This window comes from Malaclemys terrapin, chromosome 7, assembly GCF_027887155.1.
Source record: "Malaclemys terrapin pileata isolate rMalTer1 chromosome 7, rMalTer1.hap1, whole genome shotgun sequence".
Classification (NCBI taxonomy): Eukaryota; Metazoa; Chordata; order Testudines; family Emydidae; genus Malaclemys; species Malaclemys terrapin.
Window position 1 is genome coordinate 51,693,440 of NC_071511.1, and position 143,528 is coordinate 51,836,967.

A 143,528-nucleotide genomic window follows, 5' to 3' on the forward strand; every position below is an offset into this window, starting at 1 on the left:
GCGTGCTCGGCAGCGGGGGAGGGGAGCAGGGTCGGAGCTCCAGACTGCCGGAGGCCAAGGTAACAGCCGGCGATCTGTGAATGCAGACGGGGGGAGGGAGGGAGAGGAGGGGAGTGGTCTCAAATTGCAGGGGAGAGGAGGGGGAAAGTGGAGGAAGGGCTCTGGCTGCCGGAGCCCCGTGCGAGTGGCACCATCCGGCCGGCTGCCCTGTAATCCACGCACACTCTGCATTTGGGGGGGGGGGGGCAGAGGGAGGAAGTCCGGACATTGACAAATTCCCCCCGGATGCTATTTTTAACTGAAAAAAGCCGGACATGTCCGGGGGAATCCGGACGAATGGTAACCCTATTCACTGCAGAACTCTGCCAGCTAACAAGTGGGACAGTTTCCTTCATCACTGACAACACCTCTTCTGCCCCTGCGCCTGAGGGCATGTTGCTTTCTGCTGGAAAGGAGCTAGTCTCAGCCCCTCCCATACTTGGAAGCACCCTGCTTCCCTGTGTTAGAGTCACAGGAATCCTCACCCACCTCAGTGGTTTCTGAGATTCCCTGCCCCTTCTCTGGGACACATTTCTCTCTGCTCCCTAGAGCTGGTTTTGCCTCTGGTTCAGCTGCAACCTGAATTCTCTGCCCCTCTGAACTCTGGCAGAACTATACACTCCACAGAGACCAGCAGTGCAAAGCTCACTAACTTAGGGATGGTATTTTCTTTCACTGTTTTGCAGAAAAATGAATGGCTGTGTTTGAACTGCCAAACTCAGAGGCTGCTAGAAGGAAGCCTAGATGATGCTGCTTCAATGCCACTACCTACTCCAAAGCAGCAGCCAACAGGATCCCCCCGACACCAACCAGGGGGAGCCGGTCAGCATAGAGGAGGCCCTCCGCCTGTAACAGCTCCAAAGTCAGAAACGTCCACTCCCCAGGACAGGCACTTCGTCCAAGGAAAGCATCTCAGGACTTCAGAGCAGAGCAAGCTACAGGCCATGGTGCAAGAGAGCAAGCCCCCTGCCCCCTCAGAAGAAAAGCCACAGACAAAACTTCCTGCTGAGGCTTCAAAAGTTCCTGAAAGTGCATTGCCAAAGGGGAAAAGCATGGCTGTGAAGGCAGAAGCAGAGAGCAAAGCAAGCAAGGCAGTCACTGAGGCTCAGCAAGTGAGAGAGCAGGAGGTAAGCACCCCTTTCACCTCCTACCTCCCACTGGGCTAGCTTGTTCCTGCCAGGGTATAACATTGCCTTGTACTCAGAGTAGGCAGTGCCCCCTCTCACCTTAGGGAAAGGTCTGGGATGGCGGCATTAGCTAGCAGTCTGCAGGGGCTGGGGCAGGGGAACAGAAAGAACATGATAGCCTCAGAAAAACAGGGCCTTGGCCTTCAGGTCTGATCCAGTAGAGAGCTGGAGAAGGCATGTATAAATGACTGCACTGGAGAAGCGATGTCCCACGGCCCATCAGAAATGTGTCATGTACATTTTTGTCTAATGCTTTGATTCCAATCCTTATTTCTCTGTCAGCTCTTTGGAAATCACTGCACGATCCATTCTAGTAGGCAGTGTCCTTCAGACACCAGGCCCAAACAGCCGGGAAAGTCAACAACAGGCTGCAGAGAAGGGAAATGTCTTAGGGTGACATTACAGGCTGCTTACCATCTCACTCAGATGGTTTCCCCCAGTGTAACTCCACTGACCTTAGCTGAGTTACTCCTGTTTTATGCGGGTGTTGGGGAATTGGGCCCAATGTCTCAACAGTGAAAGAATTCCAGGTAGATGAAATTATACAAATGAAAGAGTCACTAGCAGCTGCTTTGTGGGGAGCTGAATGATGGGCCAGAGGGCAGGTCAGTACCAGGCCAGGAGGGTACTGAAGAGCGAATGGGGGAGTAAGTCCCTGGAGCATTGAACCCCCAAGAGCCATGTGGAATTGGCTGCAGAGCTGTCTGGGAAGGGCGGATGGTCTGCGTGGTGCCAAATGGGCTGAAGGGCTAAGCTCTCATTTCTGAGAGCAGGAGACTAGTCTGGCTGCAACCACCTCCTGGAGCAGGGATTTTGGAAGAGCACAGTCATAGAAGTGGGAAATGATACCAGCACAGAGGGGGGTGACTAAGGGTGTCAGCTGAGCCTGCTCAGGGAGGGGTAAACTCCAGGAGGATCCTAGACAGCTGTGACTTACCAATAGGAAGATCCGGGGACTCCAGGATTTCTGGCCTGGGCATGAGTTAAGGGCTGGGCTAAGGAGAATGACAGAGACGTCCTTGTCACTGAACTTATTACCTGGAAGGAGCAATACAGTCTTTGGGCCTGAGGCTGATGGTGCTATCCCTGCTGTGAATCAGGAGTAATGCCAATGTGGTCAGAGCACTTATATGGTGTAAAACTGGTACATGGGAACCCCTGGAAGCAGTCACTGAGAAGTCGTGCTAGTGCTGGCAGGAGATGAAGTGGAGCAAAGAATGAGTCAGAGGAGGTGTGGCGCTAGGTGTCCTCCCCACAGAGGTGCCCCAGCATGAGACAATAGCTGGAGGTGAGAGCCTGGGACTGGGACCTGATGCACTTCCTAATGGCAGAGTTAGGTCAGGCCAGGCATGAACGTACTGCTGACAGCTGCATGCTGAGCAGCACAGAAAGCTGCATGAGCTGGTGCGCTGTTACATGTGCCTGCTGCTTCCCCAGGCAGCGTTCCAGTGGAGCGGAGCCATCTCCTGGGCAAACACTAAAGAAACCGATTTCACAAAGGGCTCCTTGCACAGATGGCTGTTGAGACATCTCTAGTTGAATAACTTCTGCCTGCAAACAGATTGGGGTCACTCTGTAGTGGCTGGGGGTCACCTCTTTTCACAAGTTACAGGTTGGTTCCCAGGTGGTCCATGTTCCACACCTGTTTGGGATCCCAGCTCAGAGTCCTTCCAGAGTCCTTCCATCGTGCCTAATTGTGATGTCAATGAAACTGGGTTTATTTCTGTCAGTGGCTGACGAGGATCCTGCATTGTTTTCCTGGGATCACCTTGATTTTTCAGAGTGCTTTGCAGAACTCTCAGTCACTGAAATTAACAGGCATTCAATGGCCTCTGTCCCCAGAGGATGCTGCTAGTGAACCTTGTTTTCACTGCTTTTTTATCCAGCTGTGCAGGTGTCTAAGGCACAAGGACAGAGATCTTTAACCTCTCACTTTGCAGGGCAGCAGGACTAGTCCCTTCCTGAACTCAGATCTAATAACAGGTTCCCCAAGTTATAGTTGAAGATTAAAAGCTCAGTGCGGAGGCTGGGCTTGTAGCTACTGCAGGCTTTACAGATAAACACAGCACTCAGCTGAGCAGCAGTTGAATTTATCAAATGCCCTTTTGGCCCATTTGCAGCTCTAGGGAGTTTGGAGTGAAGGCGGCAGGGTTTGTATTACAGGCAAAATACTATCTTTGTCAGACAAAGAAAATGTCCATCATCAGGCATTGGCAGAGGAGGAGAGCAGGTGGGACTGGCCCCAACAGTGCCAGAAACTGTAAGTAACGACACGGCTGGCCCAGGGGTCAGGATTGTCCTGCTCCTCTCTGTCAGCTATAGGGAGCTGTTTAATGATTGCTGAGTCCCCAGGGCAGGAGAGGCCCTAATGCCACCTTGAACTTAGCAGCAAAGAGTCCTGTGGCTCCTTATAGACTAACAGACGTATAGGAGCATGAGCTTTCGTGGGTGAATACCCACTTCTTCGGATGCATGTAGTGGAAATTTCCAGGGGCAGGTATAAATATGCAAGCAAGAGTGAGTAAGGCTAGAGATAACGAAGTTAGTTCAATCAGGGAGGATGAGGCCCTTTTCTAGCAGTTGAGGTGTGAACACCAAGGGAGGAGAAACTGCTTTTGTAGTTGGCTAGCCATTCACAGTCTTTGTTCAATCCTGAGCTGATGGTGTCAAATTTGCAGATGAACTGAAGCTCAGCAGTTTCTCTTTGAAGTCTGGTCCTGAAGTTTTTTTGCTGCAGGGATGGCTACCTTTAAATCTGCTATTGTGTGTCCAGGGAGGTTGAAGTGTTCTCCTACAGGTTTTTGTATATTTTGTATATATTTTGTACATTCCTAATATCTGATTTGTGTCCATTTATCCTTTTATGGAGGGACTGTCCAGTTTGGCCGATGTACATAGCAGAGGAGCATTGCTGGCACATAATGGCATATATTACATTGGTGGACGTGCAGGTGAATGAACCGGTGATGCTATGGCTGATCTGGTTAGGTCCTGTGATGGTGTCGCTGGTGTAGATATGTGGGCAGAGTTGGCATCGAGGTTTGTTGCATGGATTGGTTCCTGAGTTAGAGTTACTATGGTGTGGTGTGTGGTTACTGGTGAGAATATGCTTCAGGTTGGTGGGTTGTCTGTGGGCGAGGACTGGCCTGCCACCCAAGGCCTGTGAAAGTGAGGGATCGTTGTCCAGGATGGGTTGTAGATCACTGATGATACGTTGGAGAGGTTTAAACTGGGGACTGTATGTGATGGCCAGTGGAGTTCTGTTGGTTTCTTTCTTGGGCTTGTCTTGCAGTAGGAGGCTTCTGGGTACACATCTGGCTCTGTTGATCTGTTTCCTTATTTCCTCATGCGGGTATCGTAGTTTTGAGAATGCTTGGTGAAGATTTTGTAGGTGTTGGTCTCTGTCTGAGGGGTTGGAGCAGATATGGTTGTATCTCAGTGCTTGTCTGTAGACAATGGATCGTGTGGTGTGTCCGGGATGGAAGCTGGAGGCATGAAGGTAGGCATAGCGGTCGGTGGGTTTTCGGTATAGGGTGGTGTTAATGTGACCATCACTTATTTGCACTGTGGTGTCTAGGAAGTGGACCTCCTGTGAAGATTGGTCCAGGCTGAGGTTGATGGTGGGATGGAAGCTGTTGAAATCATGGTGAAATTTTTCCAGAGTCTCCTTCCCATGGGTCCAGCTGATGAAGATGTCATCAATGTAGCGTAGGTAAAGAAGGGGTATGAGTTGACAAGAGCTGAGGAAGCGTTGTTCCAGGTCAGCCATAAAAATGTTGGCATATTGTGGGGCCATGCAGGTGCCCATAGTGGTGCCACTGGTCTGGAGGTATATATTGTCATCAAATTTGAAATAGTTGTGTGTGAGGATAAAGTCACAGAGCTCAGCAACCAGTTGTGCTGTGGCATCATCAGGTATACTGTTCCTGACAGCTTGTATTCCATCTGTGTGTGGGATGTTTGTGTAGAGAGCCTCTACATCCATGGTGGCTAGGATGGTGTTTTCTGGAAGGTCACCAATGCATTGTAGTTTTCTGAGGAAATCAGTGGTGTCACGGAGATAGCTGGGAGTGCTGGTGGCGTAGGGTCTGAGTAGGGAGTCCACATATCCAGACAGTCCCTCAATGAGGGTGCCAATGCCCGAGATGATGGGGCGTCCAGGATTTCTGGGTTTGTGGATCTTGGGTAGTAGATAGAATAACCCCGGTCCGGGCTCTAAGGGTATGTTGATTTGTTCCTGTGTTAGTGTAGGGAGTGTCCTGAGTAGATGGTGCAGTTTCTTAGTGTATTCCTCAGAGGGATCTGAGGGAAGTGGCCTGTAGAATTTGGTATTTGAGAGTTGTCTGGCAGCCTCCTTTTGGTAGTCAGACCTGTTCATGATGACAACAGCACCTCCTTTATCAGCCTCTTTGATGATGATGTCAGGGTGGTTTCTGAGGCTGTGGATGGCATTGCGTTCTGCACGACTTAGCTGTTATGACAGTCCCTCCGTAAAAGGATAAATGGACACAAATCGGATATTAGGAATGGCAATATACAAAAACCTGTAGGAGAACACTTCAACCTCCCTGGACACACAATAGCAGATTTAAAGATAGCCATCCTGCAGCAAAAAAACTTCAGGACCAGACTTCAAAGAGAAACTGCTGAGCTTCAGTTCATCTGCAAATTTGACACCATCAGCTCAGGATTGAACAAAGACTGAATGGCTAGCCAACTACAAAAGCAGTTTCTCCTCCCTTGGTGTTCACACCTCAACTGCTAGAAGAGGGCCTCATCCTCCCTGATTGAACTAACTTCATTATCTCTAGCCTTACTCACTCTTGCTTGCATATTTTTACCTGCCCCTAGAAATTTCCACTACATGCATCCGAAGAAGTGGGTATTCACCCACGAAAGCTCATGCTCCTATATGTCTGTTAGTCTATAAGGTGCCACAGGGCTCTTTGCTGCTTTTACAGATCCAGACTAACATGGCTACTCCTTTGATATTTGACACCTTGAACATAGGCAGCCCTCTAGAGAGAGAGCTAATATCTAGGTCAGACAGGCTTTGGGGGTGCCACAGCCAGCCCTGGGGAGAAGGAGACTCCTGGATGATGGAGGGGGGTCCTTTCAGAGTGTGTCATTTGTGTGGGACCCAAAATCAGGGTTACAGCAGCTGCCCTCAAGAAACTCCTGGAGCATTAGAAATAATTGGACGTGACGAGGCGATTTATTTCAGGGGGGAGGAAATGCTTCCAGTTTTGAGTGGCTCCAATTTAATGCTCATAAAAGCATCAAGCCAATAGCACTTGGTCCGTAGCTAGGCCTGACGCCAGCAGGTCAGGTCAGCCTTTCCCCTCACAAGGAACTCTTGCTGATGCCTTGTCATCCTAGCCTGCTGCCTCCCTCAGCCCCCCATTCCCAGCCCTAGGCTCTGACACCCTGTGCTCATCCAGTTAGAGGCCTGCTTGGAAGAGAGAAGCCTGATCTTGCTAAATTATGTGGGAGTTTTATGAGGTGCATAAACACTTACTGAGGACTCTAATCCCCATGCATGTGACCTGAGAGGGGGTTTGTATCCAGCTTTCTGTCTGGAGAACGCTAACACATTAACCCAGCGCGCTCCCTGTCCCCTCAAGTTGTGATTGTTTGCCATGTGTGTAGACCATTTGGAGACTGGGTGTCAAACAGTTGACCTGGAACCTCCTCGGAGCTGATGGCCAGGCCCTGTCACTGGGAACATAAATATCCTGATATTTACAATGTGGTCTCAGATTTGACCCTTAGCCTTGACATCAAGTATGACGTGTCCAAACTCCTAATTCCATACAATCTGCATCAGACCTATTCACATAGTGCAGCCAAGAAGATATGAGCACCATCATTACCAGGAGGTGTTGGAGATGGATTGGCCATGTGCTTCAGATAGAAACTGATTCCATCACCAGAGTAGCAATAAGATGGACACCTGAAGACAAGTGAAAACAAGGACGCCTGAAAACAACATGGTGAAGAGCTGTGGAAGCTGAGCTGAAAAACCTGGGGCACAGCTGGGGAACCATTGAAAGACTTGCCAGAAACAGACAGGAGTGGAGGAGCTTCGTCGCTGCCCTAAACGCCAAAGGCGTAATGGGTACTAATTAACTTGACATCCCAAGAGATTAATGATCTCCAAGCAGGGAATGTAAAGACAAAAACTGCATTGTGGCTAGAAAGTTTCCTAGTATTGTATTTATTTACATACAGAAACTAAATTAATAGAACTCAGTTTCTGAAATGTATTTACACTTCAGCTGAGTAACCCATCCCCCCTTTTGTTAATATAGCACTTTGTAATATATTGATATTGGATGGACTGTGTTTTAACTGTTCTTACATACCAGAGAATGTTTGCTTTTACAAAAGCTGATTTTAGCTTAATCTGGGAAGTATTTTTACTAATGTTCTTATAAATTGCTTATAACCCATTCCTAGAGCCTGGAGGGCAGCTAGTGACTATCCCGGGCCAGAGTTACAAAGTTAAGCACATGTAAATATTTGAGTGTGCCAGTTCCAGATGCATGCACACAGATCAGATATTGGTACATGCCCGCGGACAGTGAGGCATCTAACTGGCCAGGTACTCATGTAAACATATCTGGTGTCCTGGTGTACAAGTATTTGCATGAATGCATACTGCTAACTTCATGAGTTGTTCCTTCCTCAGTACTGGCCAGGTGTTGGTAAGTTAACATAGGAGAGTGTTATTTAAATGCATGCTGGTACCAGGCCTGTTTATCAGCTCTAGGCAATCACCAAACCAAATTCCCAGTAACACCAGTGGAGTTGATTCTCCAGGCTGCCTGGGAGAGGAACACAGTGAAGATGACACAGATCGGCTTTAAAGGGCCTAAACTGCCTTCTGGTTACAAAGCCAGAAGCCTTGTTTATACTACATGTCAAGCTTGAGGAGCCCCAAGAGCAGCCTCAGGCAAGCCAGATGGCTTCCTTTAAACTGGGGGAGTGGTGTGTAAGCTCTGGGGTTGGAAATGCAGAACGCAGCCTTCCAAACTTGCAGGGGTAGCTCCTTGGATTTCCCCTGCCCTACACTCTGATGTCAGCAAGCACATTTCTGTGGGACTCATCTCGGGGGAGGGTTGGAGTGCAGGGTCAGGTGCAGGCTGCCCATTGGTAAAAATACACAAAAAATGAAGCGGATGCATTAGAAATGCGAAAAACTGATATACAGTGGGAATGATCCACTGAGTCTGTTCTGAGGCAAAGCCAGGAGAAATCCTTCTACTGAAGCTTCTTTTCAGTTTCAATATGCCTGTTTATAAGTTTGCAAAATTTTTGCCCTTTGAAGCAATTTAATGACATTTACAAACTTCCTGATGAAAGGTCATCCCCCCCGCCATTCCCCACTAGCTCTGGTTTGTGGATAAGCCCAAAGTCACCTTTGTCAACTGGTTACAGCTGTCAGAGAAGGAGATGATTGGGCTCATTGGTGGGAGCTAGAAGGCTGAGCCATGTGCTTTTCTTGCCACTCGTGGCTTGTCTGCATGGACAGTTTGTAGCAAGCTGGGTACAAAGCTGCCACACAGTAGCCTGCTGCGCACTGACTGTTCTGTGGCCCTGCTGATGTGCACTGACAATTCATTAATGTACTTTGATCTAGTCCTGTTTCAAAGAGGGCTAGATCAAAGCACATTAACGAACCATTAGTGTACATCAGCAGGGTCCACACACATAGTGTAGACTGCAGAAGGCTAGTGCAGGGAAGATTCACATCCCAGCTTGCCATGAACTAACTGGTCATATAGATGAGCCCTGAATGGCCTTAAGAATATGTCACTTATAGCTCTTCACAATCAGGAAATAGGCCAGTAGCCTATCCCCAGTGACACAGCAAGTGAGTGTCTCCTGCCCAGCCTCTGGATCACAGTGCTTACTGGGCATATTACTTGACCTTTCTGAATCTCTGTCACACTGTCTGGAGTGGCTCACAACTGGAAGTGCCAACCTCCGGGCATATTGCAGAAAGCAGGGCAGACACCCCAAACTGAGGGTATGGTCTAAAATTAAATAGTACCAACCCAGTAATAAATATGTACTCTGAAGCATAAAACAGTCCTTACCATGGAGTCACAGACAGTCCCCTTGGGAATTCCAGTCTCTTGCCACCCAGGCAAGCTGGACCACATGATAGTAGTATAAGGGCCCCACTGTCAATCAAACCATAACCACGCCCCCTTGACCCCTTAAGCCCCGCCCCTTGACCCATTGGTCCCCTCCCTCCTGTCACCAGAAGTCCCTCCCCGTGGGGGTATTACTTCCGGGGTCAAGGTGCCACCTGACCGGAAGCAAGGTGTGTCGTGTGACCCCTCTAAGAACTCCCCCCCCTCTACCAATCAGGAGGGGGTTTGTGCCGAAAGGACCGCCCAGAGAGGAGATTTTGACCAATCAGGGTGACTTCCAGGTTGGGGTGACCCCTTCGGAAGGGAGTCGTGTGACCCCACTAAGAACTCCTCCCAAGGGCCTCTGCCAATCAGAGTGCAGCACCATTACCCCATAAGTCCCAGCGCCAGACAGAGGAGGCGCCCATCTCTTACCAAAGACACGTGTTTTCGAAATCGCGGAAAGGCTGCTGAGAGGAAACATGGACTCCTTCACTACCCCCGTGAGAACTTCGGACTTTGTTTTAGGCCCGACCACCTTTGGACTTGTGTGGAGAAAGCGCTACATTAGTAACGGTTCTGAGGAGGACCCTTTGACCCAGCCGTTGATGGATACATCGGAACCCGACCCCGAAATCCTCATGAGGCAGCCCGATGAGCCCGCCGGCCTCTCTTTGTCCACCCCCTCAGAGGTGGAAGGTGATCGTGGCTCGGGGGAGGCACCGGCGGACAAAGCGAACGGAAAAGACGGAGCTCAGGTAAAATGAATGATTAAGAAGCAGTGGTCGAGGAGGGGTGGGTAATGGGGTAGGAACTGGGGTTGTGTAAATTAAAAAAAAAACAAAAAACAAGCAGTGGGGGTGCTTACACGGTTTCTTTTCTGAAAATTTCTCAACAGGTCGACGATGCCTTTTTAGAGGCCTTTAAGAACTTACACATTGGAAGCCCTGTGGAAGTAAACATATCGTGCGTCAGCTGTTTTTGCTCATGTCTGAGACACCGATCTCAAACCGAAAAGGACAAAATGGAAGAATGAACCATCTGAGACTCCCTTATGGTAGGGGTCATGGCATCCATTTTTACAGGTGGCTGTAAAAGGGCATGTTAAACCAGGTGATTAATAAAACTTATTTAAATGTGTCAATATGAATGTGTCCCCTTTCATACTTGTGGTAGTAAAAGACAGTACCAGTAACAGTCATGTTTACACAGACAGCTCTGTTAAAGAAAATATATTACGCCCCTGGGGAAGTTGGAAGCTTCGGCGGAGTCAACCCTCTTTTTCAAGCGGCCAGAAAGCATAGTAAAACTTTAAACAGAAGACAGGTAACAGCATGGCTTTCAGACCAGGATGCTTACACTTTACACAAACCGGCTCGAATAAGTTTTAAAAGAAACAAGACCATTGTTTCAGATGTGGATGCGCAGTGGCAGGCAGATTTGGTGGATATGCACCGGTTCTCCAAACACAACAGCGGTTTTAAGTACATCTTAACAGTGATAAACATTCTATCCAAATATGCCTGGGCCTTAGGCCTAAAAGACAAGACGAGTGGTGAGGTATCCAAGGCCTTTAAAGCTATTTTCAGTGAAGGTCGCGTGCCTCAAAAATTACAAACCGATCGGGGGAAAGAATTTTTAAACAAACCTTTAAGTGGATTGTTAAAGCGGCATGGAGTTTACCATTTTGTTACCAAAAAAGAAGTCAAAGCAGGGGTTGTGGAGCGATTTAACAGAACTTTAAAAACTAGGATTTGGAGATATTTTACAGCCCATACACCTTTCGCTACATTGACGTCTTACCTGGCTTTATAAAGAGTTACAACCAGAGCTTTCACAGAACTATACGTACCAGACCCGTTGATGTTAACTCTTCAAATTCTCTGAAGGTGTGGAAAACGATTTACGGAGATGGTTTTAAAATAAAAACAGTTGTTGCCCCTTTTAGAAAAGGCTCTTCTGAAAAAGGTTATGAACAGATGTTTACCGATGAGATATTCATAGTGGATGAAGCCTTAACCAGGGGCCAGAGACCTGTATACCACTTAAAAGATTACGAGGGTGAGGCAGTTACTGGATCTTTTTACCCTGAAGAATTACAAAAAGTAAACCCCAAACAAGACAGGATTTACAGGATTGAAAAAGTTCTAGCAGAGAAAGGAAAAGGGAGAAAAAAGCAGCTACTGGTGAAATGGTTGGGGTGGCCCGATAAGTTTAACAGCTGGGTGGAAGCTTCTCAACTCTGTGACATCTAGACATGAAAAAAAAAAAGATTCCTTCTGCAAAGACGGAGAGAGAGAGAAATGAGCGACGGCGGGTTTTACATTACTTTGCCCAGCAATGCCAGCTCTGCAGTTTTTCCCCAAAACACCATCTCGAACTTTACAATATGGCTAATTAAGCCTTTGGATCTCCCGGGTGCCTGGGAGGTGGGGTTAGCGGAAATATAATACCCGCACAGCTGGAATACTATCAGTGAAGACACCCCTTTCGAAGTCACCTTTGGAGCTACAACGTGGAATTTCATCCTACGACGAGGGTATTACTCGACCATAGCCGAATTACTGGAGCATATGAACAGCAACGTGGCTCATCATCCTGGATCGCCTGAGGTGGTCATGAACTACGACCCTGTGGGTAGAAAAGTGAGACTTAAATCTACCGATTTTATGTATGTGTTTTCTACTGACGGGGAGCTAGCTAACATTCTGGGTTTGGGCCACAAACGCAACGTCCAAAAATTCCCCTTCTCGGCAGACATCACAGGAGGTTTTAACTCCTTGTATCTATACACGGATATCATAGAACACCAGTTTGTGGGGGACTTTTCTGTTCCCCTGTTACGCTGCGTCCCTGTCCGAGGAAGGAACAATGAGTTTGTTACCATCACCTACGACAAACCTCATTACGTCCCTGTCAGTAAACACCACATCGACATCATCATCATTGAAATAAAGACAGATCAGAACAGACATGTCTCATTTCACTTCGGCAAGGTGATCGTCAAGCTGCATCTGCGGCCGCGGAGAGAATGAGGTTTCTAAAAAAGCAAAACCCTATTATGGCGATCCCAAAAAATTATGGCGACCCCACCATCTACAGGAACTATTACAAAGCCCAGGCTGGATATGCCCTTCCTGGATATCATGGGGCCCCCGTGATGTACGGGGCGGGTGTGGGTGGAATATTTCATAGCCTCTTTCGAAAAGCCGTATCGCTTTTGAGGAGGGGGCTAGAGATTATTAAACCCCACGTAAAAACTGCCGCTCAAAACATAGCTAAAGATGTGGTAGGTCATGTCTCCCGTGCTGTTCTGGAGAAGGTGGGGAATACAGCTTCACAGGAAGGATCGAAGCTGATGTACATTAAAAGGAGGAAGAGAAAGAAATACGTCAGACGCACAGGTCCCCCGAAACCCTTTAAAAGGGCTTTGACGCGCAGGGCCAGCCATAAGCGAAAGTCCAAGATTGGACTGGGCGAAAGAGGAGACGCGCTCTGCCTGGTAAAAGAGACATATTTTAATCAACATGGCTTTTGTTCACTGCAGGTCTGAAGAGTGCACCAAATCTGAACTAGACTTGTTTCAAATAGCCCCTATGCAGACCAGCATCGAGAAAAGCATCTACATCGAGATGCCGCCTCTATCAGCCATTACCGAGTCTGCCCCCATTGACTTTTTTATAGCAGGGAATGGCATAGATTATATGGATTTAAACAACACGCTGCTGTACCTGTGTTGCAAGATTGTAAAAGGAGGCGGAACTGAACTCGCCGTGGACGCCGAAGTGGGCCTGGTGAATTACCCCGTGGCCTCTATTTTCGGTCAGTTGGATGTCACGCTGGGAGACCGCCTCATAAGCCAAAGCAACAACTGTTACCCTTACAGGGCCTTTATAGAATCGGTGCTCAATTACAGCGACAACACCCTCGCCACGCAATTTTCCGCTGGCCTGTTTTACAAAGACACTGCTGGACAACATGAAGAAACTGAGTTGGATGGAGGGAATCTAGAGTTTGTGAGGCGTGCAAAGCTGATGGCCGAGAGCAGAACGGTAGAGCTGCTGGGCCATTTACACAGCAACCTGTTTTTTCAAGAAAAACTTCTGTTAAGCAGAGTGGATGTGAAAATTAAACTGACGCACAGTAAAGACACTTTCTGTTTAATGGGCACTGCGGCTGAAGGCTTTAAACTGCGCACTGTATCAGCGTCCCTTTTTGTGAAGAAAGTACAGGTGGCCCCAGGAGTCCGTCTGGGGCACGCGGAGTCCCTGCTTACCGCTAATGCTAAATACCCCGTAGACTGTGTGGGAATGAAAGTGTTTAGCATCCCCGCGGGCAGCAGGGTCAGTAACCAGGAGAACCTGTTCTTGGGACAGTTACCCAAAATGCTTGTCCTAGGGTTTGTGGATAACGATGCCTTTAGTGGAAGTTATGCTAAAAATCCCTTTCATTTTAAACATTACGATATTAATTTTGTGGCCTTGTATGTGGATGGTGAACAGATACCGACCAAGCCTCTGCAACCGGACTTCGAGGCAGGACGCTACATGAGAGAATATATGAATTTGGTACAGACAGCTGGTAAACACATGAAAGATCATTCTCTGTTAATCGACCGTGAGGAGTTTGCACAGGGTTACACCTTGTTTGCCTTTGACCTGTCTCCCAACCAGGAATGCGCTGATCACTATTCCCTGATTAAAACCGGGAACTGAGAGCAGAAATACGTTTTGGGAAGGCTTTAACTGTTACCGTCAATATGATTGTGTATGGGTTTTTTGACAATGTCATAGAAATAAATCAGAGGAGAAACGTTCTGTTTGACTACATGTGAACATGGACACCGTGCAGCTCTCACGTGTCTTATCGACGGACCATTACACAAAAAAGAATTTCTTAGATGTGTTCCCTTGCGATTGGCTCCCAGGAGGCAAGCTGTCTCAGAGACCCCTAGGCTTGGTGGTGAACACGCATCCACACAACCAACCGGGTGAACACTGGCTCGCCTTGTATCTGGCGGAGTGTAACCGTGGAGAGTTTTTTGACTCATATGGGCACCCCCCGAACAGTGTGTTGTTTCCTAAAAGCATTATGAAATTTTTAAACAAAAATGCCACAGACATGGTGTTTCACAATAGACAATTACAAGACCCCCGCTCCATCGCCTGCGGCTATCATTGCGTGTTTTTCTTACGTCATCGTAGCAAGGGTTTATCTTTTGATCGGATTTTAAAATTGTATTCTAACAATTTAGTGCAAAACGACCGGATGGTGATGAATTTTGTAAAAAGTAAATTTAAATTCTTGGACATGCCTAGCCTTGCTCAAACCATGTTTCAGCAAGCCCAGACGTGTATCTTGCAATGATTTTCATAGCCATGTTACCCAATAAAGCACCCCAGTTGAGGGGTTTAAAGACAATTGATGTTTGGTGGGTTTTTAAAAAAAAAAAAAAAAACAATTGAGGAAAAAGTACACAGATTTTTTTAAAAAATTATAGAAATGTTTTATTTAAAGCAAAACATTACCAGTTTTTTTTTTTTAAATTTAGAATGTGAAAAACGTTACACACTGAGCCATTCGGCTCTTTTAGCCAATTTTCGTTTTTTAGACGGCAAAAAAGGGGTCACGGTTTCTCGATCCACCCCAGTGTCAGCAGTTGAGGCCCTGAGGCGTTCCAAAAGATCTCTGTTGGCCGCATTGCCCATGACGGAAGATGGTACGTTCAGTTCCGCCATGGCATTCATAAACACATCCCATCCTTTAGGTACATGTCTGCTAGGAACAGAGCGAGTCTGGGTGACGGCCCTGACTAAGTCGAGCATGTTAGAACCATTAACCACAGAGCCTTTGTACACAAAAGACCCTTTATCGTTCCATGAAGAGAGATTTTTATCCTAGCCCAGCTTATTTAGCAATACTATTGCATTTTTCTTATAACGCTTATTTACGTTATCCAACACCTCCTAAGCAACAGAGTCTGAGTTCTTTGGTGTTTCTGGGGGTTTGGCAGTCACACTTTGTTCCTGTTCCGGTAGAAACAGACTTATTTTCCCTTTATCCGCATCGCTCTGCTTCATGTACATTAGGTACCTTTGAAGCACGGCGCTGTAAAGTTTAGCCTTTTCGTATTCGGCCAAGTCAGTTCTTTGAAGAACAGACTTCATTTCAGCATCCAGTAAGCGAGTTGCGGTGTTCTGATATTTTCCTCTGCCGGAGGGGGAGCTCTTAATTGCTCCAACTGGTGGCTGGGCACCAGGAACATTTTTTCTGCATACTCCATTATCGATTAGTTAAAAGACCCATTATCAGAGGGATAGCAAACTTAACAGAGGTCCGATAAACCCCCCAGACTGCTTTACCAGATGCTTTTTTCTTTTAAGTGAAACCCTTTTATTACACAAAGTTTTTATAAGTGTGCGTTTCTTTTTCAGCACACGCACTTGATTCTGTGTTAAAGGTACGTTTCCTTTTAAGGTATTGAGCGCTATTTCTGAGATGGCCGCTACTAGATTGTCAGAGGCCGAACACAGTATAGCCCTCCTTTGCTGTGGGGACGATTTGCTAAGTAATTTTAAAAGGCCCAGGTTTCTTTTCACGCAGCTAGACATGTTTTCGGTCAGCAGCCCCGGCTGTTAAAAAGGGGCCTGCCGATAAGTCATCTCTTTTTATACCCGGCTGTTCTTTTCAAAGTATAAACCGCTGGCCAGTCTGGAGGGAAAAGACCAGTTCTTAGTCTATAAGCTTCTGGTGTGGAAGCATTTAAATCCACCACCAGGTAGCCATAAGGTCTTTTGGTAGCATCCTCAAAAGCTTCTAGAAAGAATTGAGCTTTGCCAGGGTACATTTGCCGAGCGAGCATAGCAATTTGTAATTTATCCCTGGGGTTTTTGAACAGAACCATGTACTTTGTGTTTAGGTTAATCGTGCGACTCTTTTTTCCCCTGACAAAATATGTTTTGAACTATATACATAATGCTCAGGTTTCTGTGATGCACGTACTTGGTAAAGACTTTCTTGATTTCATCGCTTTCACAAGCAGAGTTCATCAGATCGTCTATGATAATCATATTTACTTTATTAGTAGGAAACAAACTGTCATTGTCAAAAGCATCAGGCAGCCCCTCCACAAAATTGATAAATGGATATTTACAAAGCAGTTCTTTATACAGAGGTTGCCAACAACTGTAACACCACACAAAATTCTCAGGCATAACAGACAGTGTGTGTTTAGCATTATCCAACACGTTTTTTATAAAGTAACTTTTCCCGCAGTTGCTAGGCCCCGCGAGAATTGCAGAAAAGGGGTGTTTCCACCTCGTATCCATTTTTTTTTCAAAAGCCGTAGGGCAGGGTTTTAAAACCTTCTCCTAGGACCCTCTTGTTGTAAACCACTTTTTGTGTCTTTTTAAGGGTTTTTGTCTCTATTTGCCACTGGTTTTTGTTTCTTACGATAGAGGGCTGCTGCACCTCTATCTTTTTTGAGGTGTTTTCTTGCAGACCTGTGCAATAGTCCAGGACTAGATCTTTCAAACTGTCGAAGTTGATCTTTTCGCAGTTTGCTACGTTTAGGGTAATACCTTTGACTTTCATACAGGCCTTTCCACCCGACAGCTTATACCCATAGGTTTTCGGGCCTGCCAACACAAACTCAGTGATGTGTGATCTGGCAGGATCTCGCTCGTGAGGTCCCCTAAATAATCCCCCAGCGGGGGATTCCAGTCACTCTCCCTTTTCACAAATATCACTGAGTCAGTGTCATGGTACAGGCACCGCTCTTGCAAACCGGTGGTGAAACAGGCTATGAAAACATTGGTATTGCCAGAGATAGAGTACCGTTCTTTTGCGTGCTTCCACGACACGCACACTGTTTCATCATCGATAAACTCGCAGGATGAAACAGGTACTGCAAGAGTTCATCAGGGTCTCTCACGATGCTGGTGTTGGGTAGGTTGGATCTTTGGCCGAATTTACCCCACAGAGAATTTAAAAACAGTTTAGCGATTTGGCGTTTAGCAGGGTTCGATCTGATCTCGTGTTGGCGTAAATGCACGCCTTCTTTCTGGTAGAAATTGCTAACGTACTTATTTTGTTTTTCCTCGTCTGTGCACCAACTGGGATACCCTGAAGCCTCTTGTTTCTGGCGGAGGTGTAATTTTATGTACTCTGAAAAGAGCTTATCAGATTTTTCATTAAAATGCCAGATTTCATAGATCTTAGCCACCGCGTACCCCTTCGCTATGGCCGCGTTCAATTCCACCGTGCACCAAGTCCCCAGGATGGCCCGCTTCTCGTCAGTAGGGGTGCTCGGTTTCTGCACAGGTTCGGCATAGCGGGAACATAAGCTTGCCACCCACTCAGACAGGTAAGAATGGGAAAAAGAGGCCTCATGGGGGGTACACTTTAACTTTTGCAATTCCAAAATAATTTGCAAGGGGTCCAAATTTGTCATAGACTATATCGGGGTGTCCGATAGGGTATTCTTTGGTTTTGTTTACGAAAGGGTACAGGCTGGTAAAATCATAATAGTGGATTTCTTCCCCCGGGTTAGGCTTGTATTATAGGCGGATAGCATTTGTCCTCCCCCCAAAAAGAGCATCCCTAGGCACGAGATGCTGGGGTAACTGGGCTCGGTTTAAAAAGTCTGCAAGCTCCCTATCTGTTTCTTTCATCACCTCCCACTCGTGCTCCCAAAGAGTCCTCACTACAAAACCAAGTAGTTTCAGATAGTCGGTCTTGAGCTGCGTCTTGTAATAAAGAAACCCAAAAGATGTCCCCGTCATAGGATTTTGTGCTTTTTCACAATAACAGGTGACACAGCCGTGGAAAAAACACCCGTTAAACTCAAAGACTGTGCGTACCCCATCAACATTGGCATAACCGTCTAAAAATTAGGGGCCTACCTGTAGTACCCCACCCTGTAAAGCGTGCCATATTTGTATATTTTCTTTGTGAGAGATATACAACAGCCACTGAATAGATGGGGTCGAATATCTCTTTATCTGCCTGTGATAGTTGTCTGGAGGGAGAAGAGCTACCGTGTTAGGCTCCAAAAACAAACCTGTACATAGCCATGCAGACAGATGCCAGTGTTATGTACCGGAATGGATCTATACACAGTTTTATCTCGGTGAATTTACCAGGTTCTTTCTCTACTACATCTCCCTTCTCCTTCATTTTCATAATCTCTTTTCTGTATAGGATACAGGCCTGTCTCAAAATTTTTACATCCTGCTGATAGTAATACGCGAGCTCTTTCTGAAAGTCAAACGACTCAGAGCTGTGGTCCCGATACCAGTCGAGAAACTCTGCTTTTTCTCTGGGCCTCATGCTTTCTACACCATAGTGCTCCATACCAGGCATAGGCCCCACGTAATTTTGATTTTCTAACGTGTTAAAAAAGTGTGGAAAATACCCTTTGCACCCTTCAAACCCCATCGCCTGCGGTAGCTTGCTAAGCTTCATGGGCAAGAAGTTTAAAGAGTCTACAAAACGAATGCCCAGGGCCTTAACTTCCACACACATTAATTTACTACCCTGAGTGATCAGTTCTAGGCCCATCTTTTCCTTGAGTAACTGTCTAACAATAAAGTATCCATCATAACCTTTAGAATTGTGTGCTAGGAACGTGTAGTCCCGAAACTCTTTGCCAATAAAGGTCTTCACAAACACAGAAAGACAGTCATCGCCCTTAAATTCCCAGGATTTTTCTGGCTTTAGGGACATAGCAAAAATGTAATTGGGAGTGTGCATCCCAGTCTCCTGCGTGCATTCGAAATCATAAAAAATATACTTTTCTGAAGATTCGGGCTTTTTAAGGCTGTCCATAAAACAGAGGTGACCATCTACATCACCAACGATCAAACCCTGACACTGCTTACACCGTCTCCCTTTACACCTATGCCGCTTGTCCACATAAGACTGACACTTCTCACACAAAGTTTTAGACAGACATTCAACTTGTTTTTTTGATGCACAGTCGATGTGTCTGTCTATACACTCTTTGGACCGACAATACAGTCCACAGCTAGGACACCGCTGCTGCATGCCCACGCTGTCTGAGCACGTTACGCTCGAGCAGAGGCAACGATACCTACAAGAGTGGTCTTGGCTGTACACGGTGTGGCAAAACTCACAATTATTTTTCGCTCCGAACAACTTTTTTACATCCAGAACCCCATAGTAATGCTCATTGTGCAACAGGATAAAATAAGTCTTGGGGTACACTGTGCCCCCCGTTTTAAAAAAGCCCCAGCCGCCTTTTGCCGTATACAGCACCACCTGTATGTTAACTCCTAAATGCTGTTCAAACTTTGCTACGTCGCTGAGCATAACCTTTTTTTGATCTGACCACCCCAGTTTCTCATGTAACTTTCTCACCTCCGCTAACAATTCCACGTCCGTAGACATGATGGCCAAGAGCCCACCCGCAAAACACAGATTGGTACCGGTGTAAGTCAGGTCTACCAAACACTGTCTCTTTTATGAATAATTTGACTACTAAGGATAGAATTTAAAACTCTACAAGCGCCCCCACCCCTGTTTTTTACAACTGTCACAACGAGGCGCAATGTCCCATCGACATGCAACTCTCTATTGCTTTGTAGCAGTTTTGAGGTCTGATTTAAGAAATCCTCAGCAGACAGCTCATCCCTAGTTCTTTTGACCGAAGAGTTAGTTAAATTACGGCTCTCTAAACGTAACTGAACATAATCATCAGGGCCTACCCTACCATTAATGTCATTGAGCACTAACTGTATTCCCCGGTGTATGGCTTCAACAAGCTGCCGAGCTGAATTTATTTGCTCAAGATTGACAAAATGAAATTCCTCACAATCCCCCCAAATTCCCCCCAAATCTGGATAATTCATGTTGCCAACTTCTCACTCTCTCCATATACACCTCGGCATTTTCGGGGTTACTTGGGGGTTCCTCTACGGGATCATTAGCGGCATCTTCTACATCAGATGCTATTGGAGAGCCAGACTCTGAGGCGCCTCCATGAGGGTCATTGGGAGTAGAACGGGACCCGTCTAGAGAGCCCTCTGGGGAATTTGCTAAACCAGAGTCTGATTCCACCTCCCCATTTTCAGACAAGCCAGTTTGAGAGCCTCCAGTAGGGGGCATCTCTTTTTGTTTTTGTTTTTTTTCCCCCTCATTACCTCTTTAGCCCTTTTTAAAATTTTTACAACAACCCGGGCCTGGAACTTTTTGGCAGCCATCTGTTTATCCCCCAAGCACTGTCCCCCCTTTTGTTTACACATGAGCTGTTGTGTACTCTGGAGGGTGCCCCTTTTACCCAGGCCCCTTTTCACGACTAGTCATGCCTGCTCAGAGCCACCCTTTCCAGCCCTTATGTTTTTCAGCATGGTTCTGAACCAAGCATCATATTTTTCCCCATTTCTTTCTAAAATCCCGTTCTTTTAGACTACCCGAGGATACATCCTCCATCACTTCTCTGAGGGAAGCCTCAAGCCCTTCCCAACTACTAGAATATGGGGGAGCTGTGACGAGCTTATGGTTTTGGGAGAATGGTTTGTCAGTTCTTGGTTTTTTATTCACAACCCCTAGAGCGCATGCTCCGGGTTTGTAAATGTGGGCATTTTCGCTCACAGTTTCCTCAGGGCTTGGGGTGGTGGTGGCCGCTGAGGAACTAGAGTGCTGGTTGTGTGATTGCAATACCGCAAGTGCCTCAAACCCCATCACATTATGCACAGTAAAAAAACCCTGTTAGTTTAAAACAAACCAAGTACTTCAAAAAAAACCATGCCTTGCACAGGCCCCTCACACACACACACACACACACACACACAAATAGCAGCTTTATAAAACACACCAAACCAAGTTTGCAGCCATACACTTTTCAAAAACCCCACATGCATTTATTAAGCACAACTATAGTTAAAATGGTTTTTACCTTGGCCTGGTGGTGAAATGCAGTTTAAAGTTACTGGTTCCATGCTAAACAGATCACACTGCAATAAACATAGGCACCATTATTTACTAAGACAGCATGGGCAAAGAGTGGCATTATATAATATATAGTTTCAGAGTTAAAGACAGCAAGTCATACCTCTTTTTGCAGTCCAGCAGCTATCCAAGAAAGTTTTCTGTTGAAAAGGACAAACTCCAGCATACCTGAGGTTTTTATACCCTCTTAGCCCATTGTTTCAAACAGGTTGATTTAATCACCTCTCCCATAGCATTCCCTTTTGTGATCTGGGATAGTGAAACCTTTTTGTCTCTGTGTGTGTGTGTGGTTAAAACCCCATGCAGTTCAACAGACTAAGGATAGCTCAGTGGTTTATGCATTAGCCTGCTAAGCCCAGGGTTGTGAGTTCAAACCTTGAGAGGGCCACTGAGGGGTCTTGGGCAAAATCAATATTTGGTCCTGCTAGTAAAGACAGCTCTATGAGATAGGTATATCTCTATTGTACTCAGACACATGTCTGAACTAGCCTTGTTTGTTTTATTGTAAGCACATTTTTAGGATTTTTCCCCTCCCCCACCACAACATACATTTCAGCTTTTTGCTATACACGCAAAAACACAAGAGCTAATTCTCACAAACAATTTATTTTTTATTTAAAAAACATACAGCTTCTTGAAAACAAAACAAACTGCTTCATTAAAACGTTTTAGCTCACTTAAAGGCCAAAGGCCTTCTAACAAAACACAGATAGTCCACACAAACCCCCCCCCTTTAAAAAAAATTTACAGCTACCAAGTTTTATATCACATGTTTGTCCCCTCACCATTCTCTAACTTAATCCTTTTAGATTTCTTACAAATAGTTTTTTTCTTAAGCAGGGTTCTGTAACTCTTTGTGCGCACTAAACGGTCAATATAATGCTCTAAGCAGGCATCTTCCGGTTTGGTCATTTTCTTTAGAACACGGTCAGAGTCTGCACTGAATTGCACAGCATTTATCAAGGTCACCCCTTGTGCTAAATGTTCTTGGGTTAGGCACAGACATTGCATACCATAACCTATGGCAACAACAGTGTTTAATAAGCTTTCCAAACACAGCTCAGCACACAGGCCCCGGAGCTTGCAGTTTATATCCACTGAAGTCCAAGTCACACAGTCATGGTGCCTTTGGCCTGGCGCATCTATGACACAGCCCTCACAATCTTCAAAAAGCTTTTCCCTAACGCAGTGTTTAAGGATAGCATAAACAGCAACCCATACAATAGTCCGCATGACTTTTTTACCATCACGACGTGGCACTGGCTCAGTTAGTTCTATGCCAAACTGCCTCCTAAACTCCTCATAGCCATCATCCTCAGAGTCCTCTTCAACAACTTGTATTGGCGTTGAGCAAAAACATGGTGGGGGCCAGTTCATCTTCGCTGCTCGATGCAACGCTGTCCGAGTCCTCTAGAAAGGCATCGTTGAGCTGTTGAGAAATTTTCAGAAAAGAAAATGTGTAAGCACCCCTCACTGCTTGTTTTTTAATTTACGCAACCCCCGGTTCCTAACCCATTACCCACCCCTCCTCGACCACTGCTTCTTAATCATTCATTTACCTGAGCGCCGTCTTTTCCGTTCGCCTTGTCTGCCGGTGACTTCACCGAGCCGCAATCGCCTTCCACCTCTGAGGGTGTGGACAAAGAGAGACCGCCATGCTCATCGGGTTGCCTCACGAGGGTTTCGGGGTCGGATTCCGGCGTATCCAGCAACGGCTGGGCCAAAGGGCTCCCCTCGGTCGCTCCCTCCTCCTCCTCGGAACTGTTGCTGATGTAGCATTTTCTCCGCGGATGGTCAAAGACCCTCAGGGCTAAAACAAAGTCCGAAGTTCTCACGGGGGTGGTGAAGGAGTCCATGTTTCCTCTCAGCAGCCTTTCCGCGATTTCGAAAACACGTGTCTTTGGTAAGAGATGGGCGCCTCCTCTGTCTGGCGCTGGGACTTATGGGGTAATGGTGCTGAACTCTGATTGGCAGAGGCCCTTGGGAGGAGTTCTTAGAGGGGTCACACGACCCACTTCCGGACGTGTCACCCCTACCCCGGAAGTTACCCTGATTGGTCAAAATCTCCTCTCGGGGCGGGTCCTTTTGGAACGAAACCCCTCCTGATTGGTAGAGGGTTGTGAGGGGAGTTCTTAGAGGGGTCACATGACACACCTTGCTTCCGGTCAGGTGGCACCTTGACCCCGGAAGTAATACTCCCCACTGGGTGGGACTTCCGGTGACAGATGGGAGGGACCACGGGGTCAAGAGGCGGGGCTTAAGGAGTCAAGGGGCGGGTTAGGGTTTGATTGACGGTAGGGCCCTTATACTACTCATGATCTCAGATCTCACACCAAAGATAATGCTGTAGCCAATCCTATAGTAAACTAACTAAAAATTTATTAACTTAGGAAAAAGAAATGAGAGAGTTAGATACATGTTAAAGCAGGCAACATGTATACACAAATGAGTTACAGCCCATAGTTCCAAAAGATGACAGAATTGTAGCAATTTGTCAGCACTGAATGTCTGTTAGGGCTAACCTAGGTTGACCGAGGGGATCTCTGCTTCTGTTTTGTAGCTCCAGCCCTGCGAGAGTCTAAACAGCCAAAGAGATGAACAATTTTCATGTCAGCTATCTTTATTTCCTTCTTCCAGAATTCAAGCTGATGGGATGATCCCTTTTGCACGGCCTCTTCAGAGGTGTGCAGGAGTAATTAGCAAAGCCTTTTTATTGTGATGTCCCACAATGGCCCGTTTAGTTTTGATAGGCCTTCCTGATGGGCAAGAAGTAATAGCTTTCATAGGGATTCAGCCTCTTGCACTAGGTAAAGTTTTCCCTTGTTTGGTGAGTTTCATAGATCAGAACATTTTTACAGCTATCCAGCAAACATTAAAATGTTACAGTATAGCACAGGATAATGATGTTATAAGTAGGATTAATACATGTTGCAACTTATGTGCATTTAATAAAGTCTAAACACTAAACACATTGTTTTAAGTCCAGTCCCACTCTTTTCCATTCTAGCACATAGGTGAGCTGGCCTGGTTTCCAGCAATGAAATTGTCTGTGCTCAGCTCAGGCCTAAAGCCTGGCAAGAGCTGGCAATTTGTCTGCCAGTGTCATAGCCTCCATTACCAAATCTGTCACCAGGGATAGTGGCATGCACTTATCTACCTGAGCGGCGGCTGCCAAGACCTGAAATCCTGGCCGCTATTCAGGGCTTTAACTACAGTAAATATAATTGGCCCCAGTTTATAGCTGGGGAAAGTGAGAGAGGTTCATGATCACTGACTTGCCATGTCCCTTGGGCAAGGCTCTCTGAGCCTCTTTCCCTACCTCTAGAATGGAGTAATTGTAATGATCTAATTAAAATAATAAATAACGTCAAGTGCTTACCTGTCCATCCATCCGTGCATCCAGCCAACGTCTTCTACCATCCCCTATCACAGCAGTATCCAAATGTCCTCCACAAGTGGAACCGTAAGACTGTCTCTTCCTTTCCCATTGACGTGAGGCTGGCTAATGTTATTTTTTCAGTCAGTGTACCCCAGCAAGCTCAGTGAGCAGGGCTGTAGTTAGGATGACGGGAGACAGATCAGCTGAGCATCCCCTGGAAGGATGGCCTTGTGATGTCTGACCTTGTGGCCAACCAGGAGAAGATGGAGGGGGAATACTGAGCAAAACCTAGGAGCTCTTAACGTGAATTACAATTTTCTGTCAACGGCATACTTTTCCATTGATGGTGAGAGTAGCCATGGACCTCTGTGCTCTGTCACTCCAAGGAGCAGCAGGAGTAGAAACGTATATGATGGGTTGTCACCCCCAGGGTGCAGTCTGGGAGCTGTGGGAACCACTGTGCCCCAACCCCACAGCTGGGCAGGCCTCTCTCACACTGCTTTTCTGGTGATTCAGCCAACTTCTCCAGGCCCTTTTCACCCAACACAACAGCAAATTGCACCACACACCCAACTGAGCCACCTGAGTGCTTTAACTAAGCCACTCAAGGACAGACAGGATACAACAGCCAATTTCCCAGCTCCCCAGCAGTGCCTTGCCCCCTTGCTGGAGCATAAACCCAGAATTATACCATCTTGCACTGCACAGGGGTCTGTACAATGTAAGCTCATTTATATATTCACTTCCCCCTCAATGCGGGAAAGATACTCAACAGCCTTTGTTCATAGAGCTAAGATTTTCCCCAGACACTTTACTCAAAACACACTGGTTAAAATAAAACATAAAACAAGTTTATTAACTACAGAAAGATAGATTTTAAGTGATTATAAGTGATAGCAAACAGTTCAAAGCAGATTACATAACAAATAAACAAAAACATAAACTAAGCCTAAACATACTAGATTGTTAATTCAAATATTATCTATTTCTCTCCCTGACTGATGATACAAACAGTCCACCAAGTTTCCATACACAGGCTAGAAATCCCTTTAGCCTGGGACCAGCACTTCCCCCAGTTCAGTCTTTGTTTCTCGGGTGTTCCAGGAGTTCTCTTGTGTGGGGAATGAGGCCCCAAGATTATGTCACTCCCCGCCTTATATAGTTTTCCAAATGGCAGGAACTCTTTGTTTCAAGTTAAGTCCCCAGCCCAGTTTGTGGGAAAATACAGGTACCAAAATGGAGTTCAGTGTCATGTGGTCTGGTCACATGCCCTTGCATGCCTTGCTGAGTCATAGCAGCCATTATCCATAGGCTGGCTGAAATGTTCACAGGAAGGCTAAGCTCTTCCATGGTCCATTGTCTTTGTTGATGAGCCATTAGCACTGTCTAGCTTCTTCATTGTTGTACCTGAAAGGCTAGCTGTCACCCACAGTAAGCATATTTGAAATACAGATACATAGTCAATCTTAACTTCAGATACAAAAATGATACATGCACACAAATAGGATAATCATATTCAGCAATTCATAACTTTTCCAATGACACCTCACATGACCCATCTTGGACAAAATGCATCATAATTATGCCATAATCATATCACTATGAGGACTATACGGTGCAGTGTCACAATATACATAAGCCATGCTGGGTCCGCAAGAGAGAGGGCTGTGGCTTGCATTTAATTCTGCATGCCTTGAGGTCTGGCATCTGGCAGGAGTCCATTGTCTTGCTCAGTTCATCTGAAGGGGTTATCCCCATGTTGAGGAGCCTGGCCTTAGGTGAGGGGAGAGGGACTAGAACTCAGGACCGCCATGGGGCTTTGAGGGCACTGCCACCCGCTCCAGAGGTTGTTTCCAGCTTCCCTGCTGTGAATTCTGACACCAGCATGACTCCACATTCCTGCCCATTTCACTGCCAGGCTACCAGGAAGTGACATCATTTCCCCTCCTTGGATCCGTGGTCTAATATCTCTTTTCTCTTCCTTGCAGGAGACAAGCAAGCCTTATCCCCATGACCTGTCCCGCAGCCCCCAAAGCCTGAGTGACACTGGCTACTCATCAGATGGTATCTCCAGCTCCCAGAGTGAGATCACTGGCTTGGTGCAGCAGGAAGAAGAGCAGCTGAATGGCACTGGCCTGGAAGACCAAAGCCCTGCCAGTCCTTCTGAACTTACCAAACTGGAGAGCAGTGTGCGCCCCTTGCTGGAGTCAAAGGGCATTTCCCAAGAGCAGAGCAACAGAGGGAAAATGTATCATGAGTTACGGGAAGAACAGCGACAGAGGCAGAGGCCTCGGTCCCTTTCTATCACCCCCGAAGCCTTTGATTCTGATGAGGAGCTGGAAGACATCATGGAAGAAGATGAAGACTCTCTGGAATGGGAGAACCAGAGGGATCAAAGAGAGAGTGTGGAGTCGTCTGACGACTTTGGCAGCAAGCTGCGCCATGACTATGTGGAGGACAGCAGCGAAGGGGGGGTCTCCCCACTGCCCAGCAGGCCGAAAGGCAGGGAGACAGAGATGACTGATGAGGAGTTCATGAGGAGGCAGATCCTGGAGATGAGTGCCGAAGAGGACAATCTGGAGGAGGAGGAAGAAGAGTACAGTCACGTGAAATACAGTGTAACAAAAAGCGGGCACAAGCCTGATCTGGAGAAAAGTAAACAGCCAACCTCATCCAAGAGGCGCCTGCCTCACGTCTCCACTGGTATGTATGAGGAGGAGAGGAAAGAGCTGGAAGCTATCGAGGGGGAGGATGTGACCACATCCCAGGGGGGACTGCGGCGCTTCAAAACCATTGAGTTAAATAGCACGAGCAACTACAGCAGGGACATGGAGCTTAGCCAGGATGCAGACATTAGCCTGGATAGAGAGCCAGAGCTGGAGATGGAAAGTCTGACGGGCTCCCCAGAGGAACGGTCAAGGGGGGAATATTCCTCCACCTTGCCAGCAACTACACCCAGCTACACATCGGGCACCTCCCCTACATCCCTCTCGTCTCTGGAGGAGGACAGCGACAGCAGTCCTAGCCGGCGGCAGCGACTGGAAGAGGTGAAACAGCAGCGCAAAGCTCGGCATCGCTCCCATGGTCCTTTGCTGCCAACCATAGAGGATTCGTCAGAAGAGGACGAACTGCGTGAGGAAGAGGAGCTCTTGCGGGAGCAGGAGAAGATGCGAGAGGTGGAGCAGCAGCGCATCCGAAGCACTGCACGCAAGACTAAACGGGACAAAGAAGAGTTGAGGGCGCAGAGGAGGAGAGAGAGATCCAAAACCCCACCCAGTAACCTGTCTCCCATTGAAGATGCTTCGCCCACTGAGGAGTTGCGCCAGGCAGCAGAGATGGAAGAGCTGCACAGGTCCTCCTGCTCAGAGTACTCGCCCTCCATCGATTCAGAGGCAGAGGGCTTTGATGTCATAGCCTCCAAGCTCTACAAGTCTGGCAGTGAATACAACCTGCCAACATTCATGTCCCTCTACTCCCCAACAGAAAAAACAAACAGCAGCTCCCATTACCCCTCCAGTAAGCCCCTGAAAAGTGCAGAAGAAGCCTATGAAGAGATGATGAGGAAGGCTGAACTGTTCCAAAAGCAACAAGTCCAACAGTCCCAGCAAAGTGCCTACAGCAATGCCTACCAACAGGTAGGGTACCACAGTGCAGAAGACCAGAGCAGTTTTGAATACCAGTACATAGATGAGTACAGCTATGATAACGGGCATCTGGACTCCTGTCCATCTGACTTCCAGCATGAACTTTCAGAGCCAGGAGCAGTGTATGAGGAAATCTTGCAGACGTCACAGAGCATTTCCAGGATGCACCAGTCCTCCTCGTTTGATCTGTCCCTAGAAGAGGAGAAAAAGAAGAAAGGGAGAGAAGAAACATATCAGGAAAAGCAGTTTCTGAATGCTGAGAGTGCTTATGCTGATATGATGAAGCAAAACAGCGGTCCACTCACACCAGGAACAAGCCCCACCCAGTTATCGGCTCCTGTCTCGTTTTCTTCCTCCGAAGGCAGCACAGGCAGGGTAATTCCTGATGTTCGAGTCACTCAGCATTTTGCAAAAGAGGGGCATGATCACCCAAAGCTTCACAGCTCACCGACAGCACCCAGCTCAGCTACCAAGGTTATGACAGCTCCCTATACTTACAGCAGAGGCTCCAGCACAGTCACAACTGTTGTTTCCAGCCCAGCAAGTGCTCCACAAATCTACAGTTCTCCATCTCTGAGTGGCTCAGATGTAACACCTGTATCGGCCCCTAGCAGAAGCTACAGTCAGATGAAGGGCACCACGAATTATAGCTCTCAGACAGAGGATGGCTCCAGGAGCCAGAGTGCTGCTGAGCTCAGTGGAGCATCATCAAGAGAGAAGCTCCAAAGTAAGAATGAGATCAAGACCAATGTCCCTGTGTCATCTAAAATGTATTCCTACTTCCAAAGCTCCAGCCCCCCGCTTTCCCCAATGTCTCTTCAAAGTTCCACTCATTCTGCTCCAAAAGCAGGGCAGCCATCCAGTAAGGCAACTGCAGAATTTTCCACTCAAACGCAAAGCACAGTTTTCTCCTATGATATCCCCACTACCACTAGTGCATCAACGTCCTCTCCAATGGTTGCTCAAGAGACCCAGACACCCCATCATGCGAGCTCTCCTCGCCTTGCTAGGCAGCAGTCATCACAAGAAGCTCCATTTATGGTCATCACATTAGCATCAGATGCATCTAGCCAAACCAAGCTAACAAGTGTGTGCTCCTCCACCTCCCCAGCCTCCTCTCCCACCCGGCTGAGCCGCCAGCAGACAATGCATAGCTACAGTCAGACAGCAGTCAGCACAGCACAGCTTCAGCAGGAGCAGCTGCAGTCCACTTATGCTAAGACACAGTCAATGATAGAAAGAGCCTCTGCTGCCAGTGCCATGCTTCAGAAAGGGCATGCCACTTCTGCTGCTGACAGCATTGCTGGTGTGTACAGCTGGGGGCCCCTGCCTGCAGAAAACATCTCCTTGTGTAGAATATCATCAATCCCTGGCACATCCAGGGTAGAACCTGGACCCAAGCCACCAACCACTAATGCTGTGGACTTACGGACTGCTATAAAGTCAGCCCCAATCATCATAACAGACCAAGGCATGGATCTCACTTCCCTAGCTACAGAGAGCAGAAAATATTGCCTCACTCTGGAACAGACCCCAAGTAGGCAATCCACAACCGTCCAACCCTTAATCATTAACCTCAATGCTCAAGAACAACCCCATGCTATTATAGGCACAACCACTACAGTCAGCATAACTGTTGCCTCTTCCATGCTCGTGTCACAACCCAAGCAGCCTGTGGTCTATGGAGATCCTTTCCAGAACAGGATGGACTTTGGGCAAGGGGCAGGAAGTCCAGTCTGTCTGACTCATGTTAAGCAGGTAGAGCAAGCAGTTCAGACTGGCACCTTCCGAGGGACCATGAACAGCATTGACATTTCTGCACCAATCGCAAAGCCAGAAGTGGCTAGTCCTCAGCAAACCAAATTTGCAAGATATAATTTGCCTAACCAGATGATGTCCTTGGTGAAGAAAGATGTGCTAATCACTCAGACTAGCAGTGTCCAGAGCACTGTTAGTATCAGCACCAGTCCAAGGCCAGTTCTTCAGGACCAAAGCACAGACCTCTATAGAGGGGTGCCAGTGGGACTGAAAACCCAGAGTCCTTCAATCAACCTGGGAGGCAAAAAGTCCCAAGCCATGATGGTGCAGATGAATGAGATAGCAGCAGGCCCAGTAACAAAGCTGATCAAAGAACCACCACCAGCCAGTGCATTGGATCTCACTGGAATAAAGCCTGAAAGCCAGGTGACATGCTGTGATGTAGTGTACAAATTCCCCTTCAGCAGCAGCTGCACAGGTACCTTCAACCCCTCCCCCAAGATCCCAGAGAAGAACGTTGGGGATGCTGCTCAAACTGGCAAACCAAGCATCCAGTACTATGGAAACAGAGAGCCAGACCTGCCGGAAACATATCCCTACAGAGAGCAAACAGGCCCAGCTCCCAGCCTGTACGAGGAGCACCGGTTCTACCCACAAGGCCTGTTTGGGAGACTGTATTCATCCATGTCAGATACAAATCTGTCGGAAATTGGTCTGAACTATTACCCCCCAAAGGGGGAGCAGCCTTTCCACTCCCCTGCAGGAGACTCTGCTGTGGATTTGACCACAATGAAACATTCCTACAGCATCAACTTCACTGAGGGGGGCTACCTGGGTCAGGGAATGCAGTACGGCTCGTTCTCTGACCTCGGGCAGCCCACAGACTTGTTAAGCCACCCTCTCCCAATGAGACGGTACAGCTCAGCCTCCAATATCTACTCCGATTACAAGTACTCACCTAGAGGAGACCTGGCAAATTTCCAGGAATCCAGTCTGGCCCAGTACAGTGCCACCACAGCTCGGGAAATCAGCCGCATGTGCGCAGCACTCAATTCCATGGACCAGTATGGGGCTAGGCACTCAAACAGCCCTGACCTCCTGCAGTATGGGCCAGCAGGGGGCAGTGGTGTCTCAGCACCACAAGGCATTTCTGCCATCAAACCAAACATGATGTACAATCCCAACTTCCCGGAGACACGCCAGGGCTTTGGGAACCTAGCACAGTACAGTCTCTCTGGTGCCCGGCTGGGAGCTGTCAGGCAGATCTTCCCCTCCACAGCCACGGTGCGGGCTGCAGATGGCATGATTTATTCCACAATAAATACTCCCATAGCATCCACCCTTCCTATCACCACCCAGCCAGCTTCTGTGCTGCGGCCAATGCTCCGAGGTTTATATCGACCCTACACCCCAGGCAATATCACAGCGGTCCCTCTGGCCAGCCTGACCAGAGTGCCTCTAGTTACCCCGAGGGTTCCCCTTGCTGCCCAAGGTCTGTATCGTTATTCAGCTCCTAGCAGGTTCCCGTCTGTTTCTACAACATCAGTGATGGAAATGCCCATGTACTTGGGGAAGCCTGTTAGCACCACTGCAGCCAGCACTGCTGCAAGCAATGTTAGCCCAGTGTCTGCTGCCAAAGCACCAGCTCCTACTACAGTGAACCTGCAAAGACCTGAGCAGACAGGAACTGGTGCTCGAGAGGAGGTGCCCGTGGCAGCTGCTGGCATGCAAAGTGCCTCGAAAGAGACTAGTCAGCCTCAGCAGCAGCCACCACCCCCAGTCCAAACCCAGCAGGCCGAGGTATCCCAGGCCAGCGTCCCCAGCAAAGGCAGCACAGAGCGAGAGGAGAAGGAGAAGGAAGAGGAGCGCCAGAGAAAGCAGCAGGAGCACATCCTCCAGATTGAGAGGGAGAGAGTGGAGCTGGAGAAACTGAGGCAGCTGAGGCTGCATGAGGAGCTGGAGAGGGAGCGTGTGGAGCTTCAACGGCACAGAGAGAAGGAGCAGATGCTGGTGCACAGGGAGATCCAGGAGCTGCAGTCCATAAAGCACCAGGTCCTGCAGCAGCAGCAAGAAGAGCGCCAGGCCCAGTTTGCCCTGCAGAGAGAGCAGCTGGCACAGCAACGCCTGCAGCTGGAGCAGATTCAGCAGCTGCAGCAACAGCTGCAACAGCAGTTAGAGGAGCAGAAGAGGCAGAAAAGCACCTTCCCCCCTGTGTGTGACCCCACAGGAAGGATCCCTCCCCAGGCCGTGTCCGAGATAGCCATGGAAATGCAAAGGACCCTGGCCCAAAATGGACAGTACTGGCCCCCCCTGAACCAGCCCCTCATGGCTCCTGCAGCCCCAGGGCAGGAAGGGCCAGCACCGTCCCGCTACCCCGGGCTCCAGCGCCCACTCACCAACTCTGCCTCTGAAATGTCCCTGCAGCCCGAGGAGCAGTGGGAAGCTAGCCGGGGGATAAAGAAGAGGAACTCCATGCCGCGCCTGCGGGACGCCTATGACAAAGAGACCCCCCACGAGCCCTACGTGGTGAAGAAGATCACGGACAGCAGCGTGCAAACTGATGAGGAGGACAGTGAGGAGCGCTACTTCCTGTCCCGGCGCCGCCGCTCCCGGCGCAGTACCGACTGCAGCGTGCAGACTGACGAGGAGGACAATGCTGAGTGGGAGCAGCCGGTGCGTCGTCGGCGATCCCGTTTCTCCCGGCACTCAGACTCCAGTGCTGAGAGCAAGCAAGACTCCTCCTCCAAAGGCATGGCCAGCATAGGCATCCAGACCAGCAGTGACTGCTCTGTACAGACTGAGCCTGACCAGCCGCCCCGCGTGTCACCCTCCATCCACATTACCACCCCTGACCCCAAGGTGGAGATCGTGAAGTATATCTCTGCGCCAGAGAAGACCCAGCGAGGGGAGAGCCTGGCCTGCCAGACTGAGCTGGAAGCACAGCTGCAGCCAGGTGTCGTGGTCCCCCAGCTCACTGTGCCTACAACCGTAATGCCCTACTCCTCCAACCTCCAGCTGGTGAGCACAGGCCCCCTGGACCCACGTGCCATCCGGCAGCAGACCCTTGGCAAGTTTGAGAAGAAGAAGCCCGATCCTCTGGAAATCGGGTACCAGTCACATTTGCCCACAGAGTCCCTTTCTCAGCTAGTGACTTGCCAACCCCCCAAATCTCCCCAGGTACTCTACTCCCCCGTCTCTCCTCTTTCACCCCATCGGCTATTGGAGTCCTCCTTCACTACCACTGAAAGACTTAACAAGGCCCACGTGACACCACAGAAGCACTTTACAGCTGAATCTATCCAGCGCCAGCAAACCCTGCCTCGCCCCATCAAAACCATGCAGAGATCCTTCTCTGACCCCAAGCCCACCAGCCCAACCTCAGAGGAGTCTGGGAAGGACAGGTTCTCCATATACCAGCACCCTTTACTCCAAGGCAGCCAGGTAAGAGAGATGCTTGCATGACTTGTGAGCTGGAGATGCACATGCTGCTGTGCATTCCCAGTAATATTTCATCCAGCATCTACAGCGGTCTCACTGCAGTGTCAGTGTGTTAGAGAGCTGCAGCAGACAGGGAGAGCAGACCTTCAGCTCTGAGAGCAGGCTGCTTTTCCATTGCTCAGATGAGTCATGAGTGAGACTGTCTGACTGTACCCTTGTACTCAGTGTGATCTGGCCCCACTAGCAGGTATGGGCGTGTTAGAAAAGAGGCAGCATTCCCCCCAGGGTTAGCCTTGGGGTGGTTGTATCCAGCAGATGGGCCCAGGTCCTGGGTGCTGAAGCCCTGCCCTCTGTTCAGCATGCGTGCCCACACTGTCTAGTGGTTCCCCTTTGAGAGCCTGAGGGAGCTTCTGCTGGGCCTTCGCACCTGCTCCGGGGAACATTATTACACTGTCTGAAGCAGGGAACAAAGCTGCTTCATTAGCAGCTACTGACCCAGTATGCTCCCCCACGCAGCCATCTCCTGCAGATACATGGAGGCAGTTGCCTGCTGCTTCCTGCTGGGGCTGCACAAGCCAGGGAGGGGCCTGTGTCAGGGCAATAGCAGGGAGCCCAGAGGGCCTCCATTCCCACCCTCATTGCCCCATGTAGAGGGCTTGGAGGCAGTGGGGAGGGAAGGGAAGGGAAAGAGCACGGCTAAAGTGGTCTCACCTGAATGCTTGGAAGACACCCCCTCCCTTTAAGGAACAGAGTTAGTTTTCACAAGTACAACAGGAAAAACATTTTGCAACAGTGGGACCTGGATTGGGGTACTCTCAGTCACCCTCATAGATTCATAGACTCATAGACTCTAAGACCATTATGGACCATCTATGGACCAAGAATGGACCATTATGATCATCTAGTCTGACCTCCCGCATGATGCGGGCCACAAAAGCTGACCCACCCACTCCTGGAAGAATTCTCTCCCTTGACTCAGCTGTTGAAGTCCCCAAATCATTATTTAAAGACTTCAAATCGCTGAGAATCCTCCAGCAAGCGACCCCCGCCCCATGCTGTGGAGGAAGGCGAAAAACCTCCAGGGCCTCTGCCAATCTACCCTGGAGGAAAATTCCTTCCCGACCCCAAATATGGCGATCAGCTGAACCCCGAGCATGCGGGCAAGATTCTCTAGCCAGACCCTCTGGAAAAAGTTCTCTGTAGTAACTTTTAATATCCCATCATTGACCTTTGTTACTAATTACCAGCGATGGCACGTTATTGACCTATTGACTAAAATCACTTTATCCCATCAAACCATTCCCTCCATAAACTTATCAAGCTTAATCTTAAAGCCAGAGAGGTCTTTCACCCCCACTGTTTCCCTCGGAAGGCTGTTCCAAAACTTCACCCCTCTGATGGTTAGAAACCTTCGTCTAATTTCAAGCCTAAACTTCCCGACGGCCAGTTTATATCCATTTGTTCTCGTGTCCACATTAGTACTGAGCTGAAATAATTCCTCACCCTCCCTGGTATTTATTCCTCTGATATATTTAAAGAGAGCAATCATATCCCCCCTCAGCCTTCTTTTGGTTAAGGTAAACAAACCGAGCTCCTCAAGTCTCCTTTCATACGACAGATTTTCCATTCCTCGGATCATCCTAGTGGCCCGTTCCAGTTTGATTTCATCCGTTTTAAACGTGGGAGACCAGAACTGCACACAGTACTCCAAATGAGGTCTCACCATTGCCTTGTATAATGGAACCAGCACCTCTTATCCCTACTAGAAATACCTCGCCTAATGCATCCCAAGACCGCATTAGCTTTTTTCACGGCCACGTCACATTGCCGACTCATAGTCATCCTGCGATCAACCAGGACTCCGAGGTCCTTCTCCTCTTCCGTTACTTCCAACCGATGCGTCCCCAGCTTATAACTAAAATTCTTGTTAGTCATCCCTAAATGCATAACCTTACACTTCTCACTATTAAATTTCATCCTATTACTATTACTCCAGTTTACAAGGTCATCCAAATCTCCCTGCAGGATATCCTGATCCTTCTCCAAATTGGCAATACCTCCCAACTTTGTGTCATCCGCAAACTTTATCAGCCCACTCCTACATTGGGTTCCGAGGTCAGTAATGAATAGATTAAATAAAATTGGACCCAAAAACGAACCTTGAGGAACTCCACTGGTAACCTCCCTCCAACCTGACAGTTCACCTTTCAGTACGACCCGCTGCAGTCTCCCCTTTAACCAGTTCTTTATCCACCTCTGGATTTTCATATCGATCCCCATCTTTTCCAATTTAACCAATAATTCCTCATGCGGTACCGTATCAAATGCTTTACTGAAATCGAGGTATATTAGATCCACCGCATTTCCTTTATCTAAAAAATCTGTTACTTTCTCAAAGAAGGAGATCAGGTTGGTTTGGCACGATCTACCTTTCGTAAAACCGTGTTGTAATTTGTCCCAATTGGCATTGACCTCAAGGTCCTTAACTACTTTCTCCTTCAAAATTTTTTCCAAGACCCTCTCTCCATTCCCCAAAGGTCAGCTGTATGGTTCCCTCTTAAAACCGGAGCCACAGGTGAGGTGCATGGGAGTGCAGATGCAGATCCAGATCCAGCAAATTTCTCCTGGGCAAACTCTTCCCTGTAATAAGGGGGAAGACACTCCTGTACTCCCTTCTCTGGGCCCCGCTCTAAGGCGCACACCCCTGTGTGTGCGCCTTAGAGCGGAATCTGTCCCTGTTCAGCTGTGGGCTCACAGCTAACAGCTAGAACAGATCTTTCACTGGTAAATATTGTACCCTCCTCCCTCTTTGACTTGGGTTTGCCTCCAGTTACAGAGCCCATGGAATCCTTAACCACTGCAGTGGTTCCCAGGATTCTACCCCCTTTCTCTGGGCTTTCTTCTAGGACACATTTTCCTATGCATTCTATAGTGAGTTTGGTTCCTTGTTTAACTGCCACTTCCTGGCAGCCAGCAACCTGGACAGACTCCCTACCATCAGGCAAAACATCCTAGAGAAAAGCCTGTCTGCAGCCTCTGGGTAAGATCTGGCCTCAACCACACCCACCCTTGTCAGCAGAAAGTGTTCCACTGCTATAGAGGAATTAAAGAGACACTCTCCCATTTCCCCAGCAGTTTCTGTGACTTCACTTTTTCCCTCTGGGGCTTCAGCACAAGATTCATGCTTGCCACTGACAGACCCCAGACAGCCCTAGTCACATTAAAAAAGTCATTTCCAAGAAGAATTTGTGTAGGATTCTGAGAGACCTCAGCGACAGTTGATTTGGCTTGTAAATCCTCAGTTTCCATGTGCACTTTAACCAAAGGCACAAGGATTTTGTGACCACCTACTAACAAAAGCTCTGCCATCTGTCCTGGCAGTACGTCTTTCTCCTGAACCAGGTCTCTCCTGACCACAGAAATTTCTGCACCCGTATCTCTCCATGCAGGGAGTTCTCTGCCATTTACTTTGATAGCCTTTAGGTGCTTTTTGCCTGGCTGTGCAGTGGCAACCTTTACAAATCCTGTATAAGTGGCAACTGCTTGAGGTGTCCCACTGCTCTGAATAGCAGCATTTCCATGAGTTTCCTGCTGCCTGTTCCCACTCAGCACAGGGCATTTATTCCTCAGGTGCTCAGTGAAATTACAATGATAGCACCTCCTGGGCTCTTCTGCTTTTACAGGAGATTTGGGATGAGGACTGGAGGAGTGAACTTGTGGAGGTGAGTGTCCAGCCTTCCATCCACCCTCTGTCTTCACAGAGATAAAACAGGGACCTTGCTTCTCACCAAACTTTAACCCCTCTGCCTGTGATTTATTCCTACTACGTTCTTGGGATTGCTCAAATTTATCTGCAAAAAGTGCAAGTTCATCGACCGTCTATACCTTTTTATCCCATAAACACTGTTTTACATGATCACTAGACATATTCAGGAACTATTCCTGAGCAACCAAATCACACATTCCTTCAAAGCTAGTAATACCTTTTCCCCTCACCCACTTATCCAGTAGATCTCTCATTTGGTTCACATGAGCCACATTACTTAATCCAGCCCCTCTCTTAAGGCTTCTACATTTTACTCTAGGAGAGTTTCAGATGTAATCTGAAACTGTTTCAAAATCAAGTCCTTAAATTTACTATAGCTGGCATTGACATCTGATTGAATATATCCAGAGCTCTCCCAGTCAATTTTGCAACTGAAGTGGTCATCTTCTGATCCTCAAGAATCACATGGAGCATACACAGTCTCTCAAAGGTGATGAAATATTCAGCAATGTCACCAGATTCCTTGTATGCTGGACACAACTGCTCCCACTTGTGGATTTTTGGAGAGGTGGAGCCCCCTGATGGGGGGGTTCTGTCTCCTCCACTCCATTACAGCCAGTTCATGCTTCATTTCTTTGTCTCGCAGTTTCATGGCTTGCTTCTGGGCCTCAATTTCTTTGTCTTTCAACTCCCGGGCTTGCTTCTGGATCTCCATGGCTCTCTCATGGTCAGCCTTCTGTCTGGCTGCTTCTGCCTCAATTTCCATCTATTTAAATTCCATCTCTCTCTTATGTTCTCTCTCCCTCTCATCTGCCTCGAACCTGCAGAGCTCCATCTTTTTGGTAGCTTCACTTTCACTCATTTTTTTGTTTTTCCTATCCCTACTTCTCTTGCCCAAAATAAGCAAACAGAAAATAACAAACCAGTACCCACTTTGTCTGTTCTCTAGCCACCACACTTAAAACTCACTCAAAATCACCATCAGTATTTCAGGGTAATAAGTTGTGCACACTATCCTGCTTGACTATGCCACTGTGACAGGTTGGACCCCTTAGGATGGTACCTGATATGCTGAGATACCGCTGAGCCCGCCAGTTATGTCTCGCTGAGCCAGGTATTAAGCCTCCTCCAGAAAACTCACAGGCAGGGCCACACCCAACTGCAAAACAAAACAGACACTGAGATTAGTTATGGAAAGGCTCAGTTTAAGTGACTTGCCCCAGCACTCAGGTGTCCACCTCCCTTGGAGTGCAGATTCAAAGGTATATTATGAAATCCGCCTCCTCTCTCAATGTGGAGGAAGGTATGCACAGCTCTTATCCCCACCCCCATTATGAATTGCATAAACTGGGTTATATTATAAACAAGAAATAAGTTAGTTAACTACAAAAGGTGGATTTTAAGTGGTTAAAGAGATAGCAAACAGAACAAAGCAGATAACTAAGCAAATAAAACCAAACACGCAAACTAAGCTTGTTTCACTAAAGAAATTGGTTACAAAATAGTAATTTCTCACCCTAGATATTGTTGCAGGCAAATTACAGAAAGTCTGGAAAGGCAGCTGCACTGGTCTCCAGATTGAGACCTCAGGTATTATTACTCACAAATTAGATGCCCTTCCAGCTTGGGCTCAACCCTTCTCACTCCAGTTCAGTTCTTGCTTCCAGGTGTTTCCCAGTATCTCCTGGGGGGGGGAGAGAGGGGCAGAGGAGAACCACAATGATGTCACTCCACTGCCTTATATAGCTTTTGTGTAAGGTGGGAACCCTTTGTCTCCCAGTGGAAGAACACTGGCATTCCAAGGAGTGGGTCCAGTACCAGGTGACTCAGACACATGTCTCTGCAGGGCTGTGGCAGCCATTACTCGTAGGCTGTCTGGAGGGTCAAGTGAGTATTACTTCATCGTAGTCCCAAACTGACCAGGGAAGTGGGGTGACTCACTCGAGAGTCCAACAGATCCTTTGTTACTGCTGAGGCCAGTGTCCTTTGTTCCTGTGAGGCTGGCCTGGGTTTGTCGCATACATGCCCTGATGAGGTGTGAACTGCTCCTCTGTTCCTGGAGAGTTTTTCATGGGCTTGTTTTAAGCCATGAGGACAGATTTTCAGCCTCATAACTATATACATGAAATTACAACCTATAACATTACTATAATAACAATGATCAGTGCATCATGAACCTTCTGAAGACACCCAACATGGCAAACTTTGCATTGGATAACACACAATCATATTATAAGAATGAACATGGGGGTGCAGGGTATTCCCCTGAGATACAGAGTGTCACATCTGCCCCCTTAGTTTCCTTCAAGAGGGTTAGTCACTGACTGTCTTGATGGCAGTTTGTGTTATAGTTCTCTTTGCATCCAGCCATCAAGGCCACACAACCTTCCACACAACAGATCATGTTTACTATGGCCTCTCTGTTGTGATAGGCTTTCAGCCTGTTCACATGCACAAGTTGTGGGACAGCATCATCAAGGGGCTTTCTAACTTGATATGTGTCCTCATTTGCCACTTCTGTTATCTCGAAGGGTACCTCCCAAGAGTTTTGCATTTTATACTTTTTTGCAGGGCTTAATACCATTATCAAATCCCCTATTTCAAAAGTGTGCTTACAATATTCTTATCATACCACGCCTTTTGCCTGGATTGACTGTCTTGGAGATTGGTTTGAATGATTTCCATCATGTCTTTTCTAAACCTCTGAACATATTCAGTTACCAGTTCTTCTTTTACCTCAATGTTTCCCTCCCAGGAATCTTTAATGGAATCGAGAGGTTCCCTCACTTTTCTTCCATACAAAAGATAAAATGGTGAAAAAACTGTGGATTCTTGGGGTACCTCCCTGTAAGCATACAACAGAAATGGTAATAACTCATCCCAATTTTGGCCCCTCTTAGGAATGTATCTCCCTAGCATGGATTTTAGAGTCCCATTGAACCTTTCTACTAAACCATTAGCCTGTGGGTGATATGGGGCAATTTTAAGTTATTTTGTCCCACACAACTTCCACAGTTCGTTGAAAATTTGTGACATGAAATTTGACCCTCGATCAGATAAAATTTCTTTAGGGAAACCCACTCTGCTGAATATAGCGAGAAGGGCCTTCACCACAGTCTTGGCTTCAATATTAGACAGAGCAACTGCCTCAGGATACCTGGTGGCAAAATCCACTACAACTAAGATATACCTGTTCCCTCTCCGAGTGGAACGCTGCATAGGGCCCATGATGTCCATCGCTACTCTTAGGAATGCCTCCTGTATCACAGGCAAGAGACATAGAGGAACTTTCTGGGGTCCTACAGGCCTTTTCGTCTCCTGGCACAATACACAAGACCTGCAATAATCTTTTACATCCTTTTGTATTCCTGGCCAGTAGAAATTCTTCTTCAGCCTGTCATAGGTTCCTTGCACCCCCAAATGACCAGCAAAGGGACCATCATGTGCTAGCTGCATTAAGTCCCCATGGCATTGGCTGGGTACAACCAACTGTTTAAAGAGCTGCCCAGGGCTTTTGTTTTTTCCCACAGGAGTCCCTCTATATAAATTCCCGCCATCTTCAAAAAACTTCTCCCCATTCTCCCTCTCTGGGATTCCCTCTAAAACAGGGATCGGCAACCTTTTAGCAGTGGTGTGCTTCAATTATACACTCTACACTCTAATTTAAGGCTTTGCGTGCCAGTAATACATTTTAACATTTTTTAGAAGGTCTCTCTATAAGTCTATAATATATAACCAAACTACTGTTATATGTAAAGTAAACAAGGTTTTCAAAATGTTTCAGAAGCTTCATTTAAAATTAAATTAAAATGCAGATCTTATCAGTTTAGTGTGATCCTTGCCCTTGCTTTTCCTTGCTGAGTTTTCCAATGTCTGGCACGTATTTGGATACTTTAAGCTGCATACAGGCTTCTGAGTGATCACTTGTTAACTGGCTCCGAGAGGGACAGAGGACAGATTTCATGTGTGAAAATACCTGTTCACACAAAAACAACAAGAAGTCTGGTGGCGCCTTAAAGACTAACAGATTTATTTGGGCATAAGCTTTCGTGAGTAAAAACCTCACTTCTTCGGATGCATAGAGACTTCCGAAGAAGTGAGGTTTTTACTCACGAAAGCTTATGCCCAAATAAATCTGTTAGTCTTTAAGGTGCCACCAGACTTCTTGTTGTTTTTGTAGATACAGACTAACACGGCTACCCCCTGATACCTGTTCACACAGTTATGTGGATCCAAATGCTGAAAGCATTGCAAACACAATTTTCTTCAAACAGTTAAATTTCACTGGCAGGGACGTCCAGCAGGTCAGAATAGAGGCCCCATGATCTCTCTCGGTAGCTTCAAGTGCACTCCACAGATCCACAAACTTTGATGTCCACAATTCTGAGCTTTTTAACTGAATGAGTTGCATTTCGAAATCTTCAACACCCATCCACTGAAATACAGACAAATCCAAGTCGCTTTCATTGAACTTTTCAGGTTTAATTAGAAAAGAAAGCATTGGGCCAAATCGCTGGAAATCTTGAAATCTGTCAGAAAATTCTGATTCCAGTTCTTGCATGTGCTTTCCAATCTCATCGACTCTGACAGTGCAACATGTCGATAGCTCTTTTATGAGTTGGAAGTAGCGGAAAGTAGAAGTTTGAATATCCCTGGAAAAAACTGCTAGTTTCACAACAAATGCTTTCCAGGCTTCATAAAGATCCAGAACTGTTTGCCTTGCACCCTGGAGACAGAGGTTGAGTTCGTTTAGGTGAGCAGTGATATCAGTTAGAAACATGAGCTTACACAGCCATTTGTCATCATCCAGTTCGGGGTAGTTTTGTTCTTTTTCCGACAAAAAGGCCTTGATTGCATCAAAACAGTTTACAATGCGCACCAAAACCTTGCCACGACTTAGCCACCAAATGTTGCTGTGAAGTGGGATGTCGTTATAAGCACTGTCCGTCTCTTCTAGCAGTGCTTGAAATTGTTTGTGAGTCAAAGTAGATCGAGCAACAAGGAAATTCACAATTCGCACCACTGTATTCATCACATTATTAAGCTCTGAATTAGAAATTTTAGCACCCAGGTTTTCTTGATGGATGATACAGTGAAATTTGACTGTCGGATGGCCAATCTGATCTTCAAGTAACTTTACAAATCCCTTCTGTTTTCTGACCATGACAGGAGCACCGTCTGTTGTCACACAAAATATTTTTCTGATGTCAACTCCTCGTTCTTCAAAGAAGTTTACAAAACTTTCCAGTATATCTTCCCCCTTTGTTGTGCCATGCAGGGGTTTTAGGCAACAAAGTTCATCTTGGATTTCATCGGAAGCACAATATCTTGCAACAACTGCCAAATGTGGAACATCGTTTATATCCATGCTCTCATCAACTGCAACACTAAACACTGCTGTGTCTTTCAATGCAGTCATCTGCTTTTCCTTAATGTTTTCTGCCATTTCACTTATGCATCTCTCAACTGTTCTGGCAGAGATGGGCAGTTCTTTTATTCTAGATATGATTGTATCTTTATTTGGCAAATCATTGAACAAAATCTCCGAACTGCTGAGAAAAACTTCTTTTATATATTCCCCATCTGTAAACGGCTTTCCGTTTTTTGCAATGCACTGTGCAATCTTGTAACTTCCTTCTGTAGCTTGATTTTTACTTACACTTAAGCTTTTAAAAACACTGCTTTGCTTCTCTTAGGCTGCTACTGCCTTTTTGTTTGATTCAGTCTCGTCTGCTTCGTCAAGAAAGGTTTTCTCATGATTCGTTTCAAAATGTCGTCGAACACTTGATGTGCGACAAACACTTTCATAACAGAAAGCACAAATAGCACAGTCCTTCTTTTCAATAAATCCAAATGCGTCTGTCCAAGCAGGCTGAAATGATCAGACATCTAGCTTCGCTTTCTTAGGAGCTGCCATTTTGTCAAATGTTCCCTTCAACTCTCAGTGGGGAAAAAAAATTGCGATAGAAGGCAGGCACAAGGTCAAATGCAGTGTGGTCTGATATCAGCAATTTTAAGATGGGGGCGCTGAGCTGCGCCCCCTCTTGCCTTGTGTGCAATCCTCACTGTCCCAGGCTGGGGACAGTGGGCCACAGTGGGGAAGCTGCAGAGCACTGATCCAAGGCCAGGAGCAGAGCCCAGGGTGGCCTGCTGGGACTCCAGGCCGGAAAGCAGGCTGAGCAAGGCTGGAGATCCCGACCCAGCTGGCAGGAGGTCAGCGGCTGGAACCCCAGATCAGCAGCTGAGGTGAGTGGAGCTGGCGGCTGAGCAGGGCCGGAGGCCTGGACCCTGTCTAGCAGGAGGCCTGCGCAAGGTGAGTGGGGCTGCAGCTGGCAAGGGGCCAGCAGCCGGAACCCCAGAGCAGCGACTAAGCGGCCGCCCCTCTGGAGTTTTGGCCACTGGCTCCTGCCATCCAGGGTCTCAGCCCATTGCTAACCTGGGGTTCCTTCACCCAGGCCAGCAGCAGGTGCTGAGTGGGACCTGCGGTGGGACCCCAGCTGGCAGGATCCGGCAGTGGGAAAGCCCCAGAGCGGCAGCGGCTCAGCCCGCCCCACGTGCCATCAAAAATCGGCTCACGTGCCACCTTTGGCACGCGTGCCGTAGATTACCAACCCCTGCTCTAGAACATACTTCCTTATGCTTTCTAGAGTGGGGTCAGTCTTTGCTCAACTGCAAAATCCCGGCAGCTAGCAACTGGGACAACGTCCTCAGTCACAGACAACATTTCCCCCACCCTTGGCTCTGAGGGCATGCTGTCCTTCTAGGGCATGGAGGAGCACATCCCAGCCCCTCCGCTATCTGAAAGCAGAATGCTGCTTTCTGCTGCAGGGGAATCAAGGAGACTTTCTCCATAGCAGTTTCTGGGGCTTCAACCATCCCTCCGGGGACCCAATACAGTATTCCTTCTTGCTACGGGTCACCACACTAATGGTCTTAGTCTTGTGGAAGAAATCATTACTCACTAACATGTCAGCCAGGATGCTGTCCATTACCCCCACAACCAGATTGCGTTCCAAACATTCCCAGATCACATGTATTTTAGCTAGCGGTATGGGGAATCTGGTTTCACCACCCCCACAATTTCTGCCATTTGGCCAGATAATATACTAGCCTTTGGGACCACACTCCGCTTAATCAGAGAGATCTGGGCCCCTGTATCCTTCCACACCAATTATTCCCTGCCATTAATTTTGACAGCTTTAATGAGCTCCATATCTGGTTCACTGGGGCCAGTCCCCACAAAACTTGCTAGGTAAGTTTTGGGAGTTCCTGCTTGGTTCCCCTTTGGGGCCTCTGTACTGAGGACAACCGCATAACATGGGCTGGTGGGGGCTTACTTTCCCTCAGCTTGGGGCATCTGTTCTTCAGGTGCTCCGTGGAATTACATGGAATTACAGTTGTAGCACCTTCTGGGTTCCTCTATTTTGCTGGGAGATTTGAGATAGGAGTTACCAGTAGAGGGATATTTTTGGGTAAGAGAATGTTTAGGCTCCCAACCCGCTTCTTTCTTCCTGGGACAAAATGGGATCTTCCCTTCCCACCAGTTTTAAACCCCCCTTTCTGTGGCCTGCCCACAATAGACGCCTGAGTCTGTTCAAAGACATCAGCTAAAACAGCCATCTCATTCACCGTCTTTACATTTTCATCCCATAGACACTGCTTTACTTTGGCCTAACGTATGCTCAATAAATGCTCTTGAGCAACAAGATCAAGCATTCCTTCAAAACTTGCCACCTCTTTACCCCTCACCCATTTTCCCAACAAATCTTTCATTTTGTTTATATATTCTCCATTACTCATCCCAATATCCCTTTTAAGATTCCTAAATTTAATTCTATATGTTTCAGGGGTAATCTGAAAACTTTGCAAAGCAGTATCTTTAAATTGACAATAGTCTAAAGCATCTCCAATAGGCATTCCATTGAATACATTTCGAGCTTTACCAGTTAATTTTGCAATCAGGGTAGGAACTGTCTTATCATCAGTGATTTCATGTATTACACACGGCCTTTCAAAGGTAGTCAGATATTTAGCAATATTGTCCTCCTCACTGTATGCAGGACATACGTGGATTTGTGGATTTTTGGAGTGATGCAAGTCATTGGGCTCAGGGGGTTCTGGTTCTGCTTCTCTAGCAGGTCCAGCTGGTGTTTTCTCTCTCTTTCTCTTTCTCCTCTCTCTTTTTTTCTTCCATAGCCCTTCTGTGTGCAGACTCCTCTCTGGCTGCCTCCACCTCCATAGTTTCCCTGGTCGCAGCTGCTTATTTGAGCCTCATTTGCCTGCCACATTTGAAACTCACGGTTCTTTGCCGCTTTCAGTCTGGCCAGCTCTAATTTTGTAGCTGCCTCACTGGTCGTCATTTTTCTGCTTTCTTGTGCTTATTTCCCTCACCCAAAATGAACAGAAACAAACAGAACATAACAAAACTGTGACCTCCTTCTGACTGTTCTTAGTCACTGCACTTAATACTCACTTAAAATCACAAATATCAGTGCTTAAAGTGTGAACTCCACTTGGAGTAACAAGCTGCACATACATCCTGCTCACTGCGCCACTGTGACGTTCCCTTGGTATTGTCTGGGACTGGAGATATTGGCTAGTGTCATTCAGGTTGCACAATCCAAGTAGCAGCTGGGAGCAGCTTACACGCTAGAGGCTAGAAGTGAACAGCCCAGGAGTGGGGATTCTCACAGCAGAGCAGGGTAAGGCTGGCTCCCAGAGTTGAGGATTGGAGTGACCTAGCAGATCACTGGTCCAGATAACACCAGGGGAACATCACAGGGGGTGACACCCAAAGTAACACATTTGAAATGCAGGTACATAGTTAATATTCCTAAATTCAGATACAGAAATGATACAGGTATGCCAATTAGATAATCACATTCAGTAAGTCATAACTTTTCTAATGATATCTCACATGAGCCATCTTGCATAAAGTATATCTTAGTTATGTGAGATCCATATCATAAGCATATTTTCATAAAGAATATGGAATGAAACATAACAGGCCGTCCCCAGCTCAGCGGCAGAGGAAACAACCCCGAGGGCTTGTTAATTGAGCTGCTGGTAGTTGAGACCAGAGAGGCCTGGCACACCTAGCACCTCAGCAGCAGGGGAGGCTCCTAAGCCAGTTACTGCACCTGCAGGAGAGAAGACCCTCCACTGAGAGGCACAGGATTGCCAACAAGCCAGGAAAACCCTAGCAGCACCACCTAGCTGTGCCCTGCACACCAGAGCGAGGCCCTAAAAACTCAGCTGCTCCCCTCACACTGCCTGTACCACTGCACTGGGGCATTTGCCGCCTTCCTTTCCGGGTTCAGCAATCCCTAGGCAGAGCCTGGCAGAAGGGCTCTTCTCTTGTAGACAGACCCTCAGCAGGCTTATTCTCATTTTCCCTTGCTCTGTATTAAACATTGCTTCATAATGAAGCTCTGAGAGTGAGTGAGGAGATCCTCTCCCTGATCATGTCTCCGGTGCATGCTGGAACCCCTGAAGAGAATCATGCTGGGAGCATATGCACAAACTGTGTCCTGCCATCTAGAAGTCATCAAGAGATGACTGACTGTGGCAGACCTAGGCATATGCTAACTGTCCAGAGAGCGCTCAGGCAGCATGAAAGAGGGACAGATCTCCAAGCAGGCGCCGCCTTGCGAGGTGCCCCAGTATACTGGGCATGGTGTCACCCACCTCCCCTGAGGAGAATCTTCAGCCACCTACTGGATCTTGTCTCCACTTCCTTGAGAGCCATCTCTGTGCTCTCAGCATGCAGATCCGAGACAGGGACACATCAGTTTGGATGGCGAATATATACCTGTGGCCACCTGAACTCATTCTAAGCCAGAGAGCATAGGCTGATGCCAGGTGCCCACTGTGCAAAGCTGTCGCCTTCCATGTTCTGTATGAACCCCATGCACTTGGAGGGCCAGGAGGGGCTAGGCCCAGGCCCAGGGAGAGCCAGTGCTGCTCCACTCTACCGACTGAGGGAGGCTGAGAGCAGGTAAGGGCAGCACTGATCAAAGGGTCTTCCTCGCAGGTGGCTGGGCTGGAGTTGGAAGTGCTTGCAGGGATATCTACAGCCTGATAGTGTGTTTAATTGAGGGCTGCCTGGAGCAAACTGCCCCTTATCCTGTTGCTTTCTTTGAACTGGGCCCAGGGTCTTTTGTGTAACAGAGCCTACAGGGAAATGAGGAGGGTGTGTGTGTGTGTGTGCGAATGCCTGGCAAAGAGCAAGCAGGGAGGAGGAAGTGTCCCCCTAGCATTCTAAAGGCTGGTTGGCTTTTGACAAAGGGGCAGAAGCAGGGAAGGGAGGCACCTGTGGGAGAGACTCTTTCTGGCGCCCACTCTGTGCACCAGGACACTGTTCTGCACAGGGAGGAGGCCAGACATATATGGCCTGGCCGGTAGCTTCTCTGTTCCCAGTGCCTCTGGCAGCACTTTAGTTAGAGCCCCTGTCCACTGAGGAGGAGAGAGACACAATCTGGGCCTTCACCTCTCCACCTACAGGATGTTCACTGCAGTCCATTGGAGCCTTGGGATAATTGTTCTTGTTAGCTAGCTCCACCCAAGCAGTGGTTGTCTCCCATGCTCCTGAGTGCAGAGCTCATCCCTTCAAAAGGAGACAGCTGACACCTGAGTGGCTGCAGTGTTTTACCAATGGCCCACATCATCTGCTTCAGGCCATGAACACAGCTGGTTAGCACATGGTAACTTTTCATTATCCTGCCTTCTAAAGCTCATCTCGTTCTCTGAGGCTGAATGTGGCAGAGCACCATTGTCATGTTTTTGGGGGGCAGAGGTGGCTGAAATGAGAACGTCTTCTGTTGGACATCAGCAAGGCATGAGAAACAAAGAGCATACAGCAGTCGGTGTGCATACAGGCAGTGGCGGATTAGCCTACATTAGCCTACAGTGTGCATACAGGCCGTGCCCAGGGGCCCTGGCCTATTGGGGGGCCCAGCGCCCCAACCCACTCCACCCATCTGGTGCTCTTGCCGGGGAGCAGGGGAAGTTCCCCGTCCTGACCCCACTCCCCAGCAGGAGCACTGGGCAGGGGGGCAGAACGGGGCAAGCCCTCGCGCCCTGACCCCATTTCCCTGTCAGGAGCGTGGAGGGGTTGGGGGACTGCAGGCAGAAGGGGTGAAGAGGGGCCCCCACTTGCTCTGGCCCAGGGCCGCACAAAAGCTTAATCAGCCTCTGCATACAGGAGACATCACATAATGCAGTTTTTAATGCTCAGACACTGTGAGCTGAACACACCCCATCTGTGTGCCGCTCCACTCAAGCCGTGCTCCCTCCATGAACCCCTTTGCTTCAGGGTGACCTTGTTTCTTGTATTTAATGTAGTAAATTGGCACAGGAGATCCCTGCGCAGGGTTCAGGCTAACTCCTGTGCTAGGCAAGGTCAGAACAAGGTGCACAGGCTTTCCTCCAGCCTGTACAGAAATAGTAATTTCCGAGAGAACTGAGACATTGTGCACATGGATTTTTGTTCTAGTGTTTCTGTTTTGTGAAGCAAACCAAATACTTCCCAAGGGAGTGAACAAATCAGGGATATTCTATAAACACACCAGCCTTCAGTAGCAATGAACCTCATTATGGGGAGCTCTTCTAATAACAAGCTATTTTCTCCAGACCTGCTCTGCGTTCAGTGGCAGGCAAAGGGACTTTGGAGTATATCAGAGAATAGGATGCTTCCAGAGGGTTAACAGTGTTGGCACCTCGGACATGGCTGTGTGCAGTTAACAAGAGTGTGCCTTTGAGAGAGATCTAGGACTGCAGGGACATATCTTTCTTACTCAGCCAAGCTGTTGTTCTACTGTTAGTGCTCAACAGAGACACGAAGCTAAGGACTGGAAGCTGGGAGTCTTCCCAGTTTGTCAAGCCAAGCTGAAGATGTCTGCGAGACCCCTCCCCGCCTGGAGGAACACAATATGATATAAATGAGTCATGCCAAGTGGAAGAATGCTTTCTCTGACTTGCTGTGCATAGGTTTCCCGAGCCCCATACTGCTGTGATTAGCAGATAGGTCCTGAGGCAAGCAATCTTGTAATGACTTTGCATTCATTTACTGTTCCAATTGGGAAATAGGCAGCACTACTCATCCTCTGAGCAGCCCCAGCCCTCACATCAGTTCTGACCCCTCTGGCCTATCATTCTCTCTGATTAGAGGAAGCTGTTCTTGTTACACGGAATTATCCAGGGCACATGAAATGGGGTGGAGTTAAAGCAGACAGCATTTCCCAGCCACGAGGAGCAAATACCCTGCGATGGCCCTGGAGTTGTATTGCTGCAAAGGGCAGAAGTGGAGGAGGTGTTGCTGGGGTTTTTGGGGGATCACCCAGACCAGTGAGGGGTTCTGGAACCAACTACCTTGGAACCATGGGTGCCTTTATGCTGTGCAACTTTCATAGAATCATAGAATCATAGAATATCAGGGTTGGAAGGGACCTCAAGAGGTCATCTAGTCCAACCCCCTACTCAAAGCAGGACCAATTCCCAACTAAATCATCCCAGCCAGGGCTTTGTCAAGCCGGGCCTTAAAAACCTCCAAGGAAGGAGACTCCACCACCTCCCTAGGTAATGCATTCCAGTGCTTCACCACCCTCCTAGTGAAATAGTGTTTCCTAATATCCAACCTGGACCTCCCCCACTGCAACTTGAGACCATTGCTCCTTGTTCTGTCATCTGCCACCACTGAGAACAGCCGAGCTCCATCCTCTTTGGAACCCCCCTTCAGGTAGTTGAAGGCTGCTATCAAATCCCCTCTCATTCTTCTCTTCTGGAGACTAAACAATCCCAGTTCCCTCATCCTCTCCTCATAAGTCATGTGCTCCAGACCCCTAATCATTTTTGTTGCCCTCCGCTGGACTCTTTCCAATTTTTCCACATCCTTCTTGTAGTGTGGGGCCCAAAACTGGACACAGTATTCCAGATGAGGCCTCACCAATGTCGAATAAAGGGGAACGATCACGTTCCTCGATCTGCTGGCAATGCCCCTACTTATACAGCCCAAAATGCCGTTAGCCTTCTTGGCAACAAGAGCACACTGTTGACTCATATCCAGCTTCTCGTCCACTGTGACCCCTAGGTCCTTTTCTGCAGAACTGCTACCTAGCCATTCGGTCCCTAGTCTGTAGCAGTGCATGGGATTCTTCCGTCCTAAGTGCAGAACTCTGCACTTATCCTTGTTGAACCTCATCAGGTTTTTTTTGGCCCAATCCTCTAATTTGTCTAGGTCCCTCTGTATCCGATCCCTACCCTCTAGTGTATCTACCACGCCTCCTAGTTTAGTGTCATCTGCAAACTTGCTGAGAGTGCAGTCCACACCATCCTCCAGATCATTAATAAAGATATTAAACAAAACCGGCCCCAGGACCGACCCTTGGGGCACTCCGCTTGAAACCGGCTGCCAACTAGACATGGAGCCATTGATCACTACCCGTTGAGCCCGACGATCTAGCCAGCTTTCTATCCATCTTACAGTCCATTCATCCAGCCCATACTTCTTTAACTTGGCAGCAAGAATACTGTGGGAGACTGTATCAAAAGCTTTGTTAAAGTCAAGGAATAATACATCCACTGCTTTCCCCTCATCCACAGAGCCAGTTATCTCATCATAGAAGGCAATTAGGTTAGTCAGGCACGACTTCCCCTTGGTGAATCCATGCTGACTGTTCCTGATCACTTTCCTCTCCTCTAAGTGTTTCATAATTGATTCCTTGAGGACCTGCTCCATGATTTTTCCAGGGACTGAGGTGAGGCTGACTGGCCTGTAGTTCCCCGGATCCTCCTTCTTCCCTTTTTTAAAGATGGGCACTACATTAGCCTTTTTCCAGTCATCTGGGACCTCCCCCGCTCGCCATGAGTTTTCAAAAATAATGGCTAATGGCTCTGCAATCTCATCCGCCAACTCCTTTAGCACCCTTGGATGCAGCGCATCCGGCCCCATGGACTTGTGCATGTCCAGTTTTTCTAAATAGTCCCGAACCATTTCTTTCTCCACATAGGGCTGGTCACCTTCTCCCCATATTGTGCTGCCCAGTGCAGCAGTCTGGGAGCTGACCTTGTTCGTGAAGACAGAGGCAAAAAAAGCATTGAGTACATTAGCTTTTTCCACATCCTCAGTCACTAGGTTGCCTCCCTCATTCAGTAAGGGGCCTACACTTTCCTTGACTTTCTTCTTGTTGCTAACATACCTGAAGAAACCCTTCTTGTTACTCTTAACATCTCTTGCTAGCTGCAACTCCAAGTGTGATTTGGCCTTCCTGATTTCACTCCTGCATGCCTGAGCAATAGTTTTATACTCCTCCCTGGTCATTTGTCCAATCTTCCACTTCTTGTAAGCTTCTTTTTTGCGTTTAAGATCAGCAAGGATTTCACTGTTTAGCCAAGCTGGTCGCCTGCCATATTTACTATTCTTTCTACACATTGGGATGGTTTGTTCCTGCAACCGCAATAAGGATTCTTTAAAATACAGCCAGCTCTCCTGGACCCCTTTGCCCTTCTTGTTATTCTCCCAGGGGATCCTGCCCATCTGTTCCCTGAGGGAGTCAAAGTCTGCTTTTCTGAAGTCCAGGGTCCGTATTCTGCTGCTCTCCTTTCTTCCTTGTGTCAGGATCCTGAACTGGACCATCTCATGGTCACTGCCTCCCAGGTTCCCATCCACTTTTGCTTCCCCTACTAATTCTTCCCTGTTTGTGAGCAGCAGGTCAAGAAAAGCTCTGCCCCTAGTTGGTTCCTCCAGCTCTTGCACCAGGAAATTGTCCCCTACACTTTCCAAAAACTTCCTGGATTGTCTGTGCACCGCTGTATTGCTCTCCCAGCAGCTATCAGGGTGATTAAAGTCTCCCATGAGAACCAGCTTTAGTGCAGAGCCCTGACACCAATAACCTACCTATCACCACAGGCTCTCACCCCGGCTCCGACCAGCCTAGTACTTCTTGCAGGGTGAACCCAGGAGCCCTCCCAGTCCCAAGTCTCCCCAACTGTGTCGTTCCAAGTTCTTAACTCCCAGGCACTGACTTGGCCCCTCTGGTTCATCACTCCTGAAGCCATGTCACCAGCCTCCAGTTTGCTTTGGTGCACACACTCCACAGAATTTGCACACAAGAGACCTGCATGGGGTAAAAATAAATGGGAAGTTTATGTAATGCAAAAATCACAGCTTCAAAGCTGAAATGCCAAGGGAAGCAATAGGTACAAGTCACAGAGCAAATAAACAGAATGGCGCAACCTCCGGCTTCTCCCTTCCAAAATAGCTAAACAAATCGATATAACGTGGTTTCACCTATAACACGGTAAGATTTTTTGGCTCCCAAGGACAGCGTTATATCGAGGGAGAGGTGTACAAGTTACCCACTGCCTGTGAACAGTCTCCCATTATGCCCCCAGCCGTAGAGGGACCCAGCGTTTCACACACAGCTTCTGCCTAGATGCTGGCCCTCAATTGCTGGATAGATTTCACTTCAAATCTCTTCCCTTTTAAAAAAGTTTGCAGGGTGTTTTTCTTTCTCTTAGACTGTGGTGGTTCATGGTTATTCAGAACGGGGAAATTCCCTCTTGACCTGATAGCCAGGATGCCTCAGTGTCTTCCCATTAACTCTAATGACTCATTGTCTTTTCCTAGGTTGTACAGTGCTAGGCAGTTGGAGCTAGGCTCGTCTGGCTGGGGAGGCAGCCCATCCATCTCTGATTGCCCACCACACTGCTTCTAGGTGGAGCTGAGTGGTTCAGCCCAAATTATAAGCCCACTGTACACATACAGTGCATAATCCCAGACTGTGAACGTATTTCTGCATGCCCATTGAGTTCAGAACATGACAAGTTTTCATAAAAGACTTTACTCCATAATAATATATGGAGCTATACCTAGCTCATAGAGCTGGAAGGGACCCTGAAAGGTCATTGAGTCCAGCCCTCTGTCTTCACTAGCAGGACCAAGTACTGATTTTGCCACAAATTGCTAAGTGGCCCTTTTAAGGATTGAACTCACAACGCTGGAGTTAGCAGGCCAATGACTCAAACCACAGAGCTATCCCTCCCTCTATACATGTATAGTACAATAACACAGATATAATTAAGGCTAAAATTCTGTCATGGGTATTTTTATTAAAAGTCATGGACCAATTGCGGGGGGGGAGAGGAAGGACTGAGAACCCTGAGCCCTGCCAGCTGAGGCTGAAGGTCACCTAAAATCATGGAATCTGTGCCCTCATTGCCTTATATATAATCAATTGATTCAGAAGCTTATTCTCTGAGGTTCATAGAATATCACAGGGTTGGAAGGAACCTCAGAAGGTCATCTAGTCCAACCCTCTGCTCAAAGCAGGACCAATCCCCAGACAGATTTTTGCCCTAGAACCCTAACTGATCCCCTCAAGGATTGAACTTACAACCCCAAGTTTAGCAAGCCAACGTGCAAACCACTGAGCTATCCCTCACCCCCTAGTCTCCCTTTGGGGTCTGGACCTGGCTGGCACACTCAGACATACGCTAAACACAGCTGGTCTGTATCTTGCAGCAGCATCTTCACAAAGATGCATTCTGTGATGCAGTGTAAACGTGACCAGCATGCTGAGCCAGTCAGCTGCATCACTTATTCTCTGGAGCTGGATATACTGCAGCCACCATCCAGAAATCCCTGCACAGGTGGGAACAAACATGTGGATGGAAACAGTGGGGTCACAATGAACGGAGGGGATGTTGGCCGGAGCTGGCACCCGGGGGGTGAGGGCATCTGCCCTGCAGTCATTGGTCTCCTGCTGGGCTAAGCACAGCTCTAGACATGCAGATAGGCAGGATGGCAAGAAATGCGTTCCAATTTTGGAGAGTGAGAAGGCTGTGGCCACTCCACACAGAGGGGACCTGGCCACAGTGGTCTGCCTTTGTTACTTCCAGCTTCAGTGAACACAGCGTGCTCCACCTGGGGCTTACTGCAGAGCCCATGGAATCACAGGGTTAGATGGGATCGCAGGGGCCATCTAGTCTAACCCCCTGCCAAGATGCAGGATTTGTTGTGTCTAAATCATCCAAGACAGATTTGTTGTGTCTAAATCATCCATCCAGCCTCCTTTTGAAAACCTCCAGTGAAAAAGCTTCAAAAACCTCCTTAGGCAGTCTGTTCCATTGTCCTACTGTTTTTATAGTTAGGAAGGTTTTCCTGAGATTTAATCTAAATCTCCTATGCCAGCGGTTTTCAAACTGTGGGTCAGGACCCCAAAGTGGGTTGCAACCCCATTTTAATGGGGTCACCAGGGCTGGCGTTAGACTTGCTGTGGCCCGGGACCAAAGCCCGAGGGCTTCAGCCCTGGGCATTGGGACTCAAGTTACAGGCCCCCTGCCTGAAGCTGGAGCCCTTGGGCTTCAGCTATCCCCCAACTCTTCCCACCAAGGGCTCCGGCTGGCTCAGGCTTCGGTCCTCCCTCCTGGGGTGGTGTAGTCATTTTTATTATCCGAAGGGGGTCACAGTGCAATGAAGTTTGAGAACCCCTGTTCTATGCTGTAGTTTGAACCCATTGCCTCTTGTCCTCCCCTCTGCAGACAGAGAGAACAACTTTTCTCCATCTCTGTTATAGCAGCCTTTCAAGTATTTGAAGACAGCTATCATGTCCTCCCCTTAATCTCCTCTTTTCCAAACTAAACATGCCCAGTTACTTCAGCCTTTGTTCATATGACATGTGTTCCATCCCTTTGATCATCTTCGTTGCTTGCCTCTGGATCCCTTCCAGTTTCTCTACCTATACATTGGTGACCAAAATTGGACACAATACTCCAGCTGAGACCGAACCAGTGCTGAGTACTATCGCCTCCTGTGATTTGCATGCTCTCCCTCTGTTAATGCAGCCTAAAACTGCATTTGCTTTTTTTGCAACAGCATCACATTGTTGACTTGTGTTGAGGTTGTGATTCACCACAACTCCCAGATCCTTCTCAGCAGTGCTGCTATGAAGCCAGTTTCCCCCCATTCTGCATTTGGTTTTTCTTCCCTATGTGTAGCACCTTACATTTGTCTTTGTTGAATTTCATTTTGTTGGCTAAAGCCCAGTTCTCCAATTTATTAAGATGCCTCTGAATTTTAGCTCTATCCTCCAAAGTGTTGGCAACCCCCCTTTAGCTTTGTGTCATCTGCAAACTTGACCAGTATGCTCTCTATTCCTACATTCAGGTTATTAATAAGATGTTAAACAACACTGGGCCCAGAACAGATACCTGTAGCACCCCACTTGAGACCTTCCTCCAATCTGACATCATTCCTTTAATAGTTATGCTTTGTTTGCGGTTCTGTAATCAATTTTGTATCCACTTAATGGTAGTTCCACCAACCCTGCATTTCTCCAGCTTACTTAACAGAATGTCACGTGGGACTGTGTCAAAAGCCTTGCTGAAGTCCAGGTATATTATGTCCACTGCATTCCTCCATCCACCAAATCCTGTCAAAGAAGGAAATCAAATTGGTTCAGCATGATTTCTTCTTGGTAAATCCTGCTGTCTGCTAGTGATCACCCTTCATCCTCCAGGTATTCACAAATGGGATGTTTTATCCATTGCTCTAGTAGCTTCCCAGGTATTGAAGTCAGACTGCCTGGTCTATAGTTCCCCAGCTCCTCCTTTTTCCTCCTTTTAAAGATGGGCACTATGTTAGCCCTTCACCAGTCTTCCAGGACCTCTCCTTATCAGGCTAAAGAGCCTGGGTAACACAATGATGGTTGCCTTGGAAATGCTGAGAGCAAGCCCTTTTCCTCAGTCACCATTCCAACATCTCACCAGGAGCCCAGCCCACCGCTCCTTCCAGAATCCCTTCCCAGCTTCCCTCTTCTTCCACATCTGGTTCATCTTTCTTATGCTCAACTTCAAGTCTGTACAATCCCACATCTTCTCTCCCTGGGCCCAAGTCCCTTCCTCCTCTCTTCCTTCCCTCTGTGCACCGTCTTGGGCAGGGGACAGATACTGCTTCCCATGAGCCAAGTGCCCCCCACCCCAGCTCCAGATTCTCTTCTGCCTTCCTGTGCAGAGCCAGAACCTCCCCACCCATAACATTCCACACTTGTGCGCTGGCTGAGTGCCCGTTTGATGGCAGTCTCCTCAGGACAGGGTCCCTGGCTGTCAATGTGCGTTGTGATGTGGCTTGTGCTGCTGTAGAGATAATAATCAATCAGCACCTTGAACAGCCAGTTTTCTTTTTGTCCCCAGAGGAATTCCAAGTGATGAAGGAGGAAGGTCCCTTGTTGTCATATTCAGTTGGAGCCCCTCTCCCCCCATCGAAAACTATTGGCTTGACTGTTAGAATTCATCTCTTGGTCGGGAGCCAGTGCACACTGGACACACATCTCGAACAGTTGGCGTGGCAGGCACCTATGCCAAGCAGACTGTGAGCCAAATGCACAGGCTTCTGTAGGAGCTGCTGGGAGCTCAGCACATCTGAAAACCAGGTCACTTCCTTGGGGTCCTGAATTGGGAGCCTAGCTTTGGGCTCCTGGTTTTGGAAATCATGATATATTAAAGGAGTATAGAGTTGGTAAGGAAAATCCATCAGCTTCCAGTTAATGGCGGTTGAGTAAAGTCTCATGTAACCAAACTGGTTGGCCATTTTCAAGGGTCTCTAAACCAGAATCCTGGCTCTTGAGTCCTTTCAATTCCAGAAGGAGCTGGATTTGAACCGACACATCTGATCCCACTACAGCAAGTTAAAGAAGTATGGATTGGATGAATGGACTATAAGGTGGATAGAAAGCTGGCTAGATTGTCAGGCTCAATGGGTAGTGATCAATGGCTCGATGTCTAGTTGGCAGCCAGTATCAAGTGGAGTGCCCCAGGGGTCGGTCCTGGGGCCGGTTTTGTTCAACATCTTTATTAATCATCTGGATGATGGGATGAATTGCAGTCTCAGCAAGTTCGCAGATGACATTAAACTGGGGGGAGAGGTAGATACACTGGAGGGTAGGGATAGGGTCCAGAGTACCCTAGACAGATTGAAAAATTGGGCCAAAAGAAATCTGATGAGGTTCAACAAGGACAGAGTCCTGCACTTAGAAAGGAAGAATCGCATGCGCGGCTACAGGCTGGGGCCCGACTGGCTAAGCAGCCATTCTGCAGAAAAGAACCTGGGGATTATAGTGGATGAGATGCTGGATATGAGTCAGCAGTGTGTCCTTGTTGCCAAGAAGGCTAACGGCATATTGAACTGCATTAGTAGGAGCACTGCCAGGAGATCGAAGGAAGTGATTATTCCCCTCTATTTGGCATTGGTGAGGCCTCATCTGGAGTACTGTGTCCAGTTTTGGGTACCACACTACAAGAAGGATGTGGAAAAATTGGAGAGAGTCCAACGGAGGGCAACAAAAATGATTACGGGGCTGGAGCACATGACTTACGAGGAGAGGCTGAGGGAACTGGGCTTATTTAGTCTTCAGAAGAGAAGAGTGAGGGGGGATTTGATAGCAGGCTTCAACTACCTGAAGGGGGGTTCCAAGGAGGATGGAGTTAGGCTGTTCTCAGTAGTGGCAGATGACAGAACAAGAAGCAATGGTCTCAAGTTGCAGTGGGGGAGGTCTAGGTTGGATATTAGGAAACGTTATTTCTCTAGGAGGTTGGTGAAGCACTGGAATGGGTTACCTAGGGAGGTGGTGGAATCTCCATCCTTAGAGGTTTTTAAGGCCTGGCTTGACAAAGCCCTGGCTGGGATGATTTAGTTGGTGTTGGTCCTGCTTTGAGCAGGGGATTGGACTAGATGACCTCCTGAGGTCTCTTCCAATCCTAATATTCTATGATTCTACTATAGTTTGAGTCCCAGGTTGTATCTGGCTCAAGAGTGGGCCTGAAATATCATTTCAAAAATATTTGAGGTGGCAAATCTCATGAGATCACCTGAGGCTTCCACCGTTTGGGGCTGAACTTTCACAAGAACTAATTTTGGGGTAGTTTCATCATGGCAATGGGCTGGGCTGACTTCAGGGGAGTCTTTTGCAAATCCTCTCAGTGCGGAGAGCAGCTTGTTCCTGATGCAGTGGGATCTTGTCTGCTGGTGATCTCACACACCTAATCCGCCTTGCAGTCCTATGGAGCTGTTCCATTTTGCTTTGGGAGATCACCCTGGTGGAGAATATCATGTGGAGGAAATGTGCTGTGACAGACAGAGTCAACTGTTTGTCATGCTTTCCACATGGCCACAGTAATGTTACTGTTCCACCTCATGGCATGAATTCTCTGCACAGCCCATCATGCTGTGGCATAACCTCTCCACAGGAGACTGTCCCCAGATGGTGCACCATAATCTCTCATTTATTAATGCTCCAGCAAAGAATATTTGAAAAGGTTGACTTCAAGTGACAGCCTTGACACAAACACACATGCATACTCAGCAATCCTTTCATCCCAAGCTGGGCATCTGGGAATTGGAGGACATTTGGTTGATTTCATTACTGTGTCGGAAACTGAAATTATTCTTTCCAGGAGCCTGTGCAGGTGTATAAGATACTCCTGAGGGAATTCTGTGCCAAAAATTAAAAATTCTGCACACAATATTTTAAATTTCTGCAAAATTCTGCAAGTTTTATTTGTCAGTAAATAAATGTGGAGGCTCCAGCATGGCAGGGGGGCTCCAGATGCAGGGGTTGAGGTTCAGCGAGGTGGAGTTTGGGTGTGGAGGGCTGGTTAAGGGAGGTTCTGGGTGTACGGGGTGAGGCTTGGGGAGGGTCTGAGTATGGGGGGTCCGATGCAGGGGGTAGGATGGACAGTGGAGCAGCTCCCCGTACAGTGACCCCTCCCCTGTGTCTGAGGAGCGATGAGGCAGGAAGCAGAGGAGGATGCTGAGCTTCCTGCAGCTGGGGGAAGTTTCTAGGGGTGGGTCTAGCAGCTTATCGTGGTGTAGGGTAGGAGTCACCATGGTGCTTTACCTCTCCGCTGACTGCTCTGGGTGCCTGAAACGATATGCCTGCACTGCTACCGAGGGGTGTGTGACCGCTCTTGCAGCTTCCCTTTGCTTCCCTGTCAAAAAGTCATTTTTCTGCAGGGAAGCAAATAAATCTGTGGGGGACATGTATTCTGCATATGCGCAGTGGTGCAGAATTCCCCCAGGAGTAATGAGATTCTTCTCTTGTTCTTTCATTGTTACGAGATTTGGTTATCACTACAGTTGTGCAGAGAGTGACCTGTGACTTTGACGCAGAAGTGTATCTAGGACTGGGGGGAAATTTCTGATCCTTCCTCAGCATCTGCACTTTAAACTGTGCCTTTGACCCTCCCAGCTTGGGTGTAGTTACATTGAAAAACAAAGTTGGTTCATAGCTCTTCACCCTTCCAGTGACATTTGAATACTTCAGCCCACTGCATCTGCTTTCCCTCTGGCCCATGAGCAGGGACGTTACCAGGAATGGGGTGTCAAGAGCTTGGCACATATTGCAGCTGATCAAACAGGGAGATTTCCTGTGGTGTCCTGTGAAACCTCACTGATCAGGAGCCTGACACTGCCTGTGAATATATCTGCTCCTGCCAGGCATTTCAGACTGGACTGTCTGACAGGTCTCTGGTTGAGGGGTTTATCAGCATCTCTCCTGCTCTTGCGCCCCGTGGTCCCCCAAAAACCCTTTCTGTGGATTCACTAGTGTAGAATGAACCCAACCCTTGTGTGACTCCACTGACACTAGTGCAGTTCCACCAGCAAGCTTCTGCTTCAGCTCCGTGGGCTGACCCGACTCTATGTGTGGGTTCTGAATGGTCAGTTGCCTCTTCACAGTGTCTTGCCTGCTAGGGCTCATTACCTGGCTCTCACTTGCCAAGTTGTAAAACATCTTGAGTTGCAAACTGCTGAGCAAAAAATAACTGATTAATTCCCACAGTGCACCTCCATGTGGGAAACTGAGGCACGGGTGGGTGCCATCCCTCCTTCACTAAGCATCGTCCATCCTGTGCACTGAAGGAAGGAGGTAGGGGTCTTGAGGAAAACAATGGTTTGTGACAATGTAATTAGAGACTGTCATATAATGCATATGCACAAGGGACTGAGTTAAGATTACATGAGCTCCCCTAATTTGGGCATTTCCTAATTTTTGTATACTTGATTTGGCAATCTAAATGATGTTCTTTGTTCCCCTAGACAAATTAGAGGATTGGGCCAAAAGAAATCTGATGAGGTTAACAAGGACAAGTGCAGAGTCCTGCACTTAGGACGGAAGAATCCCATGCACTGCTACAGACTAGGGACCGAAGGGCTAGGCAGCAGTTCTGCAGAAAAGGACCTAAGGGTTACAGTGGACGAGAAGCTGGATATGAGTCAACAGTGTGCCCTTGTTGCCAAGAAGGTTAACGGCATTTTGGGCTGTATAAGTAGGAGCATTGCCAGCAGATTGAGGGACGTGATCATTCCCCTTTATGCAACATTCGGGAGGCCTCATCTGGAGTACTATGTCCAGTTTTGGGCCCTACACTACAAGAAGGATGTGGAAAAATTGGAAAGAGTTCAGCGGAGAGCAACAAAAATGATTAGGGATCTGGAGCACATGACTTATGAGGAGAGGCTGAGGGAACTGGGATTGTTTAGTCTGCAGAAGAGAAGAATGAGGGGGGATTTGATAGCTGCTTTCAACTGCCTGAAAGGGGGTTCCAAAGAGGATGGATCTAGACTGTTCTCAGTGGTAGCAGATGACAGAACAAGGAGAAATGGTCTCAAGTTGCAGTGGGGGAGGTTTAGGTTGAATATTAGGAAAAACGTTTTCACTAGAAGGGTGGTGAAGCACTGGAATGGGTTACCTAGGGAGGTGGTGGAATCTCCTCCCTTAGAGGTTTTTAAGGTCAGGCTTGACAAAGCCCTGGCTGGGATGATTTAGTTGTGGATTGGTCCTGCTTTGAGCAAGGGGTTGGACTAGATGACCTCCTGAGGTCCCTTCCAACTCTGATATTCTATGATTCTATGAATGTCCTACTGTTTGTAAAAAGGCAAAACCAAGTCCTGGTATTTGCAACAGTCACACTGCTCCTACCATGCATTAGCAGCAGGGTTGGCCCCCGAAGCTTGCAGCACAGACCTCTATCATGGAGCACACAGACCTGAGCTGGTAGCAGGAGAAGGCTGTCGACTAGCCACTAGTTGAGGGCACATAACACCCTGACACAGTGTGGTACATTTGCAGGAGGTGCCATATTTTACAGACAGCATAGCCAAGCACAAAGATGTGGCAACTTCTTTCCGAGGGACAGGCTGACTGAGATCTGGATCTTCCATCTTAGAGACTTGGGCTCTGGTTCCAATTTGTGGAACCTCACAGGGGGATGTGAATCCTTGTCAATAAGAAGAACTGTAAAGGGCACACATTGATTAATCCTAGTCAGGAGAAGTGAGCCTAGAGCTCCCAGCTCTGAGCACTCTCCCCTAGGCCAAAGGGAATTGTGTTGAGGAGCAGAGAAGTTGATGATCATTCATGTTACCTGTGTCCCACCCAGAGGTTCAGTGGTGTGTGGCCAGCTGAATCGAGACATGGGCATGCATGTGTGGTTTTGCTGGATTGGGGATGGGTTTTGGCAGCAAGCCAGGAGCAAACTCCGCTGAGCAGCATAGTGGTGCTGGAACCAGGGGCTGGGGAGGCAGGACCCATCCACTTTTCGCCGGAGCAGACCCTGCCCTTTTCCTGCCTCTTCCCCACAAGACCACACCCCCTGGCCAGGCAGCAGGGAGCCCAGCCAATTGTGGGAGCTGCGCAGACCTTCCACCTGCCTATGGTGCAGGGGGGGAGGGAAAAAGCAGCCCCTGGCCCATGTCCCCCCCTAGGACAGGTGGAGGGACCCAGGCTCCCCACAGCTGCCCGTGCGACACGGCTCTTGCCCCCTCACACTGCAATAGAAAATGCCCTTTTCCTTAATTGCAGTCCATTTGGTCATTTGTAGCTGATTTTTTTACACTCGGATTTATAAAACTGTTCCTTTCGCAGTGCCCCGGGGCCCATGTACTAAACACAGTGCGTGTTTCTGTAACAGAATGCACAGCAGACAGGAATAGCAGAACTCTAGAAAAGCTGGCAAAAACCAATGAGCTTGTACCCTCCCTGAAGGTGACCAGGCCCAACTGAGGAACCCAAATTTCAGAAGTGGGAAAGGTAGGGGGCACCGCTGTTCAAGACAGCTGGGAGGTCACTAAGCAGCAAGGTAGTTATAGCTCTGGCATGTACTGGAATCACTTGCCTTGCGTTCCTAGCAGCCCACCAAGCATCCTGATGAACACAATTGCTTTGGTTAAAGTGCTCTCTGCCTCGTCTCAGCTCCTTCCCTCAGCGGCTGGGTCACAGAAGATCACCATGTCCTGACGCTGAGTGGGGGCACTTGTAACACTCCATGCTGATGCCATGTCACCATGCAATAGTCTTAGTGGATGCTGTTTGTCATTAATGTCAGTAAGAGCACAGGCAAGCCCATCCTCAGTAGACACAACACCGTGCTGTGACAGTATGGCATCATGTGGGGTGACATCAGCACACTCATCATGGGGCTGAATGGGGCCAGAGCCAGCAACACACATGGGGGGAGCACTGTCAGCCTCCCTTCCCGGGTGGATTTCAGCTAGCGGCCATCCAATCTCATCTCAGCACTCAGGAAGCTCGTCCGGGAACACAAAAGACAGAGTCCTTTGAATGGGCTTTGCTCCCGTCATGCACGGAGCTGTGTGGATCGTTGTCACCTTATCAGGGTTCAGAATCTCTGCAGATTCTCATGGAGAGTCACATTCCCCAGGCCACACTTTTATTTCTGCTCATGGCATCTTTTCAGGTCAAAATGATGACATTGTGCCAGCAAGGAGTTCTGCCTGCTCCTCCTATGGAAACTCACCCACTTCCAAAGTGTATTAAGCAAAATTGGATTAAGTCCATTTAAATGCTGAATAAGAGCATCCACACAGCAGTTTAATCCTGTTAATTAATCCATTTTGAATTCACACTTTTAGTTAATTCGGATTAACTGTCCTGAGTGTCCTTGTGTGGGCAAGCCCACACAGAACTGGAGTAGGTGAATGCTTTCCCCATCCCAGGTTCCAGTGCTGCCCTTCTGGATCCCCCAAATCCTATGCCATCCCGTCTCCCTGGGACCTACTCCTCAGCCACCCTCCATAAATCTCCACAGAAGACATTAGAGGTGGTTGGTATTCTCACTGGGCTTCTGCCTAGAAGACTTGGCCTTTGCCTTCATTGTTCAACCAATGTAAGCTGTGGCTTTTTGGATTCCATCACTCTTAAAGGCTGAGATAAGATTTGAGGGTCAGAAGCTCAGGGGAGATCTCCTTCCAGAGGACCACATCTTGTGTAGTTTTTCACCCAACCAGCCAGGTTATTTTGCAGTGAAAATAGATCACCTAAAATTCTCAAGTCAGCTCATAAGATGTTTCAGAGCCACAGAAAAGTGCCTTTTAGATGGTGTCTCTGCTCCCATCCTGGGCATTTGCACAGCTGTGTGTTGAGTGGCTTCCTTTCAATCCTAGGGAGGGTTTAACATACATCTCTGTATTGTAGTTTAACTGCCAAAGCCTTCCCCAGGGCCTTCTTATTGGACCCTAGAAAGGTTTGCCACCCCAACATCTCCCCCTAAGGCCTGTGGGCAGTTGTCTGTTGCAGAGCTTCACTAGTCCCACAGGAAAGGATGTTTTTCCTCCATCCCACAAGTTACAATTGTCCCCTTACGAGACATTTTTGACTTAATTCTTTGAAACCTCAGAACCAGTTTGGATTGTTTCTGTTCTGGTTCAGTTTAGGGAAAACAGTAAAGTTGGCTCTTATTTTTTCTCATTGCTGGTGTGGTCATTTCCATGTGCACAGTGATAGTGCAGCAGATACATACTTCGCACTACAGCGGACGTACATGCTAATCAAAAGGCAGCAATGACCAACACCAGAGTTCCTCTGAGCCAATGGCTCCGCAGGCTCACCTGGTTAAGGTGTGTCAGTTTCACAGCTAACAGTGCACAAGCCATTGATGTGGCCAGCATCACGTATGACCACCTCTGACTGCCGCTGGGTGACGTGGATGTGGAGTTTTAGTGTGCGATCAAGTGAGACTCAGCTTCCCCAACCTTCAGGATTGTAGCTAAGTGCCTTGCCCACTCCACCACACAGCCATGAGCACTGGGCAGCTGTTCATTTCCCACTGAGGGAAGCAGGGGATGAGGAGTCAGGCCTCTTGGACTCTATTTCCAGTGCTCACTCTCACTCTGTGATATTGGGCAGGCCGTGGCCTGTCCCTGTATCTCAGTTTCCCCATTTCTCCACTGACTGCAGTGATAATATGGGGATATGCCGAGGCTTAAGAAATGAACGTTTAAGCACTTTGATAAACTCTGCTGAAAGACACTACGGCAGGACAGAGTTCTTACCTCACCATTATCCCGAGGGAGTTGCAGTGCTCCCAGTGTCTAGGATTAATGCCAGTTTCAATTGTTTTCTAGATCTCTGCTTTGCAGTCAAACACTCTGATGCGGAAGGTGAAGCGGACACTGCCCAGCCCCCCTCCGGAGGAAGCTCACCTGCCCCTGGCCAGCCAAGCCCACTCCCAGCTGTACTTGCCCAGCTTCATGCAGAAGGGGGTAGGAGAGCAGGCCACTCAGGTAACCAAAGCCAGCCTTCTCAGAGACATTGACCGTGACCTGAAGCTGGTGGAGCATGAGTCCACGAAGCTGCGGAAGAAGCAAGCAGAGCTGGATGAGGAAGAGAAGGAGATCGATGCCAAGCTGAAGTACTTGGAGCTGGGCATTACTCAGAGGAAGGAGTCTCTGCTGAAGGAGAGGGGAGGGCGGGATTACCCTTACCTGAGATGCCTAGGTGAGAACCGGGACTACATGTCTGATAGTGAGCTGAACAATTTACGTCTCTCCAGCTATGAGGGCAGCAGTCTGCTCAGCAGGCCCAGCACTGCCCCCACTAACCATTATGCTGACTTCTCCAGCACGCAGTACACATCAGCCTCCTCCTACGCCCCCTACCCATACCCAGCAGCCCCACCAGGCCCTGCTGCCTTCCAGCAAACACGGCTCCAGCCCCCCCATTACCCTGTGGTCAGCAGTGGCACATCTCAGAATGGCTTCCAGGCTGGTCAGCTCCCCGCCTTCCCCTCCCAAGGTACATATCAGACACACAGCTTCCCTCCCAGCACTGGTTACCAGCCCCAGCTGGGCTTGCAGAGCCATCAAGGCTTTCGGCCTCCTCATCACTACCAAGCTCAGACCACATATCCCAACCAGCCGCCCTCACAGCCGGCACAGAGTGTCCTCTTCCAAACACAGGCAGATGTGCACACCATGCATCAGAAGCCACGGCAGACATCACTAGCAGACTTGGAACAAAAGATCCCCACCAATTATGAAGTGATTGGAAATCCCACCGTGGTGATCTCCTCAGCAGCCCCAGACGTTACTTACAGCCCCACGACAGTGACCGGCAGCTATTCCCAGCACAAGACCCCAGAGGCCAGTCCAGCTGACCAGAGCAATGCCGTGCAAAGCCCCTCAGCCAGTTACTCTTCAGATTCTCTGTACGCAAACCTGGAGCAGAACATTCCCCGCAACTATGTGATGATCGAGGACATCAGTGAGCTGACCAAAGAGAGCACTGCAGCAGACAGCCACAAGGGGGAGATGCAGGTGCAGAGCAGCACTGGCCGCCAGATCAAAGAGAAGAGTGAGCTGGTGGAGACGGAAGGCTCCAGCAGAACTTGCTGCTACTCCAAAGCAGAGGAGGAGTCAGAGGAGGAAATGTATGATCAGCATGGTGCTGACCATCGGGGGAAGAACAGCTACCACAGAGGCATGGAGAGCAATGGCAGGATGTCAGGCAGCTCCAGCGGCCCCTGCTCCTATTACGGGGACGATTATCGGCACTCCACACGCTCAGACAAGCATGGCTCTGGACTGGGGATGCAGAAGCATTCCTCCAAAAACCTGGCTCCTGCTGTCATCTCGTCCAAGCGCAGTAAACACAGGAAACAAGGCATGGAGCAAAAGATCTCCAAATTCTCCCCCATAGAAGAAGCCAAAGATGTGGAGTCGGACCTGGCCTCCTACACAGTGACTACGTCTATCAGCAGCAACAATGTGGCATCCAGGGCAAAGAAGCTTCAGGACGAGATCACCTACGGCCTCAAGAAGAATGTGTATGAGCAGCAGAAATACTATGGCATGTCCAGCAGGGATATGACGGAAGAGGACGATCGAGCATACAGCACTGGAAGCAGATCTAGATCGTCTGGTTATGGGACAGAAAAAACATCAAGCCGCGATGCCAGCAGCAGAAGCAAGTCCTATGAGAGAGAGTGCATGGAGAAGCCTCAGAAAGGAAGCTCCAAACCATCTTCCCTTAGTATGAGTCAGAGTCGTGGGCGGCCTTCGATTCGTACACAGACATCGGAAGAGGAAAGTCCCATCAGCCCTTTAGGAAAGTCGGTGGGTGTGTCCCGCTCCTCAGGTGGACCTCTCCCTCAGTCCTCTGGGGACAGCTGTTCCCAGTTCTGCTCCAGCCACTCGTTGCCTGATGTGCAAGAACATATCAAAGATGTGCCAAGGAACCACTCTTACAAGCATGAAGAAGGTTACATCATGGATGATTCACATTGTGTTGTTTCAGACAGTGAAGGTAACAGTTACCTGTGGTGACATACCCCAGAGCATGCTCCTACGGGTCATTTGCAAAGACAGTCTCACAGCCTGCGTTTGCCTACCATGTGCCTTTCTCCCTTGTTCCACTGCATGTTCTGGGTGTCTGGTGGTAGCATGCTAGTGTTCAGTGCCTGCTGCATGTAACGATGTGTTGTATTTGTTGGGGAGGGGTCTATGATGTGTCCCAGATGCATGTGATAAGCTGCTTGCATTCTTTTATCTCATTGCATGGCTTCTGTGTGGGGTATGCTCCCACCTCGGGACCGAGAGACTGACTGTGCTCTGTGTTTGGTTTCTGAAGCCTATCATTTGGGTCAGGAGGAGACAGACTGGTTTGATAAGCCCCGGGAAGCTCGCTCAGAGCGGGTAAGGCACTACACTGGCCACTTCTCCTCCCAGAAGAGACCTCCCATCAAACACACCTTTCATGATTACGATGAGCCTCCAGATGAAGACCTGTGGCAGCACGATGACTATTCTCAGGCACGTCACTCTTCTTCCAAAGACCACCGGCACCATGGAGAGCATGGAAGGCACTCAGCCTCTTCCCGCCACCTGAGTGATGAACAGGCCAGGAGGACATCCAAGCAACATGCCCGAGACCAGGGCCGTCATGAAGCCCGCATACACATGCAGCCATCTGCCCAGAAGAAGGCTCAGCAGTCAGACATGAGAGCCCAGACAGCTTTCCCCTCCAGCTCAGCAGAGTACTCGCAGCAGTCCCAGCAGCCGTCCAGCTACCACCATACCTCAGAGTCCCAGAAATCCCAACGGCAAGCGGAGCAAGGGTCACTGCCCCAACAGCCGAAAGGAGAGCCCTTGCTGCACCATTCTCAGCAGCAGCCGCAAACAAGACAGCAGCAATCCGGGCAACAGCAGCCGCCATCCAGGCAGCAGCAGCCATCAGCCAGGCAGTCTCCACAACAACAAGCAGGCCCTTTGCAGCAACCTCCTCAGCCACAGAAGGAGCAGCAGCAGCAGCAAGCTAGGCTGCAGCAGCAGCCAGGGGCTCAAGGACTACCCTCTTCTCGGCCACCGCAACAACAACCCATCCAATCCCAGCATGTCGGGAAGCCCCAGTCAACCCTCCCTGCACAGCCAGGCAGTCACCAAGTAGGGCTAGTAAGTGCACATGCTCTTTGGCCATTGGTTCATCACTTACACAGCAGGTGCCTGGCTAATGGTTTGTCCTGCAGCACTGGGGATGGCACTCTGGGAGGATCTGGTTGCACAGGAAATAGGCAGAGGCTGGGAGTCCCTGGTGCATCCCAAGGCACAGGCCGTGCACAGTCATGAGCTCCCCCAGTCCACAGCAGCACAGAGGAGTACATCGTGCAGTGAGGAGGGCCCCCGACTGCTAGGTAGCTGATGTGTTCTGTCGCACAGGAGACAACTAGGATGTGCCACAGCAGGAAAGGAGTTAAATTATGGAGATCTCAGGGAAGCGGCAGAGCTGAGGCTATGCCAAGATCAGCACTAAGAGCAGGAATAAAATCCCTCCATTTCACCCTTTATTGCCTGACTTCAGGCTCCAGTTGTCCAGTCAAACACACCCAGAGCTACCACCTCCCCTCCCTCCACTTGGCCAGGACAAGCCAACTGCCTTACAGCACAGTGAGCCAATGGCACTGCTCAGGTCTGCCAGCTATTTCCATTCTCCAGCGCCGCCAGCTGAGCATGGAGGGCATAAGGGAGAGATGAGACTGGGGAAGATCGGAGGGCTGGCGGGAGCCAGGGAGGAGGGAGTGGGGAATGTGGGGATCAGGAGAGAGAACAGATGGGAGGGGCCATATGAAGGAAGCAAGGATTTGGGGTAGGGGGTGGGGGAGGAGATGAGATTGGGGAGCTGGGCAGACAATCCATGTCCCCAGACTGGTGCATAGGCCTCCCCCCGACCAGCTACCTCCTGAGCCAGGCCCTGCACCTGCCCTCTGAGGAAGTGCAGAGGAGGGACCAGCTGACTGGGTGGCGTCAGCTGTGAATTGCGAGGGATGATAGAGGCTGGGCGATTGCCTTGGGGAGCCAGGCTGGCTTGCAAGGCAGGCCTTTGTGTGTGGGAGGCGACGTGCATGTGTGTGGCTGGGAGCTGGGGGGTGTCTGGCTGGGTTTCCCAGGAGGCAACATGCATGATCCTGGGTTGATATAGTCTTTGGCCTGGTGAGAGGGCTGGATTTTCTGCCGGCGCTTACTGATGTGCCCCATGCCCCTGGGACTGCTGTTCTGCCAGCCCCATGCCCTATTCACCTGCCCACCCACGCACAGAGAGACCAGGGGAATTCTGAAATATGCATTTCATGTTACAGCCAAAAGCGGATCAGGTGGATATGCCCAAACCCACCACAAAAGTGCCACCACCGCACAGGAGAGCGCCCCAAGCACAGCCACTGGGAACGACTGCAGCAGGTCAGTGAGCCAGATTGACACATTGGGCCCTGCCAGGCCACCTGCGCCCATGCTGGCTGGCAGTGCCCTTGGCACTGAAGGAGCAAGCAGGCACCAGCTGTTTCCGCTAGGGCCATGGCTGCCTGATCTCTCCAAAGAGAAGATCCACTTTTATCCCTCCCTAGCACGTCACAGCATTCAGAGGCTGAGATCACTCAGGGCCTGGAAATAAATGCGTCCCGCCCTTGGCAGACTATGGAATGGGGCCAGATCCCCAGCCTAGCACTGGGCGGTCATGGTCCTCAGGGCAGGAGAGGGGTCAGCACTGACCCAGGGTGGGTTGGCATCCCCCAGTCAGGGAAGCAAATGTGCTGAAGGTGCCCAAAAGCAGCCTGTCCTAATCTGTACCAGTCATGCCACAGACTCCTGGCAGCTGAAAGCACCTGGGCTCTGGCCCCAGCTCTAATAAGTCACATAGGTGCTGCCCGTGCCGGGGAGGGGCTGTGGCTGGGTTCTCCTCCTTACGATGGCTCTATATATTCCCTGGCAGGTATTAAAGTGGGTCAGAAGCCAGCAGGGGCTCCCCCACCCACTGGGGCAGCAGCTGGACAGCCCGGGGTGGATGGAGAGAGTGTGTTCTCCAAAATCCTGCCAGGAGGAGCTGCAGAACAAGCAGGCAAACTGACAGAAGGTAAGGCTATGTCTACACAGCAGAGTTTTTTTGCTGACAGTTTTGTCGGTGATAGAAAAGCACTAAAAGAAAAGCACTGGTTTGTGTTCACATTGTTTTCCACAGGTGTCAGAGTGTGTTTACATATTCAGCCCTTGCATTGCAGATGAGAGGAGTGCACTGTGGTAGCTATCCCACTATGCACTGCTCTGGGATACAAAGCAAATCATTATTGTGGCAGGGTGTGTGTGTGTGTGTGTGTGTGTGTGTGTGAGAGAGAGAGAGTCTCGCTGGAAGCAACCAGTCCTAACGCGGGGGGGGGGGGGGGGAGGAGAAGGGGAGGAAGAGACCCCAACCCCTGCCCCCGCCTCCCTCCCTGACTCTGCACAACACATTCTGTCTGCCTGCCTCTGTTTGCATTGTGGGAGGCAGTAGGAGCATTCCATAATAATGATTTGTTTTGTGTTCCAGAGCAGTGACAGCACCAGCTGTCAGAACGGAGCTAAAGGGGAGGGGCGCCTACGTGCAGGCAGGACTGCTGAGTTTCAAAGATCAGCCACTCCCACTCTGCATTGTGGGACAGCTCTGGAGGGCAATTAGACCAGTAAAAGTAATCAAGAGTCTTCACTGGCACATCAGCGCAAAGGAATCAGTGCAAAAAAAACTCGTTGGGGTGGTTTTATTTTTGTGCTGAAACTGCCGAGTTTCAGTGCAAAATCTGGATTTCCAGTGAAGACGCTAGCGTATTTTTTGTGCAAAAATTACAATAGGACCTCAGAGGATCCCTCCTCCAGTTCAGTGTTACTTTCCCTGTCTTTCAACTGTTGCTGATGCCATGAGCAGAGAGAAAGGAAGAAGTATTTTGAGGTGTCCATTCCCCTTTCTTATAGCTCTTTTTTTTTTTCTTTCTTTCTTTTTGAAAACCACCTCCAGCTGAGGTTCAGGCGACAAAGTTTGTTTGGGCAGGAATCTCAAGCTGTTCCTTTGTCAAAATGTAAATTTTTACCCACATCCTCTTTCCTGCTAAAGAATGGCCACTTAGCCAGGTGATGGTCCATTTGATTCTGTTGACATCTGGCTGAGGCATCAGTTTGCCATTTGTCTCTGAGGAACTGGTTTGTGGCGGTTTTTCCAGACTTTGGAATGTCTCAAAAACATCATACAGTAGAATCTCATAACTTACATACAGTGTTGTGACACACACTTTTCCAAGACAATAATGATCAAAGTATGAGTTTTCAAAGGATACCTCACAAGGCGTACTTTTTACAAAACTTATCATAGTCTTTAAAAAGGGTGAACATAGGGGGACAGACTGTCACAAGAGTCGCTGCTGGCTCTCACTGTGCTGAGTGTCTGGCGGCCGGGAGTAAATTAGATGGGAAGGACAAGATCAGGAAAATGGGGCAGGATTGAACTTGACTCGAGTGAGGGGGGTGGAAGAGACCAGAGCCACAGGGGAATCTACTTAGTGAGAATCTGATCGAAGGATCTGCTGGGGGATTGCTAATGAAGTCCCTGCTCATGCTGAGAAATAGGTAGGTGGCACTTTGGGGACTTGTGCCCAATCTGACTGCATTCTCCCTTCAGAGCCCCCCACCAGCCAGTGGGACAGCAGGCCTGCTGCCCTGCCAGACAGACCAGGCCAGAACTCAGCAATGGATACCCAGCTCTTCCTGCTGCATTTGTGCCAGGAAAGGCTGCGCTGACCGCTGATGCCTGAGTCCAGCAGAAGGTCCTCAGCTGGGATTGTGCCTCCCTAAGCCCCTTTAAAGAGCGGGGCTTAGGCCTGTCAAGGCTAATTCCCCACTCTGGCACTTTGAGTGGGGAAGTGGGGCCCGCAAGGATTCTAAAAATTAATACTGGCCACTCCAGGCTTGTATTAAACTCCCAAGGTTACAGCTTTTCTCTGACCTTGGATTGGTAGATGCTGCCAAGTGCAGAATCCCTTTGAGAGCCCAGGAAGGTGCACTTGGGAATTCCTTCCTGTGAGGTACCCTCAAGACCTTACACACACACACACACACACACACACAGAGAGAAAGAAGGGGGGGGGGAAGGGAAATCAGCTATTGGCACCAGCTAATTAAACAATGTGCACAAACCTCTTCAGACAAAAATCCAATTCTGTTCTTAAAAAAGGTAAAATTTATTAATAAAAAAAGAAAGAAAATACATCTGGGAACTCAGGCTATTGCTAGAGTTTAAAAGAGCAAACTACAAGAATTAAGCACCAAGAATAGCTTTCTTGAGGTCCAGCTTAAAGGTTACAAGCAAAACAAAAGCACCTGCGATTAGCACAGAGGAATCCACAAGCCCTAACAAAATAAAAGGGATAAACCTAATGACGTCTTCCTAGACATTTCCTGATCTACTTACATATCTGGGGTTTTAAATGATTAGTTTCTAGGTATGATACTGATGATTTTTCATATCTGGCCCAAGCTTCTTATAGCATAGCTATGCCCTGTCCGCCTCTCCCTGGGAGAACAGACAGACAAAAGGGGAGTCTTTTTTCAATTTTAGAAAGTTCTAGCCTCCCTATAGGCTCTTTTGGGCAGGTACCTTCCTTTTACCTATGCATAGCAGTGAGACTTTAACCCTTTACAGGAAGAGCAGAGCAATTAGAGAACAGTTACTAAGAGGGGTTTTGTAGCTACTGGATGTCCATAAAAGAGCTACCCCACCACTTCATTTATCACCCCCCCCCATTTATCACGCTACCCCCAAATCACAGACGGTGTTGGACAGCCTGGTTCAGGTCAGGTCCACAGGGCTGGGATTTCTTCCTGGAGGCTTAGGAAAACAGACTTAATAAGATACATGCACCTCTAATTTTACTACTAATTACATGAAGAACTAAACAGTATTTTCCACATTTTAAGGACTACAGTGACAGAATACAGGGACATTTTTACTCAGCTGATTCTGGGAAACCTTCCCCGGAGAGTGCATCAACCACTTTGTTAGAGGCTCCTGAAATGTGTTGTATTTCAAAATCAAAGTCTTGAAGAGCTAAACTCCACTGAAGGTTTTTTGTTCATCTCCTTGACTGTGTGAGGCCACTTCAGTGCAGCACGGTCAGTCTGCAGGTGGAAACGCTATCCCCAAATGTATGGGCGTAGCTTCTCCAGAGCATACACAATGGCGTAACATTCTTTTTCTGAGACTGATGAGTGGCTTTCCCTCTCAGAAAGTTTATTGCTGAGAAACATGACAGGATGGAATTGTTGATCTGGTCCTTCCTGCATTAAAACAGCTCCTACACCATGCTCGGACACATCTGTGGTTACAACAAAAGGTTGGTCAAAGTCTGGGGCCCTTAGTCCAGGGTCAGACGTAAGGGCTGCTTAAGCTGGTTAAAGGCTTTCTGACACTTCTCAGTCCACTGAACTGCATTTGGCTGTTTTTTCCTGGTTAGGTTGGTCAGTGGGGTGGCAGTTTGGCTGTAGTGTAGTACAAATCATCTGTAATACCTGGCCAAGCCCAAGAAGGATTGGACCTGCTTCTTTGACTGAGGGACAGGCCAATTTTGGATAGCATTTACCTTAGCCTGTAGGGGATTGATAGTTCCTTGACCCACCTGGTGTCCAAGGCAGAGAGTTAGACTAGATGACCTCCTGAGGTCCCTTCCAACCCTGATATTCTATGATTCTATGTTACCTGCTGCCTGTTTCCGCTCAGCCAAGGACATTTATTCCTCAGGTGCTCAGTGGACTTACAATGATAGCACTTTTTGGGCTCCTCTGCTTGTACAGGAGACTTGGGACAAGTAAGAGGGCTATGGGGAGACGAATGCCCAGCCTCCTTTTTCCCCAGGGGTAAAACGGTGATTCTGCTTTCCACCAACCCTGTATCCTTATTCCATTGGTTTATGTTTAATTGCAACTTGTGACTGCTCGTAAGAGTCTGCAAACCCAGCTAATTCCCCCACTGCATTCACCTTTTTGTCCCACAAATACTGTTTTACATCATCACTCCACATATTCAGGAACTGTTCCTGAGTAACTAAATCACACATTTCTTCCAGGCTTGTAATGCCTTTTCCCCTCACCCACTTGTCCAACAAATCTCTCATTTCATTTACATAAGCCACATTAGTCAATCCAGATCCCCTCTTAATTTAACCTTGTAGGTTTCAGGTGAAGTCTGAAACGGTTTTAAAACCAGTTCCTTACATTTATCATAGTTTGAAGCATCAATAGGCATCTTATTGAATATGTCCAGAGCTCTCAGTCAATTTTGCAACAAAAGTAGTCATTTTTTGATCTCCAGGAATCGCATGGAGAGTGCACAGTCTCTCAAAGGTGATGAAATATTCAGCAGTATCACTGGATTCATCATACTGTGGACATAACTGCTCCCATTTGTGGATTTTTGGGGAAGTGGAGCCAGCTGCTGAAGCTTTTTGTCTCTTTCACTCCATTACAGCCAGTTCATGCTTCTGGGTCTCAATCTGGGCCTGTATTTCTCGGTCTTTTAATTCCAGGGCTAGCTGCCTCTCTCTTTCCTTCTCCTCCTGAGCACCTTGCTGGGCTTCAAGCTCTTTGTCTTAACTCCATGGCTCTTTTGTGAGCAGCTTCCTCCCTGGCTGCTTCTGCTTCTTTGAGCCTCATTTGAAACTCGTGGTGTGATGGGTTTGATCACAAAGACCCCCTTGGGACTGTCACCTGGTGTTCTGTAACTAACTCTAAGCCTGTTTTCCCTGCCTGCTTGGGACTCCAGAACCCTGTCTTGAGCCAGATACGCTAATCTGCTGTGACACAGGCCCTGAGTCTGACCCACACCCCCAAACCTGCAGACTTAACTGAAAACAGCTTAGCAAGTGCTCCTGTCTCTAGCACCCAGACACCCAGCTCCTAATGGAATCCAAACCCCAAAGAAATCCGTTTTACTCTTACTCAAATTGTCCGCCCTCTATTACACTGATAGCTGTTTGCTCCCCCAGATATTAATTGCTTATTCTCGGTTAATTAATAAGCAAAAGTGATTTTATTAAGGATAAAAAGTAGGATTTAAGTGGTTCCAAGTAATAACAGACAGAACAAAGTAAGTTACCAAGCAAAACACGCAAGGCTAACTTAATACACTAAGGATCTAGTTACAAATACTAACTTCTCATGCTAGATGTTATCTCAGGTACAATACTTTTAAGACCAACATTGTAGTTTATGGTCTAGGTCCAGCAATCACTCACATCTCCGTAGTTACAGTTCTTTGTTCCAGTTTCTTTCAGGCATCTCTTTGGAGTGGAGAGGCCATCTCTTGAGCCAGCTGAAGACAAAAATGAAGAGGCTTCCATGGCCTTTTATATTCTCTCTTGTGGACAGAAACCCCTTTGTTCTTCTGTGCAAAAATCACAGCAACAAAATGGAGTTTGTAGCCAACTGGGCAAGTCACATGCCCCTGCAAAAAGCTGAAGCATTCATGTCGATGCCATTGTTCACATGTTAGTTTGAACGTTCCCAGGAAAGCTCAGATGTGGATTTGCGTCTCCCAAATTCCATTGTTAGTTAATTACTCCCAATTACTTGAATAGCCCCTTCACAATATATTGGCCAAACCTCCCTTATGTGTTTCATAGAATCATAGGGTTGGAAGGGACCTCAGGAGGTCATCTAGTCCACCCCCCTGCTCAAAGCAGGACGTAATCCCCAACTAAATCATCCCAGCCAGAGCTTTGTTAAGCCTGACCTGTCCAGATCTGATGCCCACACATTACAAATTGAGAAACTCATGGTGATCGGGCGAGGTCCTGGATGACTGGAAAAAGGCTAATGTAGTTTCCTACAGCAAACACTTCAAATACAAGCATAGAGCCAATGCTCATAACTTCAGATATACAAATCACATCCATACAAATAGGATGAATATATTCAGTAGATCATAACCTTTGCAAAGATATGTTACATGGCATATCTAGCACAAAGCATAATCCAATTAGGTTATATTTATACTTATAAGCATATTTCCATAAACATATGGAATACAACATCACAGTCAGTATGTACAGCTTTCCTCTGGGTGTCTTCTTAGGGAAAGGACCCAGAATATCCACAGCTACGTGCTGAAATGGAACCTCAATTATGGGGAGCGGCTGGAGAGGGGCCTTGACCTGGTCTTGGGGCTTTCCCACCCTCTGGCATACCTCACAAGACTGGACATAGGTAGAAACATCTTTGCCCATTCCCTCCCAGTGGAATGACTTTTCCAAATGGTCTTTGGTCCTATTCACCCCAGCATGGCCACTAGGGTGATCGTGGGCTAAGCTCAAGAGCTTTTCCCTATACTTAGTTGGAACTACCAACTGTCTCTGAGGAAGCCAGTCCTCCTTGTGCCCACCAGAAAGGGTTTCCTTTTACAAGAATCCTCCTTCTACAACAAACCTGGACCTATTAGAAGAGCTGGTGGGTCGTTCCGTGCTGCTGTCCAAGGTCCCTTGAGTCTCTCATCCGCTTCCTGCTCTGCCTGGAATTGCTCCCTTGATGCTGGAGACATTAGTTCTTCGCGTGATTGTTCATGTCCATTCCAAGCAGGTGTGTGCGCGCCGCGTGCACACCAGCCGGAAGATTTTACTATAGCAGCGTCCGTAGGGTTGGCTTCGGTGCCCCCTGGAGTAGCACCTTCATGGCGCTGTATATAGGGGCCAGCCAACCCTCCACCCCTTCAGTTCCTTCTTACTGCCGGTGACGGCTAGCTGGAACTTCGCTTGCTCTTCAGCAATCATGGCAGCGTTCCGTCTTAGTTGTAAATAGTTAGTTAGTTGTTTGGGGGGGGTTCCCCCCCCCCCAACGTTTTCATCGCCCCACTGAGGCATGTCCGGGTCCCCAGGGTTCAAACTCTGCAGGGACTGCGGGAAATTCATGTTTAAGAGTGACCCACACTCTTCGTGCTTAAGGTGCCTCGGGGAGAGCCACCAAAGAGACAGGTGCAGTATCTGCAGGGCATTTCGCCTCAGGACTCTCAAAGATAGAGAGCAGAGACTTAAAGTCCTCCTAATGGAAGTAGCCCTGCGGCCACAATCGGACCCTGGGCCTGCCAATCCGGCACCCAGCACTTCATCCTCGGTGCGCAGTGCCCCGGCACCGGCGTTAAGTCATGAGGCCAAAGCCTCCAAACCCCAGCACCGAAGAGAGCTGGCGCACAAGAAATCGGCCTCGGTGAGACATCGCTCACCATCGCCAGTGCCAGTTAAAAAGAAGAGGCCGGTGAGAGAACATTCCCCTCCACCAGGACCCTAAGGGGCCGGCGCCATCCACGAGTGCTGCGGACAGGCCGCGCCGCAGACCCATTCTGCAATCCCGTTGACTCCCGCCCCGGAGAGGGTACGGTTGAGTCCGGACAGGCCTAGATCCCCAGACATTATAGAGGAAGTGCGCCTCCCATCGACGCCAGAGGCGTTTGAGGCTGTCTCAGACCTCTTGAGCCTCCTGGTGCCGGTGTTGCCGCACCAGTAGAGAGAACCTCCGGATTACGCTTGACCCCAGTTACAATCTCGGGGCAAACCGGCAATGCTATCACCACGCTCCCCCAGCAGCACCAGCACAGAGGGAACTTTCTCCGGTCCAGCGGCACTGGTCCCCGGCGACAGTGGGTACTGCCCCTCCTATGTTCTCGTACTCTGAGACCTCTGACTCGGAGGCGGACTTGTACCGCTCCAATAGATCGAGGAGCAGACGATCGTCCTCGCGTGCGAGTGCCCAGCCTTACCTGCCGCAGTGGCAGCAACAGTGGCAACCCCCCGCCCCCCAGTGGCCGGTCTGGACGCCATGGGCTTACCACAAGTCAGTGGGTCAGGCGTATGGACCCCACTCACAGGCCGCATCGGTCTCCTCGACGTCGGTGGCCCTGCCGCTGATGTCCCCACCACTAGCACCGCCGTCTGACAGGAGTGTGCCACAACGGGACATGGCACCGCCTAGTCAGGCACTGGCAGGGACCATGCTCCCAACACCTCAGGCACCACCCAGCACGCCTCGTCGCTTGGTGTCGACCCCGGTACCGGCCATGGTGCCGCATCCTGAACCCGCACCGGCCGCGCAGCCTGAGTACCGTGTGCCGCAGGCCCTGGTAGAGGTAGAGGGTATAGAAGAAGGCCCTCTTCAGGGGATCTCCTCCTCTTTGTCGCTGGATGAGGCAGTGGAGGGAACGTCAGCGGCACCGGCTCTAGAGGACAATAGGATCCTCCAACAGCTTACTCGAGAAGCCCAGAGCCTCTCAATCCAAATGGAGGAGATAGAGTTGGATACTGATCCAGTGGTGGACATCCTGACCCCGTCGGGCCCATCCAGGGTGGCCCTGCCTCTCATAAAGACCATTGCGGACACAACCTGCACTTTGTGGCAGACACCAGCCTCATTGGCCCCCAGGGCTGAAAGGCGATATTTTGTTCCATCCAAGGGCTATGAACATCTTTATACACACCCTCCCCCGAACTCCCTAGTAGTAGATGCAGCCAACCAGAGGGAACGCCAAAGGTTCCAGGGAGCTACGCCAAAAAAATAGAGAGGCCAAGAGGTTGGACCTGTTCGGGCGAAAGGTGTATTTGACAGGGGGTCTGGCTATGCGCAACTGCAATCAGCAGGCCATAGTGAGCCGGTATAGACCCAACACGGGTTTGGCTTTGTCTAGGTTCGTGGAACTCCTTCCCCAGGAATCGCGAACCGAGTTTTCAGCCCTGGTCGAGGAGGGAAAATTGATTACCCGAGCTTCCCTCCAGGCAGCCTTGGACGTGGCCGATTCAGCCTTGCGCACGCTGGCGACTGGTCTGGTCATGAGGCAGGGAGCCTGGCTTCAAGTTTCAGGCCTCCCACATGAGGTCCAACAGACAATCCAAGACCTCCCCTTCGAAGGGCCCATGCTCTTCTCAGAGAAGACGGATAAGAGGCTACATAGCCTAAAGGATTCACAGGCTACCCTTCGCTCACTAGGCCTACACACCCCGGTCACTCAGCGTAGGCAGTTCAGGCCGCCACAGGCCCCACAGCCGTACCAGCCTCAAAATCGCGCAGACGCATTGCGCCGCCCTCCGGCCAGTCATCTGCCCAACCAAGGCCTCCACAGGGGCCTAGACCACCATTTTGATGGCCCGGTCGAGGACGACCTACCAGTCAGAACTCTGGATCCTACCTTACCTTTTCATCACGTCTGTCCCCCTTCTATCGTGCGTGGGCCTGGATCACATCGGACAGTTGGGTGCTTTGCACGGTAGAGAGGGGATATTCTATCCAGTTCTCCTCCCTCCTGCCCCACCAGCCCCCCTCCCTGTCCCTCTTCAGGGACCCCTCTCACGAGCAACTTCTAATTCAGGAAGTGCAGTCCCTCCTCGCAGCAGGGGCAGTAGAGGAGGTTCCTCAGGAGCTCAAGGGCAGGGGCTTCTATTCCCGCTATTTCCTAATACCGAAAGTGAAAGGGGGCCTCAGACTTATTTTGGACTTGCGGCGTCTCAACAATTTTGTAAAGAAGCTCAAGTTCCTCATGGTCTCCCTGTCCTCCATCATACCCTTCCACGGATCCAGGAGACTGGTATGCCACCCTCGACTTAAAGGACGCATACTTTCACATTGCAATAATCCCTCAGCACAGGCGTTGCCCACGACAAATCTGAGGTAACACCCATCTATAGTTTACGGTTCTTCCTTTTGGACGGTCAGCAGCCCCAAGGGTCTTCACAAAGTGCATAGCAGTAGTGGCAGCCTTCCTGCGCAAGCAGGGTATTCAGGTGTTTCCCTACCTGGCCGATTGGCTCATCAAGGGCCGTGCCAAGGCACAGGTGGAGGCTCAGGTGGTCTTCATCAGGCAGACCTTCCTCAAGCTCAGCCTCTTACTGAACGAGGCCAAGTCCACACTTTCTCCAACCCAAAGAATCGAATGTATAGGGGCGGTTCTGGACTCGACACACACCAGAGCATACCTCTCAGAGGCCAGGTTCCAGACTATATCCAACATTATTCTCAGCCTCCAACGTTACCCGACCACCACAGCAAGAAATTGCCTCAAGTTGCTAGGGGACATGGCGGCATGTACCTATGTGGTGAGCCACGCCAGACTCAGACTGTGTCCGCTCCAGTCCTGGTTGGCAGGGGTGTATCGGCCGGTCAGGGAATCCCTAGAATCAGTGGTGACGCTACCTCAGCCAGTGTTGGACTCCCTCCAGTGGTGGCTCAATCCACAGGAGGTCTGCACGGGAGTGCCTTTCCTCGCCCCCGAGCCCTCCCTATCCCTGGTAACTGACGCATCGGATGTGGGATGGGGTGCACATCTGGGCGACCTCAGGACCCAAGGCCTGGTCATGGGAAGACCTTTCGTTACATATCAATGTCAGGGAATTATGAGCAGTGCACCTCGCATATGTAGCCTTCAAATCCCAGCTGGCGGGCAGGTGCGTTTCTGTCCTCATGGACAACACTCCAATGTTGTTCTATATCAACAAACAGGGTGGTGCTCGCTCCTCTCCCCTGTGCCGGGAAGCCCTCGCATTATGGGACTTTTGCGTCCAGAATGTAATTCACCTGACAGCATCCTACCTCCCGGGGACGCAGAACGGGCTTGCGGACGCCCTCAGCCACTTGTTCCAAGGTCATGAGTGGTCTATCCACTGGGATATAGTACTCTCAATTTTCCGGCTCTGGGGTCATCCCCAGATGGACCTGTTTGCCTCCAGAGAGAACAGGAAGTGTCGCCAATTCTGCTCCCTCATGGGATGCAATCCGGGTCTCTAACGGATGCCTTCCTCCTTTCTTGGGCAGACAGGCTATTTTACACCTTCCCCCCCCCCCCGCCCTGATTCCTATGGTTCAGAGTAATCCTCAAGGCCCGCAGAGATCATGCTCGTGTCATCCTGATAGCGCCAGCGTGGCTGTGCCAGCACTGGGACACGTTGCTCCTGCATATGTCTACACGGGTACCCCTCAGGTTGCCCCTACTCCCGGACTTGATCACACAGGATTGGGGTCACCTGCGCCACCCGAACCTGGAGTCGCTCCACCTCACAGCCTGGATGCTCCATGGCTAAATCCTGTGGAGATGCAATGCTCGCACCAGGTCAGGCAAGTCCTTCTCGGTAGCAGGAAGCCCTCAACAAGGACCACATACTTGGCCAAGTGGAAGCGCTTCTCCCTCTGGGCCACACAACGGGGTCAGTCTCCCTTGCTCACCCCAGTCCCTCTCATATTGGACTATTTGCTACATCTGAGACACCTGGGACTCTCCCTGTCTTCGGTTTGAGTACACCTTGCTGCAATCTCAGCATTCCACCCTGGAGCGGGAGGTACCTCAGAGTTTGCAGACCCACTCATTGGTCGCTTCCTCAAGGGTTTGTCCCGCACATTCGTCAACCTGTCCCTGCTTGGGACCTCAATTTGGTCCTGTCCGTCCTCACAGGGCCCCCCTTCGAGTCGCTGGTGTCATGCTCGCTGTTAGATCTTTCATATAAGGTCACATTCTTAGTGGCTATCACATCAGCCCGGAGGGTGTCGGAACTCAGAGCACTGACATCTGAACCTCCATACACCGTCTTCCACAAAGACAAGGTCCAACTCAGGCCGCACCCAGCGTTCCTTCCTAAGGTGGTTTCCCCATTTCACATGGATCAAGACATTTTTCTCCCGGTGTTCTATCCGAAACTGCACTCCTCGGCTAAGGAGCGTAGGCTGCATTCCCTAGACATTCACAGGGCCCTCGCGTTCTACATTGAAAGGACAAGACGCTTCAGGAAATCAACCCAACTTTTTGTTGCCGTGGCCGACAGGATGAAGGGGCTCCCGGTCTCTTCACAGCGGATCTCCTCTTGGATCTAAACCTGCATCTGGGAATGCTACAGTTGGGCTAACATTCCAGCCCCGCCTATCACAGCCCACTCCACAAGAGCACAGGCCTCTTCTGCTGCGTTCCTGGCCCAGGTCCTGATGCAGGAAATTTGTAGAGCGGCCACGTGGTCCTCAATCCACACTTTTACGGCACACTATGCCATCACGCACTAGGCCAGAGATGATGCAGCCTTTGGCCGCGCAGTACTCCAGTCTGCAGTGACCTCCGACCCCACCGCCTAGGTTCAGGCTTGTGAGTCACCTGCTTGGAATGGACATGAACAATCACTCGAAGAAAAAAAAACGGTTACTCGCCTTTTTGTAACTGTTGTTCATGTCCATTCCAATACCCACCCTCCTGCCCCTCTGTCGGAGTGTCAGCAAGAAGGAACTGCGGGGGTGGAGGGTCGGCTGGCCCCTATATACAGCGCCATGAAGGCGCCACTCCAGGGGGTGCCGAAGCCGACCCTACGGATGCTGCTATAGTAAAATCTTCTGGCTGGTGTGCACACAGCGCACACACACCTGCTTGGAATGGACATGAACAACACATCTCGAAGAACAACAGTTACAAAAAGGTGAATAACCGTTTTTCCCTCGCTGGGTTGTGGATTGGGCTTGGTGCTACTGGAAGCAATGCCTGTGATGGAGACACCCCCATCGACTGAGCCGCTTTCCACTGGTGCACTAGGTTGTATTTCAGGCTCCAGTTGAGCTTCTTGTGCTGGTTTAGCAGCTGCTGCAGGTGCAGGCTCTATGGCACCCTTTGGTGTTGGCTCCCCTGACTCTGGTGCGGTTGCAAGCACAGGCTCTGGTGCTGACAGCTCCACCAGTTCTGATCCTTGAGCTGGGTCTCAGGAACTGGATCTACAACCACTGTCATAGACTCTGGTCTGGGGTCTGGTTTCACCACCTTTGGAGGCTCAGGAATGGAGTTCGGTGTGGAGGCCAGTTTAACCTGGCTGTGGGTGACCATCCCCACCCTTTTTGTTAGCCTCAGTTGGTTGGCTAAGTCTTCTCCCAGCAGCATGGGAATGGGATAATCATCATAGTCCATATTCCTGACCAGCCCTTGTACTGGACAGGCAACTTGGCTGTAGGCGAGTTAAAAGAGTTGGCCTTAAAGGGTTGCACTGTCACTTGGGCCTCTGGGTGATGAATTTGGGGTCCACCAGGGATTGGTGGATAGCTGACACCTGTGCTCTAGTGTCACGCAGTAATCTTTCTCCCGCCCACACTCACACTTCCCACCCACCCCCCTGTCAAGGCTAATACCCCCCCCTTCATTTATCACAAGGCCACACCCCTCTCCTCAGCATTTCCTATTAGCTAGCTGAGGCGGCTCACCATTCAGTGTGCTGGCTTCTGTGGATCCCATTTTCAGTGCCTAACTCTCCCCATGAAGTGTATGGGGCGCCCAGGCCAAATGGGGCTGTGGATCGCTGAGTCAGACTATTCTGCCAGCCTAGGCCCCCTTTTCACCTGGTCTAGGTGGAATAGGCTCCCCAACTTTTTCCAGGCAAGCACACAGGCAGTGCCACACCCACTTCCACAGAAAGACAGGGATCCGCTCTGGGAAGGCTCATCTTAAGAGGCTTGCCACAGCACCCAGATGTCCACACAGAACAAAACAGTTTACTAAGAAAATAAAACAGAGCACACAAACTAAGCTTAATACACTAAAGAACCTAGTTACATTTGAGTTCTCACCCTAAATATGGTTCTAATAATCTTTTTCACAGGCCAGATGCCTTTCCAGCCTGGGCCCAGTTCTTTCCCCCTGTTCAGTCTTAGTTGTTTCCAGCAGTCATCTTGGGTGGGGTAGCAGGTGAGAACTGATGACCTCACTCCCAACCCTTAAATAGGATTTGCATAAGGAAGGAGTCCTTTGTTTCCTAATTTAAACCTCTCCCCCTCCCCCCCAGTTTCTCGTGGAAAAGTACAAAACTCAAGATGGGTTCCAGTATCAGATGACATGGTTACATGCCTCTGTAGGGCCCTTGTACCCATTCTTCACAGGCTGACCCACACATTCACAGGAAGACTAAGCTCTTTTACAGTCCATTGTCCTTGTTGTTGGGCCATCCACCCTGTCTGGCTTTTCCATTGTTGTACCTGAAGTGTTAGCAGTTGGCATCATCCAAAGTAGCATAGTTGAAATACAGATACATAGTCAATATTCCTAACTTCAAATACAGAAATTATACAAGCATCCAAATTGGATAATCACATTCAGTAAATCATAACCTTTCCAATAATCTCACATGAGCCACCTTGCATAAAGCATCTCAGTTTTATCATATTCATATTATAAGCATATTTTCATAAAGAATGTGGAATGACATGTTACACCCTCCCCCTTCTCTGGGCTCCCCTCTTGGGCACATCACCCTTTGCTCCTTAGAGTGGGATCCGTCTCTGGTTCAGCTGTGACCTGCAGGTAGCGAACAACCTAGGTCAGTGGTTCCCAAACTTGTTCCACCGCTTGTGTGGGGAAAGCCCCTGGTGGGCCCGCCCGGTTTGTTTACCTGCCACGTCCGCAGGTTCGGCTGATCGCAGCTCCCAGTGGTCGCATTTCGCTGCTCCAGGCCAATAGGAGCTGCTGGAAGTGGTGCAGGCCGAGGGACGTACTGGCCGCCGCTTCCAGCGGTTCCCCTTGGCCTGGAGCAGCAAACCACGGCCACTGGGAGCCGCGATCGGCCGAACCTGCGGATGCGGCAGGTAAACAAACCAGGCGAGCTCGCCAGGGGCTTTCCCCGCACAAGCGGTGGAACAAGTTTGGGACCCACTGACCTAGACAGTTCTCTCCCTGGCAGGCACCACACCCCCATCCCTTCCTGAGGTGGTGTTGCCTCCAGCTGAAATGCAGGAGCCAACCTCAGCCAACCTCCCAGCTGCAAGCATGTGGCTTCCCCCTGATGCAGACGAATCAAGGAGGCTCTCTCCCATTCTCTCAGCAGTTCCTGAGACCTTACCCTTTCCTTTGGGGGTCCCAGCATAACACTCCCTCCTGCTTCAGGCAAATACTTTAACCTGAGCTACGTGGAAAAATCATAGCCAAGAAGCAGGTCAAGTAGGAGGTGTTCCATTATCCCCACAGTCAAAACATTTCCAAATATTCCTACACCACATGGATTTTAGCTAGTGGTACAAGGAATCTGCTTTCACCGACCCTCACAAGCTCTGCCATTTCACCAGGTAATATACTAGCCTTTGGGACCACACTCTGCTTAACCAGAGAGATCTGGGTCCATGTATCCTTCTGCCCCAAGTACTCCCTTCCATTAGTTCTGACAACCTTAACATGCTCCATATCTGGTTCTGCAGAGGCTAATCTCACAATATGATAGTGTAACCAGGCACAGACTCACCCCTGCGGCGCCTCCTGCTGGTCGTCTCAGGAATTAGCTCACCAGTTGTCAGAGCGCCCTCTTCAGGCCAGGTGTCCGCCTGTCGTTGGCCCCCGTGTCCCTCCCGGACCCCGGTGCCCTTGGCTTGGTTGTTGCCCCCCTGGCAGTACCCCACTCTCTCTCTTGGTCTCCCCACCCAGGGGAACCCCCACCCCCTATCCCCACATTGCCTCAGTCGTGGCTACTGCCAGTCACAATCTAGCCCCTGCACCCCGGGGCAGAGTGCAGCCAATCATCACAGGCAACAAGGGGTTCGGATTGGCTGCCTTTACCCACCCTCAGGCTGCCCCTCTGCAACCCCAATACCTATGTGGGCCTAGGACCAGGCCCTGCAGCCTGGGGAGTTGCTGGCCTAGGGCTTCCCTGCCCCCAAGGGCTTTCCCTAACCCTGCCTCACTCTAGGTTCCGGTGAGTTCCCCAGCAGACAGACAGACCGGCCTCTCTCTCTCCATTCAGAGCGAGACTCCTCAGCTTCTGGCTGCCCTGGCCTTCTTATAAGGCCGAATTGCTCTGTTTGGGGCGTGGCCCCAGCTGCAGCCACTTCGCCAATCAGCTGGGGTTTTGCTCCTCTCCCCAGCCTCAGCCCTCTACAGGGCTTTTCCAACCCCTTCAGGGCTGGAGCGGGTGTTCATCCCGCTACAGATAGGTTTCAATCCCCTGGGGGGTTCTGTATTGAGGACAGCAGAACTAACATGAGCTATTGGTTGCCTGCTTCCTCCTAGCACAGGGCATTTATGCCTCATATTGGTGGAATTACACCAATAGCACCTTTTGGGATCTTCTTTTTACAGGAGATTTGGGGTGAGGGTTAGAGGAATGATTTTGGGGAGGTGAGTACTCAGCCTCCCAGCCACCCTCTTTCTTGATAAGGATAAAACAGGATCCTCCCTTCCCACCATGTTTAAACCCCTCTTTTGGTGGTTTGCTTTCAATAGATGCCTGGGTCTGTTCAAAGGCATCAGCTAGAGATACCATCTCATCTACAGATTTTTACATTTTTGTCCCATAGGCACGGAAATGCTCTTGAGCAATAAGATCAAACATTCCTTCAAAGCTTGTAATATCTTTGCCCCTCACCCATTTTCCCCATCATAACTTTCATTTTGTTCACATATTCCCCATGACTCATACCAATATCCATCCCTCTTGAGATTCCTAAATTTAACTCTAAACATTTCAGGGGTAATCTGAAACCTTTGCAAAACATCCTCAATGAGCATTTCATTGAATACACAGAGCTTTACCAGTTAATTTTGCAATCAGGGTTGGAATTCTCATGTCATCAGGGATTTCATGCACTGCACACAGCCTTTCAAAGGTAGTCAGATATTCAGCAATATCATCTGCCTCATTGTATGCAGGACATAAATGGTCCCAATTGTGGATTTTTGGAGTGATGGGAATCACTGGCATCGGTGGATTCTGTTTTTGCTTCTCTAGCAGGTCCAGTTGGTGTTTTCGCTCTCTTTCCTTTATCTCCAGTTCTTTCAGTTCCAATATTTTATGGTGCTCTCTCTCTCTCTCAGGCCTTGGCTACACTTACCAGCTAGTTCGACGGCTGGAAATCGAAGTTCTGGGTTCGACTTATCGCGTCTAGTCTGGACGCGATAAGTCGAACCCGGAAGTGCTTGCCGTCGACTGCGGTACTCCAGCTCGGCGAGAGGAGTACCGCGGAGTCGACGGGGGAGCCTGCCTGCCGAGTGTGGACCAAGGTAAGTTCGAACTAAGGTACTTCGACTTCAGCTACGTTATTCACGTAGCTGAAGTTGCGTACCTTAGTTCGAATTAGGGGGGTAGTGTAGACCAAGCCTCAAAGCTCCAACTTTACAATAACTTCACTGCTTTCACTCATTTTCCTGCTTTTCTGTCCCTACTTCCCTTTCCCAAAATAAACTAACAGAAAATAACAAACCGGTAGCCTCCTCCTGACTGTCCTTAGCCACTACACTTAAAGCCTCACTTAAAATCATTACACCAGTGTATGAAGTGCAAATCTTGCTCAGTACTACAATCTCTGTATTTCACCCTACTCGCTGCACCACTGATGGGATCCCTGGGGTGCAGCCTGGGACTGTGGAACTGCTGTGCACCTTAACTCTCCAGCCTGGGCTGTCTCTCAAAATGCTTTGCTAGTAACAAGCAACAAGCCCCTCCAGACATGATCACTCAGCACAAACACATGTGGAGCCCCACACCCAGCTAGATTGCATGAATACTTCCAGAGGCACTCATGAATCACACAGAGAAAGGCACCCCTCCAAATCCCCCCCAATTCCTAGCCTTGTACCTCAGGATATACGGTCTTGCTCTGCTCAAGACGAGCAGTGCAAGTTTATTAATTGGTTCACCACTTCATCAATGGAAAGTGGATATACATCAGCCTTTATAAACCTGAGCAAACATTCTTACCAAACACTTCAGGCAAACTCACTGGTAAAGATAAAGAGTTAAACAAAATATATTGACTATAAAAGATAGATTTTAGGTGATTATAAGTGATAGGCAAAAAGTCAGAGTTAGTTACCAAAATAAAATAAAATATAAGCACACAGTCTAAACTTTCAATCCTATTAGACTGGGCAACATCTAGATTAAGCAGTTTCTCTCACCCCACTGGATATTGCAGTCTTTAATATACAGGTTTGTCCCTTAAACCTGGGCCAGTCTCCTCAGTTGGAGTCTTCAGTCTTTTGAGTGTCCTTGTTGCTTGAAGCATAGGTGGGGGAAGGAGAAAGGCCAAGCATGGGGCCCCTGTGTTCTGTTTTATACCCTTAATCCCATGTGCTTGGAGAACACAAGTCCAGGCATGTCTGGTGGTCCATTGCTGAGTCACAAGATGAAGCAATATCCTGGTGTATCTCCTGTGAGTGAGTCATTGAATTGTAACTCCTCTGCTGGAGGATGACTGGTGATGTCTGTTCAGCACCCACCCAGGTGTTGATTACCTCTTCCCCTGTCATTGTCTCTGGAAAATTAGTATCTGGGTGCTTCCCAAACCCACAGCATATAACACATTCTCATATCTTCATATGCATTAATGATGTACATATTTAGATGGGACAGTGGGTTTCAGCAGATCATAACCTTTCCCATGATACCTCACATGGCATACTTTATATGCAATATCACAATTCTATATAAATGAGGAATATGGGGGTTACAGGGCGCTCCCCTAAGGTATAGAATGTCACACCTATCCAGCAGGAATGGCCTGCATTCTTTTTCCTAGACGAATGCCTTTGCATTGTGCTGTATTAAGACATGTTCAGATGGGCTTAGTCTGCTGTAAGGCATTTGACTCAGTCCCACACAACATCCTAAATAAAAAATATAAGCACTATCCACAGTCCTTGCAAGGTGGAGGCACTGCAGCAGGTTAACAGGTCCTGGCTGGTCCTGTGGCTGCTTGGGCCAGAGTATAAAAGGAAGGGGAAGGACATGCCTTCTCCTCATGGGGCTGGCTGAAGCCTCTGCACATTCTCCCCAGTCTTTTCAGTTGATTTACTTTGTGAGTGTTTGGGTAAAAAGCAAGTCCAGGCCAGGGCTGTAAAAACACTGATCCCTGTAGGGCTAGTTCCATTGCCTGCCTGGGGAACCCAGCTTGGTATCTTGATAGCTTTTTTGACAAGATTACAAGTTTGGTTGTTAAAGGTCACAGAGCTGATGTAAGGTTCTTAGACGCCTGCAAGGCCTTTGACTTGGGACTGCATGACACTGAGTAAAAAACTAGAATGATATAAAATTAACATGGCAAATGATGAATGGATTAAATGCTGGCTGGCAGATAGGGCTCAAAATGGAACTGAGAATGGGGAATCATCATCGAGTGGGTGTGTTTCCAGTGGGTCCCACAGGGATCAGTTCTTGGCCCTATGCTATTTAACATGCTTATTAATGACCTGGAAGAAAATGTGTAATCATCACCGATAAAATTTGCAGATGATCCAAAAATTGGGGGAGTGATAAATAATGAAGAGAACAGATCATTGATAGAGTGATAAGGATCACTTGGTAAATGGGAAGCAAGCAAATAATATGCATTTTAATATGGCTAAATGTAAATGTACACATCTAGGAACACAGAATGCAGGCAATACTTACACAGTGGGGGTTCTATCCTGGAAAGCAGGGACTCTGTAAAAGATTTGGGGCGATGGTGGATACTCAGTTGAATATGAGCTGCCTGTGTGACCGGTGGCCAAAAGGGCTAATGCAATCCTGGGATGCATAAAGAGACGAATCTCAAGTGGTAGAGAGATTATTTTACCTCTCGATTTGGCACTGGTGTGAACGCTCTAGAATAGTGTGTCCAGTTCTCAAGAAGGATGTTGATAAATTGGAGAGGGTTCTGAGAAGAGCCATGAGAACAGTCTCACCTCAGTCCCTGGAAAAATCATGGATCAGGTTCTCAAAGAATCCATTTTGAAGCACTTGGAGGAGAGGAAGGTGATGAGGAACAGTCAACATGGATTCACCAAGGGCAAGTCATGCCTGACCAACCTGATTGCCTTCTATGATGAGATAACTGGCTCTGTGAATATGGGGAAAGCGATGGACGTGATATATCTTGACTTTAGCAAAGCCTTCGATACAGTCTCCCACAGTATTCTTGCCAGCAAGTTAAAAAAGTATGGATTGAATGAATGGACTATACGGTGGTGTGGCGGGGTTACAACTCACCGGTGTAGCACTGCCTGCTGGTCGTCTCAGGAATTAGCTCTTCCAGCCTCTGGAGCGCTCTCTGCAGGCCGGTGTCTCACCTGCTGCTGGCCCCCATGTCCCTCCCGGACTTTGGTGCCCTTCTGTGTCAGGGTTCTGCCTCCTAGCAGCAACCCACAATCTGGGTCTCCCCATCAGGGCCGGATTAACCTTTTGTGGGCCCGGCGCCAAACATATTTGGAGCATGAAGTGGGTATGTCAGTCCCCAGACTGAGGGGCCAGCCAGGGGCATGGAGCATGGCATGGCAGGGGCAGCCCCGCTCCACCCAGCCCAGTGCGAGGGCACTATTTACAAACCAGCAGTTGCCAGACGCACAGTGGCCCGCCCAGCCCTGTGCTGCCAGCGTGTCCCTTCCCCTCGGGGGTGGGCCCAAGCCGTGCCACACATCCCTTTGCCCAACACAAACACCCTCCTCCCCCGACTCCCTATGACCAGAGCCCTCCCGGACCTGCTATGCCCAACATCCCCCCCCCCCCCCACAAATGCCCAGTGCCCTGCACAACACCACCCCTTCCCAGCATCCCCCACAGCATCTCCACTCCCTAGTGCCCCAACACACACAGATCTTCCTTGCCCCCTCACAGCCCAGCACCCCCCATAGACCCCTTCCCCCATGTCCTTTCCCCCCGGCTGCACTCACTGGCCCTGCTGGGAGGTGACTGTATCTGCCAGGCTGAGCCAGCAGCGCAGCCAGGGCTGGTCCCGGGGCAGGGAATCGCTCCGGCCCTTCAGGAGTGGTGCGATCAGCCAGGCCAGCCTCCCTCAGGACCCACTTGCCTGGAGGGGCCCAGCCAAGCCCCACACACTGTCCCCCGCCGCCAATACCGACTGAGACTGGCCAGGCTTCTGCACCAGTTCCAGGCGGCTCAGCTCCAGGGAGACAGGGGTGGGGCCCCGCAGGTGATAGGAAGCAGAGATTACCCAGAGCCAGAGGTGCACTGGGGTGGGGCCAGGGGGCTGAGAGGAGCAGGGAGGAGGGCAGGGGGGTGAGGCCAGGGGGCAGAGAGGAGCAGGGGGTGGGGCCAGGGAGCAGAGAGCAGCGAGTGGTGGGCAGGGGAGCCAGCAGGGTCTCAGGGCGCAGTGCAAGCGGAGCAGGCCAGGGCCCCTTCTGAGCATGGGCTTGGCTCTAGGGCACCACTGTAAACCCGGGACTGCTCCCCACCCAGGGGAACCCCCATCCCCCTATCTCCACCTTGCCTCAGTGGCTACTGCCAGTCATCATCTAGCCCTCACTCCCTGGTGCAGACACGCATCATTGGCTAGGGGGGTTAGCACCTGCTGCCTTTGCCTATCTCTGGGCTGCCTCTCTGCAGCCCCAGTACCTTCTTATAGGCACTTTTCAAGGCCTGCAGCCTGGGGTTTTTCCAGACTGGAGCTCCCCAGCTCCCTCTGCCCTTCCACTGCCCTGCTCCACTCTAGGTACCCTGCTCAGCTCCCAGGCAGCCAGGTCCTTCTCTCTCAGAAGCTAGAGAGAGAGAGAGAGAGTATCAGGAGGTAGCCGTGTTAGTCTGCATCCACAAAAACAACAAGGAGTCTGGTGGCACCTTAAAGACTAACAGATTTATATGGGTATAAGCTTTCGTGGGTAAAAAACCTCACTTCTTCAGATGGGGAGAGAGAGAGAGAGGGTGTTTCCTTCTGGCCCATCACCCTCTTATAAGGGCCAGCTGGGACCTGATTGCATTGGCTACAGCTGTGGCTGTTTTCCCAATGCCTAGCTTCTCAGCCACAGCCCTCTCCAGGGCTGCTTTAACCCCTTCAGGGCTGGAGCAAAGTGGATAGAAAGCTGGCTAGATCATCGGGCTCAATAGGCAGTGATCAACGGCTCGATGTCTAGTTGGCAGCCTGTATCAAGTGGAGTGCCCCAGGGGTCTGTCTTGAGGCCAGTTTTGTTCCACATCTTCACTAATGATCTGGATGATGGGATGGATTGCACCCTCAACAAGATTGTGGATGACACTAAGCTGGGAGGAGAGGTAAATACACTGGAGGGTAGGGATAGGGTCCAGAGTGACCTAGACAAATTGGAGGATTGGGCCAAAATCTGATGAGGTTCAACAAGGACAAGTGTAGAGTCCTGCACTTAAGGATGGAACAATCCCATGCACTGCTACAGGCTGGGGCCCGACTGACTTAGTGGCAGTTCTGCAGAAAAGGACCTGAGGATTACAGTGGACAAGAAGCTGGATATGAGTCAACAGTGTGCCCTTGTTGCCAAGAAGGCTAACGGCATATTGGGCTGTATTAGTAGGAACATTGCCAGCAGATCGAGGGAAGTGATTATTCCCCTCTATTCAGCACTGGTGAGGCCACATCTGGAGTATTGCGTCCAGTTTTGGGATCCCCACTACAGAAAGGATGTGGACAAATTGGAGAGAGTCCAGCGGAGGGCAACGAAAATGATTAGGGGGCTGGGGCACATGACTTATGAAGAGAGGCTGAAGGAACTGGGCTTATTTAGTCTGCAGAAGAGAAGAGTGAGGGGGGATTTGATAGCAGCCTTCAACTACCTGAAGGGGGGTTCTAAAGAGGATGGAGCTAGGCTGTTCAAAGTCATGGCAGATGTCAGAACAAGCAAAGGTCTCAAGTTGCAGTGGGGGGAGGTCTAGGTTGGATATTAGGAAAAACTATTTCACTAGGAGGGTGGTGAAGCACTGGAATGGGTTACTTAGGGAGGTGGTGGAATCTCCATCCGTAGAGGTTTTTAATGCCCGGCTTGACAAAGCCCTGGCTGAGATGATTTATTTGGGGTTGGTCCTGCTTTCAGCAGGGGATTGGACTAAATGACCTTCTGAGGTCTCTTCCACCCTAATCTTCTATGATTCTATGAATGAGTAACTAACCCATCCTTAGGTTATCTGCCAACACCCCCCAGCTGCATGTCACCAGCACACGTTACCCACAAGGACTATACATTTTCTTCCAAATCTTTGGTAAAGATCTGGAACAGCAGTGGGCTGAGAACAGATCCCCACAAGACCCAAAAGAACCCTCCCCCCCACTGGCTGATAATTTCCTGTTGACAAGCTATGATGGGTGTCCACCCCACACAGGACTGGAAGGGGTTAAGGTGGCCAGGCAGGCCAATTAACTGCCCAGGCTGCACCTGGAGGAGGAGCTTCACAGCAAACAAATATTTCAATCTTGGCTCTTCAGGCTGGCAGAGAAACCACTAACACCCTCCAATGGCTGGACACTGAAGCTGGACAAAGTCAGTCTAGAAATCAGGCGTACATTTGCAACAGCTGGAAGAATTAACCATTGGAGCCATTTATTGGGGTCCTGGTGGATTCTCTGGCACTGTCAATTTCTAACTCATGACTGGCTCTGCTCTAGGAAGTGTTGTGGAGCCGCTCACTCACCTGGGCCAAACGGGCTCAACCGAGCTGATCACAGGGACCCTTCTGGCCTTCAAAGCAGGAATCTGTATAAATAAATTCCAGCGCAATTCCTGTGAATGAGGCTCTAGGGTAGTGTTGCCAGGCATCCGGTTTTTGGCTGGAACACCCGGTTGGAAAGGGACTCTAGCAACTCCAGTTGGCACCGACGACCTAACTGCTAAAAGGTTGGTCGGCAGCACAGCAGGGGTCTGGGTCTGAGTCTGAGTCTGAGTCTAAGGCAAGCTCCCTACCTACCCTAGCTCCATGCAGCTCCTGGAAGCCACGTCCAGGTCCCAGTGGCCCCTAGGCTCATGGATGGCCAGGAAGGCTCTGCCCATGTCCCATGTGCAGGCTAAACAGCTCCTTTTGGCTGGGAACTGCGACCAATGGGAGCTGTGGGGGCGGTGCCTGCAGACAAGAGGGCAGCGCGCGGAACTTCACTAGCCACACCTGCATCTAGGAGCTGTAAGCGCTGCCAGGACCCCCCACTCCCTCCCTCACTTAAACTCCCTCCCAGAGCCTTCACCCTGCAACCCCTCCACACCCCAACCCCCTGCCCCAGCCCTAAGCCTGCTCCTGCACCCAAAACCCCTCATCCCTGGCCCCACCCCAGAGCCCACACCCCCAGCCAGAGCCCTCACCCTCCTGCTCCAGCCCGGTGAAAGTGAGTGAGGGTGGGGGAGAGTGATCAACGGAGGGAGGGGGGATGGAATGAGCAGGGGTGGGACCTCGGGGAAGGGGCAGGGCAGCGGTGTTCGGTTTTGTGCAATTAGAAAGTTCACTCCCTAGAGTAGGGTTGCCATCATTTTGTGGGATGTGGCTACATTGCAATGAGACCTGTGGCTGGTCCATGTCAGCTGATGCATGCTCACGAGGCTTGGGCTGGAAAACTACAGTGTAGACATCAAGTCTCGGACTGGCGGCTAGGCTCTGGGACCCTCTCCTGTTGCCCTATTTTACAGAGAACCATGTTGACTGGCGTTAATCAGGCGCATTTATTCTTTGCTACTTGTGTCAGCCATTCAATGGCTTTGCCCAACCCTGTTTGCCTTTTCCAGGTGGTGGCACAACATTAGCATATCTCCAGTCCCCTGGGCCTGGGAAGGGTAATGGGAGGAGGGGGGAGGTAGGGCAGGCTCAGAATTTCTCCCTATTTTGTTCTTATATTGTAGATGGTGTTGTTGTTTTAGAAACAATCGAGCAATTGCAGAGCCAACCTGGCTGTCACCATGGAGCCAGGGTTACAACCAGGGGTGAAAGTAACTTAAAGGACTTACTGGTACGCCGGAGTCCTGAGCGGGGACGTGGCCTCAACTGGAAGAGGTGGGGCCTTTCAATATTTAAAGGCCCTGGGGCTTCAGCTGTGGCTGGGAGCTCCAGGGCCTTTAAATCACCCCAGAGCTACCAGCTGCAGAGGCAGCTGGAAGCCCCGGGGCTCAGGAGTGAATTAAAGGACCTGGGGGATCTGGCTGCCGCGGAGCTCCAGGCCCTTTAAATCACTGCAGGAGTCCTGCTGCCGCTACACCTCTGGAGGCCATGCCCTGACCCCAGACAATACTGATACTGCACAGTGCCATTGCATGCCTCACCTCCTCTTTTCTTTGCCCATCACAGCTGTGTCGGCGTTCGGAAAGAAATTCACATCGTTCTGGTGAGCGAATGCCGGAAGGTGAGTCATACTCAACTGCCCCAATGCCCCACCCCATGGCCATCCTGATGTACGAACCTTTGCCTCCCCACAGCTACCCTGATGCACCAGCCCTCACCTTCCCAGAGCCACCCCAACACGCCAGCCCTCGCCTCCCCCCCAACTGCCCTGATGCACAAATCCTACAGCCATCCAACGTCCCAGCCATAACCACCCCCCAGTGTACCAGCCCTCGCCATCCCATTGTCATCCCAAAGCACCAGCCCTTGCATCCCCATAGTTGCCCTGATGCACCAGCCCACACCTCCCCACAGCCACCTCAAAGCACCAGCTATTGCATCCCCACAACTGCCCCGACGCGCCAGCCCTCTTCCCCCCACAGCCGCTCTGAGGCGCCAGCCCTCGCCTCCCTACAGCTGCCCCAAAGTACTAGTCCTGGCCTCCACACAGCCATTCTGATGCGCCAGCCCTCGCCCCCTACAGCTGCCCCAAACCACCACTTCTCACCTCCCCACAACTGCCCTCAACCACGAACCCTTCCCTCCCTGTTGCCACCCTGATGCACCAGCGCTCCCCTCCCCACACTGGCGCCGATACACCTGCCTTCTCATCCCACAATGGCCCTGACGCACCAGCCCTCAAATACCCACAGCTACCCTGACACGCCAGCCCTCGCCTCCCCACAGCTGCCCTGACGTGCCAACCCTCACCTCCCAACTGCTGCACTGACACACCAGCCCTCACCTCCCCATAACTGCCCTGACACCCAGCTATCGCCTCCCCACAGACGCCCTGACATGCCAGCCCTTGCCTCCCCATGGCCACCCCAAAGCACCAGGCATCCTCTCCCCATAACCGCCCCAATGCACCAGCCCTCATTTCCCCACAGCTGTCTTGATGCACCAGCCCTCGCCTCCCCATAACTGCCCTGTCGCACCAGCCCTCCCTTCCACACAGACGCTCTGATTCTCTAGCCCTTCTCTCCCCACAGCCACCCTAATGTGCCAGCCCTCACTTACCCAATCCGCCCAGACATGCCATTCCTCGCCTCCCCACAGCCTACCTGATGCGCCAGCCGTTGCATCCCCATAACTATTCTGACTCGCCAGCCCTGGACTCCACACAGCCACCCTGATGCACCAGCCCATGGCCACACAACATACCAGCCAACACCACACATAGTATGCCAGCTCACATCACCTAATAGCCACCCCGAAGCACCAGCCCTCTCTTCCCCACAGGTATCTGGAATGACGACGGCTCATGTAACAAAGCAGCCTTTGGCGGGACACTACCAAGAGTATCAATTCAGGACACATTGCTTAGAACAGGGCAGTCAAAGCCTAAGGCTGGGGATCCTTCACTACTAAGGCACGTCAAACCAGACAAACAGAGAGGACTTCAGTTTTACCTCACTGGCTAACCAGAAGTCATACAAGCAATTCCCTCAGACACTCCAGTTTCCCAGTATCACCACCAGCACCACTCCTTATGGGGATGAATGGTTATGAAAACCAATACCCCAGTAAAAGAAAAAGGGTTCTCCTGATCCCAAAGGACCAAGCCCCAGACTCAGGTCAATATACCAGCCAGATCTTACCCACTGTTGCTAATCCTTTAGAATCTAAAATCTAACGGTTTATTCAGAAAAAGAAAGAAATATAGTTGAGAGCTAAAATTGGTTAAATTGAATCAATTACATTCAGCAAAGTTCTTGGTTCAGGCTTGTAGCAGTGATGGAATAAACTGCAGGTCCAAATCAAGTCTCTGGAGTACATCCACAGCTGGGATGGGTCATTCGGTCCTTTGTTCAGAGCTTCAGTTTGTAGCAAAGTTCCTCCAGAGGTAAGAAGCAGGATTGAAGACCAAAATGGAGGGGTTTCCAGGACCATTTCTGTCCTCTGCCATGTGGAAGAACACCTCTTTGTTCTTACTGTGGAAAATCACAGCAGCAAGATGGAATTTGGAGTCACATGGGCAAGTGGATGGTCAGGTTAAAGCCCTAACTGAGAAAGGAAAGGGTAGATTTTTGATGGGTGATGGATTGTTGGCTAATACAGCTTATAAAAGCAAACCTGAAAAGGGTGACTGTGATTTGCTGGAAGTAGCTCAGTATAGTGACAAGAGCAGCAGTTTATCTGTAGGGCGTGGCAATGTGCCTGGTAAGAAAGCTGCCCCACTATCCCAGTATTTGTCTGTAACCAGCCATGTGTGCTGGGACAAGGGAGAGGAGAACAAAGAAAGTTTGGATGAGCCTAGGCAGCCTTGAGAGCTGATGGTTTTGTCTAGTCAGCAGTTTGGGAAGGTGAGGATAGTGGAAGATGAGTATCCCTATACCTTACCTGTTACCTGTGTGGAGAATTGTGACAGTGAAGGAAATGTGCCTGTATCTGTTAGGGGTATTGACTTGTGTATGGAGGGATCTACCCCAGTCTCCAAGCAGTTGTCTGTGAATAGCCCTGTGTGCTGGGACAAGGAAAATGAGATCCCAAGCTGTGTGTCTGTTAAAGGGGAAGGTTTCTCCAGTTGTTCTTTGTCTGTGGAGCAGACAGAAGGTGCCTTTCAGCCTGTGATGGTTGCGGGTAGTGCAGTTGTCTCAGAGTTGGTTCTGGATTCAACTAAAGCCCAGGAAGGGAATGGTCCTAAGTTTGTGTCTGCTAGGGAGAATGACACTGTAACTAGGTTGCATCCAGTTAGTGTCCTAGCAAAATCCCAGAGACCAGACAATTCTGGTGCTTGTATTTTGCCTGTTGCTAATGTGTGGCTGGAAAAGGGTGTAGCAGCTCTGTCTGATCAGGGTGATATCCTAGCCAGAGCACAAGGAAAGCATAAAGGTGATTTGTTTGTGTTACCTACTGACAGTTTGAACACTTGTAGCAAGAAGGAAAAGATTCCTAAACTTGTGTGTGGGACAGGGAAGGAGAATGCTTCTAACATTTTGACTATGAAATCTAGCAGTTTGCCTGAAAGGGGATTGTGTAGGAATCCACCTGATAAGCCAAAGATGATCCTGGATATAAGTGAGACCCAGAAAGAATCTGTTGTTGCTCAGGAAAGTGTTCCTTTAGAGCAAGCCCTAGGTGAAGAGGGTAAGGGCAGAATTTCTGTGAGGGGTAAATTGTTGCTTAGAGAAGCTCCTAGGGAAAGGAATCCTCATGGTAATCTGTGCAAGCAATTTGCTGTAGCTGAAGAGTGGGAAAGTGATTTAATCAAGGAAGTTTCAGTTCCTGATAGGCAGACATTTTCTGCTAAGAATGAATTCATTGATTTTGCTTTGGAAAGATCCAGTGTGGATAGCTCTGAGAAGGCTTCAGATGGAATGAAAATTGTTAGGGAAGTTGGACAGTCCTATAACCAAGTGGCTGTGCTTGACCAATTTATTAGGAAAACAATGTTGTCGGGACAGAAATATCTCCATGTAGATTTTTTGAATGAACAGTCTGTGTCTCAGACTCAGAGGGAAGAATGGCTAGCTAAGGCTGCAGAGCAGAAAAGCTGTGTAGTTAATCTCTCGAGAATGCAGGGGATGGCAGGTATACTCTCATCTCTAGACACTTTGGATATGACTTGTAATCTCTCAGTGGACTTAACATCTGATTCCATGTGGAAGCAGAGGTTGGTAAGGGAAGGACCACAGAACTTTAAATCTAACTTGTTAGTAAAAATGGATGGTATCTCTTTAAGACAGGGTCCAGCCTTGGAATTGGTAGTGATTAAGGATCTGAAAACTAGTGAACAGGCTCCTGCTCACCTCCCGACAACAGTCCCAGCGCACCAGCCCATGCCACCTCACAGCCGTCCTGACATCCAAGCTCTCGCCTCCTCACAGCCACCCTGATGCGCTCACCCTTGCTCCCCACAGCCACCCTGACATGCCAGCCATCACCTCCCCACAACCGCCCCAACACTCTAGCCCTCGTCTCCCCACATCCACCCTTACGTACCAGCCCTCCCTTCCCCAGAGCTGCCCTGATGCTCCAGCTCTTGCTTCCCCGACACACCAGCCATCTCCTCCCCTCAACTACTCGGAACCACCAGCTCTCTCCTCCCCACAGATGCCCTGATGCACCAGCCCTCGTATTCTCACAGCTGCCTCGAAGCACCAGCCTTCACCTCCTCACGGCCACCCCGAAGCACCAGCCCTCACCACCCCACAGCTGCCCTGACGCATCAACCCTCACCTCCCCCCAACCGCCCCAACGCTCCAGCCCTCGTCTCCCCACATCCGCCCTTATGTGCCAGCCCTCGCCTCCCCAAAGCTGCCCTGACGCATCACCCCTTGCCTCCCCACAACTGCCACGACACTCCAGCCCTCGTCTCCCCACATCCACCCTTATGTGCCAGCCCTCGCCTCCCCAGAGCTGCCCTGACGTGCCAGCCGTCACCCCTCACAACTGCCCCAACACACCAGCCCTTGCCTCTCCACAGCCGCCCAGACACGCCAGCCCTCGTCTCCCTGCAACTCTCCTGACAAACCAGCCCTCGCCTCCCCACAACCGCCCCGAAGCATCAGCCTCGCCACCCCACAACTGCCCTGACAAACTAGCCCTCGGTTCAACACATCCACCTTGGTGCCCCAGCCTTCGCTACCCTACTACTGCCCTGCTGTATTGGCCTTGCCTGATGCTCCGGACTAGGTGTGTGGGCTTTATAGTGTCTGCTGGATGCTGGGAATGGGTGAAAGCTTCCCAAGCATTGTCTGCAATGTCACACTAGGGAGATGAGAATCAGCCCATCCAGCCCCCATCCATGTGCCCTCATTATCCCCCACCACTCGCACAAGTCACTGTCCCTCCAACCACTCTCTTTCTCCATACCCCACCAGCAGTCACCTACCGTGTGCCCCGTCATTCTCCACCCACTCCCCAGCCCCTGCACACTGCACTGACCTCCTATCCTCTCTCCTGCCCAGTAGCCCACCTGCTATTTACTGACTGCACTACCCTGCTCAGGCGGGAATTGCCTGGGGCTGCCTTTCATTAGCTGCCGGCCCCCTCTCTGCCCCAACCCACCCTCTTCCCCCAACAGGAGGCTGGGAAAGCAGGTGGCGATCTAGTCTTTGCAGTGGAAAAACCTATGAAGAAACCAGTGAATTCAGCAGGCAACGATGGACTCTGGGTATAACAGTGAGTGTCGCTGGGGATACAGTCGCGAAGCGGGGGGGGTCTGTTTGGGGTATAGCTGCAAGGGGGTCTGCTCGGAGGGGTACATCCACAAGGGGGACTGCTAGGGATACAGCCACATAGGGGTCTGATTGTACAGCCACATGGGGGTCAGGGGTACAGTCATGAGGGGAACTGCTGCTTTTTGCCTTTTGCAGATTGGATTATGTGGAAATTTAGTGCTCATGAAATTAATGCCCATCAGCAGGGTCAGGCACACAGCAAGCTTCCTCCCCCAGCTCTGCCGGTGCCTCTCAAACACCTGCCTTGCAGCCACCGGCTAGCCCAGCCCCAACCCGCAGCCTGTGCTAGCCCAGCCCTGGGATCCCCCCTACCCCAGTTCTGCCAGTGCCTCTCTCTCCCAACCCACAGCCCTCTGCTATTTCAGCCCTGGGCTCCCCCCTCCCCCAGCTCTGCCGGTGCTCCTCATTCCCGACCCACAGCCCCCTGCTGTTCCTGAAAAAAGTGTGCCCGTCCTTAAAGCTGTGTGCGAGCTTTCTGCTGGTACCAGAACGCACAGGCTCATTTTCCATGTGCCATCAGTCTCAGTGCATTGGAGAGCAAAAGGCCTGAGGTGTGGTACGTTTGCTGTATGATGAGGTTGGCAGGGCGAAGGTGGCTTGAACAGGGCAGTGTCCCCCCAGGCCAGGAGTGGATGGGCCATTTTAGAGGCCCTTGTCCCAGTGGGAAGAATAAAGTGTGGGAGAGGCTCGGCCCATCACTCCCTTCCTTGGGAACCAGACCCTGCCCCATGCCATCTCCTGGATATGACAGCCAGGCAGCCATTGCCCTAGGCTGCTCAGTGTCCAGGCCGGCTTCCCCAGCCCTGCTATCACCAACATTCGCGCCCCACGTTGCCGTTCGCAAGGGTACAGCAGAAGTCTGACAGGGCAGGCTGGTCCCTGTGGTGTGAGCACTGCACGGAACATAATAACAGTCCCTGCCTGGGAGAGCTGGGAGTGAGAGATGGGACTGCCCAGAGCATGTGACCAACAAGCCACTGGAGTACCGAACCCACAGGGAGGTCACGGCCCCACTGGGAAGACCTCCTTGCTGGCTGGCCCATATTCCCCCACAGAGATGAGCTGATCTCTCTTTGGCTGCCACTGCCTCAGCACCCTCCCCGCCAGCCCTTTGCCAAAGGGGATTGGTTGACATTGTGGCTGCTGAATCATGGCATGCCCAGGCCACTCCTCTTGCTTGGAGCATCACCCGCTGCTTGGGTGTTGCTGGGCTGCTGAGCCCCTGCCTGGCAATGGGTAGCCGAACACCAGAGTTATGGCAGGAGAGCTGCAGGAGCCTGGCCTGGTGTCAAGGTTCCTTCCCCACTCTGAACTCTAGGGTACAGATGTGGGGACCTGCATGAGAACCTCTAAGTTTAACTACCAGCTTAGATCTGGTTTTGCTGCCACCACCCAAATTATTTATGAGTTATTTGGGAAACTCTGTCTATCTCCTCCCGAGAATATCTCCCTCCCAAGCAGGGCCGGTGCATCCACTAGGCAAACTAGGCAGCCGCCTAGGGCGCCAAGATTTGAGGGCGCCAAAAAGCGGTGCCCAAAATGTCTGAGATGCTCACCCGGTGCCGGCTAAATGTGTAACCCTCTTTGATCAGCTCCGGCCGGCCGGGAAGTGACGTCATTCCTCCTCCAGCCGCTGGGGGCGCTGCGCTGCTCCCTGCTGCTCTGGCTCTTCCCCAGGGCCCAGCCCCTGCTCAGCCCCGCCCCCACTCCCATGAGCTCTGCAGCAGGGCCGGGGCTGCAGGAAGTAGAGACACGGCCCCAGCCACGCTGCCGGTGAGTGCTGGGGGGTCGTTCCCCCTTGCCCCTAAGCCAGCCCCGACCCCTCGGGGGCCTGACCCCCCATGGAAGCCAGCCCCACCCCCGCTCTCGCCTCCCCCACAGAGGCCTGGGGCACCCCCCCCACATGGGGGGGCTGCGTAGAGCTCAAAAGTATCTAGGGATGGCCCTGGTACCTGCCACCCTGCCCTCAGCCAGCCCCACACCCCCTGCCCTGCCTGCAGCCAGCCCTGCACCCCGACCTCCATCCAACCCCTGCATCACCCCCGTGCCCCAAGCCAGCCAGCCCCACACACCCCATCTCCAGCCAACCCCACACCCCATCTCCAGCCAGCTCCGCATCCCCCCTGCCTGCCCAAAGCCAGCCAGCCCCACACCCCCTGCCCTGCCTGAAGCCAGCCCCACACCCCCTGCCTCCAGCCAGCCCCGCTCCCCCGCCTCCATCCAACCCCTGCAGCACCCCCCCTCCCCTGAAGCCAGCCAGCCCCGCACTCCCCTGTTTCCAGCCAGCCCCGCTGCACCCCCGTGCCCGAAGCCAGCCAGCCCCACACCCCCTGTCTCCAGACAACCCTGCACCCCATCTCCAACCAGCTCCGCATCCCCTGCCCTGCCCGAAGCCAGGCAACCCGCCCCGCACCCCCCTTTCTCCAGCCAGCCCCTGCCACATCCCCGAACCCAAAGCCAGCCAGCCCCACACCCCCATCTCCAGCCAACCCTGCACCCCATCTCTGAATCTCCCCTGCCCTGCCTGAAGCCAGCCAGCCCCACACACCCCTGTCTCCAGCCAGCCCCTGCCACACACCCCTGCCCCAAGCCAGCCCGCCCCACACCATGTCAGGTTATTCATTTATTTTCATTAAATATCTAAATAATTAAATTAATAAAATTTCAAGCCGAATATGTATTAATTCTAATGAACAATGCCATATTATGCAGTATTCATTTTTGAAAGTTTATAATAAGCGATGCTCCGGGGGGAGGGATGGGGGTTGGAGTGGGGATGGGGGGCACAAGGTGGAAGTTTCGCCTAGGGTGCAAAATATCCTTGCACCGGCCTGTTCCCAAGTACTATAACCCTTCCCTGGGTAGCCCTGAGACACTTCTCCACCAATTTCCTGGTGAAACCCTTGGATCTTAAAACAAGGAAAAATCAATCAGGTTCTTAAAAAGAAGGCTTTTAATTAAAGAAAGGTAAAAATCATCTCTGTAAAATCAGGATGGAAAATAACTTTACATGGTAATCAGATTCAAAGAGCCCAGAGGAACACCCTCTAGCCTTAGGTTCGAAGTTACAGCAAACAGAGGTAAACCCTCTAGCAAAAGGAACATTTACAAGTTGAGAAAACAAAGATAAAACTAATATGCCTTGCCTGGCTGTTACTTACAAGTTTGAAATATGAGAGACTTGTTTAGAAAGATTTGGAGAGCATGGATTGATGTCTGGTCCCTCTTAGTCCCAAGAGCAAACAACCCCCAAACAAAGAGCACAAACAAAAGCCTTCCCCCCACGAAGATTTGAAAGTATCTTGTCCCCTTATTGGCCCTTTGGGTCAGGTGTCAGCCAGGTTACCTGAGCTTCTTATCCCTTTACAAGTAAAAGGATTTTGGTGTCTCTGGCCAGGAGGGATTTTATAGTATTGTACACAGGAGGGCTGTTACCTTTCCCTTTATAGTTACGATATCTGGCCTGCTGGGGTGGTGGCGGGGCTGCAGTGCTGATTTGCAGAGGGTGAAATGCACAGCTCTGAGCCCAGATTTAAGCTAAGGGTCCCCGGGGGCTGCGTGGTTCATTGGGTCAGGAGCCATCTCCTTGATTGTAAACAGGCTACATGCTCCTCCCGCTGGCCACTGTGCCTGCAGCTGTTCCCAAGCCAGAGCACTGTGCATGCCGGGGGGGCAGGGGTGATAGTGAAAGTGCTTGGAGCTCAGTCATGGACCAGGGCTCATTGCACCAGGCACTGCACACACAAACAGTTGTCAATGATCTTTCTATCTCTTTCTGTCTCTCATCAAGCTTTTGAAACCATGGAAACCACTAGGCTGCTTCACAGATTGCAAGGCCAGAAGGGCCCAGCATGACCTGGAAGGCCGAAGACAGGATGTTGGGTCTCACTGAGCAAACCAGGCCTTTACCCGTAGCAAGCTTCTTCAGAGCCTGAGGCAACGCTGCAGGAGGGCGTGGGGAGCGACCTCTTCTCAGCTCTGTGCACTGTCTGGAGCAAGCCATGGGAACACATGCCCAGCGCGCAGGCTTGGTGTCCATCAGGAACATTGAGAAAGTATGGGCCTGTGCCACAATGTGACTGTCATGGAGGTGGGGTTTGCCCTGCTCTCAGAGGATACTTCTGAGCTTGTGCAGGACTGCTCCCTCCTGTGGTCTCCTTGGGCTGGGGATCTGATGGGGGGGGACCCTGGCCCTTTCTTGAGATTATACACAGAGTTGCTCACTCATTGAATCTTAACTCTAGTATCTTCATAGGTTTTTCCCTCTCTCTGAGCCATGTACGATTCGAGGGCTGGGAGCTGAAGGCTACAATCTCCTTCACATTCCAGTTTGCCCCATCGGCCCCTCCGCATGCACAGCGTTCCTGTACTCTCACCATCCCTGCGACGGAAAGTGTTCCACACCCCCATCCGGGGGATTGAGAGAACTTCAATTAGGACCTAACACTGTTTCCTTATTGAGATACGAGGCCATAGGACTCTGAAAGGCAGTGCATAAACTGGCTGACTTTTCCCAAAGCAGATACTGGCCAGGCATGTCTCTCAGCCACCCCAAAGCCATCCTGAAGCCATGCTAAAGCATTCAAATGGCAGTGCTATCCATTGGTAACATCACACATTGTTTTACGTATGCCTGGGTATTATTTTTATTTCCAGAACAGCCTTAATCATTCCACTTTGATTTACATCTATACCTCATCAACACCCTGGGGCTGGAGGTTTCTTGTTTCTTTTTGGTTTGGTTTCCTTTGTACTGAATTCTCTTTCCTTTCTGCTTTGTGCTGAGTTAGCACCCAGGCTGTTGTCTGTAGAAGCAATAGAGTCCAGAAGGCTATAAAGAGCACAAGGTCAGGAGAGCGCTGCCGCTGCCATTCTCCTTCTTATTACTGTGCAATTCAAGTCCTTCTTAAGCCATTGCCGGTGGGCATGCTCAGAAAGATGGAGGAGCTACTCACAACAAACCTGCCAGGATGAAGTTCCTTGGACCATAACCCAGGAGAGCAGAAGGAAACCAAATGGAAAGTTTGTTTCACCGTAGAAAAATCAGCAAGTGTACAAATGTTCTGGTTTTCATTTGTTTGTGTTGTCAGTTTCCTGCCAGTCTCTCATTCATGCTGAGCATGCTCAAAACAACAGTTGGTGTGATCCATTGGAGCTTCCATCCACCTTGGGTAACCGCGAGTGAGTCTCATGTCTAATGTTCTATGCAATGAAATACAAAATTGAAAAAAATCCTGTTAATATTTACCACGTTCAATGTTCTGTATAAGGATTTAATTGCACCTGTGCTATTGATACTGGATAGTGATCTTTATATCAAACACCCGTGCGTATAACATTTCAATTAGTGGCATGTTTGACCCATCGAGGGACACTTTGCCAAAGGCCTGTGACCGTCCTGTAGTAGAGCATGGCTTGCTACTTTTCTGCACGCTCTCATTTACATTTAACGCTTGCAGTTCTTTGCTTGGAGGATTTTTTTCTCATGGTTCATCTTCGATGTTGAATGCTAGTAGCAGATTTATGCACTTGTTATTGATGGCACAGTCCCAATGTGAAGCAGAACATCCTGCAGCTGATGCATCTGAACTCTCTGCAGTGGCTACCAAGGTCCAATACACAGCACCACCAGGGATTCCCTGAGATAGCCCTGGCCCATCTCAGAATAGGTAACCGGGCAATGGGGGGCAAGACCAGTAGCCAGCTGGGCAGAGCAGCTGGAACAGCTCTGGAAATTGGTTTTAGAATTTCTGCACTGAAGCCTCCCTGCGCTGCCCTGCTTTGTGAGGCTGAGAGGTCTCATAGTGGTGTCAGCTCTCAGTGCTGCTCCTTCCAGTGCAGTATTACCAGTGACTGAAGAGCCCTGAACAACTACCCCAGGAATCCATGGAGAGAGAACTGAGCATGGCCCAGTGATAGTAAAGCGAAGCAGACTGCCCCGCAGTTGCAGTGCCCTCCTTGCCCATAGCCACCTGGTTGAGCCAAGCTAGATGAAGCCTGTAAAGCCCTTTCAGGTGAGAGGGCATTGCAAAGAGATGGGGCCAGAGCCTTCTCTGTGCCCCTGGGCACTGTGAGCCTGTGGGGACTGGGCAGGACCCGGGGGTGCCCACCACAGCACTCACTCTGCAGTGTGCACCAGCTTGGCTGTGCCAGATTGGTGAGTGATTGGCCCAGCCAACACCCTCCTTCTCGGATCCCAAAGCACCTCTGGTCAGGGATCTTGGGCTCCACACTCTGCTTAGGGCTTGCTGCACTGTCCTCCCATTCTCTCAGCCAGGGGTACCCGAACCTGCCCAAGCCAGGCTTATGTCAGCAGCCTGCCCAAAGGCCAGCGTTAACTGGGACAGAATGAATCCACCCTCACTGTTAGTAGAGAGGTGCCACCGACAGAGACTTCAGGTCTCAGTATGCAATGCTCTGTGTTGGAGCTGGAAATGGTTGCCACCATGGGCCATGTTGTCTTGAAGGAGGCACTTCAGCCATCCTTGCAGAACAGCAGGTGCCAAGCGATTCCATGGATGGTTCCAGGTGCAGATGGTTGGAACAAGCACCAGCGTCTGCACTGTTCTGGGTCGGGTACCATGGCCGGGTTGGGATCCTATGCACATACCAAGACTCCCCTGAGGTATGGCCGGAGCTGCTGCACATTGACACTGGGTGACCTGCCAACCCAGGCTCTCTGTGCGGTGCAGAGACCTTCACATCACAGAGGGGAGCCCTCCAGGGCTGTGACACCCATGCTGCAGCTGGGAGGAACCCCAGGCTCTGCAGGCAGCTGTTGAGATCCAAGCTGGAGGCTGTGGAAAGAAATGGGACCCCCCATTATTGATCCCCATGGGACCCAGGAGGGTGCAGCTGATACCCCATGTCTGAGGTCAGGGAGCATGGAGGGATGTTGCAGACGCTGCATGCTTCTGGGATCATGTGCAGGCTCAGAGTAGTGTTCTGCCTGGGCACGGCCTGGAGGTGGGTCTGCACTAGCTGTGGATCTGTGCAGATCACTGTAGCCTTGTCCACGGGGGGCTGGGAGGGGGAGCATCTTGACAGGTAGCACTGCAGATGGCTGCTCAGTTCACTGCAGCCAACTGCTTGCAGCGCCATAGTCAGTGACTGAGCCCCTGGGTGGTGTCTCGGCACAGAGGCCACATCCTTGTGGCCATGGAGGTTGAGTTCTCCTCTCGCTATGCAGGGCAGAGCGTCACTATCGCTGGGGGACTGTGAGTCAGTCCCTCCCCAGCTGTGCCAGGAGCACATCCTCTCCCACCTCCTGCTTAGGTGCTGCAGCTCAGAGAAGAGGTAAAACCAGGCCCCCGGCCAGGGTGTGCCAGAGTGAGTGGGGACAGAGCCCTTTGCCTGGCCAGGCTGTCGGAGAGTGCAGAGCAGCAGCCCCCAGGTCAGAGCTTGGCAGGGTCAGCCTGGCCAACGTGGCGCTGCCAACAAGTGTGCGGTCACTGCAGACATGGCCACACTGCAGTTGGCAGGCAAGCAGCTAATCGCGGACCCAGCAGAGTTGCTGGGCACTACGCCTGCTGATCTGCACTGGCCACACTTGTGGGCAGCATGGTGCCAGCCCCGCAGGTGATGCAGAACAGAGAAACCTGACTCCCTTAACATCCTGCCTGGCTGGGGCATTGCCAGGGGCTTGCTTGGGGTACTGGTTTGAGTATAAGAGTGAGCTAGTCCTGAACACAGAGCCTCGCGCTTGGGCTCCTGCTGCTCGGCACCTTCGAAGGGGGCAGGCATGGCTGTTCTTGCCCCAGGCAGCAGGATGTTCTAGGGCCCGCCAGGATGTTTCCCCCAATGACAAGTGCATAGTCTGCAGATGCTTCTCCAGGGCTCTAAGCTGGACTCCTGCACTCCCCTGGTTTGCTCAGCAGTGGCTGCACCAGCCCCCTTCATTCCTGCCATGTAAATAGTTGTACAGTGTGGAATTTCCAGTGGTACCGAGAACAAAACCCAGCGAGGCCACGGAGCACTTCTCACTGCCCAGCACACTTGCCACACATCTGTAGTGGGCTCACTGGGCTGACTGCTCTTGCCATCCCCTCCCCGCGCTCACATCCCCGGGGGCTTTCCTTTGCATTGGCTTTTGGAGGGAGGGAGGGGGTGCTGTACAAAGCTCAAACAAAAGAGCAAATTGCCAGTTGTAAGTGCAATGACCTTGTGAATGGTGTGTAGTCCTGCTGTGCTCTGTGAGAACGTGTATTTCAGTGTGCCACCTCCTGTATTGTGACTCCCTCCAAGACATTGCCCCTACAAGGTATTTCTGTGAGAACAGAATAAAAGGACTTGATAGAAATCAGAGGGTGCCATGACTTGATCTGTATCGAGCGAGACTACACAGCAAAGTGGGGCTGGAGTGCACTGAGGAGAGCCAGGCAGCCCAGAAGGTGACAGGCACTAGCAGCTGCTGCTGGATTGAGCTGAATGGGCATGTCCAGCAGCACTGGGGTCCCTGGTGAGCAAGTCTGGGTTCAGTCAGGTTTGGTGGGACAATGGCTTTTCCTCCTAGCATAGCTGTATTCATTGTGGGACAGGTGGGGAGCAGAGTTGCCTGCAGCCCTGAGCTGCTGGATCTAAGCCGCAGTCTATACTACCATGGTAAGTCAACCTACACTACGCAATTCCAGCTACATGAATAATGTCCCTTAGGTCGAGTTACCGTGGGGTCTACACCATGGGAGGTAGATGGGAGAAAATCTTACCTTACTCTTCTTACTGGGGGTAGAGTACAGGGGTCAACTGGAGAGCGATCTACAGTCTTTACTAGACCCGCTAAATCGACCACCGGTAGATCAATCTCAGAGCGTCGATCCCCGCGGTAGTGTAGACCTGTCCCTCATTGGGGGTAGAGTACAGGGGTCCACTTGAGAGCGATCTGCTGTTGATTTGGTGGGTCTTCACTTCTCAGACCATTGATCCCGCTGTAGTGTAGACATAGTCTGATGAGTCACAGGGGACTCTTGGCTAAGGGGCTGGCTACCTGGCTCAAGGAGACTGGCTGTTGTGGAGTCACAGGCTGGGTGCTCTGGAACTGCTCTGAATTAAGTCAGGCAGGACTCTGGGGCAGCATGTCTCCCCTCAAGGGCCACTCTAACCAGAGCAACCTGCTCGCCTTCAGTGCCTACTGGGTCTGAGTCAGAGCATTCAGCCCTCTGTGAGCTTGTAGCAGGTTGGACACCTGCTCCTGCCTGGAAGGGCCTGAGATAGCGCAAGGAGCAGGCAGCGTGAAGGCTGAGCTGATCAGGGGAAGTGGCTGCCGCTGGGGCCATGCCCCAAACAGACTCAGCTGGCCTGTATAAAGAGGCTGGGAGCCAGGAGCTCAGCAGTCTCTCTCTGCGTTCAGGGAGAGAAGGGCCTGGCTGCAGGGAGCAGAGACAGAGTACCTGAGTGGAGCAGGGCTGGGGAAAGGCTGAGGAGCTGGGGATTCCAGACCTCTACAGAGCTCCCCACAGCAAGTCCCCCTGGATGGGCCACCTGGAGAAGCCTCACCCCCCCCCCACAAAGGGTCCCTGCACCCCACTTCACAGTCAGCAGTGACTCTCAGGCAGCATAGTGAAATAGAAGTGTTTATTAGTTGACAAGAACATGGCGTACAGCACAGCTTGTCAGCACATAAAGCAGGAAGTTACAGCAAAGTCCATTTTGGAGGGATCCAGAGCCGTGGGCTGTCCCACTGTGTCCCAAACCAGGAAACTAACTAGCCTCCAGCAGCTTGTCCTTAGTCCTTTGTCTCTTTTCCAGGCAAAAAGGTCACCTGTTCTCCACCTCTCTCCTTGTTCCAACTTGTCACAGCTGGCTGGCTCCTGGTAGAGGGGCCCTGGCCATCAGTTCCCAGGTTACAAAGTGTCCAACCATCACGGCTGGATTAACTCTCCTGTGGGCCCGGGGCCTATTAGATTTTGTGGGGGCCCTGTATACAAGTCTTTTTCCTGGGAGGGAGTTTGGTGCAGGAGGGGGCTGGGGCAGGGGATTGGGGTGCAGGAGGGATTGCAGGGTCTGGGAGGGAGTTTGGGTGCAGGAGAGGATTCTGACCTGGGGCAGGGGATTGGGGTGCAGGAGGGGGTGCAATGGGAGCTGCAGGGACTGTGCTGGGGGCAGGGGCAGTGTGCGGACCTCCTCCCCCCCCAGAAGCCACAGAGACGTGCCAGCAGCCGGCTGTTTCTGGGAGAGGCATGGGGCCACAACATACAGGCAGCCTGCCTGAGCGCCCCTTTGATTGCTACCTGTGATTTATTTTTCCGGGGCCCCCCTTGAGCCAGGGCTGCAGACCCTAAAGCCTCTGCTTTAATCAGGGCCTGCCAACCATTATCTGTGTGCAGGCAGCTAGTGGCAGCCACAACTGCCCACTAGAGTCTCAGTAAAAATCACACATCCTTGTCTCACCACCAAGGTATTTGTGTAACACAGGGGAAACTGTGGTACACACAGTATTCATGCAAAACGTTAAGAAAAAACCCTCCCACTTTGTCACATCTCTTCACCCTTTGAGACTGAACTGAGCAGGGTCAGTTTAGCCAGTGACCTGGGGAACTTCAGGCCCCATCTCTTCATGACAGAGCATGCCACTCACATGGACCGCCTCCATCTCATACTCCTGGAGGACCACACTCCACCTCATGAGTTTGACGTTGCCCCCTTTCATCTGGTGCAGCCACAGCAGCGGCGAGTGGTCAGTGTATCAGTGAAGCACCACCCAAATAGATACGGCTTCAGCTTTTTAAGAGCCCACACCAGAGCCAGGCATTCCTTCTCTATGACCACATAGCTCTGCTCCAGGAGCAGCAGCTTCCTGCTCAGGTACATGATGGGGTGTCTCTCCCCCTTCGCATCAATTCGCATCAGCACTGCACCCAGCGCGGTGTCTGAGGCATCAGTGAACACCATGAAGGGTTTGTCAAAGACTGGGTTTACCAGAACTGTGCACTTGACTAGAGCCTCCTTCGGAGCAGAGAGAGCCCTCTGGTGCTGCTGGTCCAGACCACTTTATCTGGCTTGCCCTTCTTACATAGCTCAGTGATGGGGGCGTCTAGGGAACTAAAGTGGGGGTACAAACCCACCATCCCTGTAAAGACCTGGACCTGTTTCTTAATCTTGGGAGTGGGCCAGTCTCTGAGCACCTCCACCTTGGCCGACTCTGGCTTCAGGCAGCTGTGCCCCCACCTTGTGGCCCAGGTATGACACTTCTGCAAGCCCCCCCCCCCCTTTACACTTTTCAGCTTTAATAGTCAATCCTGCATCCCAGAGGCGACCCAGTCTCCTCTTCATCTGGGACACATGCTCCTCCCATGTCTGGCTAAAGATACAGATATCATCAATATACGCTAGGGCAAAGAAAGTCCTCCATCCCCCTCAGTAACTTGTTCACCAGGTGCTGGGAAGTGGCAGATGCCCTCTTGAGGCCGAAAGGCAGGACCAAGAACTCACAGAGCCTCAGAGGGGTGATAAAAGCAGATTTCAATCTGGCTCCAAAGGCACCTGCTAGTAACCCTTGGTGAGATCCATAGGTACCAAGCTCCCCGCAACTTGTCTAGGAGCTCATCAGGCCTAGGCATGGGTTAGGCATTGAACACAGTGATGGAATTGAGCTTCCACACAAAACCGGGTCAACCCATCCTTCTTGGGGCCCAGCACCAAGGGCAAGGCCCAGGGGCTGAAGGACGGCTGGATTACCCCTAAAGCCAGCATGTCTCTGACCTCTCTCGACAAGTCCTGGGTTTTCCCAGTGACTCTAAACGGGGAACACCTGATGGGAAGATTGGCTCCCATCTCCATCCAGTGGGACAGCTAAGTTAGTGAGCCCAGGCCGGTTGGAAAACAGCTGCTGGTACGAATGCAGCCCCTCTCTGATCTCTGCCTGCAAGGCAGGGAATAGCTGCTCAAAGAGGGGAATTGATTCCAGAGGGAGGTTGGCCCCTGTCACAGGGAAGAGCTCCACTAGGTGATCTTCCCTCTTCTTCTCCCACTGGCCACACACTATCGGCACCAATTTTTCCCTGTCACAGTATGGCTTCATCATGTTGACCTGGTACCCTCGGTGACTGAGAGCCCAGTTGTACAGTTCCATATAGTTCACCCCAAAGGGCCTATCCCAGGCAGCTTGTAGCTTATTCTTTCACACTGGGATGAGAGCACTGGGATGAGAACAATCACTTGGTCCTCAGTGGCATAGGAGCGGGCCTGTGCTGAGTGGTCATATCAGACCTTCTGCTTCCCTTGGGCCCTGGTTAGGTTCTCCCTGGCCAGACCCATGAGCTTAGTGAGCTTTTCCTGGAAAGTTAGTATGTACGCCACCACTGATTCCCCATTGGGAGAGGCCTTCCCCTCCCATTCATCCCTCACCAAGTCCAGGAGTCCCCTCACACAGCAACTCGAAAGGGGAGGACTCGTAGATTCCTGGGGCACTTCTTGGTATGCAAACAGCAGGTGGGGTAAATACTTGTCTCAGTCCTGCAGATGCTGGTCCATAAGTCTTCAGCATCGTCTCTGTTAGGGGGCTTATTCCTTCACCCTCTCACTTTCCTGGTCCTTCTCGCATGAACAGAGAGCAACAATACCCAAAGTCCAAAGGCGCAAACAATTCGATGTTTATTGGGGTGAACTTCCAGCAAGCATGATTCCAGTTTCCTTCCTCAGTGTCCCCCTTCTCTGCTCTGACACCACAGAGCCTTACCTATTCCCATTCCCCCCTTAGCAAAACATGATTCCAATTTCCCCACCTCTATTCCCTGTTCCCATTCCCCCCTTACTTCCTGATTGACTGCAGATTATATAGTAAAACTTGAGTTCTGCTTAGCTATACCTTAACCAATCATTTTACTGAAATTTAACTAACCAATCCTAACATACTGTAACATGGTTATTTAACCAATTATATGCCACCACCTTAATTGGTTTACACCCAACAAAATTAATTATACAGCAGACAGAAACAATCACAGAACCAGACAGAGACCATGCAAATAAACATACAAAACAATACAGAAGTGAGGATTTCACAACTACATTTATACAGACATAAGGGTTTTCCAGCTGTGTCTATTGATAAGATTCCTAACAGCCCAATAGCACTTTATTTCCATGTGACTAGTTCGGAATGTGAGGATGTGACCATTCACTTCTCAGCCCATGGCTGCCTTTGCTACTTAGCCAAAGGCCTTACTTAGCCTAAGAACAGAGCCTCAGACTGTCCCTTACACATACAGAGAGTGATTTTGAGTCTCTCTTTTATACCTCTATAACTAGCTAAGTGATAAGAATACACCTAAATTCTTAAAGACAGGCCTGAATATCTATATCCTAACAATCTTCAGGGTCCCATTAAACCTCTCCACCAGCCAGTTAGACTGAGGGTGATATGCAGAGGCCTAGGTGTGCTGGACCCCACATTTCTCCCACAAACACTGCAGCGGCACTGACATGAAATTGGGCCCCTAGTCTGTAAGGACCTCCCACAGGAATCCCACTCAGCTGAAGATGGTCAGCAACTCTTCTGCTATGGTGTCTGCCTTGGTGGAGGACAGAGCCATCGCCTCAGGGTAGTAGGTGGTGAACTCTACCACCCAGCAGAATGTATTTCTTCCCTGCCTGGGGTGCCTTGTTGAGGGACTCCACTGTGTTCACAGCCACGTTCTGAAAAGCTTCCTCCATGATGGGCAGGGGCCTCAAAGCTCCCCCTGAGCTCAGCTTTGCCCCTGCTGTCCCAATGAGGGCAGGCAGCGAGCCTGCTGCTTTGGTCACAGCATCAGAGCCAGCGTGAGACACCTTCCCCGTGTACCCGGGGGGGGGGCGGGGGGAGAGCATCTATCCCACTCAGCTCCAGGGCTCTGGTTACAGACAGGCAGGGCACCTGAGCTTAGCAGCTCCTCCTCCCTGCCAGCCAGGTCATTTGCATTTACACTGACAGCTTCAGTCCCAGCAGACTGTTCTCTGGATTCAAATTTGAATCCTTGGCTGTTACAGGAACAGGGCCTGGATCCTGTCCCAGAGAAACACAGTCATCATCCAACAGGACGTCAAAGCTGATATCTTGGATATCTACCAGCCAACCCGACCCCTCCTGTCTGCACAGGGATCTGGGCCATAGGCAGAGCGAGTGGCTTCATTCCTGGGACCTTCACCCAGGTCACACAGCCCTGTAGCACTCAGGGCCTGACAAGGGGTTTCTTTGTCCCAGAATCTCGCTGCTCCAGGAACGTCTCCACATTGACAACCACCTTCCCCTCCCACTGGGTGTCCGAGGGGCCTGAGGCCAGGAGAGTACATGCAGACATATATGCTGGGGCCGGGAGTGGAAGCCTGTCTGCTGATGGCGTCTATGGCCTTGGGACCCAGTAAGGCAGCTAAATGTAGGGTTACCATATTCAAACATTTAAAAAAGAGGACACTCCACGGGGCCCCGGTCCCACCCCTGCCCCAACTCCTCCCCTTCCCCACCCCTGGCCCCGCCCCAACCCCACCCCTTCTCTGCCCCCATTCCAACCCCTTCCCCAAAGTCCCTGCCCCAACTCTGCCCCCTCCTCTGAGCACCCCACATTCCCTCTCCTCCCTCCCGCTCTGATCTTGGTTGGGGGTTGCTAAGTGCTTCCCTGCTCCCCACTTGCCCCGCAGCCCCTATGCCCTTGCCTGATCCTCCTCACCCTGCAGCCTCTGCACCCCCCCGCCCCTGCAGCCTCTGTGCCCCCTGCTCCCCACTCGCCCTGCAGCCTCTGCGCCCCCTGCCTGCCCTGCCCCTGCAGCCTCTACACACACACACACCTCCGCCACCTGCCCTGCTCCCCCCGCTTACCTGGCAGAGGGAGAAATGCAGGCTCCACCTGGAATCAAACACAGCCGCGCTGCTCTGTGGGGGAGGTGGAAGCGGGGGAGGGGGAGGGACTCTGGCTGCTAGAGGCCTTAGTGGCTCCGAGCAGCTTTCAATCAGGCCAGGCGTCCAATCAGCTGCGCCGCACTCCGCATGAGGGGAAGGTGGAAATCCTGGACATTTCTACTTGATTAGAAATCCTCCCCGGACGGCCATTTAACGCTGAAAAAGCCGGACATGTCCGGGGAAACCCGGACGGATGGTAACCATAGCTAAATGCCAGAGCTTTTCCATGGGGTCAACTGTTGTGTATTTGGTTCTCGTGGTAATAGAATCTTGTGTTGCTATGGTAACTGAGTTAGATTATTAGGGGATAGCCCAGCCTGTTTTGGCTGGCTGTTGGTTAGTTCTGTGTGTAGCAATAAATGGCTGCTCCAAGGTTTACAGCTCTCTGTGTCTCCAGTGATTTCTTCCTAAAACTGTTGCCCCCAAGGATATAACAATGTGGCGACGAGGATGGGATTTCTGTGCTGCCCCAGCAACAGAATGAAGTAGAAGTTAAGGTACAAACCCCTCCCCCGCCAAAAAAAAAAAACCTTGTTTGCTGCTGGAAGGGGGTGAGAACTGGCTTGTTTGCACTGACTGTGCAAACTGAAACTAAAATCATGGTTACATTTACAGGGCCACTGGAACCTTTTGAGGAGACTATAGTGCAATGGCATGTATATACTGAGCGTTTTGAGCTTTTTGTTATTGCAAATGACATTACAGAACAGAAGAAGGTTCCAATAGAGTTAAGTGTTGTAGGGGCTAAGACCTACTCCCTGCTACGCAGCTTACTACACCCTCTTAAGCCAGAGACTAAATCTTACAGTGACATTGTGGAAATCCTGGGGTCCCATTTTTCTCCAAAACCACTGGTAATTGCTGAAAGATATAAGTTCCACAAAAGCTACCAGAAAGAAGATGAAACAGTTGTACAATTTGTAGCAACTTTGAGAAAGCTTGCAGAACACTGTGAATTTAAGGAGATGTTAAATGATGCCCTACGTAACAGGTTAGTGTGTGGCCTGCACAGTGAAACTATACAGAAGCGCCTATTGACAGAAGCTCAGTTTACCTTACAGAAGGCCATTGATATTACTGTCTCCATGGAACTGGCTACAAAGGAGGTACAATCCATCCGTGCATCCCCTAGGGTGTATAATGTGTCACAAGAACCTACCCAGAAAACTGTGGGGAGTCAGGAATGTTACCACTGTGGTAAGCCGGGTCACCCTGCATCAGAATGCTGGTGTAAGGACCTGGTGTGTCGACACTGTGGCAAAAAGGGACACATTGCGTGTGCCTGTAAACAAAAGAAAAAGAGGCCTGTGGTCTGGCCGACCAAAAAGGGAAATCTGCATACCCTAGAGCAGACCCAGGATGACCAAGGAGACACCTCATCACAAGAAGAAGAGCCACTCCATGTTTTGTCTTTGGCAGTGGGCTCACATGAATACTGGGTAACCCCGTTGTTGGACGGCAAACCTATACGCATGGAACTGGACACCGGTGCAGCCATTTCGCTGGTCTCAGACACTCTGTATAAAGAAAAGCTGCAGCATCTTCCGCTTAAAGCAACAAAAACAGTTCTGAAGACATATACGGGAGAAGCTGTGCCCATGTTGGGCACTACTGATGTTAAGGTGGAGCTCAATGGACAGGCTGCTAAATTGCCACTGTTTGTGGTGAGAGGTAATTACCCAGTTTTAATGGGTAGGTCTTGGCTTAGGAAGATCCAGCTGAATTGGGTAGAAGTGCACCAAGTGACTAAAGAAGAAACCGGTCTGACCACTATACTAAGGAAATATGCTGCTGTTTTTGGAGAGGATCTGGGAAGTATGAAGGGAATCCCTGACATTGAACATTAAACCTGACAGTCAACCAAAATATCTGAAAGCCAGAACTGTGCCATATGCCCTCAGGCCGAAGGTTGAAGCGGACCTGGAGCGTCTGGTCACAAATGGAGTCCTAATACCAGTTACCCATAGCCCATGGGCAACTCCTATTGTTCCAATAATGAAGAAAGATGGCGCCCTCCGGATTTCCGGTGATTTTAAAGTCACTGTCAACCCAGTGTTGTGTGCAGAGCAATACCCGCTTCCCCACATCGACGACCTCTTCGCAGGCCTGGCTGGGGGACAAAAGTTCAGTAAGATTGATTTGATATTTACAGATGCACGTTGATGAAAAGTCCCAAGAGCTGTTGACTATTGTTACGCATAAGGGGCTTTAATGATACTGTCGCCTACCCTTCAGAATAATATCTGCTCCCGCCCTGTTCCAGAGGGCTATGGACCAGATCTTGTGTGGCTTGACAGGAGTCCAGTGCTATCTGGACAACATCCTGGTCACTGGAAGAAATGAGGAGGATCACCTAAAGAATTTAGAGGCTACCCTACAAAGACTGGAAGAGTATGGACTGCGAGTCTGCAAAGACAAGTGCGAATTCTTCCAGCCGTCTGTTGAATATTTGGGACACATCATTGATGCTACAGGTCTTCGTAAGGCCCCTGCCAAAGATAAGGCTATTGTGGAGGCTCCCCCGCCTCAAAATGTTAGCCAGCTTCGCTCGTTTCTAAGACTATTGAACTATTATGGAAAGCTCATCTCACAGTTAGCCACACTGCTAAAACCACTTCACGAACTCCTTGGGCAGAATAAGGCCTTGAAGTGGACTGAAACCTGTGATGTTGCATTTAACAAAGCTAAGGATGCATTGCTAAATTCTGAAGTTCTAACGCACTTTGATCCATCCTTACCCCTACCGTTGGCCTGCAATGTGTCCCCTTATGGAGTGGGAGCAGTCGTGTCACACATTATGCCTTCTGGAGAAGAGAGACCTATTGCTTTTGCTTCACGCACTCTAAGCAAAGCAGAAACTAACTATGCCCAAATTGAATATGTGGCATTGGGAATCGTTTTCGGAATTCAGAAGTTTCATCAGTACCTGTTCGGACTGAAGTTTACTCTTCTCACAGATCATCGACCTCGGACTTAAATTTTTGGACCCCACACAAGCATTCCTCCATTAGCCGCTAGTCGTATGCAACGGTGGGCATTGTTGCTTACCACGCACACACATGAAATCAAATATCGGAAATCCACTCTGCATGGCAAGGCGGATGGTCTCTCAAGGCTGCCTTTGCCAGTCAACCATCGAGATATTGCCCAAAAGGAAATCTTTTACTTTGAACAGGTAGAGAATACACCCATCACCGCTATTCAGGTAAAGAAGGCAACTCGAGTTGATCCAGTATTGTCCCAGGTTAGGGACCTGGTGATGCATGGAACATCTTGACGAACGACCTCTCTGGTCTCACCCGATCTTGTTACCTACACGTCCAGGAGGACGGAGTTATCAATCCAATGTGGTTGTTTGTTGTGGGGGAGACATGTCATTATCCCACCACCACTGAGATCACAGATGTTAGAACAGCTCCATTCTGGTCACTGTGGAATAGTGCGCATGAAGGAGATTGCACGAAGCTATTTTTGGTGGCCTGGATTGGACAGTGCTATTGAAGAGAAGGCAAGAGCTTGTATGTCATGTCAGGGTGTGAGGAATGAACCCCAGTGGGCACCCCTACATCCATGGGACTGTCCTGAAAACCCATGGCAATGTATTCACGTTAACTTTGCTGGCCCCCTTGAAGGAAGCATGTTCTTGGTGGTGGTAGATGCCCATTCTAAATGACCAGAAGTCACTACTGCAGAGAGTACTATCCAAAAACTTCGAGGACTCTTTAGTCGTTTTGGTCTGCCAGAACAACTTGTGAGTGACAACGGACGGCAGTTTGTCTCTCAGGAGTTTCAAACCTTTATGAAGGCGAATGGGATACACCACATCACTTCAGCACCATATCATCTATCCACCAATGGATTAGCTGAAAGATTTGTGCAGACAATGAAACAAGCTTTGAAATCAGCAAGGGGACAATTATCCATTCAAAAGCGTCTGGACACCTTCTTACTATCCTACAGAAACACACCTCATGCTACGACCAAGGCATCCCCGGCCTTTCTAATGATGGGATGACAACTGCTCACTTGCTTTGATCTGCTGAAACCTTCTGAACCCCGACAAATTGTGCAACGTCTGCAGCAAGATCAAGTCATCAGGCATGCACCCAGAGCAAAAGACCGAACCTTTAGCCCGGGACAGCCGGTTTTGGCTTGGAATTATACTTCTGTAGCTAAATGGGTCCCTGCCACTGTCATCACTCAGACAGGACCTGTTTCCTACACAGTCCGGACTGCAGAGGATCTCACCTGGCAGCGACATGTGGATCAGCTGCTGCCAGGTCATACCAGTCCTCAGGACACATTTTCAGTTGAGTTGCCAGACTTCACCACCTCCGGCGAGACACTGAATCAAGAGTCACCTGTTCCTGACTTTTCCCCTCTGTTACTGCCAGCGGCAGAGATTCCACTCTGCCCGGCACGAGCTGATACCCCATCCTCACCCATCCACCCTACAAACCCTGAACCCATTGTCAGGCCCACGCCCAAGACACTTTCGGGTGCAACAACACCAGAAGTCTGCCGTAATCCACCTAGGCCTGGTCTACACTACATGGACGCACACCGCCGAATTAATGTGCTTAGTGTGGTTGCATACAATCGAATTTATACAACCTGTTTTCCAAATTCGAATTATATAAATTCGGATTAATCCCGTAGTGTAGACATACCCTTAATAGCTTTTTCCACATCCTCTGTCACTAGGTTGCCTCCCTCATTCAGTAAGGGGCCCACACTTTCCTTGACTTTCTTCTTGTTGCTAACATACCTGAAGAAACCCTTCTTACTACTCTTAACATCTCTTGCTAGCTGCAACTCCAAGTGTGATTTGGCCTTCCTGATTTCACTCCTGCATGCCTGAGCAATATTTTTATACTCCTCCCTGGTCATTGACCCAAGTCAATCTTCCACTTCTTGTAAGCTTCTTTTTTGCTTTTAAGATCAGCAAGGATTTCACTGTTTAGCCAAGCTATTCGCCTGCCATATTTACTATTCTTTCTACATATCGGGATGGTTTTTTCCTGCAACCTCAATAAGGATTATTTAAAATACAGCCAGCTCTCCTGGACTCCTTTCCCCCTCATGTTATTCTCCCAGGGGATCCTGCCCATCAGTTCCCCGAGGGAGTCAAAGTCTGCTTTTCTGAAGTCCAGGGTCCGTAGTCTGCTGCTCTCCTTTCTTCCTTGTGTCAGGATCCTGAACTTGACCATCTCATGGTTACTGCCTCCCAGGTTCCCATCCACTTTTGCTTCCCCTACTAATTCTTCCCGGTTTGTGAACAGTAGGTCTAGAAGAGCTTTGCCCCTAGTTGGTTCCTCCAGCACTTGCACCAGGAAATTGTCCCCTACACTTTCCAAAAATTTCCAGGATTGTCTGTGCACCGCTGTATTGCTCTCCCAGCAGATATCAGGATGATTAAAGTCTCCCATGAGAACCATGGCCTGCGATCTAGTAACTTCTGCTAGTTGCCGGAAGAAAGCCTCTTCCACCTCATCCCCCTGGTCTGGTGGTCTATAGCAGACTCCAACCACGACATCACCCTTGTTGCTCACACTTCTAAACTTAATCCAGAGACTCTCAGGTTTTTCTGCAGTTTCATACTGGAGCTCTGAGCAGTCATACTCCTCTCTTACATACAATGCAACTCCCCCACCTTTTCTGCCCTGCCTGTCCTTCCTGAACAGTTTATATCCATCCATGACAGTACTCCAGTCATGTGAGTTATCCCACCAAGTCTCTGTTATTCCAATGTCATCATAGTTCCTTGACTGGGCCAGCACTTCTAGTTCTCCCTGCTTGTTTCCCAGGCTTCTTGCATTTGTATATAGGCACGAAAGATAACTCGCTGATTGTCCCGCTTTCTCAGTCTGAGACAGGAGTCCTCCCTTCTTACCCTCTCCTGCTCGTGCTTCCTCCCGGTATCCCATTTCCCCACTTACCTCAGGGTTTTGGTCTCCTTCCCCCGGTGAACCTAGTTTAAAGCCCTCCTCACTAGGTTAAGCCAGCCTGCTTGCGAAGATGTTCTTCCCTCTCTTCGTTAGGTGGAGTCCATCTCTGCCTAGCACTCCTTCTTCTTGGAACATCATCCCATTGTCGAAGAATCCTAAGCCTTCTCTCTGACACCACCTGCGTAGCCATTCGTTGACATCCACAATTCAACGGTCTCTACCCAGACCTTTTCCCTGCACAGGGGGGATGGACAAGAACACCACTTGCGCCTCAAACTCCTTTATCCTTCTTCCCAGAGCCACGTAGTCTGCAGTGATCCGCTCAAGGTCATTCTTGGCAGTATCATTGATGCCCACATGGAGAAGCAGGAAGGGGTAGCGATACAAGGACTTGATGAGTCTTGGCAGTCTCTCTGTCACATCGTGAATCCTAGCTCCTGGCAAGCAGCAGACCTCTCGGTTTTCTCGGTCAGGACGGCAGATAGATGACTCAGTCCTCCTTCATTTATTCTGCTGGATCGGAGTTCTGCCTGCACAGATTCTTCTCCCCATACAGCAATCAGATCCAGTGTTTCCCGTTCGCTCCATGCTACAGCTCGATTGCGATTCTGGGTCTGCATGGTCACCTGTGCTGCTGACCAAACAGGAAATAAAATTCAAAAGTTCCCGGGGCTTTTCTTGTGTACCTGGCTAATATATTGGAGTTGAAAGTGCTGTCTAGCGCAGTCACATTGGAGTACTCTGGGATAGCTCCCGGAGGCCATTACTGTCGTATTGCACAACACTGCGTCGGCACTACCACAAATTTGACCCAAGAACGTCGTCGGGGAGGAGTACAGCAGTCGATTTTAAAAGTCCTTTAAGTTGATGGAACGGGGTTGGTTGTATAGCCGCATTGCTTATAAAATCAACCTAACACAGCTAAATTCGACCTAACCTCGTAGTGTAGACGAGCCCAGGAAATTGCTTTTATGACTTATGGTTAGCCACTGTTTGGCTGGTTTAGCGTGCCTTAATGATAAAGAAAACCCATTCTTGGGCTGTAATTGCCCTGCTCTAAGCAATTTGTCCTGAATTGATACTCTCAGTTGTGTCCCACTAGAGGCAGCATCATTACACTTTCCCACTGCAAGGTGGGAAACTGAGGCAATCTGGAGATGGGTTTTTGCTTAGGATTGCTTGGTTTTGAATGTGGGTATGGTGTTTTCCCAAACTAATGCTGGGTTCCCTTTCTCTTTTATGAAAAGTTCTCTTTTGTTATACACAGACATACATTTTCCTAGATTATTATGTGGGGAGGGTGGCACAAGCATGTTCTGTTTTGTATTTTTAAGAGGAACCCCTAGATGTAGCCCTTATTACTGCCAACTCCCATTGGCAGAAGAGTGACATATATAAACAGCTAACAACTATCTAATAAAGCATACCTTAAATTCTCATTTCAACTAGTGCATTGCCATAAATTACGCTCCATATGCCCACCAGGTCACTACCTAGAGAGGCAGTGTTACCATCACATCACCGTGGAGTGAGGTGTCACCGCTGTCATTCCTCAAATAACCCTCCTCCAGGCAGGTTGGCCAGTCTCTATGGGTATACACAGCAAGGAAAAACCTGCGGATGGCTCATGCCAGCGGACTCGGGCTCATGGGGCTCGGGTTGCGGGAGAAGCAGCAATGGGAGGGGGTTACATCTTCCCCAGGAATTAACATTTTGGACTTCGTAACCAACCTGCAAAACACCCTCAAGGACTCTCTAGAAAGTCTTCCTCGAGAAAACCTAAAGGATGCTCAACAAGAGCAAAACACCTGGTATGATAAACATGCCAGAGCGTGTTCCTTCAAAGTAGCTGACCAAGTCATGGTCCTGAAAGTGCTCAAGGCCAATAAGATGGAAACATTGTGGGAGGGGCCAGTTATGGTTCGACAGCACCTGCGAGCTGTTAATTACCTCATAGCATTCCCAGACCCTACCCGAAAACCTCAAGTATACCATGTTAATTCTCTAAAGCCCATTTATTACCGAGAAATCAAGGTTCTCCAGTTTACAGCTCAGGAGAGAGATGACGCTGAGTGGCCTGAAGGAGTCTACTATGAAGGAAAAAGCAATGGTGGCGTGGAAGATGTGAGCGTTTCCATGACCCTTGGGCGTAACCAGTGACAGCAAATCCAGGAGCTGTGCACCAATTTCACACCAATGTTTTCAGCCACCCCAGGATGGACAGAATGGGCTTACCACTCCATTAACACAGGTGATGCTCTCCCAATTAGAGCCTAAACCTACCAGATGGCCCTCAAGCCAAAACCGGAATAGGAGGAGAGATCAAGGACATGTTTCAGATGGGTGTAATCTGCCCCTCTGAGAGTGCATGGGCCTCTCCAGTGGTTCTGGGTCCCAAACCAGTGGGGAAATCTGCTTTTGTGTGGACTACCGTAAGCTAAATGCTGTAACTCGCCCGGAAAACTATCCAATGCCATGCACAGATGAGCTATTGGAGAAACTGGGATGTGCCCACTTCATCTCCATCTTAGTCTTAACTAAGGGGAGTGCCACTAGATGACCCAGACAAGGAAAGGTCAGCCTTCATCACCCATGTAGGGTTGTATGAATTTAATGTGCTCCCTTTCGGACTGCGAAATGCACCCTCCACCTTCCAGAGACCGGTAGATAACCTTGTGGCTGGATTTGGGGAATTTGTAGTTGCCTACCTCGACAATGTGGCTATATTCTCAGCTTCATGGGCAGAACACCTGGAACATCTCCAAGCTGTCTTCCAGTGCATAAGAGAGGTGGGGGAGGGATAGCTCAGTGGTTTGAGCATGGGCCTGCTAAACCCAGGGTTGTGAGTTCAATCCTTGAGGGGAGGGCATTTAGGGATCTGGGGCAAAAAACTGTCTGGGGATTGGTCCTACTTTGAGCAGGGGGTTGGACTAGATGACCTCCTGAGATTCCCTTCCAATGCTGACATTTGATGATTAACTGTTAAGGCCCAAAAGTGTCAAACAGGGTAATGTACCTTGGACACCAGGTGGGTCAAGGAACTATCAACCCCCTACAGGTTAAGGTAAATGCTATCCAAAATTGGCCTGTCCCTAAGTCAAAGAAGCAGGTCCAATCCTTCTTAGGCTTGGCTGGGTATTACCAACGCTTTGTGCAGCCAAATTGCCACCCCACTGACAGACCTGACCAGGAAAAGCAACTAAATGCCATTCAGTGGACTGAAAAGTGCCAAAAAGCCTTTAACCAGCTTAAGGCAGCCTTTACGTCGGGCCCTGGACTTCAACCAATCGTTCATTGTAACCACAGATGCATCTGAGTGTGGTGTGGGAGCAGTTTTAATGCAGGAAGGACCATATCAACAATTCCATCCTGTCGTGTTTCTCAGCAAAAAAAATTCTGAGAGGGAAAGTCACTGGTCAGTCTCAGAAAAAGAATGTTACGCCATTTTTTATGCTCTGGAGAAGCTACGCCCATATATTTGGGGATGGCGTTTCCACCTGCAGACTGACCGTGCTGCACTAAACTGGCTTCACACAAAGCGATTAACAAAAACCTTCGATGGAGTTTATCTCTCCAAGACTTTGATTTTAAAATACAACACATTTCAGGAGCCTCTCACAAAGTGGCTGATGCAGTCTCCTGGGAAGGTTTCCCAGAATCAGCCAGGTAAAAATGTCCCTGTATTCTATGTCATAGTAGTCCTTGAAATGTAAAAAGTACTGTTTTGTTCTTCATGTAATTATTGGTAAAATTAGAGGTGCATGTATCTTATTAACTCTGTTTCTTAAACCTCCAGAAAGAAATCCCAGCTGGTGTGGACCCTATAAATAAAGCTCCCTTTGATGGACACACAGCCAGCCAGTTAGCTGTAAAATCACTCTTGGTAGCTGTTCTTTAGTTGGTTTACCTGTAAAGGGTTAAAAAGTCCCACAGGTAAAGGAAAAAATTGGCACCTGTCCAAAAGAGCCAATGGGAAGGTAGAACTTTTTAAAATTGGCAAAGAAACTTTGCCTTTGTCTGTTGTTCTCTGGGCTGGAGGGACAGAGCAGCCATGCTATAAGCAGCTAAGTCAGGTATGATTATAAGTCATCAGATCATGCCTAGAACTACTTATCTGAACTCCAAATGTATATGTAGATCAGAATGTTTAGCTAGACGTGATTAGGATTATTTTTTTTATTTCTTATTGGCTTGTGGACTCCTTTGTACTAACCCCAGATGCTTTGTTTGCTTGTAACCTTTAAGCTGAACCCCCAAGAAAGCTATTTTGAGTGCTTGTTTTTGGAATTGCTCTTTTAAAATCTAGCACAAGCCTATGTTCCAGATGTATTTTTTCTTTTTGTTTTTAATAAGATTTACCTTTTTTTAAGAACAGGATTGGATTTTTGGTGTCCTAAGAGGTTTGTGCATGTTGTTTGATTAGCTGGTAACCACAGCTAATTTCCTTTGTTTCCTTTCTCAGCTCTTCCCCGGAGAGGGGGTGAAAAGGCTTGAGGGCATCCCACAGGGAGGAATTCCCAAGTGTTCCTTTCTGGGTTCAAAGGGGGTTTGGTTCCATTTGGGTGGTGGCAGCGTTTACCAAGCCAAAGTCAGAAAAACACTGTTACCTTGGGAGTTTACTACAAGCCTGGAGTGGCAAGTATTAATTTTTAAAATTCTTGCAGGCGCCACTTCTGCACTCAGAGTAACAGAGTTGGGATTCAGCCTTGACACCACTCTAGTTGCAACCAAGATTTCCTGAAGTCTACAATTTTGCTCCTCTTTAGTTCTGCCCTAGATGATGGTGTCGTCCACTGAAGTGTCAAAACCATTACTATGATATACTTCTGGTGCTGAAGCCATGCTGAACGATAAGCGTAAGAATCTGTATCTTCCAAATAGGATATTAAATGTGCATAGTTTTGAGCTTTCTTCAGTTAGTTTTAGTTGCCAAAATCCTAAGGAGACATCCAATTTACTGAACTATTGAGCATTTGCAAAGGAAGCCACAATCTCTTCTCTGGTTGGCAGTTTGAAATGTTCTTTTTGTACAGCCTTGTTGAGGTCTCGCGGATCTAAGCTTATGTATAGCTGGCTGTTATTTTTCTCCACAATGACTAGGTTGCCATTCCACTGGCTCCTCGATTATTTGTATTACTTGTATTGCTTCCATTCTTGTGAACTCAGCCTTGAGTTTATCATGGAGTATAAATGCCCCTTTCTACATGGATGGATAACTGGAGGAAACTGCTTGTTTAGCTGGATCATATGTTCACCCTGCAAAGCAACCCAACCCTTAAAACAGATCACGATATTCGTGAATGAGTGCCTCAGAGCCAGGTTCAGCATGCTGTAGTAGTGAGAGCACCAGTTTTGCCAGACAGTTTTTCCACAGGCAGCCAGGCCTAAAATTGGTGTCACCAACTTAGATACCATAGTAAATGGGAGCCTGCACATGGTGTTTTTATAGCTGATGCTAGCAGTGCACCTCCCCGCCACTGGTATATTTGTTCCAGAATAACAGGTAATTTTCATTTTTGTTGGTTCCAGTTTCGATCTTATTTTCAGTCTCATAATCTTGTTCAGGTAGCATATTAACCTGAGTTCCTGAGTGGAATAATTGTTTCATTCACTTTCACTGCACTTAAGGCAGGCCTAAGTATTATCATAGTAGACCATCCCTGACAGGTGTTTGTGTGACCTGCTCTTAAAAATCCCCAATGACAGAGATTCCACAACCTCCCTGGGCAATTTATTCCAGTGCTTAACCACCCTGACAGGAAGTTTTATCTAATGTCCAACCTAAACCGCCCTTGCTGCAATTTAAGTGCATTGCTTCTTGTCCTATCCTCAGAGATTAATGAGAACAATTTTTCTTCTTTCTCCTTGTAACGGCCTTTTATGTACTTGAAAATTGTTATCATGTCCCCCCTCAGTCTCCTCCAGACTAAACAAACCCAGTTTTTCAATCTTCCCTCATAGGTCATGTTTTGTAGATCTTTAATCATTTTTGTTGCTTTTCTCTGGACTTTCTCCACTTTGTCCACATCTCTCCTGAAAGGCAGCTCCCAGAACTGGACACAATACTCAATTGATGCCTAATCAGCGCTGAGTCAAGCAGAAGAATTACTTCTTGTGTCTTGCTTACAACACTCCTGCTAATACATCCCAGAATGATCGCATTTTCTGGAAGCATTACACTGTTGACTCATTTTCAGCTTGTGATTGACTATGACCCCCCCCAGATCCCTTTCCGCAGTACTCCTTCCTCAGGAGTCATTTCCCATTTTGTATGTTTGCAACTAATTGTTCCTTCCTAAGTGGAGTACTTTGAATTTGTCCTTATTAAATGTCATCCTATTTTCTTCAGACCAGTTTGTCCAGATCATTTTGAATTTTAATCTTATCTTTCAAAGCACTTGCAACTCCTCCCAGCTTGGTATCATCCACAAACTTTATAAGTGTACTCTCTATGCCATTATCTAAATCTAAATGATGAAGATATTGAACAGAACTGGACCCAGAACTGATCCCTGCGAGACCCCACTTGATATGCCCTTCCAGCTTGACTGTGACCTACTAATAACTAAGGCTCCATGTTTGTCACAGGGGTTATGGATTCCGTGACTTTCTGTGACCTCCATGACTTCTCCAGCAGCCCTGTGCGGCTGGCCCAGGAGCCATCTGAGCAGCTCAGGCACCCTGCAAGTCACTCGCACTGGCTGCTGCTGGGGCAATCTCAGGCCCCACCCCACCCCTTGCCCCCCCACCCCGCCTCTTGGGGCCCTCCTGCCACCCAGTAGCAGGAGTTTGGGTTTGAGGGAGGCACGGCTTGGGGCCGCTGCTTATCTGGAGAGGGGGCTCCCCTAGTGCCACATGTTGCCTCTGCTGGCAGCCAGGCACCATCCACTCAGCTCCCATTGGCTGCAGTTCCTGGCCAATGGGTGATGAAGAACCGGGGCTTGGGGAGGAGCAGAGGCAGTACATGGAGCTGCTTCCCAGTAGCTGGGTAGAGAGCCTGCCTCAGCCCCACCAAACCCCCGCTCCCCGGGCGCAACTTCCACCCCAGCACACGCACGCCCCGGGCCACAACTCGCCCCCCGCGCCTCCCTCCCCAGCACCCGTGGTGCTTCCCCAGGCCGGGCCCCCTCCCCAGCACCCGCTGTGCCCCCCTGGGCAGCACCCCCCCTCCCCAGCCCTTACCATGCTTCCCCAGGCTACTCCTCACCCCCCGAGCATCCCCACCCCCTCAGGCCGTGCCACCCTCCCCAGCACCCATAGTGCCCCCTCCCGGGCAGCACTCCCTCTCCAGCACCTGCAGCGCCCCCTGAGTGCCACCCCCACACCCCCCGTTTTAAGCAAAGGTATTTTTAGTAAAAGTCATGGACAGGTCACGGGTCCATGAATTTTTGTTTACTGCCTATGACCTATCCATGACTTTTACTAAAAATACCCATGACTAAAACTTAGCCTTACTGACAACTACTCTCTGGGAATAGTTTTCTAAGCAGGTATGCACCCACCTTATAGTAGCTCCATCTAGGTTGTATTTGCCTAGTTTGTTTATGACAAGGTCTTGGGAGATAGTATCAAAGGCCTTAATAAAGCCACATCTATGGCTCCCCCCCAAAAAAAGCTTGTTACCTTGTCAAAGAAAGCTATTAAGTTGGTTTCACATGATTTGTTCTTGACAAATCTATACTGAGTGTTACTTATCACCTTATTAGCTTCTAGGTGTTTGCAAATTGATTGCTTAATTATTTGCTCCATTATCTTTTCAGGTACTGAAGTTAAACTGACTGGTCTGTAATTACCCGGGTTGTCCTTATTTCCCTTTTTATAGATGTGCACTATATTTGCCCTTTTCCACTCCTCTGGAATCTCTTCTGTCTTCCATGACTTTTCAAAGCTAATTGCTAATGGCTCAGATACCTCTTCAGTCAGCTGCTTGAATATTCTAGGATGTATTTCCTCAGGCCCTAGTGACTTGAAGACATCTAACTTTCCCAAGTAATTTTAACTTGTTCTTTCCCTATTTTAGCCTGAGATCCTACCTAATTTTCACTGGCATTCAGTAAGTTAGACATCCAATTGCTACTAATCTTTTTGGTGAAACTTTCTTGGGCAGTATCCAGACCCTCTCATCAGGTTTTCTTACTCCCGCACATCTAACTCCTCAACCTGGGTGTCTTCAGCTGAATGCACTTCTCTTTTCTGCATTTGGGATCTCCAGTGGTTTGCAAAATAATTATTTCCCCCACAGGTATGACAGTTTCCCAAAGAAAAACACTGTTTGGAGGGGGTCATGCTGTGATCCACACCTACCATATAACCCAGCCTCTCCCCTAGTAGTGATTTTTCATAGCAGGTGGTTCCACTCTTTGATTTGACCTTTTCTGGCTATATTATGTTAGCCCCTTCTGGTGAATTCAGCTTTCACAGTTTCTGCTGCCCCGCATATCTGGAGAGATTTATCTAAAGTTAAATCTCCTTTATCATAGAATCATAGAAGATTAGGGTTAGAAGAGACCTCAGGAGGTCATCTAGTCCAACCTCCTGCTCAAAGCAGGACCAACCTCAACTAAATCATCCCAGCCAGAGCTTTGTCAAGCTCAGCCTTAAAACCCTATAAGGATGGAGCTTCCACCACCTCCCTAGGTAACCCATTCCAGTACTTCACCACCCTACTAGTTTCAGAGTGATAGCCATGTTAGTCTGTATCAGCAAAAACAAGGAGGAGTCCTTGTGGCACGTTAGAGACTAAAAAATTTATTTGGGCATAAGCTTTTGTGGGCTAAAACCCACTTCATCAGATGCATCGAGTGAAAAATACAGTAAGCAGTATATATATATATATATATATATATATATATATATATATATATATATATATATATATATAAAAACAGCACATGAAAAGATGGGAGTTGCCCTACCAAGGGGCAGGGGGGTTCAGTGCTAACGAGGCCAATTCAATTAAGGTGGAAGTGGCCTATTCTCAACAGTTGACAAGAAGGGGTGAATATTTACAGAGGGATATTAAACTACAAAATGAGGTTGGCATAACTATGTTGCTCAGTACTCTGAGCAGCATAGTTAACCAACTTAAGTTCCATGTAGATAGCACTGGGTCAACAGAAGAAGTCTTCTGTCAACCTAGCTACTGCTTCTTAGGGAGGTGGATCAGCTATGGTGACACTACCTCCGATCGGTATAGGCCGTGTCTAGATTGAAGCTGCAGTGGAGCAGATTTGCCACTGGAGCATTTTAAATGTAGACAAGCCTTGAAAGTTGTTATAAATTTCCAATGCTTCCTCCTCCACAACGTGCAAAAAGATAGATAATTTCACTTTGTCATTTTTCTCCTCTGCCCCTATGGCTGCTAAATACAATTCAAATCTATGTTGGATTTTTTTCTGGTTCTCTGCAACATTGTCTGACATTTGCAGACCGCATCCATTTTGGCTTTCTTCCTGTCTTAGGCTAGTCAAGCTACTATTGTGTTCATAAAATACAAACAAAAGCCTTTGTCATTTTCTGTTTGCTGCTCCATGTCTTCCTGTTCCCTCTGCTTTCAGTTTCAAACCCAGGAGTTAACCTCAAAACTCCTGCAAGTCTCTTTCTCATTCAGCACTTTTGACACCATGTAATGGTCTTGGGGTTCATTAAACAACAAAGCAGTAAATGAGAAAGGCATAAAACTTTTAATAAAATGTACGCAGGGTCTGAATGAGCTCTTATAGACTCATAGACTCATAGACTTTAAGGTCAGAAGGGACCATTATGATCATCTAGTCTGACCTCCCGCATGATGCAGGCCACAAAGCCGTCCCAACCCCTTTCCCTTGACTCTGCTGTTGAAGTCCCCAAATCCTGTGGTTTAGAGACTTCAAGTAGCAGAGAATCCTCCAGCTAGCGACCCCTGCCCCATGCTGCGGAGGAAGGCGAAAAACCTCCAGAGCCTCTGCCAATCTACCCGGGAGGAAAATTCCTTCCCGACCCCAAATATGGCGATCAGTAGAACCCCGAGCATGTAGGCAAGATTCTCTTCCCTGATATCTAGTGATGAGCTGGGGGAGAGGCCTTCAGGAGACAACCTTGTTTGCATAGACATGTTCACTCTGCCTAGGTGCGCAGCATGATGGAGCTGCTTTGCCCAAATGATCACTTTTGGCTGGTGTTGGCTAACAAATCACTTTGTTATTGGGGCAGCGGTAATAAAGGGTGTTATTCTTGTGTGAATAAAGGGCAGCAGAACTGTGCTTGGCATGCCCTGATTGAGTGTTTCACCCTCAACGGAATTGCACTCACTAAGCAGCTGGTAGGAGGTGGCAAAGACGAGTATAGGCGAGAGAGGGTGGAGACAGGTGTTTCTACTGTATGGGTTCTGTCTAAGGATATTAGACATCATTTGACCCTCCTCTTCTCTGCTGCACCTCTCTAAATAGCTCTCTTAATAAAAAGGAACATGGATTCCTCTCCTGTTGTCACCTAGCCTGTGGTAAATGAAACACTAGTGCACGGTTGGATTCCGGGGCAAGACATTGGTCCATAGCTGGACTGCAAAATGCTGTTGGCCAGGACTGATCACAGCCAGTGAGACACTGACTCACTCAGACTAGGGTGTCTCAACAGAAAATTGCCACAGCTGAGAAAGCCCGATGGGAGGGAGACCGCACAGATGAGCCAGCTGCCCCAGGCATGCAACTCTGGGAGAGAGACGAAGGGCCAAAGCCACTAGATTGTTGGGGATTGCGTGGCAGGGAGGTGTGAACCAAAGCAGCAGAACAAAGGGAGTCAGACAGGACTCATGACAGCTATCTCAGGACCCATCCAGTTCTGAAACCGCATGGGTCTTTGGATGAGTTAAACCATGGGCTCCCTATGGCCCCAAAAAGCCATACCGGGTCACGGTAACAGCCATGCGTCATCCAAGCTATGCCCCCAGGGCACTCAGAATGAGGAGTCACAAAGAGGGTGCTGACAAGTCCCAGTTTCAAACATTGCTTTGTATTCAGCAGCTGCCTCACTGGCCATTAGCTGTCCCCCAGCTGCCACAGAGCTTAGATTGTAACCAGCATGTGCATGGGGTGGTGGACCAGAATCCCTCTTCAGACCTCAGCATTGTTCTTCTCTCATGAGCCTAGCTCCACCTGGGAAGGAGCAGAGCTCAAGATGTTTTATTATGGAATTCCTTTGATCTCTTGACACTGGAGGCCATTTCAGGACAGGGATGGAGAGACTACTCCAAACTGAGCCAGGCACCTTAGCTCCATCTCTCTGAACCAGTCCATCTCCTCTGCATGTTCCCTGTGAGCAGAAGCTGTTCTAGGCAGTGCATTGTACCTCAAAAGCAGCAGATGCTGTGTAGGGAGTTCTAGGCAGCTCTCTGTGCCACGTGCATTACGGAGCATGCTGCCTGGACTCTGATCATCATTCCTCTCTGCTGCTTCATTGAACTGTCCCACAGGCAGCTGTTTGTTTTTATCATGGATTCAGACTCCTTTGCTCCCACATACTCACCCTATAGATTGTCAGGGTATACTACATTGGAAAGAACCTTGTTTGGAGACTGTTCGCAGGGGCTCTGCCCCCAACTGGCTAGCCCAGCACTGCCCACCACAGGCTTCTTGCACCTTCCACTGAGACACATCTGACAGGATCCTGGGCTAGCTGGACTCTGACACTGATGCAGCTGGATGGTTCCACTGACCCCAGTGCCCCCTGTGCTGTGACTGAGACAATCCAGCCCCATACGCACACAGAGGGGGCGAGTCACTAAAAAAGTCATCAACATTTATTTTGTTTGCAAATTTCACTTAAAACTTGCTCCCCCAAATCAAGGAGGTAACACCCTAAGAGCTGTCTGCTCCGCTCATCAAGGCCCCAGGCACAGACAGCTCATCATCCCCAAGGGCAAAGGTGCTCTACTGTTGCCCCTGCCGGCAATGGGGCAGACAGACACAGTCTGCAGCTCCACCTTCCTGCCCTTGGATGGCACTTAGCCAAGGCCCCGGCCCCTTGAGCTCATCAGCGATCGCAAGGGGATCAGCCCTGCGGTCCAGGCCAAACATCAGCCCTGCTTCCCCCACTCTGCCTCCCTATGGACCCTGGCAGGTCACAAGAGATGTTTCCTTCCTGTGACCCCAGCAACCAGCTGCTGTGTCCACCCTGGAGGAGGCTGCTGCTTGGTGGCTGGGAGTGATCCTCAGAGAAAGCCTGTTGGCACTCTGCACTGGGAAGCACTGGAGAAGTGTCATCTCCTGCGCAGACTCCCTGGCCTCAGGCCACTTTGCATGCACCAAGGCTGTGGCAGCCACTAACTATCCATGAGACCCTGTGTGCCAACTCCAGAACCCCCGCCAGCCAACTAGGTAGGGCACAGGGTTCCACCCGAGAGGCCGTCTAACCAGGAACTGCCCTCTGTGACATCATGAGGGCGATGAAGCCGAGAAATGGCCATCACAGACTCTGCCCCGACTCCAAGGAGATTGACTGCACCAAGGCAGAGTGCATGGGGAGTCCATGGAAGCACAGGAGTGCAGCTAGGAGTGGGAGCTAGGCAGCCCATGGTACAGGCTAGAGGAGCAAAAAGTGCTGCTCATCCCGGGACTCTGTCCCTTGGAGCAGTTCTCTTCGAGTTGATGTGTGCAATCACTGGTGCCCACAGAGCTGTCCTCAGCGGTACGGCAATGGGCTCTCCCTGTGCTCCAAGCTGGCGACTGCTTGCCATGTGGCAGGGGAGGGCGGGGGGAGAATGGGGACACTTTGCTCGGCGGGACAAGTGCTAGTTCTCAAGGCCAGAAGTCCAACCCTGCCCCCCTCAGCTATTGCACTCCTGTTGTTCAGCCTACAGCTTCCTGCTTCTTGGGAGAGGCTCCACTCCTGCTTCTTTCCCCACCCCCACCCCCAGCCCTAGCACTTGCTGTTTATCACCATCCCTGGCCTGCGCTCCTTCTGCCCACCCCATGCGGATGCAGCTCTTGCTCATCAGCTGGCATCAGCTGCTCAGCTCTGGTTAGAGACATGCAGGCTGGTGAGGAAATGCCAAATTAGTGTGTCACTCTGCAATCCACATGGATTGCCAGGTGCCCATGGCAGCTTCCCACTTTGCTTCCCAGTTCCAGGCCTAACCTTGCAATGCTGCTGGCTGGAGCAGTGGTGGAAACTCCAACTCAGCACTCAGGGGCCCTGAAGACCTCTGTCATCAGCAGGTTGGGGACAAAGAGATTGACTGAAGTCATTCCCTGCTACAGGCCAATTCATTAGAATTCACAGCAAGCCTGAGAAGCTGCACAGCTTTCCTGTGGGTGTGGTGCCACTTGTGTTATTCCCAGCTTAGGACTGGCACGCAGACAGCCAGACCCACACACAGCACTCAACACCATGTGAGACGCCCACAGTGCAGGGCAAGCATGCTGCTTCATTCTCCCAGCCAACCTGCCTGAGCCCCCCAAGAAACTAGATCCCCACGGCTAACAGAAAAAGGGGCTGGACCCACTCCAACAAGCACGCCATGGCCCACTCCCACAATGCACCACTCAACCTCACTCCTACTAGAATGGCTGGGCAGCCCCACCCTGGCCAGCTCTAGATGCTTTCCGGGTGGCACCAGTGCAAAGACTCGGAGTCTGGCCAGCATGTCACAAAGATCTGCTCAGAGGAGGGCTGCCCACGCTCTGCCACGCTGCAGCACAGCCTGGGGAGAGCTGACAGGACATGATCTCTAGTGTAGAAGCTGCCACTGCACAAACCCAGAACTGGCACACAGGCCTCCCAGTAGGGCTGTTGACTATATTGAAAGATAGCCCAGGAGATGTCCACTCTAAGCAAGCCTTCCCTCTGACATGGCAAACTGTGTGCTCGGCCCTGAACCTCAGTGACTGGTTCAGGCAGGGCAGACACAGGCCGGCACAGTCCACAAATAAGGACTCAAGCAGCAAGCTGTGCATACTGGATCCCGACCCGCTCCTGGCTGCTGGGGACAGCGTGCAGCAGCCATGCCTGAGCCCAGGGCCGGTGCATCCACTAGGCAAACTAGGCAGCCGCCTAGGGCGCCAAGATTTGAGGGCGCCAAAAAGCGGTGCCCAAAATGTCTGGGATGCTCACCCGGTGCCGGCTAAATGTGTAACCCTCTTTGATCAGCTCTGGCCGGCCGGGAAGTGACGTCATTCCTCCTCCAGCCGCCGGAGGCGCTGCGCTGCTCCCTGCTGCTCTGGCTCTTCCCCAGGGCCCAGCCCCTGCTCAGCCCCGCCCTGCCCCCACTCCCCTGAGCTCTGCAGCAGGGCCGGGGCTGCAAGTAGAGACGTGGCCCCAGCCACGCTGCCAGTGAGTGCTGGTGGGTGGTTCCCCCCGCCCCCAAGCCTGCCCCGACCCCTCGGGGGCCTGACCCCCCATGGAAGCAAGCCTTCCCCCCCCACTCCCGCCTCCCCCACGGAGGCCTGGGGCACCCCCTCATGTGGGGGGCCTGCATAGGGCTCAAAAATATCTAGGGACAGCCCTGGTACCTGCCACCCTGTCCTCAGCCAGCCCCACACCCCCGCCTCCATCCAACCCCTGCAGCACCCCCGTGCCCCAAGCCAGCCAGCCCCACACACCCCCGTCTCGTCAACCCCACACCCCATCTCCAACCAGCTCCGCATCCCCCCTGCCCTGCCGAAGCCAGCCAGCCCCGCACCTCCCTTTCTCCAGCCAGCCTCTGCCGCACCCCTGGACCCAAAGCCAGCCAACCCCACACCCCCGTCTCCAGCCAACCCCGCACCCCATCTCCAACCAGCTCCGCATCCCCTGCCCTGCCCGAAGCCAGCCAGCCCCACACACCCCTGCCCCAAGCCAGCCAGCCCCACACCATGTCAGGTTATTAATTTATTTGCATTAAATATGAATTCTAAATAATAAAATCAATAAATGTTCAAGCTGAGTATGTATTAATGCTAATGAACAATGCCATATTATGCAGTATTCATTTTTAAAAGTTTATACTAAGCAATACTCTGGGGGGAGGGGAGAGGGGCGCAACATGGAAGTTTCGCCTAGGGCACAAAATATCCCTGCACCGGCCCTGCAAGAGCCTGGTTAGCGGTGCTCTGGTGCCAAGAACCAGTGGACTTTGGAGACCCTCCCAGCCAGCCCAGGCCTTGCTGGGCATCGCCCGTCCTGCTGCCAGAGGGCAGCTGGGCCAGGAGGGCAGAGAGCGACTGACACTGGGGGGTGGGGGGGAGGCCCGGAGTCGCAGCCCGAAACACCGAGGGCACGGAAGAGCGCTTCGTCGGGCAGAGGCGATGCGTGCGCGAGTAGCTCCCACCTCGGGGGCTCCCCAACGCCGGACCCCGCCCGCGGCCAGCGCCCGGCCCCGCCTCCAGCGCCCCACTCCCGACCAGCGCTCCGCCCCCTTGACCCTCAGCCCCGTCTCTATCTCTGCCCCCAGCCAGCGCCCCGCCCCCGGCCCTGCCTCCAGCGCCTAGCCCCGCCCCCCCGGGTGGTCTCTGGGATCCGCAGGGCGATCGCGTTCCGTTCATCGGCTCGCTGCGGAGCCAGGTCCGGCACGATGCCCCCGAACGGGGACAGCGCACGATCTTGTTGTTGCCGGGTAACGGGGGCGCGGCTGGACGGCAGCTGCAGGGGGACACGCCTGCCCCTGCCCGCGCAGCGCTCTCGGGGCGGGGCCGGACCCTGGCCAGTGGAGGCCCCGCCCCCCAGTCCGGAAGTGCCGCGTCAGGACCCCCAGCGTCCGGACTAGCGTTAGCGACATGGAGTCACCGGTAAGGGGCTGGGTCCTCCGCCTTCCCACAGTGCCCTGCGGGAGGGGCCTTGGTTGGCAGGCCAGGCCAGGGGAGGAGGACGCAGGGACTGGGGCCGAAAGCTCCACCCCACCTCCCGTCGTGTCCTCCGTGTGACCCCCAGGTCCATGACCTCTTCCTGCGCACACAGCCCCTCCTGGGCTGCGTTCCTCGTCCCTGCACCTCCGGCGTGCCGAGCTCTGACCCTTGCGCCCAGCGCTCCCTGCCGGCGAACTCCGCGTGCGCCCCGCTGCCCTGGTCCTTCCCTTCGCGGTGCCTGGCTCGGCGCTCCCTGCCAACCGCCCTATGCTGACGGGCTTTTCCTGCGCAGGTGCTGAGGAGCCCGGAAGAGATAGCAGCGCTGTACCGCGAGCTCAGCCAGTGCCCCTCGCTCTGCAGTGCCTGCATCGGGCCCGAGGTCACCACTCAGTATGGGGGCAAATACTGCAATGTCTATACAGGTACGGACTCCGCTGCGCCCTGCGCATTCCAGGGCCCCTCTGTCCCAATATGGGGAGAACGGAGGGCTGGAGGCAGAGGGGCCCCAGGAGCAGAGGGCAGCTGCATTGTTCCTAGCTCTGGTTCGGCTTCGCCATGGGAGGCCCCCCAGGTCCCTCATCTCTGAGGTCAGGCACCAGGGAGGTGATGACCCAGACTCCAGGCTGTCCACTTGCCAAGTGTCAGTCTCAGAGGAAACCGCCCCAAGACCCTGCTTGGGGCACTTCACGTGTGTGAAGGGATTTGTGGCAGTTGGGTCCTTCAGATCAGCACACTGCCCCCTGGGCAGGTTCTCTGGGCTTGGGCTCAGCCTTCCCATCCCTGCAGCTGGCTCCAACAGAAGAAGCAGTGCATGATGGGATGCTCTGTTGTAGCAGAGAGCGCCATGTTGCCTGTCTGTTACCTGCAGCCCCCTCTCTTTCAGTCAGCAGAGACTCAGTAGAGACAGTACAACTCCTCCTCCACTTGTCACAGCACAACTGGCCTTCCCCAGTTAAGGGTTCCCTGGCCTTCCGTGTGGCTTCCCTGGCCTGGCCAGTCCTGCTTCCTGAGTCACTGCTCCTGGCTCTCCAGACTTCTATCTTCTCTCCACTCAGAGGCCTGTCTGAGCCATGGGAGGGAGAAGTGTGCCCTGCAACAGAAACTAGACTGCGGTCCCCACATGCCGGCTGGGGAGCTGAGGCACAGACAGTGACAGCTGATTTTCAGAAGTGTCCCCCGTCCCAGCTGCAAAGCGCTAAGCACACTTGACCATCAAGCCATAAGAGACTGGGCCAGGATCACACAGAGCTAGGGTTGAACCCAGATCTCCTGAGCCCTAAGCTGCTGCCTTAGTCTCAAGCCCAGCTTGCTTCCAGGTAGCACAGAGAGTGGCAGGAGTGCAGGCAGGCAAAGTGCCCTGCTCTGCACACGAGCCATCCCATCTGGTATCTTTGCTCTAAGGCCAAAGGAGAGGGGAGCGGTGCCAACCCAGTGCAGGCGGCAGCTGACTGCCCTCTCCTTCCAGAGTGGTCTCAGCAGGACCTGGAGAGAGCCGAGAATGTGAAGTTCTGCCGCCAATACCTCATCTTCCATGACAGCCAGGCCATCGTGTACTCTGGCCCCTCGGGCACCTGCAGTGAGATCAAGGGAGAGTGAGTGTCTCCGCCCTGTGCCTTTGCCAGTGCCCACCGTGTGCCCATCGCCATCCCCACAGCTCTGCTAGAGCCTGGCCTGGCTTGCTGTCCAGTGTGGGCATGGCTGGGTGGGAGGTGGGGGCTGCCCTGCCATGGGATGTGGGCAGCTAGGGAAGAGCTTGGGCTGTGTTGCCTCCTGCTAGGGGGCTCCAGTAGGAGGGACAGAACCAAAGTGTGGCTCTGCACCTGGCAGAGGCCCCCTGCTCAGAGTGCGGAAGGTGGGATCTCCTGGGGGCCTTATGTCTAGCCCTGAATTGCCCCTAGCTCCCAGGCTGCTGGCTGGGGAGGCAGAGTCTTCCACTACACTGCTCTGCTCCCTCCCCTGCAGCTGCCCCTCCCCTGTGTCCTTGGGGGGGCTCCAGGCTGAGTTGCTTGCAAAAGGCCACTAGCAGAGTGCTGGGCTCTTGGCTGCACCTGCTCCTGCCCCCTGGAGGAGGTATCAGGGCCACCTCGGGCCCCCTGTGCCCACTGCTTCTCCAGCTTTGCAACGGGTAGCCCCAGGTGCCAGGCCTGCTGTCCCTGCCTTTTGCTGCGCCTGCTGGGAGCACCTCTCCATTGTGCTGTGTCCTGGTGTGTGTTTAGATGGGATATGGGAGCCAAAGCGTTCATATGACCCAGTCCCTGGCCAACAGTAAACTGTGTTAACCATGGCCTGGGCTTTAGGATCTGGAGACCTCAGCTTGCATAGTCTCAGGGCAAACAGCCCAGCAAACACCCTTTAACTTGTACTGAACATCCAGAAAGGAAGGGAAACCAGCTGAAGTCTTTGAAATGGAAAACATTGAGTCAGGCTTTCATTGTAACAACACCCCGTGTTCCCTTTCTCTTTGGCAGGAGGGGGCTCCCCGTGCCAGACAGTCTTGTAGACAAGGTTATAGCTGGCAAATAACTTCCTTTTGTTTGTTTTCAACCTGCTGCCTATTAATTTCATTTGGTAACCCCGAGCTCTTGTGTTATGAGAAGGAGAAAATAACACTTCCTTATTTACTTTCTTCACACCAGTCATGATTTTATAGATCACTATCATATCCCCCCGTTAGTCCTCTTTTTTCCAAGCTGGAAAGTCCCAATCTTATTAATCTCCTCATATGGCAGCCGTTCCATTCCCTAATCATTTTTGTTGCTCTCTTCTGAACCTTTTCCAATTCCAGTATATCCTTTTTGAGAACGAGCGACCACATCTGCACGCAGTATTCAAGATGTGGGCATACCATTGATTTATATAGAGGCAATATGATATTTTCTGTCTTTTTAATGATTCCCAAGATTCTGTTCGCTTTTTTGACTGCCGATGCACATTGAGTGGATGTTTTCAGAGAACTATCCAGAGTGACTCCAAGATCTTTCTTGAGTGATAACAGCTAATTTAGATCCATCATTTTATATGTATAGTTGGGATTATGTTTTCCAATGTGCATTACTTTGCATTTATCAACATTGAATTTCATCTGTCCTTTTAACAATAAGGAGTCTGGTGACACCTTAAAGACTAAAAGATTTATTTGGGCATAAGCTTTTGTGGGTAAAACACCCACTTCTCCAGATGCATGGAATGAAAATTGCAGATACAAGCATAAATATATATTGGCACATGAAGAGAAGGGAGTTAATCAGCCCTCGTTCCCTAGTGCCCCTCTTCTACTTACGCTACTGTGACAGACCCAGACCAGTGGGGTACAGGAGTCTGGTAGAGGGCAAATATACTGGTCACTGGATGAGTAGTTTTCTGTTCCCTGAGTGACCAGAGCAGAGTAATCAGGAACCTGCTAGAACCAGTTAAGGCAGGCAGGCTTATTAGGATACCTGGAGTCAATTAAGAAGAAGCTTCTAGAATCAATTAAGGCAGGCTAATCAGGGCACCTGGGTTTTAAAAAGGAGCTCACCCCAGTTTGTGGTGGGAGTGTGAGGAGCTGGGAGCAAGAGGCGCAAGGAGCTGAGAGGGTGTGCTGCTGGAGGACTGAGGAGCACAAGCGTTATCAGACACCAGGAGGAAGGTCCTGTGGTGAGACTAAGGAAGGTGTTTGGAGGAGGCCATGGGGAAGTAGCCCAGGGAGTTGTAGCTGTCAGGCAGCTGTTACAGGAGGCACTATAGACAGCTGCAGTCCACAGGGCCCTGGGCTGGAACCCAGAGTAGAGGGCGGGCCTGGGTTCTCCCCAAACCTCCCAATTGACCTGGACTGTGGGTTCTTCCAGCGGGGAAGGTCTCTGGGCTGTTCCCCAACCCACACGGTGAATCTCTGAGGCAAGAAAATCTGCCAATAAGCGCAAGACCCATCAAGATAGAGGAGGAACTTTGTCACGCTACATTGATGACGTCTTCATCATATGGACCCACAGGAAGGAGTCCCTTGAAGAATTCCACCTGGATTTCAACAGTTTCCACCCCACCATCAACCTCAGCCTGGAGCAGTGCACATAAGAGATCTGCTTCCTGGACACTAAAGTGAAAATAAGTGATAGTCACGTAAACACCACCCTGTACCGGAAACCTATACTATACTTACTTACATGCCTCCAGCTTCCATCCAAGACACATCACACGATCCATTGTCTACAGCCAAGCCCTAAAATACAACCGCATTTGCTCCAATCCCTCAGACCGAGACAAACACCTACAAGATCTCTCAAGCATTCTTAAAACTACAATACCCACCTGGGGAAGTGAGGAAACAGATTGACAGAGCAAGACAGTTACCCAGAAGTCACCTACTACAGGACAGGCCCAACAAGGAAAATAACAGAACACCACTGGCCATCATGTACAGCCCCTGGCTAAAACCTCTCTAGTGCATCATCAACGATCTACAACATATCCTGGAAAATGATCCCCCACTCTCACATGCCTTGGGAGGCAGGCCAATCCATACTTACTGACAGCCCCCCCCAACCTAAAGCAAATACTAACTAGCAACTACACACTACACCACAGAAACACTAACCCAGGAACCAATCCCTGTAAGAAACCCCGTTGCCTTCTCTGTCCCCATATCTATTCTAGCGACACCATCATAGGACCCAACCATACCAGCCACACCATCAGGGGCTCATTCACCTGCACATCTGCTAATGTGATATGTGCCAGCAATGCCCCTCTACCATGTACATTGGCCAAACCAAACAGTCTTCTATGTTAAAAGTATAAATGGACACAAATCAGACATCAGGAATGGTAACATACAAAAGCCAGTGGGAGAACACTTCAGTCTCTCTCAACATTCAATAACAGATTTAAAAGTAGCCATTCTTCAACAAAAAAACTTCAAAAACAGACTTCAAAGAGGAACTGCAGAGCTACAATTCATTTGCAAACTAAACGCCATTAATTTGGGCTTGAATGGGGACTGGGAGTGGCTGGCTCATTACAAAAGCAGTTTTCCCTCTCTTGGTATTGACACCTCCTCATCAGTTATTGGGAGTGGACCATATGCACCCTGACTGAATTGGTCTTCAACATTTGTTCTCCACTTGTAAGGTAACTCCCTTCTCTTCATGTGCCAATATATATTTATGCCTGTATCTGCAATTTTCACTCCATGCATCTGAAGAAGTGGGTTTTTTACCCACGAAAGCTTATGCCCAAATAAATCTGTTAGTCTTTAAGGTGCCACCGGACTCCTCATTGTTTTTCTAGAAACAGACTAACATGGTACCACTCTGGTACTATCTGCCATTTTGTTGCCCAGTCACCCAGTTCAGCGAGATCCTTTAGTAGCTCTTCACAGTCTGCCTGGGACTTAACTATCTTGAGTAGTTTTGTATCATCTGCAAATTTTGCCACCTCGCTCTTTGCCCCTTTCCTCAGATCATTTATGAATATGTTGAATAGCACTGGAGCCCGTACAGACTCCTGGGGGATATCACTGTTTACCTCTCTCCATTCTGAAAACTGACCATTTAATTCCTACCCTTTGTTTTCCTATCTTTTAACCAGTTACCAATCCATGAGAGGACTTTCCCTCTTATCCCATGACTTCTTACTTTGCTTAATAGCCTTTGGTGAGGGACCTTCTCAAAGGCTTTCTGAAAATCGAAATACACTATATCCACTGGATTCCCCCTTGTCCATGTGCTTGTTGACCCCCTCAGAGAATTCTAGTAGATTGGTGAGGCATGATTTCCCTTTACAGAAACCATGTTGACTGTTCCCCAACAAATTATGTTCATCTATGTGTCTGACAATTTTGTTCTTTATTATAGTTTCAACCAGTTTGCCCGGTACTGAGGTCAGGCTTACTGGCCTGTAATTGCCAGGGTCACCTCTGGAGCCCTTTTTAAAAATTGGCATCACATTAGCTATCCTCCAGTCATGTGGTTCAGAAGCTGATTTAAATGATAGGTTACAGACTACAGTTAGTAGTCCTGCAATTTCACATTTGAGTTCCTTCAGAACTCTTGGGTGAATACCATCTGGTTCTGGTGTTTAGTTTATCAATTTGTTCCTGAACTCTGACACCTCATTTTCCCCCAAGTCTATTTGTTTTCCAGCCTCCACAGGCAGAGGGGTGGAATAGCCCATTGACCACCAATTAGGCCAAATTTCTGACACCAGGTTTGGTCCACTGATTTCTGGTCCCCTCCTCCTCGTAGTTACCAGGCGTGACCAGAACACCCAGTCCTTTGGGGACCTTCGTACATATTTTCTTGCACCGTTTTGGATAACAGGTCACTGTGACAGCTTGAACATTCACTCTCCTGCACGACTGAGCTCACATTAGGGTCAATTGCAGGCCAAATTATCACAACAAGCCCCAGCTCCACCCTTCCCAGCACCCCTGTGGGGTGGGTTAGTGCATGTGGGTCGAGGATCCTATGGACTCCCTGAGCCCTGGCCGTGTGTCTTCTGTCCCCAAGCCATGCCATGCCCCCAGGCCCACTCCAGCCTGTCTCCCCCTGCAGGCTGCTGAGCAGGGAGTCTCCCAGTGGGGCACTTAAGGCCGTTTTGCGGAAAGCCAGTCCTGGCAAAGGCGAGGAGAAGCAATTCCTTGAGGTGAGTCGATAGGAGGCTGGGGCTGTGGGAAAAGCCCTGGGCAGAGTGAGGGCAGCTCTCGGCATCCTTGCTGTCAGGGGCTGAGGCGTCTTCCTGGCCTGACCATGCTCGGGACTCAAGGAAGAGGTCAGCCCCTGCTGCTGACAGCCCCT

At 50.1% G+C, this 143,528-nt stretch overlaps 2 protein-coding genes across 6 annotated transcripts in view; both read left to right on the forward strand.

The window, feature by feature from the left end:
- The first annotated feature begins 698 nt into the window (after positions 1 to 698).
- BSN (bassoon presynaptic cytomatrix protein) lies at positions 699 to 108,443 on the forward strand. The gene is made up of 9 exons (XM_054035863.1): positions 699 to 1,166; positions 26,705 to 33,559; positions 64,738 to 66,916; positions 67,241 to 68,061; positions 69,243 to 69,342; positions 69,872 to 70,012; positions 94,923 to 94,977; positions 99,985 to 100,082; positions 103,932 to 108,443. The coding sequence occupies exons 1-7, from the start codon at positions 699 to 701 to the stop codon at positions 94,961 to 94,963; spliced, it is 10,605 nt and encodes a 3,534-aa protein (XP_053891838.1). The 3' UTR covers positions 94,964 to 94,977; positions 99,985 to 100,082; positions 103,932 to 108,443.
- A 27,960-nt stretch (positions 108,444 to 136,403) lies between these two features.
- APEH (acylaminoacyl-peptide hydrolase) overlaps positions 136,404 to 143,528 on the forward strand; it is a 19,770-nt gene continuing 12,645 nt past the window's right edge. For 2 of the 5 annotated variants that reach the window (XM_054034225.1, XM_054034227.1), the window contains exons 1-4: positions 136,406 to 136,698; positions 137,048 to 137,177; positions 138,221 to 138,347; positions 143,286 to 143,376. In XM_054034225.1, the coding sequence (XP_053890200.1) occupies positions 136,687 to 136,698; positions 137,048 to 137,177; positions 138,221 to 138,347; positions 143,286 to 143,376 (360 nt within the window). In that variant the 5' untranslated portion in view covers positions 136,406 to 136,686. Of the gene's footprint in view, positions 136,699 to 136,731; positions 137,178 to 138,156; positions 138,348 to 143,285; positions 143,377 to 143,528 lie in introns of those variants that run through there. The other 3 variants (XR_008445638.1, XM_054034226.1, XM_054034228.1) reach the window with 3 other exon arrangements.

Bases quoted from the DNA above. Each gene is read 5' to 3' on its own strand.
- BSN (XM_054035863.1), top strand. From the start codon at position 699: ATGGTATTTTCTTTCACTGTTTTGCAGAAAAATGAATGGCTGTGTTTG. The intron at 1,167-26,704 runs GTAAGCACCCCT...TCTTCCTTGCAG, and splicing joins AGCAAGTGAGAGAGCAGGAG to GAGACAAGCAAGCCTTATCC. The intron at 66,917-67,240 runs GTAACAGTTACC...TGGTTTCTGAAG, and splicing joins TGTTGTTTCAGACAGTGAAG to CCTATCATTTGGGTCAGGAG.